Genomic DNA, 131,889 nt, shown 5'->3' with positions numbered 1-131,889 from the left:
GATGTATCTGATGTGTTGTGCAATTTGTATTTAATTACAGTTATCGCTGATGGGAGGAAGCTGTGATTGTATAAATATCGTCATTATTGTTTATAGTTTGTTAATGATATTATCAGCATTATGATTGTTAATAGTATATTTTGACATTATTAGCATTGTTTCATAAGTATTTTTAAGTGGGTAGTGTATAATATAGACCCTTGACCAAAGGATTTGAAGTATCAACTTAATTTGGGCAACGTGGTAGATATCGTTATATGTTTATTAGAGCTGATGTGCTTATGTTTTGTAAAGGTAAATCTTAAATCATTTTGACAAATGTATTTGTATTTTGAACAGCAGGTTGAAGTGAATTTAAAGCTAGTGAATACTTTCAGATTATCAATACCTTTAAACGTTTATAGAGGTAGTATATATCATCTTGACAGGCTATAATGTTTATATCCATTGTGACTGATCAGTATTACAAATTCTTAAATGAATGTAAGTCTGTTTGAGACGAGATAAACATTATCTTAAATAAAAAAGAAACAATCACTTCTTTCTATAAAACTATCTGCATTAATTTGTTTCTAAGAAATGAAATACATTTTATTTATCTAATTTCCAGTCTTTTAATGTAATTCTTATTTTAGATTATTATAGATGTCTAAATAAAAAAAAATGATATGTTATGAGCTTTATATCTGGTCCGTGGCATAAACAAAGTGGGTGAGGCAATTTAACCAGCGTTCAACCAAACAAAAAAAAATATATTATAATAAATTGAGACAAATAAAGAAGGAAATGTTGTCTAAAGCCCGAATATCCATTTGCCCTAAAATACATAAAAATGATACTTACAGGGCTAACAAATGAAGAATTAGTTAAATTCAGTTTAACGAAACATTTTCAGTTTATATTTTAGTGTATGTGTTTGGGGCCAAATTTACAAGTGTTGGGCACTTGCCATGACATGCAACTTTTAGTTGGTCAAAAGAGAGATATGCCCCATGTCAAAACTGCATGAAACATTTCTTTTGCATGTATTTCAAGGTTATGCCCTTTTTAAGGCTAGTACAGATCATGATCAGCCTGCACATCCTTGTAGTCTGATCATGATCTACACTGTCCGCCATTCAGTCGGTAACTTTTTGGTGTGCACCCCTTTTTAACAGTTAATGGTACTGTCAAAATTGAAATATAGACAAGTTCATCATAGAAATTTAACAGAGTAAGGGTTAAAAAGAATGTACATTTACAGCTATCCACTCGGTTAATCCATTGGTCATTGTTTTAGCTTTCCTAATACTGATTATACCCCAAACCCCAAAGAAATCTACAACAAGATTGACCTTCTTAACATTATGACATTTTAACATACAGAGACTTGACAATGCTATCAGCATGTTTGTTTTCTTGTATCAGTAATTAACTCAGCTATTCCTTCATACATAAGGGTGGCACAACATGTGTTATTAAATATAGTCTTCTATCAATAAAACAATCTTCCCGCAGCGATTTTATTACATAGTAGAATTATTTCTCAGAAAATTACTCGAAACGATATTTATAACTAAAATATAACGATAAACAAGTGATAACTAATGATTCATGATTGCGTAGGAGATTTAATGCAAAATATTATATAGGTTATACATGATATGATATGTACGCACTAAACCAAAGTTGAAGTACTAATAACCGACATGATAAAATGTGTCTGCAATATTCCGCCTGAAATGTTTGTAAGAAGACAACATTGCCCGAATATTTGGCATTCATATTCAAAAACAATTCCAAATAGATAGCGCTAGACGTTCAAATGCAATAAACACCATATACGTAGCTGCTCTGTAGAAACTAACTGACTAAGAGGTCTAATCGAAGAGAAAATGTTTTCCTTTTTATGGAAATGAAAGCATACAATTTTCAGAGGTGTAGTAGAAATTTACTTTGAAAGTTTGTAACAAGCGTGTACATGTTACTTAAAACAAGAGTCACGCATATATTTAGGCATAGGAAATATAATTGCACCTTACTAATTCTACCGGGTGTTCTGTATTACAAAAGTGATTCTATTGTGACATTTTGATACAAGAAAAACTGTATTATCTGCACTATAAATTACTTACAAGTATTTCATTTTATTATCGGCTTGTTAAAAGTTATTTTTTCACCATAAGTAAGTTGACAAAATCATAGGAACCAGGTTTTGAGGGGTAAATCAAACACATATGAATAAATCCTAAATGTTTTTGTTGTGCAAAAAAGTATCATATCGTGTCTTAAACCATTTTAATTTCCCACTCATTTGTGTAATTGCAAGGGAAGTAAACAAATAGATATCTCTGCTTATAAGTACTAGCCCAAGGCAAGAGTTGTCATTCTTTGCGGATCACAACTTTAAATTAAATATTTGAACTTCTGTAATTAATATTAACAAACCTATCATAAATTTCACATTTGTGAAATCAATTTTGGTTATTTCAAGGACTTGGAAATCAATTTCTAGACTTTATTTAATGTGTTTCTATCATTGAAAATTTTAGGGTCTATCTCTAATATATTTACTTGATATGTATGACATAACCGTGTTTAGCATTTGTTTCTACATTTATCTATGCATATATTAACACGCTATATGTACTAAATATATCTTCTTCATGAAATATATATCCTATTGTAATCTCTTGACAATAATTTTGCCTACCGTTCAAATTAATGAAACATTATCATCCAGATGTTTCATGTGAGTTTTGGGAGCAGTCAATTAACTTTTTTTACTAAAATGTAGTCCCCTTTGACTGTTCCCATACTTCCCATTAAATAAATACCAGTTCGTAAGAACATATTCGCTCATCCAATATCTTTATGTGTACTTTTTTGACTACATCGCCGTATTTCTCAGAACAATGTTCAGCAATGTAATAATTAATTATTAATTATTGATAATTTTAATATCAACTAATGTGTTAAAGTCACTGACCTACAGATTTGGCTAAAAATAATCTTTCTTTCAAATTGAAGTTTGGTCATATGATGGACATTATAATATGAATTTTTGTTTCTAAAATATTTTAAAAAATCCAAATCAAGAAAAGAAGATGACCGCGTCGGGAATCGAAGCCCGGACCGCCGCGGCAATAAAGACATTTTCCCGTCGTCGTAATCAATAGCGCTATAGCTGAAGTAGTGAGTAATGACTTCAAAATATAGATATTTATAATCGAGACAGTTTACCTGGAGAAAAAGCGTGAATGCTTTTCAATTTTCGTCGTAAAAAGTAGTAAAAACAGCAAATTCTCACGTGTTTCCGTAACATAAAGTTTGTCAGTAATTTTAAAAGTTTTAAAGCCTTCTTAAGAAATATAGCATTTTTTTCAAGATATCTAAAAATATATTTTTGTTGTTGTTGTCGAACGATCTGGAGGCATGCCGCTTTAAAGTATGCAAGCATTTTAAAATGTGCTGGACGGGATTTATAATAATTTTACTAATAGTAATATATGAGCTGCGCCATGAGAAAACCAACATAGTGGCTTTGCGACCAGCATGGATCCAGACCAGGCTGCGCATCTGGTCAGGATGCATGCTGTTCTCTAACAGTTTCTCTAAGTGCAATAGGCTTTGAAAGCGAACAGCATGGATCCTGACCAGACTGCGCGGGTGCGCAGGCTGGTCTTGATCCATGCTGGTCACAAACCTACTATGTTGGTTTTCTCATGGCACGGCTCATATCAATACAATCACTAATGTTAGATAGTTTCACCTATTACTAATATTAAATAGTTTCACCTTACACCTGTGAATCACGATTTCGTGAAATATTTACCGGGTATTCCCATATTTTAAACAACAAAACTGTTATGTAGGGCCAAAACAAGTTTATAACACTATGGAACTAAACCATGGAATTATGTATATTTACCTGACACTGTATAGTTCATCAATTTTCCGGGAAGCGGATCAAGATACAGTATAATCAACGGTTTGACATTAAAGTGTAACGTTTTCATAACACAGATATGCATTTTAAACTTCCGCAGGCATTTGTGTCGTTGTTAAATGACATCATTTTAAGATGAACGTCAATTTTTTGTCACTTACGTGTCAGTGACCTTGCGACTTTTTGAGATTGAATAGCTTAATTTTGCTCGCAATTCTGCCAAATCGTTTTAATGTTTTGTTAGAAATTAATATCGGCTACTACCTCTGTCTCTCATGTGTTTATCTACACGTCTTTCCATTGAGTTTACGTAACGTTGTATCAGATGATTCGTCAAGTTGTTCCATTCCCTAAAAAGGGCATTAGTTAGCTCATTGATTTTACGCTGCAAAAATGACGGCGGACGCATATCTAAAGCTGGTCCCACATGTGCTCCAGTTGATTCATGTCCGGGGACATTGCTAGTTATTGCATTACGTTAATGTTGGCGGCGACTAAGTGAGCACGAGCGACCCTGGCAACATGCGGACGGGCATTATCCTGTTGAAAAACAGCGAGAGCATTCCTTCGCAAAAATGGAATGGCTTCAGCATTTAAAACATCGTTGATGTACCTCAGAGCATTCAATTGCCTCGAAGGATAACGAGACTGTTATTTTGTTCCCCCATTATCCCACACCATAACACCACTGCCTCCGGATCGATCACGCTGTCTAACTCGGACAGGTGCAACTCGTTCACCTTGATGACATAACCCCAGTTGCAATTCATACTATAACGTCGTTGTATACAGGTTTTTCTGTATATCTACTCAAAACTAATGATTACAATCCCCTATAACATAAAATCAATCATTCTTTGATGGATAAGAAGAATTAACCAGGGTACATATTTCATTGTTTAAAATGTTTTATCTGTAGAAATACTCTGAGTTGACACGTACCTAATTAAAACTCACCACAGCTATACTAAAAGGTGGATGTTTTTGCCAATGGTGATTCATGATTTCCATCAGTGTTTAATAAATGTCATCCATAATGAGTATAGTTTCCTGTTTTCAATAGAACTACGTGACATTTCTCGCTTCGTTTGTTGTACCCTAATGGTGAATAAATACCAGTAAACAAGACAGAAGTCGAGAGACTAATACTTCTTCTTAAAACGGGGGAAGAAGTTTACTTTCGATTTCTCTTGCGATGATAAATTACAAAAGACTTTAAAATTAGAATAAATCATTTGTTTTGGGTAAAAGTACTACTAAATATCCTCTATTTAATAGGCTTCTTCTGCTATTCGATGTTTCTGAAGACTAAGTAATAAATTGTTCGAGGTCGCACATCTGTTCTGTGCCCCGATTACTGTAGAATGTAGATCGAAATCCGTTATACAGCTACGCCGAAAAAGATACTTTACTACACTTACAGACCTTATTACATTTTATAGGCCAGCAGTTAACCTTAATTGCAAGTTGCCAAATACAGACATACGTAGACCGATTCAAAAGAAGTACATGTACATGTAGGTGAACAGGATGTTTGAAGCTGGTTCCTAAACTTATTTCAAAATAAAAGGCTGTGTTAGAAAGGGTTTACTTCAAATAAACTAAATTCAAACAAGTCGTTTGATTTGAACTGAATCTTTACATAGATTTTCAGAGTTACACGTGTACGTTGGATGAATGTGAGAGTAACTGCCAGGGCAGATCGTACATACCGCTGTTTCTTCTGACTTCGGCCTCGACATTGACAACCAAAACATAAAATGTTCCTTAGTTGGTATTACAGATTTATCTTGTGTGTTTTTATAATGTGATGTGATAAAGACCGTTACTAAATAGATCTTGTTTTCTTTCACCTGATAATATCATCTTGAAATATTGTAAATTGAATTTCTGTTTGAGTTTAAGACTAGCAATTCTATTTTTATTTTCTGCTAGAATTTCTGCTAAACGGAAAATGCTTGTCATTGTATAAATCGAATAGTTATTCATACGCCAGTTGGTTTACGATAAGGTCTTACTCTGCCGTTCTGTACCGTGCATATTTCATTGACATAATCTCTAAATTTGATATTGTAAAAGAAATTCAAATATAATTTTTCAAAAGAAGCTAGACATAAAATTATTTATGTAGTATGAAACACTATAAAAACGTAATATTGCAGTGCACCCCTTTAAACGCTTACATTGAAGAGCCTCGAATATTTTAGCTAATCAAATTCAAGCTTTTACGAAAAAGTTTCTGGCGTCTTATTTTCACAGACAAGCCTTTTTTACCGTAATGATAAAGAATGATGAAAGTTATTTAGACAAGTTCTATACTGCAGTTGATGGGAGTTGTGTTGTTTTGATACTTATTTCATTGTTTAACTCGCTCGGTTGACTCTTTGCTAGGTATAAATCAACAATTTTTAACAATGTTATCTCCTTGGGGACCACAAGATAGATTGTCATAAGTTTCTCTTTTCGTCGAGCACCAAACAAAAACTATTCATATTCTGTCTCAGAAATGTTTCTTTTTTTTAAGTTACATAACCAAAATTGCTCAATGCGTCAATAGTTCATTTTCGGCAACGTTCTATAAATTATCGTGAAGAACCAAAGTAAAAAATATCAGCTAGCGCGCAACCGGATCATTTTCATGTGTACAATGTGTAAGTAAAATTTCATTTCACAACTGCATACACTTACCGATCTTTTTGAACTTTATTTTCACTTGATGTCAATTAAGACATTGCCTTTTGATGGGTGTCTATTTACGTAACAGAAACGATGTAAAAGAGTCAATTTAGTACGTTGTACATGAGTTATAAAAGAAGACGACAAAACGTGCGTGGAACTTTTTTGCGATGTTGTTTCATTTAAGGATGGATTGTTAATATTCTTTTATTTTCTCGGAAGTCCAAAGGATAATCCTTTTGTTTGATGCCTGTGCTTTGTGAAAAACGTGAGAGCATGTTTTTGTCGAGCCCGCTTGCTGAAGCGAAAACATGGTCGTCCAAATGGCTTTTCGGTGTATGTGCGTGCGTGCGTCCGTGTGTGCGTGCGGAATTGTTTGTCCGGACCATAACTTTGACATGCATGGAGCACTCTTGTTTATATTTGACAAAGTTAACTTTAGTGAGACGGAGTGTCATACACAAACCCAGGGTTCCTATATCAAAGGTCAAGGTCATTGTTGGAGGTCAAATGTCATGTCATATCTTGTCCGGCCTATAACTTTGACATGCATTGGGGAATCTTGTTTATATTTGGCATAAATGTATAACTCAGTGAGGCGGAGTGTCGTGTACAAACCCCAGGTGGGCATCTAGTTATTGAATTAATAATGCCAGAATCAGGATTATAAATCCAACTAGCCTGGTTCAACTACAGAATTACATGAATGTAATAAGGGCATAACATGTTTCGTGTTTATACGTAATTTGTTTTGGACCAGGGTTTAAATACGTTTTACAATTAATTAAGTAAACGACTTGAAGCGTCAAAACTAAATGAAAGATATTTCTGCTTAAATGCTTCTGAGAAACAAGGTAATAGGCCAGCATTAAACTAATGTTGACATGCGGTGTATAAATCTTGTTTACAACTCATAAAACTTTTCACGATGAATGCCATTTATCCCTCTAAGGGTAAAACATCTCACTGTTCGTAATCTTGTTGCTAAGGAAATTAGAACGGTTTGCTAATAGAATAATTCAGACAACGTCAATTTATAGCACTGGGAATATCTTTAAATTACTCTGATGTGTTTTATCTAAACGAAACTTTATATTTTTTAACTGAATGAAGCTGGAACTTATGCAAACTGTGATTTACGTTTACAAATGTACTACCATATCTCACCCATTGTAAACGCTCAACCTCTAATGAAGGCAGCCTCTGTTCTGTTTGCCAAAAAGGAATTTTCTTTTCAACTAATGTTAGATATTTCCACCTTACATCTGCTGATCACGACTTTGTGAATTATTTTACAGGGCATTCCCAATCTTTAATCTAAACAAAAACTGTAGTGCCAAAATAAATGTTTCAACACTATGGAACTAAACCATGAAAATGATGTATATTTACTCAGCCAGAAAAAAAACCTGACACTGTATAGTTTATCATTTTTCCATAAAGCGGGTCAAGATACAGTATAATCAACGGTCTAACTTTTCATAACACAGATATGCATTTTAAACTTTCTCAGGCATTTGTGTCGTCATTTTAAGGTGAATTTCAAATTGATTTTTGTCACTTACGTGTCAGTAGCCTTGCGACTTTTTGAGATCGGATATCTTAATTTTGCTTGCAATTCTGCCTAATCGTTTTAGTGTTTTGCTTGGAATTAATATCGGTTATGACCACCTCTGGCTCTTATGCGTGTCTCTACACGTCTTCCCATTGAGTTTGTATTACGTTGTATCAGATGATTTGTCAAGTAGCTCCATTCCCTAAAAAGAGCATTCAGTCAGCTCATTGATGTTACGCGGCACATAATGACGGCGGAGCGTCTCCCAAGCTGGTCCAACATGTGTTCCAGTTGATTCATGTCCGAGGACATTGCTGGCCATTGCATTACGTTAATATTGGCAGCGACTAAGTGAGCTCGAGTGACCCTGGCAAAATGCGGACGGGCATTGTCCTGTTGAAATACAGTGAGAGTATTCCTTCGCATAAATGGAATGACTTCAGCATTTAAGGATGTAGGAACGAATTTTTTCTAATTTTAAGAATTTTTTCATACTCTGTCAGCTTGAAGAACATTAGTTTCCAAGACAAACAAGAGAAGAAAAAAACACAGGTCACCGAACTCGTTTTAATTTTATGGGGCATTTTCTTCATCCACTGTTTAAGCATTTCTGAAATTTTGTAAAATTGAAAAAAATGGTGGAACTTTATAAAACATATAATATCCCATTTAATGTTATAGGGATTTCATGTCTTATAGGTTGATATGAATACAAGGTGATGTCATTATTATATAGGCATAAATGTCACTAACAAGTCTCTTTCATTTTTATATGTTGACATAATTACCCCACCCACTTTATTTTCAATGGAAAAAATGTATTTAGATCTACAAAAAAATTCTGATGGTAAGATTTTAAAAATATTTTGCAGCTTTAATGACAAACAAAACTGCTTTAAAATGGAAAGAAAAAATGTTGAGGTCACCGTGCATCTAAGAGATTTATTAAGAAAAAACTGTCAAAAACTGGTGAATTTTGATATTTTTTGTTCTTTTTGATTTAATTTATATTTTCTAGATAAAATAAAATGCTATCTTGAAAATGTTTATTTCAGTTATAGCTTATCATTGTATCAGTCAGGAAAATATCAAAATCAAACCTGATTTACTTTCAAAGATATATGTATCAGTCAGGAAAATATCAAAATCAAACCTGATCTACTTTCAAAGATATATGTATCAGTCAGGAAAATATCAAAATCAAACCTGGTCTACTTTGAAATTCAAAGATATTTGAAATTACCTACTCCTAACCCGTTGTAAAACTTTCATCAACTTTAGGCAAATGCCAGCCAAAAATAAGGGTGAAAATTTTTTTTTCGCAGAAAGCAGAATCTATTTGGTTAAATGGTACATTATTAGCCATATTTTAATTATTTAGCATTAATTTTTGGCAAAACTTTTGTTAGAAAGCAATATTCGAAGGAAAAGTTTTCAAAATGGCGGGTATCCTAAAAAAACGCTCGTACATCCTTAAAACATCGTTAATGTACCTCTGAACATTCAATTTGCCTCGATTGATAGCGAGTCTGTTATTTTGTCTCCCATTATCCCACCAACATCATAACACCACTGCATGTTGTCTGACACAGACAGGGGTAAATCGTTCACCTTGACGACATGATCCCAGTTGCAAGTCATACAGAAACGTCATTATATACAGGTTTTTTCTATATTTGTATTCAAACTTAACGAACAGAATCCTCTATAACATAAAACCAATCATTCTTTGATGGATAAGGGTACATTTCATTATTTGAAATGTTAAATCTGTAGCGATGGTCCGAGCTGACACGTACCTAATTAAATCTCACCACAGCTATACTAAAAGGTGGATTTTATTGCCGATGGTGATTCGTGATCAGTATAGTTTCCTGTTTTTAATAAGACTTCGTGACAGCCTTTCTCAAACGTAATTACCATCATCTTCTCGCTTCGTTTGTTGTACCCTAATGGTGAAGAAGTTGGAAGTCGAGAGACTAATACTCATTTTTAAATGCATACTATTTTTTTTATGTTTCACACACTTTAGAAATATTTGTGACATAACATAGTGTACATTAAGTGAACATTAAGTGAACGTTACCACATATAAAACAGATACTTTACTACAATTAATGGAGTTTATTACGTTGTATCGGCTAGCAGTTAACCTTATTACAATCTCCCAAATACAGACTTAATCGCTTTTAATGACGTAGATCCATTCAAAGTGAAGTAGGTGAGCATGATGTTTGTAGCTGGTTCCTAAACTTGTAACAAATATTTCCTTTTAAAAAGGGCTGTGCAGCAAATAAACTAAATTCCAACAAGTCGTTTGTCTACATAAACCCTTTAAGAGTTACATGTATGTCACGGATACGCTGGAGGAATACTGGAGGAACTGACAGGATAGATCGTAAATACCGCTGTTTTTTTTTTTCTGGCTTCGGCCTCGACATTGATAACCAAAACATAAAGAGATCCTTAGTTGGCAATGCAGATTTATCTTTGTGGTCTTTTTATACCAATTTTCTTTCTGATGTGATAAAGACCGTGGCTAAATAGATCTTGTATTCTTTTACCTGAATATATCATTTCATTTTGAACTATTGTAAATTAAAGTTTCTGTTTGACTTCAATACTGGCAAATCTATTTTTATTTTATTCTAGAGTTTTTTAACCTTTAGCCTGCTAAATTTCTGAAATGGACTGGTCCATCATTCAGTTCAGGCAGTACCACTTATTATTCAATGGGTGTTTTCTGAAAATAGCGAACAGTGCATACCATGGACGTGCAGGCTGATCTTGGTCTGCACTGGTCGCAAAGGCAGAATCACTTGCCACCAGCAGGCTAAAGGTTAAACGGAAAATGCATGTCATTGAATAAATCAAACGGTTATTTATACACTTGTTGATTTACGATAAAGCATTACTATGCCATCCTATACCGGATAGATTCCAGACATAATCACTAAATTTGATATTGATAAAGTACTTCAAATGTAATTATTCAAAAGAGGCTAGACATGTAACTATTGTATATAGTACGAAACTATGACAAACGAATATTGTAATTCTACTACTACGTACTGCCTTGCATTAAATCCTTTTAAACGCTTACATGTAAGAGCCTCAGAACATTTTAGATAATCAAATTCAAGCTTTTACGAAAATGTTTCGTATGGCATCTTATTTTCACAGACAAATATTCTTTATAATGAATGAGAAGTTATTTGGACAAATTCTATACTGCAATTGATGGAATTGTGGTGTTTTGATATTTATTTCAGTGTTTTACTCGCTCGGTTGACTCTTTGCGAGGTATAAATCAACTCGTTCTGACAATGTTTTCTCCTTGGGGACCACAAGATATATTATAATAAGTTTCACTTTTCGGCGAGCACCAAACAAAAACCATTCATCTTCCAACTCAGAAATGATTTTTTTAGTTATGTAATCAAAGTTGCCCCAAATGCATCAAATAGTTTTCGGCAACGTTACGTAAATTATAGTGAAGAACCAAAGTAAAAGATATCAGCTAGCGTGCAACGATGATATTTTCGTATACAGTGTAATTACAATTTTGATTTGTAAAATTAAGTTCATTCTTTCGCACAACTGCATACATTTTCTGATCTTTTCGAATTTTATTTTCATTTTATGTCAGTGCCTATTTACCTAGTAACAGAAACGATGTATTGTAGTGTTATAAAAGAAGACGACAAAACGTACGTGGAACATTTTTGCGATGTTGTTTCATTTAAGGATTGTCAACATTCTTTTTTTCTCGGAAATTCAAAGAATAATCCTTTTACTTGATGCCTGTGCTTTGTAAAAAGCGTGAGAGGATGTTTTTATTAAATTGGTAATGACAGAATCAGGATGATTAACCCTATAGCCTGGTTGACCTGCAGCATTATATGATAACTACCTGCAAGATGTAATATTAAGGACATTATATGTTTCGTGTTTTTACGTAATATACTATGAAGTTTACACAGTTTGTTCTTTCACATTCATTGGAGTAGGGTGGCTAGAGGGCGTGGACGGTAGCATGCATTTCCACTACCGTCCATGAACAGGCTCAATCAAACCGAGCCCGCAACATTTTCGTTTTTGTCGTGTTGAGCGACCTGTGAAGTTTCCACTTTCCTCTATTTTAAACAAGGTTTACAGTTAATTAAGTAAACAACTTTAAGCGCCAGAACATAAATGAAAGATATTTTATGCTTAAAAAGCTTCTAAGAAAAAGATACAAGATAAGAGGCTTTGTTCAGCGAATGACAGCATTAAACTAATGTTGACATGCGGTGTTTAAATCTCGTTCACAACCCATAAAACTGTTTACGATGATCGCCATTTATCCTTCCTAAGGGTAAAACATCTCACTGTTCATTATCTTGTTGTTAAAGAGACTGGAACATTTTGCTGATATCGTCAATTAACAGCACTGGGAATATCTTTAAAGGTCCATTACTTTATTTGTTGGGTTTAACGTCGCACCGACACAATTTTAGGTCATATGGCGACTTTCCAGCTTTAATGGTGGAGGAAGACCCCAGGTGCCCCTCCGTGCACTATGCCATCACGAGCGGGCACCTGGGTAGAACCACCGACCTTCCGTAAGCCAGCTGGATGGCTTCCTCACGTGAAGAATTCTACGCCCCAAATGAGGTTTCGGACCCACATCGATGAGGAGCAAAGGGTTTGAAGTCAACGACTCTAACCACTCGGCCACGGAGGCCCCTAAAGATCCATTACTAAAACCCGAACGAGTATTATATGAAAACCAGAGTTTGTAGCTGAGACTTCCTATTTACTGAAAATATGGCTCACTGCATCAGATCTGACCAAATAGTCATGAATATGTTCCAGAATAACTAACAAATAAACAAGAAATGTTGCCTATGTCAAACCGAAAGTATGTTTTCCGACTGCTTACGAACCCGTCGAGCATCTTCGGATTTTTTCGGAAGAATCCTCCGAAACGAGGCTATAATTTATAAATAGATGCAAAATATATTATATGCCCAAACGATAACGTGATTTTTACAAACTTAGCACATGGAATTCAACAATTTTGTAACTCACAAAACCTTCATGAAAATCATTCTTATAATACAGGTAATAAACAGCTATACTACAAGTTTGCGGAAGGACAATTCAGGCCCTTCCCGAATAAAAGTGTTTTTACAACTTCGTCTGCAAACGTTTTCAGTTAATCTCTTTTCAGTATAGTTTTAAGAATATAAATGAATAACTGTCTTACACTGCCGAAACAAAATGTGATTGAAATTTACCTAAATACACTGATTTATGTACATATGGCTACATTAATTTAATAAGATTTTAGACATTAAACACATTGTCTTGGCCTAATATATCACTGTTAATCACTGCGAAAAAGGGGTCAATATACGGGAGTGTACAGTCCCGTATATTTCGAAAATACGGGAGTATACGGGATGTATATTACAAATATACGGACCTAATATACGATCCCGTATTCGGAACATCTAGTATACGGGAAGCCCGTATATTTGTCATGCATATACGGGATCCCGTATACGCCGAATATACATAAATGTATATTTCCCGTATATATGCAATATACGAACTTTAAAAAAAATCCCTAGAAATGGTGTTTATTCGTGTCCTGCTTTAACGTTAGTTTCATTTTCATGTATTCGAAGGGTCTTGAGACCTTTTTTCACGTATACTTTCCGTATTTTAGAATATACGGAACACGTATACGGGCCTGTATATTCCGAATATACGTAGTATACGGATCCCGTATTTTTGTCATATACGGACTGTGATTGCATCTAATATACGGGGCATATACGGACTTGTATTTTCTAAAATACGGGCTTCGGATTTTTTCCGTATACGCATGGTATACGTAGTATACGGATCCCGTATTTTTGTCATATACGGACTGTGATTGCATCTAATATACGGGGCATATACGGACTTGTATTTTCTAATATACGGGCTTCGGATTTTTTCCGTATACGCATGATATACTAAGTATACGGATCCCGTACTTTTGTTATATACGGGGCATATACGAAACTGTACTTTTTGATATACGGGCTACGGACTAGTCCCGTATACGCATGGTATACGCAATATACAGATCCCGTACTTGTGTCATATACGGGGAAAATACGAAACTGTATTTTTTACTATACGGGCTACAGACTAGTCCCGTATATGCATGTTATACGAAGTATACGGATCCCGTACTTGTGTCATATACGGAATGTATTTGCATCTGATATACGGGGATATACGAACCTGTAGTTTCTGATATACGGGCCAGGTTTTTCCCCGTTTATGCAAGATATGCAGAGTATACAGATTCCATATTTGTGTCACATTTAGACTGAATTTGGTTTTCGTATTCGGGGAATTCACGGACCAGTATTTCTAAAAGATACATTTACCAGACTTTTCCCGTATATGCATGTGTAGCATACAAATCCCGTATTTTTCTTTTATGTGAACTGATTTTGTATATGGGCACATACTGAAAGATGACAAAATGAATGTCGGTGATACCTACAGCAGAATACAGTATGTTAGAAAAAAGCAAGACAAAGACAGGGTATGAGAAAAAAGTCATATTGTTATTAATTGGAGACATGTCAGATTAAACTAATATTTTATTCAACTTAAATACTTTTTGAATCAGTTTTTCAAACGGTTATGAATCATTTTCATTTCTTGTCCAAATGAAATAAGCAGAATTAAAATGTGAGTAATCAATAACATCAAGCATTTCTTAATATTATTGTGTTCATTTCTAATTGAAAAACTAGCAATTCGCACATTTAATTCTGCGCGGTTGACTCAACAAATCAGTTGAGTATCACTTCTTTTACTATTGTCTGTACATGTTTTCGTTATTCCTATGAATGCTGATTACCGCTCTAGGCTTTTCGATTTGCCGTCTTCTAAAAAGAGCAGTACACCCCTCCTAATGTCCGAAGATGTACTTTAAAAAGACGCATGTTGGTTCTGTACTGGAACACGATATGTAAGCAGGTTACAAATGATGAACCACATGGAAATATTCAGTTTCCTGATCTCAATAAGTGTAAGCTTTTATCTGTTGTTACGAATGTCACTGAGAACGAATGGCTCATCCGGGCTGTCTGTCTGCATCTGTTGATCAAACTAGTAGAAACTTCACACATAAGTATATTCTCTATCGTGAAAATAAATAGTCGTCCCGTTTTCTGATTCCAGTAAACAACTCTTGTGTCAACCTGGAATAAACAAAAAAAACACGCATTAAAAGTTATAAACAAGAGCACCGCCTTGCGGGTGCTGACGCTCATCTGATTTTTTTTGTGTAATAGAAATATTGTCCTACCCATGATTTTCTAAGTCCAAAAAGGGCCATCATTCTTGCAAAAAGCTGGACAGAGTTATGTTTCTTGATGTACAGTGTCCACTTATGATGGTGAAAAACTGTTGCAAGTTTTAAAGCAATAGCTTTGTTAGGTTATGAGAAAAGTTGACTTAAACATAATACTCAACCAAGAAAATGATTTTCTAAGTCCAAAAGGGGCAATAATTATTGCAAAAAGCAGGATGGAGTTATGTTGCTTGCTGTACAGGGTCAGCTTATGATGGTGAACAAGTGTTGCAAGTTTCAAAGCAATAGCTTTGATAGTTTAAGAGAAAAAGTTGACCTAAACAGAAAACTTAACCAAGAAATCTGATATTTTCTAAGTCCAAAAGGGGCCATAAATCTTGCAAAAAGCAGGACGGAGTTATGTTTCTTGCTGTACAGGGTCAACTTATGATGGTGAACAAGTATTGCAAGTTTTAAAGCAATAGCTTTGATAGTTTAGGATAAAAGCTGACCTAAACAAAAAACTTAACCAAGAAAACTGATTTTCTAAGTCCAAAAGGGGCAATAAATCTTGCAAAAAGCAAGATGGAGTTATGTTTCTTGATGTACAGGGTCTGCTTATGATGATGAACAAGTATTCCAAGTTTCAAAGCAATAGCTTTGATAGTTTAGGAGAAAAGTTGACCTAAACATAAAACTTAACCAAGAAATCTGATATTTTCTAAGTACAAAAGGGGCCATAAATCTTGCAAAAAGCAAATGGAGTTATGTTTCTTGCTATACAGGGTCAGCTTATGATAATTAATTTTAGACATAAATTTTGTACATTTCATATTTTTCGTGCAAGTTGTGTATAATTACCATCATGGAAATACAGTTATTTTGTCGCGCGTCTTTAAACGGATATTCGTTTGAAACAATTTTAAAATCAAGTAATCCCGAAGAATTTCCGATCGATTACGGAAAAACGATAAACATGAAAGTAGGACAAAATGACCCCCCCCCCCCCCATGTCAGATTAAGAAAATACAGAAACAAACATTTGTTTCTCTGTTCTTGTGTTGATTTCAAGGGAATATTGCACGGCTATCATAATGTTTAGTACTATATTACAAAATGTGTGGGTTATTTTTTTAAGATTTATGGACTTGTAAGAAAGTTAACAACAATTTGCAATTATTTGAGTCCACTGGGAGATATTTTAAACCCTTATTTTCCTTATTTGGTTGTCCAATAAAAATCCAGTTACGTCAGCTTACGAACATGTATAAACTTAATACACATATTATACTTTGTATAAGAAATGAATGGAATATAAGAAACTTTGGCTAAGATTGCTGCAGTATCCTAAAATCCATGAAATGCAGATGCTAAAACTTAAAATTACATTGAAATGAACGAAATAGGCCAGTTATTTATATTTTCAATTTTATGGGGAATAATTACAACTTTCTATAAACGAAATGTGAAATGTATATTTCTGACAGAGATCTAACACAATGAAATTAGTATTTTTGTTCATTAAATAAATCTCTAGCCGAATATGATCAAAATTACAAACATGTCATTTAGTTTGTTTGCTCTAGGCCAAATGCTCGCTTTTCATTAATTCTGAATAAATATATTTACTTTCTGAGACGATCTAGTTTTCTGAGCAATAATTGAAAAAAATGAATAAATCAAACAAAGCCAATCGTCGGTTCTGAGATCGAAGTTTGCGAATGGTACATGTATGCAGTTTTAAAGCAGTCATTCAAAAGGCTCTCCTCAAGATATCAGGCATGTACTCGTGTACTTTCCTTGGGTAGTACAAAACTGTGCAATAGCCACATTCCGGTATTTTTTACTCATAATCTGTAAAATTGTTTGATAAAGAGTGCATTTACTTATCGATGGAAGATAATAACAACGTTTCTGTTCTTCAAACAAAATTCGTTTAATATAAGCAGAAAAATAAGATGTGTTAAATTACTCTAATTTGGGTGACCGAATGATACCTAACATAAACGCAGCCAATATGATCTTTATTCAATTTACAAAATTAGATTGACCCTCTCTACAACGTCTTCATGGACTGTCGGTCATCTAATTATCATCCTATATTTTTTCTGTGGGTTACCCATCATTGATTATGTAAATACAAAAATGTAATTATGGGACTAGCAATTGGATTGGCTCTAAAAATTTAATAGCAAACTTTTGGTGCGAAAATGTTACTTGAAAAGACTTTCATGTTGAAACATTTGGTCAAATGCGGTTTTATAACGTGTTTGATGGCACAATGGCGTTATATATAAAACAGTGCTCAGGGTGAGCCATCAGTTTAATTTATACCAATTTATTTAGTTCGATTGTGATGAAAGCTTTAAGTTTATTTGAACCACTCCCGAGCTCACATTCTGAAAAAGTCAGTATGGGTGTAATTTGAAAAGTCGTGGTCATGACACCAGTGGGGCTGAGCGGCCGATACCTTACCAACTAGAACACGGCTCCACTTTTATGATCAGTCACTTTCCGTCGTATGTACCTCTGTCCACACTTCAGACGAGATCTTCCCTGAAAACGATTATTGAAAGTTGGTGAAACTTCGACGGACGATTTTGGGATGATCAACCAAATATCTTTAAACAGTTCCAAACAGATGCACATAGAAGCAGCCAGAGCTAATATAGGAAAAATCTTCACATGGCATTAACCCCAAGACAACCTACATGTACGATCTCAAAACCTAGATAGGTCGGGAAAAGTTCAGGTTCTTCAAAATGTCTCCAATATTATTTCAAACAAGTGGACATATGTCCGTGATAGTTACTGACAAGTTGTTATCAATGAACTGCAGCAACTTATTATAGAAACACACGACAAAGCCAGAGTACGGTCATGAAAAGAAACTGCCGAATAGTACACAATCTGAAAGAACTGTCCACAAATGGGTATTGGATTCATGTTTTGTCCTGGGTTTATTCATACTAGACTACCGGTCGTAGGCTTGTGGCTCAAGGGCCTGATGCAAAAAAGAAATGTGATGAATTTTACTGGATCAAACATTGCATATGGACTCAAGTGATTTATGCTTTTACTTTCAGCGTTGGGTCTTGGTGGAATGCTCTATGAGAAATCGAGAAACAAGTATCATGAACTGACCAGTAGGTTGACAGATATATCGGAGCATTGAACCAACTTAAAAAGGGTAAAGACGATATTGAACACTTTTTAAGACTGTAATTGTAAGAGTTACTGCCTTTCAAGGTACCATATTTCCCTACATAAATCAATCACAGGGAAAGCAGTGAGCAGTGGAAAATTTAAGGTTGTTACGAAGTAACATCGTAACATCGTGACACTTACTGTCGGCAGTAAAATCCACATTTCTTGTGGTGATGTTTAATTAACAACGTGTCAGCTGAGACCGTGACTACAGGTACAACATCGCAAACAATGAAATATGTACTCTTGTATTTAATCAATAAAAGAATAATACAAAATTGTAAGAAAAGTTTTAGAAGATAAAATTATATGTGAAAACAACTGCATTCAAAGTTATGTAGAAAGAAAACGCTTAGAAGAGCCAAAGTGACCATAATGTACAGGTGTTTGTGCAAATACGCTGCAAATGTTTATATTGAAATGAAAAGACGGTAGAGGTTACTGTTCAAGGGCAGTTTTCAGCAACTGTTTGGCTAAACAGAATAGACGACATAATGTCTACAAAGACTATGTTTTAATTTCAATCTCTTTAAATCTAAAAGATTGTATTTGATCCCACAGTCCTATGATGAGGGTCGCATCAGACTCTCGGTAAGACATTGTATGAGGACCGAACAACTGTTCCGTGTTCCTCAGGAGAGTACTGTGCTTCACACCTGTGTCCGTTATGACTTGAATCATCTCCTTATCTCCAAGGTTTGCAAACACATAATCGTCTTTGTCAACAATAATCTTAAACGACCAAGGATTTTGATAAACTGCGACGTTTGTCTGCATAGAATAACCGAAATTGGATGCACAGTAATCGTATATGATTTGTCCATTCTTTCTCGACAAACAAGTTACCGTAGGCTTCACGTCACCATCTGCAACGAATACCTTTTCTCCTTCGAAACTAACTGCCAGATATGAAGGCATTTCGAGCATGAATGCCGAGTCTTCCGACGCCGGTCCAATTATCTTCTTTGTGTGTCCGCGTTTATCCAAAACATGTATTTTACCATTTCCTGGGTTGTCGTGACACGAGATCAATATATCTTCTTTTGAAACTGCAACACCCCAGCACATTCGATCTGTTTCGATGGTCCTACCTTTGGTGATACCTTCGAATATGTCGGCATGGAGAAATTGCAATTTCTTCACAAAAGGTAGAGTAGCGACCACCCATTTGTCGTTTACGACAGCAACATCCCAAGGAGCTCCATTTAGCTCGAAATCATATTTACATTGAAAGTGGCGCTCTAGAAGTTTGACTTTGTAGTTATGTTTGTCGCAAATAACGAGCGTTCCATTGTCAAGAAAGGCTGATCCAGTTATTTCACAATCGTGTTTGTTATCGTCACCAGGCATACGAACAGAATGGACAAGTGTTTCAACCACCCTCATATTTTCTTTTTTCAGATTGCTCAGACTTATGTGAAATGCCTTTGGAATTGTCTTTACTTTGGTTTCTCCTAATGTAACTATTTTCTTCAGGCTTTCAACTACTTCTTGATCACGAATAATGTCAATTTCAGGAATATAGGCTTCTCTTTTTACATCTTTCAAAACCTTTTCATAGTCTGTTAATTTTCTTTTCGCTTTCGTGAACATAGCAAAGGTAGCTATGTTATCTTCAGTCTTCTTCACTTCAGTGACATTCTCAATCACACCGTTCAGTGTCTTCATTGCCTTTTCACACATTTCAACGTGATCTCTCATTATTTGAACCTCATTTCCATAAATCGTTTTCACTTCATTTTGTAACTCTTCTTCAAGTTTATCCAGTAGTGTGTTAAAGTCATCTCTTATGTCCTTTATAGCATTTCTACATTTGTCTCTCTCTTCTTCCAAATCAGTTAGGTCTTGTTTTCTTAGAACTAAGACATTCTTGAAATCTTCAACTACTGTTTTCATTTCTTGTTTCACCTTCTCAAACTCCCTCTTATCAATTTCAGTACTTCCAAAGAATTCTATAGAGACGACACTGTTGCAGATTTTATGCTTGAGTTCTTTGCAATCAAGACAAATGACGTCACCGTGATCTTTACAAAAATATTCGACGGGGTTGTTTTTATGATATTCGCATGTTGTCATGGACTTCTTCACCGGTTTAGGCATCAGAACACCATGAACTATTTTGTGGCTTCGTGTCGCCTGGAACTTTCGGTGAAATTTTTCACATTTTTCACATAGGTATTCTCTACAAACACGGCAAAACCCTTGCGCTTTACTTTCTTTATTTTCAAACTTACATGGGTCACATGTTCTCTTAATGAAATCAAGTTCCTCTTGTTTCGGTGCTTGTACACGTTTGACCACATGTTTATGTACCGGCTCCGGTCCCTGCTCGACGCTGTCGGTCTTTGTCGATAATGGTTCTGACTTTAAAGACGATGGTGTTGATATTGAAGTCATCTCAGACGATCCGTTTGTAGATGTTTAATTCGATCAGTGAGAAAATTTCTAACTCTTTGACCGTAAAAGCATTACTCTCATGACAGATTGTTATAGTAATCTGAAAAATAATTCAAGATGTATCCAAATTTATTCTAAAACAGAGTAAACCCATTATATGATCTTTATAAACTATTAAGATATTCCCTCTCTTTAGGTCGAATAGCTCTGAATCGCATAAAAAATGAAAAGAAAATCCAGCTTTGTTTTTGTTTAGTAGCTCGCCGTTGTAATATCATAGCGTTAGATATCCATTCTACAAATAGAAAACAATACATAAAAGGCTTCGGCTTTTATAAAAGCCATTAAGCGTAACAAAAACCAGTTTAACTTTTTTGTATTGTTTCTTTCTTAAGTTTCAACAAACTGGAGATAAGAGACCTTTACAATCGTATAAAAAGTGTATTGATTTATAAATCGAAATACTTAAATTATTTCGACATGAAATCTGCAACTTGTAGTATTAGCATATCGCCTTCTCTGTGCGACACTGATGAAACAGAATATGAAGAAATATATGCGGTTTTTTTTTTTTTTGTTTTTTTTTTCGTTGATGCGACAGTATTACACAAAGTCTGTGTGACGTGCGTATCATTTATAACATGGACTATCATCCATTCGCAAATAATCAGAAAAAAAACATCTAAGGTTATCTAGACAGTTTCAACAAGTCCTCTCTGATAACCAACAAATTGTATTTCTTTCCACACTCAACCGCATTGTGGAATAGCTTTGCAAGCTATATAGTTACCATACTTAAAAGGCGTATGTGGCAACCATCCAGTACTAGACCAAAAGCATCATGTTTTTATCTTTTTTTTTGTATATTTCATAATTATATGAGTTAGGGAAATGGCGCGAGAAACAAAACAGTTCCTGTGCGTATTTGGATGATTGCCGTGAACTACAAATTATTACAGATAAGTAATAGTACATTTTAAAACATTTACATATCGATTTTCCTTGTGAACAAAAATTATGAATGGGTCAAACGCTGTTCTACCTTATTTGACTATATGACTGGTACTTCTTAGGTACGTAAGTGTCAAGTTATCATCCTAGACCTATAAAATAGGACTGGGACGATTACTCGGTTATTCGAATCCGATTCGATTTCTATGTGAAACCGGTTTCAATTTTGCAAAACCGCTAATCGCTCCTAAACTATAAAAATCATGAATCATAATTTATCTTTAAATATTTCTTTGACCAGCACGTTTACCTGCAGTATATTTCCGCTAAAACACATCCCATAACACAATCAGAAGTCTCGGATTCGCCTGCCGTTATATATTTCAAATGAAATACACCAAAATATGACTTATTAATTTTCAAACTGCTTGCAAACGATAAAGTTTGAAAGTTCCTTATGAAGTCAGCTGCTGGAAGTACCTTGATACGGTCATCAGGAAGGAAAAGACCATTTTCAATATGGCGGCCGATTAACCGGTTCGATTCGATTTCATACAAATGATACACCGGTTTCAAAATTTTGAAATCGTCCCGGCCCTACTATAAAAAGAGACAAATATTAATGATATTTTAAGCACCTTTCTACCGTAATATATTATTTTCTACGATATTTTCGACCCGCAATTTCTTTATGAAATCAAGGTCAATTACAGAAATTAAATTTATTTTGAAATATTATTGTTACTGAAAAAATATGTACCGTATATACTCAGTTCCAAAAGAAAGTGTGCACTCTTTAAGTTTAAATATTTCAAAAAATTCCCCGACGTTTTTGTTTCATTTTTTCATACACAAACTCTCAGGTATAACTCAAAATCTAAAATGCACACTAATTTGTTTACGAACTGATTTAAATTTTGGTACCAAACATTATAAGTTTTCATGAAAATAACCGAGAAAAAATAACAGAAAACTAAGTGCACACTTTCTTTTGGAACTGAGTGTATGTTAAACAAATATTGGAATAAATCTCAAGGTTATACTGTACAAATATTATTTGTATACAGATGTTTCAGAACGAAAAAAATGTAGCATATTGCATAATGTATTAAAATGACTACGGCCGGAAGTGTATAATATTATGAAGTACCTTTCCTCGAAAGCAGGGACGGTATGTAAGGGCTACAAAAGCAGGATCGCGATTTCGATTCTAGATTGTTCCAAATATTAAGCGTTCTTTGGAAAAGGCGAACTGTTAAACGTCCGAGAGAAACGACATCCAGATTAAAATATAACCAGCATCTTTATATGGTTGAAGTGTTTGCGATTTCTATCTAAATTTAATCGTGTTATTGTCCGATTTAATATGACCTTTCCGATAAAGATTGCGTACCCACTATTAGTTTACTTAGGGGACTGTTTAATAAACTTCATCATACATGATGCTTCCTTATATGTAACATGTTCCCTAAACATTGATACGTGCTTTTCTTTTTTAACAAATAAATCCCGCTAACAACAGGTGTGTAACCCTTGCGTGCAAATTATCCAACTTTACCATCAGTTGTTCCCCTTGGGCTAGGTAATAACCATCCCAGTTGTTATTCTACACCTGATATTTACATTGTCAAAGTTTATGACGAGTGATAACTGATAAGACTTCAAAAATACGATTAAATATGTTTGAATACCGAATTACAGCAAATGTGCATAGATCATTGAGTCGGAATTTACATGCAAGCATGTAGGCGTGGATCTAGATCTGAAGAATACCTGCAAACTGTGAGAAATACATAAGGTAAATACATTTTTCTTTGCTCAAATGGGAGTAATAAACGGGCAAATACAGGTGTTTCATTATAAATAGTTTAGGTATTTCCTGTTGGCTTCATGTCAAAGGTTAAATGTTATCCTAATGGCTAGCATTTTTCAATTAAAAAAAAAACAATGATATAAAAATGTATATTATATACTGAGCAGAGGAGGTGGAAGATCTGTCTATTCATGCATGCGTGGTATATTACCTAGTAATTATGCATGAGAACCCACTCATTTATAAAGCAATTAAAGTGAAATACCGGGCGAAACCAAAGCGTTCCTATTGAATGTTCTATTTTGATGTTTTATTTGATAGCATTCATAAATAACTGATTCATGACGATTTTACTTGTCTATTTAATGAATAATTGGATTATCGTTCCTCAAAACCTAAATACATACGGGTAGGAAATTCCATGCGACAGAATAATGAAAATGGCTAATCCTATACGAATAGAATGATATAATTTGTTCTATTGAGGTAATACTTTTAAATATGCATTACCCTGGAGGCAGCGGCTTGAAAACACGTTTAAATTTGTAAAACATTGAATGATTTTTACAGATAACATTAAAATGGCCGATCTATTACATTCATGGTGATTTTTCAAATTGAAAAGCTTATAGAGGACTGAATCGCCATACTAACTGTTTATCGTATTTCATACAAGAACATTAATAGAAAAAATGCGAAATAAAATATAATGAAAAAAATAACGTATAATTTTTCAGTGGTACATTTTACATCGAGGGGAAATAATACGAACAAGACTGTTGGAAATGGTTGCAAAAGTTATTGTTAATGGCATAAAGCGTCTTCTTCATATATATCTTATCAGAATCTGATCACACTATCTGATTTGTGAAAATACATTGTGACTTACTTAAGTTTTGTATTTTATATCTGTCTAAGCAACAACAAAACTTGCGATCGATCTAGACCCATCATGACCCTCTTGTTTTAAGGTAAAACTCAGTTTATCGAGCATGCGACATATCATCTCGAGCGCACAACATCTTGTTTCGATCGCACGACATTTTAGCTGTGGTTGATTATCTGTAGCGCACAACATCAACACTGACGTGAAAAAGAAACGCCTCATTCAAACTCATTGTACACAATTTTGTAAACCGTGATGAACAATTCCATTCGCAAATCGGATGATTTAAAAGAATTGATTTGTTAGTTAGACTGTGTCAGTGAAATTCCCCTGACCATTTTATTGAAATTCAAGATTTGAAGTATAATGCGACCATACAATGCAATCGGTAGCGCGTGTGGCTACCTCTACTTGCAACCATAGAAGCAAGACGTCGACCCATATGATAAACCCGCTCCACTTACGTAGCAGATACCGTGGGATTCTGGCCCACTCCTGGTGGAGCGCTGCTGTCAGTTCCAGGACGTTGGCAGGCTGCGGTTAATGTCGACGTAACCTCCGTCCAAGGTAATCCCAGGCGTATTCAATCGGATTGCAGTCCGGTGAGCAGGCCGGTCAAGGCAAAACGTCAATGTTCCTCGTCTGTGACACGTGCAACGTGAGGTCGTGCGTTGTCAGGCTGAAAGACCATGTCTTGACGTTGACGGGATATAGGGCCTGACTGTGAGATTACCTTGGCACACTTGGAGTTGGGACTTAAACCTATGGCTGATGGCTGCCCAGACCATAACCCCAACTGTAAGGATTGTAATGCAGAGCGTAGCGTTTACGACGTCGTCTTTAGACACAGATACTCATCACTGAACACTACATTCTGCCAACGCTGAACGCGATGGTTGCGGACCCAAATTAGACGTTGGTGACGGTGACGTAGAGTAAGAACTAGACCACGGAAGGGCCTGCGGTGGATAATTTTCCGTTCTCTAAGCCGATTTCTCACCGTATGTCGACTTATCGGCCGTCCACGGTTACCTACCACTAAAAGTAACGTGGTTTCAGCCGTCACAAATCTGTCATGCAAATGACGATGACGTATGTAATTGTCTTGCCGTACTGACGTTACACGCGGTATACCCGAACGAGGCCTATATCGACAAGCTTTCTCGTGTCACTGACAAGTCGAACGAGACGCAGTATTGTCGAACGAGAGACGTAAAAATGTCTAGCGACTTTTATTTGCGTTCGCCAACATTCGAGCATGGCCCAAACTTGGGCCCTGTCTTTGAAATTTAGCCTCGGCATTATCAAAAACTGATTAATTGTCAGAAAATCTCTGAAAATATGGTCGTATGTCGATAAAGACATGTACCTATGTAAAATTCACTCAATAACATATGGTTAACAAACATGGGCTGCACGAGGAAATCGTGAATAGGTACATGAGTTTAACAATGGGCTAAATAACATTGTACGAGTTTCAGTTAGCTGTTTTAGTCAGAGTACAAGTACATTTGTGACATTGCCCACCAACTTTAAACTATGTAACGAAAATAACGCCAACATTCGATGAGGCGTTTCTTTATCTCGTCAGTGTAATTCCGATCTCACGAATCTTACCTCGAATGCTCGACATTCATATTTTCTTGAGCACACGACAAAATAGGTAGATCGCTCCAGATAACTAATCTAGAAAATAAGTACTTGTCCTATTATACCACCTTGTGTTTTCGTTCAATCTTATAGAGTTTTTATATGTTTTGGTTAAAATCCAGAAACGCAAGAAAAACGCGTACACGTCCAAAGTGATGGGTAACTTATGTACAAAACAATGGTAATGGGCTACTTATATCCTTTCCGCGACCGTAACGTAATAAAACGTATTAGCATCTGGTGGCCCTTTCACGCTTCCGTAGAATCAACATGAAACAACACAAAATTCATTTTGAAAATATCTCTGAAATGTCTATGTCTGCAGCTCTCAAATACGGAAATATCTGACATCCGAGAGCGCTACATCCGAGGCATATACTGACACTTTTAGACAACATCAACATGGACTTTTTGAACTAGTTGATGAAGTTCCAAAAATCTCCATATGCCTTTTCTCCGTTACTTACACCGTGGGATTGTGTTTATTCCGATTGCAAATATTTTTTCATAGATGAAATGCTGACATGTCTTGCTAAAATCCAGATATTTTCAAATTGTTAGAAAGTGCTGAAAACTGACTCCCCATTAGCAAAAATAAAAAAGAAGTCCACGCGCATACATTTAGACGGGGTGAACCCTTGGCGTTACCACGGCTATTGGTATCAAAGCCTGTGTAATTCACTTTCTTTACTTCCGGGAGGCGAGATTGTATAGAAATGTGCTGGCCGTCCTAAGGATATATAGCCCGCTTTGCTGCAATGTCTAAGACTGATTTTGCTGAAGAATCTTGAAGAAAAGATAACAGCTAAAACGCAGCGAAATGAGATACACTATATAGTTGTATAACAGACATTGCTTTAGTATCACCGACCTTTAATATGCCGAAATTCCTTTATGTCAAACAGAATAACAAACGGACAATAAGAGTGTTAGGTTTGGTACTTTTATCCTGCACCTAATCAGTCAAGAAATTGTCGCAAACAATCCGTGACATCATGTTATTTTTTACGTGATGTTTCGTTCGACGGTTATTCTGCGACACGGACACACTTCTGACGTAGACGTACACAGAGACGAAATTGAGGTCAGGACAAGAACAATGTGAAAGACATTGCATATACACGGTCAAATTAATTGGTGTACAGAGTTATATTGATTGTTCTCTAGAATCGTATGTTTTACATTTCCTTCGAGACTTTGTCAATGATCTGGACAAAACTTGTGGAAATGCCAAATTGTATACTTGCATATTAATATTTAATGAATTGATGATTGTTGTGGAAAATACGCACTTTTTTCTGTCTACTATTTGCTCTGATGGTGTATAAAAAGTAAAACAAATGTGCCCAAGGCAACTTCCTAGTTCATGTTGTCTTCCGCAGTAGTTTTAACTGTTGCATATCGTGTAACATGTCTTCCAAAAGTTTGTAACTTGGAGTCGCTTGATATATGTTACCTTGATGCATTATTTGTGTAAAAAGTTAAATATACGTTAAATCGAGTCGCACGCCAGTTGTGATTGTGTTCAGTAGAGGATGGAATGTATAAGTATTCAAAATGTGATGGCGATTTTATGCAAAATTAGTTTTGATTTCATCTAGCATGTAATTATTTTCGAAACTAGTTGGTTGCTACTGTGATTATGAATATCTAGTCAAGTTACAAAATATAAAACCGACGTTCCTTGGCTACAAAGTTTTAAAATACAAATAGAGTGGTTAATTAAAAAACATATAACAAAATGCATAAGATTACAGCTTTTAACATGGATTGCGAATTAATAAAGTGTGCTTTTGTGGTAAGTTTTTCGTTGTTTTTTTTTGTTGTTGTTGTTGTTTTTTTTTTGGGTGGGGTGGGGGAGGTTATAAACCGGCACAGTTATAGGTCATATCGCGCATAGGCATCTGAGTAGAACAAGCCAGCTGGATGACTTCATCGCTTGAAGAATTTAAAGACCCAGGCGAGGCTCGAACCTATATCGGTGAGGGGCAAGTGATTCAGTGTCAATGACCCTAACCACTCGGCTTGTCTAAATTTACCTCTAATAGAAAACATTTCGATATAATGAGCGTGGTTTTCGGACGCTGGACGCTCATCGTATATATTCACAGAATATTTGCACTTGTCTCATATACCAACTCGGTCACGATAAATAAACTTTATTTACTTATATGGCAATTTATTTGACATTTCTTACTTACCGAGTAATCTCATAAAATCGCATGCATGATTGTTTTCGTTAATTTATCCATTTTGTAATTTTTAACAAGTTATTTCAATCGAACATAAAATGTTTTCATCGTAAAGGCGTATCGATAATACTAATAGAGAAATGGCAGTAAGGAAATGTGACAATTGTTGGTTTCATCATCAGGTCGAATTTTAGCAAAAAACGAGTGCTAACGAATTAACTTTATAAAAAATAATATTCTACTCGAACATTTACGTTTAATACTTTAATGGTGTACTTTTACTGTTAAAAGTGCAGTTAGTAGAGTGTAGCTTGTCAAAATTTAGGCATGTATTGATGAGAGTGAAGGAGGGTTTGGCAAACTGACAAACTGTTTTATGTAAATAGCAAAAAAAGCGATGTTTCCACTGAAATGAACAAGAATGTACAATTAAAAAGTTGTTATTGCGGTAAGCAGTAAACAGGTTTAATTACATTTTCATTGCGTTTTATTTTAAGAAAAAAGTTCCGTGAGGGTGGGTCAAAATATATAATGGACATCTCTCTGTCTATATGTTATCTCTCTCTCTCTCTCTCTCTCTCTCTCTCTCTCTCTTCATTCAACACCAACCCCACACCCTACCCCGCCTGTATCAGTTTATTGTTAGGTCTGTGTCAAAAGATGAAACGTTTATATATCCAAAATAATTTAAATCCGACTCGTTTGTGCCCCTCCAGTGTCGAAGAGGCATGAAGAATCTGTCCGTCAAATTCACCCGTGCGTCACACTTTCTTAAGGACTTGATGCTTCCTCAGATTCCATCTAACTTATTATAATAAAACTTAGATCAGATGTATCAACTAAAATGCGCGTGCCCTCGGCCGCACATTGGAGAAAGTTTTGATACACTTTCATGTTATCTTTGTTTTTAGCTCATCTGATTTTTTGAAAAAAAATGATGAGTTATTGTCATCACTTGAGCGGTTGTCGGCGTCGGCGTCGGCGTCGGCGTCGGCGTCGGCGTCTGCGTCGGCGTTGCCTGGTTAAGTTTTATGTTTAGGTCAGCTTTTCTCCTAAACTATCAAAGCTATTGCTTTGAAACTTGGAATACTTAATCACCATCATAAGCTGACCCTGTATAGCAAGAAACATAACTCCATCTTGATTTTTGCAAGATTTATGGCCCCTTTTGTACTTAGAAAATATTAGATTTCTTGGTTAAGTTTTATGTTTAGGTCAACTTTTCTCCTAAACTATCAAAGCTATTGCTTTGAAACTTGGAATACTTGTTCACCATCATAAGCAGACCCTGTACATCAAGAAACATAATTCCATCTTGCTTTTTGCAAGAATTATTGCCCCTTTTGGACTTAGAAAATCAGTTTTCTTGGTTAAGTTTTATGTTTAGGTCAGCTTTTCCCCTAAACTGTCAAAGCTATTGCTTTAAAACTTGCAACACTTGTTCACCATCATAAGTTGACCCTGTACAGCAAGAAACATAACTCCATCCTGCTTTTTGCAAGATTTTTGGCCCCTTTTGGACTTAGAAAATATCAGATTTCTTGGTTAAGTTTTATGTTTAGGTCAACTTTTTCTCTTAAACTATCAAAGCTATTGCTTTGAAACTTGCAACACTTGTTCACCATCATAAGCTGACCCTGTACAGCAAGCAACATAACTCCATCCTGCTTTTTGCAATAATTATTGCCCCTTTTGGACTTAGAAAATCATTTTCTTGCTTGAGTATTATGTTTAAGTCCACTTTTCTCTTAAACTATCAAACCTATTGCTTTAAAACTTGCAACAGTTTTTCACCATCATATGTGGACACTGAACATCAAGAAACATAACTCTATCCTGCTTTTTGCAAGAATGATGCCCCTTTTTAGACTTAGAAAATCATGGGTAGGACAATATTTCTATTACACAAAAAAAAATCAGATGAGCGTCAGCACCCGCAAGGCGGTGCTCTTGTTATTTTATGGGTTTGATTCAGTCTTGAAGTAATTGTTCCTCAGTATCACTCACATGATACGATTCAGGGGCCATGACTCTCATCAGTATGTCGTGAAGTATGTCCCATTTTTAATATAAGGTTAAACTTTTGATGCATTCCGAATCTATCTTTATTTCGAACTGGATTTTATTCAAACTGAAAACATTTGTTCCACATCACATCTAAATTATATGGCACGAGGTCGATACATATCCAAGGAACAAATATTTCATGAAATTAATGCCTTAGTCCAACTGATAGTCCATCTGGTATACTTTCTTGTTTGATCAGCTCCTCCTACGGTTTCCATCAACTCAGATGAAACTTGGTAAAGTTGGTACACATCGTCAATATGTAATGGACATGTGTATATTGCCAGGACTTCCATGCTAGATTTTTATTCATTTATGTTTTTATGCCCCCGGCATCTACTGATTCGGGAGGCATATAGTGATTGTCCTGTCCGTCCGTTCGTTCGTCCGTCCGTACGAGGTTAACCAAATGGGACCGTTTCGTCTAGCATCAATACCCCTTACTAGAATGACTTGATACTAATGCAGATGTAACCTGTGACCATTCCTCATCTTCAAACATCACCTGACCTCAGTCTGACCTTGACCTTGACCTCGTTTTGGACTTAGGTTGCTTTATATGAGCCATCTCTTGGTTAACCAAATGGGACCGTTTCGTCTAGCATCAATACCCCTTACTAGAATGACTTGATACTAATGCAGATGTAACCTGTGACCATTCCTCATCTTCAGACATCACCTGACCTCAGTTTGACCTTGGACTTGACCTCGTTTTGGACTTAGGTTGCTTTGTATCGACAAGGATGCCACCGGGGGCATCAAGCGTTTATTGAACGCAGATCCTTGTTTAATTCTGAAAAAACTTCAACTGCGTTTCAGTTTGTGTACTCGTGTTAACACCTTCAGGTTCTATTTGATTTGAATATAATTTTAAATACATCATGGGCATTAAATGGACGAGCCCGTGCTATCAAGTCGTTCGTGTCAGAATATTTTTTGTGATGTTCCCCTTTTTACTACATGATGTTTCTTAGGTCATTCTAACATGTGTACTCAACTCCTCCAATACAAACTAAACTTCGTATGAATCATCAACATCACATACATATGCGCATATCGTTTCATGGTCGAACACTTTTAGCTCGACTATTCGAAAAATAAGTAGAGATATCCTACTCACCACGGCGTCGGCATCACACCTTGGTTAAGTTTTTCGTACCAGTCCTCATTTTGACATAACCTTTTGAGATAAAGCTTTGAAACTTCCAACACTTGTGTACCACCACGATGTACAGCTTTAGGCAAGAGGACATAACTCCTCCAAGGATATTGTCTGAATTATGGTCCCTTTTCACTTTCAAATCTTGGTTAAGTTTTGTATCATGTATGATATATTAACGTACTTTCTCCTACAGCTCCGCCGACGTTCTGAATCATACTGCGAACCAAACATAAAGCTATGATTATGCGATTTCCCAAGCTGGCACATGCTTCCTCAGGTCTTGTGCCACACAGAAATGTACAGTTACACATGGTTATAAAAAAGTCAGCCTTAATTTCACTCTACTGACGGTTTTCTAAATGTAAGTTTAAATTAAAAACAAACGTGCCCAAGGCTAAATATAGATATAGACATTTTTAGTTCACGTTGTCTTCCGTGATAGACTTAACTTTAACATGTACATCTATCACGTTTTCTTGAACCTGCTTGATTATAATCCCCATATTTTGAGAGAGAAAAAACTCAGACAACACCAAATCATAGAAAGAAAGCGTTATTTTACATGGAAAACTAGACAGCATATAAACATTCATGGTTCACTACAAAACAATTTACTGTTACTCACTCTATGTCGTGAGTAAATCAATTATTCACTAATTTCATGTTCCTAACTATAAAAACATTTAACACAAATATAGGATACAGGTCTTAGTATTTGACAGCATTCCAATGTACAAAAAATACGAATATATTTGTCTTGCAAATGTCAGACGGTACGATGTTGTGCGATGTGTTGATGATCGACCAGTAGAAGTGGGGTAAATGTGGTTATCTTTATCTTTGTACACCATTCAGCCTGAAAACATACTATCAAAATTTAAGGCAAACATACAATCAGATGTACATGAAAATCTAAACTGTAAAATTGTGCTTTCTATTAGGTCCCGAATGAACCAAATGTAATAACTTGAACTCATCTTATCTAGAATAATTAAACAGCATATAAGATGGAAATTCTGGTCTCTCTCAGCTTCGTTGAATAACCACAAAATAAGAAAAATGTGCAGTGTGTAAAACATAACATTCTTTCAAGGTAAAATCAAAAATAAAATGAAAACTAGCTTAGAAGAGGATAACGGCAATTTCCATTTGATAACGAAAGAATAACATTGCATGGGAAAAAAACAGCATAAAATATATAGATACAGAATTAAATGCGTACTTGCGAATGTTACTTTTCTAAATGTAGATACCGAGTCTGGCATGAAGCATTCAAATGTTCTCATATAATGTTAAATGTATATCTGCCTTTAAAGTTCTAGTAATACATAAATAATCAACAGTAATAATTATCAAGGAACTGTTCATGTCTAAAGACCCTTGAACTATAAGGTACGTAACTGTGAACCTTATTTTCTATTAGAACATAAAGGAGACGTAATGTCTGACCTGAGGAATCTCTCTAGAACTAAATGATTACTCTTGTTTAAATCACAGTCAAAAAGTCAAATCTGCCTTTGATATTCGAATACAGTTACAAGCCATCAGCAATAACTATTAAGAAACTTGAAATGTCTGTTAGGGTGGGTGGGAGGGAATAAACAAATAATCAAAATACTTGTTATGGTTTCGATGGAGGCCTTGAGAAACAAAAATCAAATAACACCAAATCATAGAAAGAAAGAGTTGTTTGACATGAAAATTGAACAGCATGTAAAACATGTATATTACTTTACGAAACAAGTGTCAGTATACTGATATAAACATTTAATTCCGGAAAAGGGCTGCCTAAATGGGCTCCACTTCCGGGCAGTTAAACGCCTTTAAAAACTCACTATTTTCAAAGAACTGTTACACATATTTGTTTTGATGCATTTGCAATAGCGTGCGAGTAGTGAAATTTCACGTAACAAGGTGGAACATAGTTTTCAGCAATTGTTTATCTTTATTTCTTTACAAATGGCATTCATTTTCAAAGGGAGACAACTTTTTCTCAAAGATTACTTAAAGTAATCGGAAAAAGTTGTTTCCCTTTGAAAATGAATGCCATTTGTACTTAAAATAATCGGGAACAGTTGTCTCCCTTTGGAACTGAATGCCATTTGTAAAGAAATAAAGATAAACAATTGCTGAAAACTATGTTCCACCTTGTTATGCGAAATTTCACCACTCGCACGCTATTGCAAATCCATCAAAACGAACATGTGTAACTGTTCTTTGAAAATGGTGAGTTTTTAAAGGCGTTTAACTGTCCGGAAGTGAATCCCCTTTAGGCAGCCCTTTTCCGGAATTCAATGTTTATATCAGTATACTGACACTTGTTTCGTAAAGTAATATACATATTTTACATGCTGTTCAATTTTCATGTCAAACAACTCTTTCTTTCTATGATTTGGTGTTGTTTCATTTTTGTTTCTCAAGGCCTCCATCGAAACCTTATGCTGTCATATATTCAACCTGGAGTGAAGAATATCAATTAACAATCACTTATATAGTGCACTGAAAACATGAGAAAATCGTGAATTGCAAGCAGAAAACGCGGTAAAATAACAACCGGGAACTGGAGACAAAATAGTTAGCAGACGATGAAAAACGTGAATAATTTTAGATATATCTATTGGATTCCGGAAAAAGGGGCCACACTTTCGAACAGTTCAATGCCTTTAAAAACTCACCATTTTCAAGGAACTGTTGCATATCTTTGTTTTGATACATTTGCAATAACGTCCCAGTGCTGAAATTTTACTTAACTAGGTGGAACGAACAACTGTTTGTTTTTATTTCTTTACATGTCAAATGGTATTCATTTTAAAGGGGAACAACTTCTTGAAGAAAAATTAAGTATCAAATCGTTCGGGACAGTACGGTAGAATATGTAATGGATATGTAAAGATGTTGTCCTGTGTTTTGATTATATACTCCTAAACCTTAAAAAAAAGTTATCCAGATGTTTTTGTACGTTAAAATTAAGTCACACGCTAGTTGTCTCTATGTACAAACTTATGCAAAATATTTCTTATTTTATAATTATCTTCAATACCAGTTGGATGCCACTTTGTTGTAAATAATATTTATTTTGCACCCAACAAAATACCAACATTTCCAGGATTTAAAATATAGATAAAATGATTTAATATTACAAGATCTTTATACACGATTAAAACCTTTAAAATGGTTTCCGCTAAAACGTATGTATACATGTGTGGGAAGTACTTCTTCTATTTTAGAGCAGTGGACATTTTGATGAATGAGCCTGTGTCCGTACACTGGACATTTATTGTGCATTTATACTCACACCATATATTTTAGGCAACACTTTAAGTGTATATACAGTAATTGTCACGTAAATGTACCAACCTTGTCATTAGAAAATGTTTCGTATTGAAACTAGACGGCTTTTTTCGGCTTCAAACAAAACATTATATTTTTTTTTACAGTTGTATCAAGGTAGACATGAGAGAGTGTATTAACACCGCCCCTGACTTAGTTCTCATCAGTATACTTGTAATGTCATACATAGCGGACCGGGATGGGGGGCGGGGGGCGGGGGTTAGGTCTAGCAGACTCACCCCACATTGGGGTTTGGTTATTTTTGACAACATTTTTAACGAAATTTTGTTTAAAAGTAGATCCTAGAATGACCTTATTCTATCGTATAAAAATCAGTTTTTGTACATTTACCTTTCATTTCATGGAAAAAACAAAATTTTTGCTGTTGTTTGTTGGATGTTCCTTATATACCCATAAAGCTCCTCGTGCGTGCCACTTACAGTAAATGATTATCTTTCAAATTTATGCAAATTAGCCAATCATATGAAAATTGCTCATGAGAAATTAACATATAAATTATTTAGCTTGGTTTTTGCCAAACTTAAATAGATTATCATGATATATCAGTTTTTTCTACCACTGATTCACGATTTAGGAAACATTATCCGAAATAAGCGAATTCAGTGAAAATATCTAATAAATTTTGAATCAGATTCGACTGAAATCTGATTTGTTTGAAATTTACAAAATGGATAAATTAATGGAAACAATCATGCATGTGATTTTGTTAGTCCACTTGGTAAGTAAGAAAATGAAATATTTCGATTGTGTACAGTGACAAAATCTGTGTTGTATCACAGTAAGCCAACCGTTGATGTTGTTGTTTTACCTTTATACAGTTTGCATGCGATGAAGACGTAAAATGAATGATAGTTTTAATTTATACAGTAACTGTATTGTGTATTTCCATGATTGTTTGGGATGTACTTTTCAAGCCGATCAAAAGTCGCTGTTTTAAGCCCTTCTGAGGTCACATCCTGGCCGCTTCGTATGACGCAAGTACTTTATTTCTTTTTTCCCGGGGAAGCGGGCTTCTTAAAGGTTAAAAAACTTCGATTTTCTTTCCAGGAATTAGGTCAATGTAAATGCTAACCCTGCTTTTAGAATGTAAACCCTGGTAAGCTTAGGTACTTAAAGTTTCAATAGACTTTTGTATTTAAAAATAGATAAATCAGCTATTCAAAAAGACGTTGTGCATATACTTATATGGTTACAAAATCAGTATTTTCAATATAACACATGACTTTATACAGTACGTTAGAGCAATAAAGGGAGGTAACCATAAACTATGGATTCAATAATATTTTCTTCTGTGTTAATTTATATTCAAACCTTTGGCAAATATATGGGAAAACAACTATCGAAATAGCGTTTGACAAGAGACCATCATCTTTTTATATATGTGGCAGCGACATTATAAACAAAGGCAGTATGAACATTTACGTGTATCAGCAGAGGCCCGGCAAGCCTAAATAACTAAAATCACAATTGTATTGGGTTTGGATAGGTTTTTCTTCGGGACTCTAAAACAGAGGGTGGTTATAGTAGTAAAGTGATTGGGCAGTTAAGGCTTCGGTCAATAAAAAAGGATGTAATCGCACTAGTAATAGCGTTGGGTAATTTATTCTCTTGGTCACTAAAATATCGAGTTATTATAGTAGAATGGGGTTTGGATAGTTTAGGCTTTGGGGCACTAAAATAGAAAGTAGTAATAGTGTATTGGGGCTGATTAGACTGGGTCCCGGACCACTTAAATAGAGAGTTGTCACAGCAGCATTTTGAAAGAATAGTCAACACGATCAGACGATTCTGCAATAAGTCACTAAACACAATCTAGCCTCCTGGTGGGCCCTTTTAAGTATAACATTATGACAATTACATAATACTAGTTCTAGTACTCCATAGTTGTTATGTAACGTTATCACACACAGCTACTGAATACTCGTTTATCAAGCAGCACCAAATGTTTGTAAAACATTTATTTTCTGAAAACAACGTGATTACGCCGAAAGGAAATTAGGTGATGAATCTACACAGGTTTATAAAGTCATAGACTGACTTGCACACTTTATATGTATTCCATGTGGTGTTGTCTAGTCTAGTCCCGTGTAGTGTTTGTTCTGCTAAAGTGTGTAGTACAGTGTTCTGTTGTGTAGTGGTGTGGTGTGTTGCAGTGCAGCGAAGTGCTGTGCGGTGTAGTTCTGTGCAGTGCGGTGCAATGCAGTGCAGTGCAGTGCAATGAGTGTGGTGTCGTGTTGTGCGGTTCAATGCATTGAGTGTTGTGCGGTGCGGTGCGATGAGGTGAGGTATAGTGTTTCTACATTAATTACACTGTACTGAAAGTTGTATTATGTTCTGTATTGCTTGTTGAGCACATAACGGAAAAGTCAAAACATAAACTTCATAGCTATCTATGGACATGATCAATTCGATACCAGTCCCAATGTGTTGTACTGTATGTGTCGATGTATAGGGCTATCATTAAATCATTCATGTTTTTTAAATATGACTTGAATAGTGAAATATGCCAGTCTGATTATATTTCTAGGCACCCTGTTGATATTGGGTACTGACCTTTTTTTATGAATAGGGTCAGTTAAAAAGGCTTGTGAAGATCGCTGCCGATTAGTGAGATTAAAATAGAGAGTATGAAAGTAAATATGACAATAATATACCAGTCACATTCTGTCTCTACCATATGTCCATATTATATAAGGTACCATCGAGTCATTCATTTTTTGCGAATGTGCCTTTGGTAGCGTAAAATTCAGGTTCGACTGTATAATAGCCTGGCGCACCGTCGTGATTTAACCATACTGTGTATATAACAATACTTGTGCAAGAACACAAAAACATTTTCTGAAGAAACCCTGAAAGTATATGTTGCATGGAATAAGCTCCTTTGAATAACAATGTTTTCGTTTTAAGTAAATGCTCTTCCTGATATAAATGGAAACTGGTTTGCCTTTATAAGATATAGATCAAGTTCGAAACGGGATTCAAAACTTACACCCCCCCCCTTCTCTCTCTCTCTCTCTCTCTCTCTCTCTCTCTCTCTCTCTCTCTCTCTCTCTCTCTCTCTCTCTCTCCTCCCCCTCTCCCCCTCTCTCTCTCTCTCTCTCTCTTTCTCTCTCTCATATTTCGTTGAAATGATCCATCACTAATACTCGAGGCCAAGATCAGATACGCAACTTATTTCCATCAGTGCTTTTTTTCACGTTCACTTGAAGCTCACCCAACATATAAGATAGCGAAAACTTAAAACTTCCAGCAACGTGTCCTAGAGTAAGAATCTATTCGTTCCTCCCTCCTCAATAAAAGCTAGCTTTACTGATTTATAGAAAATGACATGAAAAGAGACGAGTTGTAAAAAAATCATTGCGAATTTCTCTTCTATGATGAAACATTGCCACATACCTAGAAACGCTTTCATCGGATTTATGTCCCAGATTTACTTTATTCTGTACTGTGAATGTTTTGCAGCTTGTATGGGTAGTTTTCCAAAAATACAATACTGATGAAAATGCTTATCACCCAACCACGCCTACATCTACCCCAACAGCACCACAGACACACGCTGAATAAATAAAAAGAACTTTAAAACACCCCAATTTGATAAGTTTACAGAGCAGTATTGATTTTTCACAAGAACCGTATATTGTGCGTATCCTGCGAGACATTTTGGACAAAACTCGTGGAAATGCCAAATTGTGTAGTTTTAGATAAATATTTAATGAAGTAATGATTATTATGGCAAATATACCTTATTCACTCACTGCTCTGATGGTGTATAGAAACTAAAAAACTAATGTGGCTACTTCCTACTGCGGTAGTTTTTATGGAACGCCATTGCTGTCTACTGATGTTGATATAGCATTTTTGCTGTACTTACAACGGTATGTGAAGTACCTCGACTAAACTAAAATTAAGAATTGACACTGAAAGTAGTTTAGATCTTTTTCTCAGTACAGTCAGCGAATACAGGAGAAAGTATATCATATAAGGTTAAAAGTGCCGCAATATGTAATTAGAAGAGTAGCGATAGTAGTTTTAAGCATCGCATTCAAATATAAAATCAACGTATACACATTTAAATCCACATAAAAAGTTATAAAGTAGAGTAAGTAATGTTATTAGAACCACATATACCTGTTAACGCTGATGCATGTGAAGTTGAAAGTACCACATAAACATTTAAAACGACTGTATAAGTTATATATACCGCGCAGTCATATGAATGTTAGGTATATGCATCAGAAAGGACTGCAAATAATTTATGAAACACCGTACATACTAATGAAAGAACCATATATACATAGTGTTAAGCGCATCATATATATAAATGTATAAGCCCTGCAAATATACCTCGTAAGGAGAGGCACTTCATATACAGTACGTTTTTGTAAACATCAAGTTTGTAAACATTAAAGATTGCATTTTGTAACCTTAACTTCGGCTTCCATATTTTAGTGTTTTTAGTATATGAAAAACATGAGCTCAAGCTCAAACAAAACATAATCAAAAATTAGAAAGGTCATTTTGTAAGTAGAGAAATTTTGGTTTGATAACGTGTAAACACGTATGACCTAGTAATCGAACTGTACCTGCTATAAGTACAGCATAAATAGCTATATATACACATCAGAAGCCGGCTAAGTACGGCGTTCCATATACAAGATTTCAAGTATCATATTATGCAACACGTAACATGTCTGCTCAAATTTCGTAAGATAAATGTTACCATGGTGTACTTTTTGTGTAAAATTTTAAATAAGCGATAAATCAAATCAATGGTTGTTTTTGTGTTCAGTGAGCTGTTGAATGTAATGATACGCAAAATGTAATGGTGATTTATATTCGATATCAGCTGGATGCTACTGTGATGGAAATTCTGTGTTTTGTGAAAAATGTCTAGTTTGTATAATAATACAAAATACTTAAGTTTCCTGGATACAAAATCTTAAAACATAAATACAGTCTATATCAAAGAGTAAGATTTTCATCATGGATTGCGTTGCGGTAGGTGTATGTCTTTACTTGCTTTTCGTAGTAAACATTTTGATAAATGTTCGTGCATTTTATTTATTGTATATATTTCACAGTATATACTTACAACACTTCAAACGTAAATATAAGCAACCGCGTCACGGTAAATGTTTTTTGTAAAGAAACTGATGTTACCAGACGATGTTTCTACTTAAATTTTTCATTAAAAAGATCAATTTTTATTGCTGTTTATGTGATTAACTCATGTCAAAATGTGGAGAAAACAACGCCAGCCCTGAGAATATATGCACAGGCAATGATCAAAGGATCCATGGAAGTAGTCATCGCCCGAACCCTGAGAAAATTGTTTTATTATATTTTATTTTGTGTATCCTCCTTAACAAAAATTAACACAAAATAGTTTTTAAAGATGAAAATGCAATAAAACCCGTTTCTTTTTCCTTTCTTGCAATTTGTAAAGAATCAACTTTTGGCGGGGTTTGTCACGTTGCCAAACGCTTCTTATTTCCTGATCAGTTCGTTTCTGATAGACCTAAGCGTTTTCACGCTTTAACAGGCTGCATGCTACACAATTAAACTAATAGTACTTATTTTAATAGAAAATAAATTCATATAACACATAATATTTACAAATAAACTTTTCCTTTACTATGAATTTTGATGAATGGTGTACAAAAATTAAGAATTAAAAATGTACCTGTTCTCAAAATGTTCCAAGAATGACGGGGAAGGATAAATAATCGTTAATTGCTAATTAAGGACGACGGAGTTGGCTCCCTTTCGAATAATATGCACCATAGAAATACTGAAGATTTCCATAATGCTATTTGTACGAGTCACTTGGATATTAATTTTGTTTTAATCTTTATATTAAAATCAAACAGCTGTCCAAACAGATGATATGCATAATAACACGGTCAGAAATACACTACTTTCATTACTGCACATGAACTTATTCCATTAGAACCATAAAGGGAGGTAATAAAAAAACAGTAAGTTCAATAAAACTTCCTGTTGTGCTAATCAATATTCAAACCTTTGGCAAATATTAGAGAAACCAATTATCGAAAACAGGATGTACCGAGAAAACAATATATCTTATGTTCATAACAAAAAAATGTGGCAGACACATTATAAACAAAAGCATTATCGTGGATAAAATTAAACACAAATTTGCTAGGATTAGGATTTGAAAACACAAGAAAACTCGTCACGTATATGGCCATTAGCATTTATTTCCGAGATGTGCAGATGCAATGATAAGTAAAAAAAAAACACGAAAAGTTCAGCCGAAATAACTTAAATGGATAAATAAGTGGAAGCAATCATGTATATTATTTTGTAACACCACTTGATTAAGTAAGAAAATAAAAAATGTACGCCTGTCTTGTGTACGTGGTTAAACTTAAAGGTGTGTCGTTTGTATATACAAAGAAAATGAAGAGACCCGGCGTCGGAGTGCGCACCTACAGCTTAGTTAAAATTTTGTTAGTACTATATGAATTAACTTAAAACTTAAAATTGTCGTTCATCATCATTTCCTACGAACACGGTTGGTAACTCTTGTACCAATATTTCATGAATTATTCCCCCGTTTTACGTAGAATTTCAGGTTAAAGGTTTGATGGACATTCACTCTGTCTTTCTTATTAAATGGATTTGATTCAAACTGAAAATTGCTGTTCTGCATCTTCACCCATATCATATGATATTAGGGTCGTAACTTTAACTCTTGATTGTTTACAACATCATCATCCGCATTAGTGGTATTAATTACTCAGTTGATAGCTCTAGTTTCCTCTGATACGCTCTAATTCACTACCGTCACCTCTTACAGCTCTTGCTAACTATTTTGCAGTCAACAGAAACTGGAGAAAATAAATGATGAAATTGAAAAAAAAAATACCAAGCTTTCAGTCATATTATTTTTATATTCTGCTCATAGATCGTTTGTGAGTTTTTCTATTACCTAAAACCTATAAACCAAAATAAGTATACTGCTGGACCAGCCCTAGTTGCCGTCTGCATCAAGCAGGTACTTGCCTTTAACAGACTGTCAAATTTCCACCTGTCTTAAAATTAAGCTGCCACATTATGCCACCCCTTGGCCGGCTGCATCATTATTTTAGTGAAATGAGCCGCAACATGGGAATACCAACATAGTGCGTTTGCGACCAGCATGGATCCAGACCAGCCTTCGCATTCGCGCAGTCTGGTCAGGATCCATGCTGTTCGCTTTCAAAGCCTATTGCAATTAAATAAACCATTAGCGAACAGTATGGATCCTGACCAGGCTGCGCGGATGCGCAGGCTGGTCTGGATCCATGCTGGTCGCAAACGCACTAAGTTGGTTTTCACGTGGCGCGGCTCAATTACTTTATTTTAGTGAAATGATGAAAATGTTTTAAAGCTATATTTTCTTAATGTATTGTTGATATTGATCGGTATCATGAACAGTTGTTGAATATTTTATCAAGATATTTTATAATTTGTTATAGTATATATATATAGGGAACAGATGCTTGTAACATTTGTTGAAATATAATCTATGAAGAAATTAAAAAGTCATGCGATACGAAAAGTTATACACATAATATACGAAATTATTGTGAAAACCAGATAATTCAATTTTATTGACAAACATTATTTTCCAATATCATAACATGTTTATTTATTACGGTGGATCTATGCACTGGCACCAGATCAGAAAGAAAATGCCTCCGTACGTGTTATACCCTACCCCTAGGTATTCTATAAGAACCATGGTCATGAACGGGAAAGTGCACTAACCCGTTTCAATCGTAAATTTCTCAACTTAAACGCGCAGTTCGGTGAATGGGTACCTAGTATATTGAACAAGCGATAATTTATCTTCCATCTTGCACCAGTCATATTGTCTCAATATTCCATATTGCTGAGATTATCAACATATTTATGCTTTCGTCAACGTTACTGAAAAAACTTGCTTGACCTTCCCTAATGAACATCCGGTCTAGAGGTCACGGCAGTGTGCACATGTTTGGCGAAACGTAAACAAACAAAAACAGAATTAAATAAAATCACAATTTTACACTAAAACTCGAAATGATGAATGAAATTCATCTTGTATATGATCTTTAATTTGAAATCGTACATTGGTCTGCATCTGTTCTGTTTATTTTATTCATTTTGCACATTTATGCTGCATTTTCACATTTTAGCGAACACATGTAGTAAAATGACGATTGACATACATTTTCACAACAGCCAATCAGAATGGTTTTGTAATCTAGAACGGAACTTCACCAGGGAAGTTCAAGCAAGTTTTTTGTGTAACGTTGAAATAACTATAAACTACGCGTTGTTTTTCTAAGATAAGAGGTATTGAAAACATGTGACCGGTACACAATGCAAGATAAATTACCACTTGCTTGATATCCATAGTAAACATTTACCGCACTGCGTGTTTTAGATATGAAATGCGCGATTGAAACGGGTTAGTATATTTTCCCGTTCATGACCATGGTTCTTATAGAATACCTAGGGGTAGGGTATAACACGTACGGAGGAATTTTCTTTCTGATCTGGTGCCAGTGGATCTATGGATAGGGTCTGTCCTTGAATAAGAAAAGTAATTAATTTAGGTTAAGTATTATCTGTTCCGCTATCGCCGAGACTATTGTATTTCTGTATGTATGGTAACACCCTAGTAAACTTGCACAAGCAGTAGGGTCCTAAGTTTAAAGAAAGTAACATCATTAGCTCGACTATTCGAAGAATAGGGGAGCTATCCTACTCCGGCGTTAGCGTTAGCGTGAGCGTCACACAAATGTTAAAGTTGCGTACCATCCCAAATATTTTCAAAGTCCATTGAGATATTGCTTTGATATTTTGCATACTTGTTTACCATCATGACCCCACTCTGTAAAAAAGAGGAGGCAACTCTATCCAGCATTTTGACTGAATTATGGCCCCCTTTCGACTTAGAATATGCTTATTGTAATGTTAAAGTTTGCGTACCACCCCAAATATTTTCAAAGTTCATTGAGATGTTGCTTTGATATTTTGCATACTTGTTTACCATCATGACCCCAGTCTGTAAAAAGGAGGAGGCAACTCTATCAAGCATTTTGACTTAATTATGGCCACTTTTCGACTTAGAATATGCTTATTGTAATGTTAAAGTTTTATTCACAGCTTAGCAGAATAGTCGAGCGCGCTGTCCACTGACAACTCTTGTTAAATATATACTATTTATTACTTTTTTCAAAATTCCATAAGGCCAAATAATGCATGACAAAACAATGTATAACATATGCATACAATGATATAGTTACGCGGAGAAGGTATACAATGAATTGCATATTATCATTGTCATTTACAAAAAAAATCAAATATTTAAGAACATGTGATAATAAAATAATAATGATTTCATAGTAATATAAATCAGTGCGTAACAGAACTTCTCACAATTTCGAAATTAAACATGTTACAGAATTTTGTCATTTTACATATTTTATTGTTTAGTAATTAGATGGATACATGTGGTAGCATTCGATTATTAAATATGTTATATTAATATTGTTTTATACTAAGTTGGTACTAATATGGTAGCATTCGATTAATAGATATATTGTCGCTGCATTTAAGTGAAAATAAAGAGGATAAAAATGCTCTTTCTTGATAGGAACGAACTACGCTCCATGCTACCATAACAGTCCATGGGTACGTTTTTGACAAAAGACATTATTTTGTTCATAGTATCGCGCCTGGTTAAAGAAATATAGTTTACTGAAATATTGAAAATGTTTCCCCCCATAGCCCTCATCACCCTTACCCCTAAGATTCTTATTTTCAAGGTCAAATTAATGGATTGTTGGCGCACATTGACGGGTGTACTAATTTTCGTTGTCAATAATTTTCTACAAAACATGCGGAAATGCCAAAGTGTCTAGTATTGAATAAATATTTAACGAAGTAGCAATTGTTGTATTCAGCATGTGCGCAGTTTCACTCTACTCACTATTTTAGAAAACAACGTGCCTAAGGCTTCCTGTAGTTGACGTTTCATCTTCCGCGATAGTTTTAACCACATACATAAAACATGTCTATCGCTAATGCTAGTGAGGAAGTATATATTTTTTTAAATAATATTTTCTTTACATGAAATAAGATACCAAAGTTCCCTGGATACAAAATCCTAAAATATAGATTAAGTGGTTTAACATAACAAGATGCATCAGAGTGAGACTTTCAAAATGGAGTGTGCAAAAAGAAGGTGTGCATTTGCGGTTAGTACAGTGTATTATACATTGTATGTTTTCAAATGTTTGAAGTAGTAAACATCTTTTTTTTTTAATGAGAACGGTGTTCGAAGGATGCACGTTTACAAGATTTAAAGATCTTTTTTTTTTAACACTGTCTTGTCACTTTGATATATACACCCCGCGATACAAGGGTGATTTCACTGGAATGATTTTGCTGTTACAAAATGTTGTGTTTCTTTTCATCTTATTATCCCCCGCCGATGAAATCGGGAGGGGGGTATTGAAATGGCGTTGTCAGTCTGTCAGTCAGTCCGTCCGTCCGTCCGTCCGCGGCCATTTCTCAGTAACTACTTGGTAGAATTTCATGAAACTTGAAATAAACATGAACCAACATACTGCGATGATGCCCGTCAAGTTTTTTTTTTTTTTTTTTTTTTTGATTGGTCAATTTCCCTCAGAGTTATTGCCCTTGATTTAATAAAAAATGTCCGTCTGCAGCCATTTCTCAGTAACTAACGGGTAAAATTTCATCAAATTTGAAATGGACATGAACCAAGATACTGCGCTGATGCCCGTCAAGTTTTTTTGTTGTTTTTTTTTTTTTTGATAGGTCAATTTCCCTCAGAGTTATTGCCCTTGATTTAATGAAAAATGTCCGTCTGCAGCCATTTCTCAGTAACTAGCAGGTAGAATTTCATCAAACTTGAAATAGACATGGACCAAGATACTGCGACGATGCCCTTCAAGTTTTTTTTCGATTGGTCAATTTTCCATATAGTTATTGCCCTTTAATTGTTTAAAAATCCACAGATCTGTACATAACAAACCAACCAATTGGAAGAATTTCATTAAACTTCTTTCATTCTTTTCCATGAACATTTATTATAAACATGTGATGTTGTGTACCTACACCTAGTCACCACCTTACCTTTGTCACCCCTCTTCTCCTCACCCCACCCCCCACCCAAACAAACCATTCATTTTCTTTTAATTTGATTTTGACAAATGAAATTATTTGCTTCTTGGTAACATTCTTAACTTTTTGCTGGATATATTTTTTTGCCGTAACTCAACTCTGACCCTTTTGGCGGGGGATTTCAATTCATCGAATTTGCTTGTTGCATATAGGTCTATGTTAAAATCAGAATAAAAACAACATGATCCCTGAGTCGTTTTGAAACTACTTAAAGAACTGTTAAATTTTTAGTGTTGTACATTAGCATACAGGACCGTTCTCGGAAGCAGTTACCGTCTCAGCTCTGAGAGTCTTTGTCGACACAATTGGTTTTAAAGAAACCCCATAAAATCGTTATGAAATAATATGTTTTTGCGTTGAATTGTACATCCACGTCATTTTTATATGTCTGTTATACCTATAGGTTTTCCTAGGCTGACTGAATTCTGCATGTATCAAAACTGTATGATTAAACTGAATGGTCTTTGAATTGTATTCACACAATATTAATACTAAACAAATATATGTTTGTACAAGGTAGAAGAATACTGATTTTTGTTTTACATGAGAATTTCAGATTTGCAAGAAATCTACTTATAAATTACTTGACTTTGTTTTGCTAGAACTCGACTACAGGTGTAAACAAAAATAAAAAGCTGGCCTCCTAGATTTTATACTTGCAATGGCTGCCACACACAACAGAAAATTTGTGTATGTGTGAAACTTTATTTTCTTAAAGAACATTTTCAGCGTATAGAAGAGTGGAGTCATGTTTGATACAAGAAAAAATATTTTCAGTCAAACAAACACTCAATGAAATTAGCCCAATACTAAGACCTCAAATTGTATTGATGTTTTAACATAAATCTGCTGCATTATGTGATGACAACTCTACTAAAATGTCAATCATAAACCAGCCATATGACTCCATAAAACAAATTGCTATGAAGCTAAAGAAAAATGCTCTTCAGAACAGAAAACAAACAAAACGGGTACCTGTTTGAATCCTGCATTATGCGCCTACTATTTTTTCGCGCCATTTCCGTATTTAGCGTCTATTAACATAGACCTAATGATGGGAAATTATCACGGTGTATCAGGTATTTACTCCACTGCCATATCATTAGTACTACCGTTGGTATCCGAGATACACATATACCTTGAAAATATCTGATAAATTCAAAATCAGATTCGATTGAAAAATCTTGTTATAAATTTAAGTTTACAAAATGGATAAATTAAATAAGGTCATGCATGTGACTTTGTTGGACCATTCGGCAAGTCAAAACACTGAGGCTGTAATCTTATATTGCTTGCATGCAACGAAAACAACAAATTGAAAATGCATTTTTATCAAACATTAAGGTATCCAAAACAATTTAAATCCAACATATTTTGTGGGGATAGCAGTAAGATCATTTAAAATATGCATTCAACATTTGATAGTTTTGGTTGAATTCAGATAAATGAATTCGAAGTGTTGGATCATGAGGGTTTTGTCATAGTAGTACGGTTATTGGATAGGTAGGGTGTAGCATGGGTGTTAGATAGATAGGGTGTAGCATAGGTGTTGGATAGTTAGGGTGTAGTCGTAGTAGTATGGGTGTTAGATAGTTAGTGTGTAGTCATGGGTGTTGGATAGTTAGGGTGTTGTCGTAGTAGTATGGGTGTTGGATAGTAAGTGTGTAGTCATGAGTGTTGGAAAGTTAGGGTGTAGTCATAGGTGTTGGAAAGTTAGGGTGTAGTCATGGGTGTTGGATAGTTAGTGTGTAGTCATGAGTGTTGGAAAGTTAGGGTGTAGTCATAGGTGTTGGATAGTTAGGGTGTAGTCATGGGTGTTGGATAGTTAGGGTGTAGTCATGGGTGTTGGATAGTTAGGGTGTTGTCGTAGTAGTATGGGTGTTGGATAGTAAGTGTGTTGTCATGAGTGTTGGAAAGTTAGGGTGTAGTCATAGGTGTTGGATAGTTAGGGTGTAGTCATGGGTGTTGGATAGTTAGGGTGTAGTCATGGGTGTTGGATAGTTAGGGTGTAGTCATGGGTGTTGGATAGTTAGGATGTAGTCATTGTAGTATGGGTGTTAGATAGTTAGGGTGTAGTCATGAGTGTTGGAAAGTTAGCGTGTAGTCATAGTAGTATGGGTGTTAGATAGTTAGGGTGTTGTCGTAGTAGTATGGGTGTTGGATAGTTAGTGTGTAGTCATGAGTGTTGGAAAGTTAGGGTGTAGTCATGGGTGTTGGATAGTTAGTGTGTAGTCATGAGTGTTGGAAAGTTAGGGTGTAGTCATGGGTGTTGGATAGTTAGTGTGTAGTCATGAGTGTTGGAAAGTTAGGGTGTAGTCATGGGTGTTGGATAGTTAGTGTGTAGTCATGAGTGTTGGAAAGTTAGGGTGTAGTCATAGGTGTTGGATAGTTAGGGTGTAGTCATTGTAGTATGGGTGTTGGATAGTTAGGGTGTGTAGTAGTATGGGTGTTGGATAGTTAGGGTGTAGTCATGAGTGTTGGAAAGTTAGCGTGTAGTCATAGTAGTATGGGTGTCGTATAGTTAGAGTGTAGTCATGGGTGTTGGATAGTTAGGGTGTAGTCATTGTAGTATGGGTGTTGGATAGTTAGGGTGTTGTCGTAGTAGTATGGGTGTTGGATAGTTAGGGTGTTGTCGTAGTAGTATGGGTGTTGGATAGTTAGGGTGTTGTCGTAGTAGTATGGGTGTTAGATAGTTAGGGTGTTGTCGTAGTAGTATGGGTGTTGGATAGTTAGTGTGTAGTCATGGTTGTTGGATAGTTAGTGTGTAGTCATGGTTGTTGGATAGTTAGTGTGTAGTCATGGGTGTTGGATAGTTAGTGTGTAGTCATGGGTGTTGGATAGTTAGGGTGTAGTCGTAGTAGTATGGGTGTTGGATAGTTAGTGTGTAGTCATGGTTGTTGGATAGTTAGTGTGTAGTCATGGTTGTTGGATAGTTAGTGTGTAGTCATGGTTGTTGGATAGTTAGTGTGTAGTCATGGGTGTTGGATAGTTAGTGTGTAGTCATGGGTGTTGGATAGTTAGGGTGTAGTCATGGGTGTTGGATAGTTAGGGTGTAGTCATGGGTGTTGGATAGTTAGGGTGTAGTCATAGGTGTTGGATAGTTAGGGTGTAGTCGTAGTAGTATGGGTGTTGGATAGTTAGGGTGTAGTCATTGTAGTATGGGTGTTGTATAGTTAGAGTGTAGTCATGGGTGTTGGATAGTTAGGGTGTAGTCATTGTAGTATGGGTGTTGTATAGTTAGAGTGTAGTCATGAGTGTTGGAAAGTTAGCGTGTAGTCATAGTAGTATGGGTGTTGTATAGTTAGAGTGTAGTCATGGGTGTTGGATAGTTAGGGTGTAGTCATTGTAGTATGGGTGTTGGATAGTTAGGGTGTAGTCATGGGTGTTGGATAGTTAGGGTGTTGTCGTAGTAGTATGGGTGTTGGATAGTTAGTGTGTAGTCATGAGTGTTAGATAGTTAGGGTGTTGTCGTAGTAGTATGGGTGTTGGATAGTTAGTGTGTAGTCATGAGTGTTGGAAAGTTAGGGTGTAGTCATGGGTGTTGGATAGTTAGGGTGTAGTCATTGTAGTGTGGGTGTTGGTTAGTTAGGGTGTAGTCATTGTATTGTGGGTGTTGGTTAGTTAGGGTGTAGTCATTGTATTGTGGGTGTTGGTTAGTTAGGGTGTAGTCATTGTATTGTGGGTGTTGGTTAGTTAGGGTGTAGTCATTGTATTGTGGGTGTTGGTTAGTTAGGGTGTAGTCATTGTATTGTGGGTGTTGGTTAGTTAGGGTGTAGTCATTGTATTGTGGGTGTTGGTTAGTTAGGGTGTAGTCATTGTATTGTGGGTGTTGGTTAGTTAGGGTGTAGTCATTGTATTGTGGGTGTTGGTTAGTTAGGGTGTAGTCATTGTATTGTGGGTGTTGGATAGTTAGGGTGTAGTCATTGTAGTATGGGTGTTGGATAGTTAGGGTGTAGTCATTGTAGTATGGGTGTTGGATAGTTAGGGTGTAGTCATTGTAGTATGGGTGTTGGATAGTTAGGGTGTAGTCATTGTAGTATGGGTGTTGGATAGTTAGGGTGTAGTCATTGTATTGTGGGTGTTGGATAGTTAGGGTGTAGTCATTGTATTGTGGGTGTTGGTTAGTTAGGGTGTAGTCATTGTATTGTGGGTGTTGGTTAGTTAGGGTGTAGTCATTGTATTGTGGGTGTTGGATAGTTAGGGTTTAGTCATTGTAGTATGGGTGTTGGATAGTTAGGGTGTATTCATTGTATTGTGGGTGTTGGATAGTTAGGGTGTAGTCGTAGTTGTATGGGTGTTGGATAGTTAGGGTGTATTCATTGTATTGTGGGTGTTGGTTAGTTAGGGTGTAGTCATTGTATTGTGGGTGTTGGATAGTTAGGGTTTAGTCATTGTAGTATGGGTGTTGGATAGTTAGGGTGTATTCATTGTATTGTGGGTGTTGGATAGTTAGGGTGTAGTCGTAGTTGTATGGGTGTTGGATAGGTTATGAAGTAGCCGTAGTAGTATTAGTGTTTAATTTGTTAGGAAGTGGTCAAAGTGGTACTTGGATTGAATAGTTTAGATGTAGGTTAGATTCTAGTCATAGTAGTATTGGCATTGGATGGTCTAGGATGTAGGCATTGTAGTACAGGAGTAGACTGTTGCAGATGTAGTTTAAGATGTAGTCATTGTAGTTTTGCGTTTGGAAGGCTAGGGTTTAGGCATAGTAGCAGGGTAGTTTGATAGTTTAGCGTGTCGCCATAGCAGAACGGGGTTGTAATGTTTAGGATGTAGTTATAGCAATATGGGTGTTTTAAATATATATTTAATATTGTTAAGTATCATAAACAGTTATTGATTACTTACCAGAGATATTTCTATTTTGTTATATTATAAATACAGGAAACATTTGCATATATAACATTTGTTTTAATAATTTACAATAGTAAATTCATTTTTGTCTCTGTGACTGCCTAAAGTGTGCGTTGTTGTGTAGTTTATAGTATTATATTTTATATTGCAATATTCTGTCTGTTGTATTGTGATTCTAATGGATTTTGTTGTTTTTTATTTTACTGCAGTTAGTATTTCACTGAATTGTGTTGTGCTGTGTTGTGTTTATTATGTTTTGCTGTGTTATTTTGTGTTGTGCTGTGTTGTGTTGTATTATGCTGGAGGGGCACTTGGGGATTCTTCCACCGTGAAATGAATGAAAAATTGCCATATGACTTATAATTGTGTGTTTTTTTTACATTAAACCCAACAAATGAAAATATACTGTATTGTATCTTTAATAACAGCGCTGACAATGCAAAACAACAACATAATCATGCACTCTGTATTCAGTACACATACACATGTACTAGCTATCTGTCTAAAAGCTTAAATGCACGCACGCATAACTGACATCTAATTAACTGTGGACAATGTTTGTCATGTCATGTTAACATGAATGGATCTGTCAAACCTGTCAGAGATTATATGGTTCACTATATACAGTTAAACCTGTACGAGAAGACCATCTGAAGTAAATCCCATAACTATGATTAGAACAAAAGTTGCTTCGGAGGGTCGCCGTTCAGTATCAGTCTGAAAACAACTGGGCTAGAATGCACTTTACCGGTACGCACTTCCGGCTAGTATTTTAAAAGACAGGGTGTGCTTGTTACAATCACTTAATAAATAGATTGTAAAATAATATATTCAATAAACAAAGAAAAACGGTTGTGTGTGGTCGGTAGTCCCCAAAAGAAGTAAGAGAGAGTATTTATCGAAAGTGCGTACTAATAAACTTTGATAATGTGGCAGTTGAGTCCAATAAGTCCAGGGGTGTTCAAAGATAATCCGTCATAGATCTATTGTAAAGCAAATGTTGGATTTACCTGTATTGGAAAATAAACAGTGTCAGTTGGATTTAGGTCAACTGCCACATTATCAAAGTTTATTAGTACAGTCCATAAAATAAAAAACGTGTTTGTAAACATGGACGGGTCCAAACGGAAGGGGAAGAATCATTTTATAGAAATAGTTCGATGGCAAAATACAATACATATGATATCGTAGCCCTGACCAACTTATAAACCGGGTCAGTCTATTTTAAAAGTACAACAACACGGCTGACCCATTTAAACGAGTTGTACTGGTAAAGGCAGCAATGGGCAGGTGTCCCAAACAACTGTAAACACAGGCCGTATATTTTCATTTATTAAGAGTAGAACTTAAAGACAGGTCTGACTGTACTAAAAGTTAAAGAACTTGTGAATGTTACTGCACGTGAATTTAATGCATACTGAACGAAATGGTAATATTTCTATTTCGCAAATCGACAATATGTCTGCTACATGTATTGAAATGCTTTTTGAACGTACATGTATTTAATTATTGATGTGCGTATCACAGAAACAAGGTTTAGCATATTTTAAAGTGACATACTACATATATATTCAATTCATTACAACAACGTATATGAATAATGTATGTTTACTGGTGAAATACGTGATTATATTTATTGCCGTCAGATGCAATCGATCGCAAAGTTGGTATGAGAGAAGAGAAGCCAGCTTCCCTTTTTTGGGGGGAGGGGAGTGGGGGCGGGGGAAAGGGGGTATCGATTGAAAAATAGCGCTGATCTACCTTATATCCGACATGACGTAGATTCGTGCAAAAAATTTAATGTTTTATTTAAGAAATAATCATGTTTTGATGTCATACGTCTATAAGTATCCTACAGTTCAGCTGCATAGTAAAGAAGAGAAAATATTTGAATAAATCTATATTATAAATGTAAATATGTTTGATTAGCGTTACTGACGAAGCCTCTGAGACCGTTGAGGTTACATGCAACTCCCTCACACCTACCGATCCATCCGCCCCCACCCCCTCTCCGTCCACATATACACACACACGCACGCACACCCACACCCACACACCCACAACCGCATTCCAGCCACCGCCACTCCCACTTTAGGTTTTGCCAAGGCACATGATAACGAAATGGATAACTGTTTATAAAAAAACATGCAGTCCAAGAAAAAAAATGGAAATTATTTGTTCATGAGAGCTATAGCCTTGAGATACTATTTATTTGAACGATTTTATCTTTGCGGCACCTTTCCATCAATGGTTTTAGACAAATATCATTGTGACTGACTCAGCTTTTAAACCAGTGTGTTCGTGCAGAAAATTGTAACTAGTTTTTTTTCCACGTAAATCAGCCACTCCAAAGCAGTTGTCAATTTTTCACCGCGGTTAAGAATATGCACATAATGCACTGTGTGAAATGAACATTAAATGCAGCACAATGTTATCTGGCCTGTGCTATCAGAAAACGAGTATTAAATAACACTTTCACGTTGAGGAATGTTTAAGATTATGAAACAGGCGCGGCGTTGTATACTTGAATAGTGTGCGCCTTTACAAAGCTGACAATTGCAAGACAAATATTATCAGATACAGCAGCAGCAACAACAACACAGCATTTTAACAAAGAAGTACATTTTTTGTTCTTCGCATGAATTAGTAGGGAGTAGTGTAGATTCTTCGCATGTACATTTTCATTTTAATATAATAAACGTAGCCCAGCCGATTAATAGTGACTTGACCCCAAACCTGTCCAAGGATTCCCATATAAAACCGACAGACGAAATTGTGTCTAAGGGCGGTATCACAGTATTCCGAAAGTAGAATTTTGATTATGTTTGCGCGTTCTCTGCAGTTATTTCAATCGCACCGCCCTGTATTTCAAGAGCACATTGCATTTATATCTGTATCACCGTTTCCGATATGAAGAGGGCACTCTTTGTTGTAAAACTTATCATTTTCAGATTTAATATAACTGTCATCTGGACACAGATATAAATTATTTTTACTGTGGTTGAATTTTAACGTAAAGCGAAAGTCTTAATATGGCTTGCTCAAGGATAAATTATATACGATGGGTTCGTAGGATTTTTCTATTATTAATCATTTTTGTATTCTTTTGGATTGAAATTTGTTTATTTAACTCTGTTATATTTATCTTTAAACACTAGATTATTGTTGGAGTAGAGATTAAAAATGATTGCTTTTGGATTTCTGTCTTATTGTGCTGGAATGGATACTACTAATGGCTTTTTGTTGTTGTTGTTGTTGTTGTTTTGTGGGGGTTTATTTAATAAAAGTAAAATCGTAAAACCAACGCAATCCGGGAGAGATTCAGACAATGTCTAAAACACACGCACGCATTTGATTAACGTTTTGAAAACACATTGCTTCACCACATTACAAAAGTTAGTTGAACAATTATATGAATTTAGCGGTATGTAACAAAAATATCTGCTTCGTCTATCATCTATTATTTAAACACCCTACTAGATGTGTTTTTCTTATACTTTCAAAATCATGAACATTTTTCGTTAAATAGAAAAGAGTTCGGAGTATGTAGGTTTTTTTCTTTAATAATGCTTGTTAAATAAAATGACTTATTAGCTTATCAGCATTGCTTTTAAAAGTAAGTTTAAGTATCCAGGAAATGAACTATACTGCACTACTTATACTATTTATTAATAGATAAAATTATGTCATGAAATGAGTGTGTTATATCTAACATGCCTTTTAATTTACATCAAAACGGTGTCTACTCGATCAACTGCAAATGAGAAGTTGCCATCTTGGTCTTGTTTAAAGTGCTCTTGGTTCTTTGCATTTCTTTAACATCACGGCATACGCGGTTAAGAAATTAATGAATCTTATATAATAATAACCACAGTTTTGTTCACTCATTCGTTCAGCGTACTTGAATTGAACCATTGTTGAATACTTATGAAGTTACCCATGTCTGAAACGACAAAATCGCTAAACGACGGTTGTTGAAATAACAAACGTTCTTACATCGTGTCACAACAAATTGTTTTCCTTACGCAATATCAGATGAAAATACACGTGTCTCATTCATGTAGTTCTCGAGACCGTACAGCGTGGTGCTGAATAAACAATGCTGTTTCTTAGGTGGTCCCAAATGTAACAGGTCGTACATTTCATGGAAATTCGATTACAACAGTATTAATGCACCCTTACTATAAAATCATATTGTGAATGAACGATACTTGAAACTTACTACGTATCTAACATTCAAGGTAGATTGATAATATTAAAATCTTAATTCATCTTAACCTTCGGTTATCTTCAAACCTAGATGTACTTGAATAAAATTTGAATTCTTTAAACAGATAACATAGGTCGTATACGTCTCTCTCCTATCATTTTATGCTAACCCAAAGATTACTTTAAAGTGACGCCTCTTCAGTTGTTTACTTAATAATCAATCAAAATATTATCACTTTATACCCCGAAACACCCACTCTCATTTACACAGAAGATAAATTATTTTTTATTTGAATAATTAAAGGCAGCCGCAGTTAAATGAATTAACTGACGGCCACTAAACCTGTAGATTCTTCATGTGAGAAAGCCGCTCAGCCAGCTTACGGAAGGTCTGTGGTTCTACCCGGGTGCCTGAAATCAGGGTCTTCTTTCACCATATGACCTTAATTGTGTGACTGTAAACTCAACAAAAGCAGAAATAAAGACATGAGCAAGTCATCTTGAAGGGGCATGCCTCCAGATGAACATTAAGATTCAAATTTCTGGTAAATTTGATATTAGATAAGTAATTTGAGCCGTGCCATGGGAAAACCAACATAGTGGGTTTGCGACCAGCATGGATCCAGACCAGCCTGCGCATCCGCGCAGTCTGGTCAGGCTCCATGCTGTTCGCTTTTAAAGCCTATTGGAATTGGAGAAACTGTTAGCGAACAGCATGGATCCTGACCAGACTGCGCGGATGCGCAGGCTGGTCTGGATCCATGCTGGTCGCAAAGCCACTATGTTGGTTTTCCCATGGCATGGCTCATATTTTAATGTGTATTGTATAAAATAAAGCAGAATTCCTTACGTATTGCATCTATATTCAAAAGAGTGACTAGCGTTTTTGGCATTTTTCTACATGTTTTATTGATTAAAACGTGTTTTTATAGATAAAAAGGGGGCTAAAATGCACAGATTTAACTTATTTTTTCATTTTATTGCAATTATTGAAAAAAATGAAAGCATTTTCTAAATTTCGAAAATACAGACATAAATCTGGAGGCATGCACCTTTAAAGTATGTGTTCAGATATTTTGCATGCTTTTCAGAATTTTCGCCAAAAACTGCGAGCTCGATTCCTAAGCGAGGAGAATGCTCTCTATGAGAATTTAACAGTACGTCACAGCAGGAATTATCTAGAGATAGTACCTAAGTTTTTCAAATCATAGGTTTGAAGTTAAAAAGCTTTGAAATGAAGACAAGTGTCCATATATTTTTCAAAAACAGAAATATAGACAATATTTTAACTAGAAGTGTGGAGTTATGAGCATTTAATATTTTCATGTTAAAGAAAATTTTGTGATCAAGGAAATGTAACTCTTCTCGAACATGGAGAGCATAAACATCAAAGGGACATAATACAGTGAATATTTACTAATTGGGTGCATTTGATTTAACATTCAACTTTGATCTGGATTGCTAAATAATGATCCATGATACTGTGTGCTAAAAAAATAGAACATCTGGAACAGTCTATTAACAGCAAAACTATGCTTTAGCAGAATGCAATTAGTGAAGCTCTAACTGGGACTCGAACCCAGGACCTCTCACACCTAAGGCAGACACTCTACCACTTCCCTATAACAGCAGCAGCTAATAGCTATGCAGTTTAATTGCCTGGATTACATTGCGTGAACTGGAACAATAATCGGTGACTCCGGATTATCGGCGTATTCGCTTTGTTACCTAACGGCAATTTCCGTGTAAAGAAAAAATATAATCTAATGCTGCCAACGTCATAATCGGTCAAATCTGCCCAAATTTCTCTGACGTGTTGTTCAGAGTATGAACTTACTAACTGGTAGTACCAGTGAAATATAACTTACACTGAATCTTTTATATTTGCCCTTTTAGCAGCTGTCGAACGGAAAAGACCGTGAGGTTTGTCCAAATATAAGTAATTATTTTACCAGTTTTGAGAGGATTTCAATTGATGGGAAATTACAGTTACAAACTAGATACCTTTCTGCAACACATGGAGTCATTAGCATTCACTGTCAATAAGTATTATGACTAAGATCGAGTGTCATTCATACATTTCAAAGATTATAGACAGAGTCTTTTGTTTACATTTTTTATCGTAACCGGTGCATTTGTAAAAATCACTTTAGTTTGAAAAATCAAAGTATGCGAAGAGCTATGGTACGGTCTCTAAATTATGTCAGGTTATACGTTCCATAGTTTCTGATATTCAGCCTGCTTATAATTCACTTTAATATTTCAGAACTTCTGTTCATTTTCAGCCGTAAGCTGTTAAATCGATAAGTGACTAAATACTTTTTTAGTTTATTATATGCAGTCATATATATTTCACTACTTTTAATTCATTATTACATTGTTCTGTTATTAACTGTGGAGGCTTAAAAGCATATATCACAATCTTCACCAAAAGCTGTGACCAAATTTCTTTGAAAAATATTGTTAAATTTTACCAAAGGACAAAGCGCAAGACAATAACAGTCTATTTACTTACGTTATTCTATCAAATAAAGTGCACAAATATTTACATAGATAAGTAAATTGCCTTTTTGAGTGTTTGTGTCAACAACTCGTCGACATTTAGGTGGTTTCATGTCTCTGACCTTTGTAACAAACAAAAACTGTGCACGGTAGTTTATTGTAGATATTTTAATCAATGTGTCGATTATTTTTGCTGACCTTTCTTGACAAGTACAAGCTACATATTGTGTACTGTGTAACTATGCTTGAGTGATATTATCTTAAATAAATATGATCCATTAATTTAATCATTTTTTTGCCTTTCATAAATCAACTGGCAACGTTCGTAGCTAATAGTTGTCATCAAAAAAGATTAATTTATACAGAGATAATTTTATATGTAAAAGCGATTGCTAACAAGCTTTTACGGGGTACACAGATTCGCGGTCGGGAAGAATGGTCCATTCATCTTGTGCAACGTTAGAAATACCAAAGTTGTTGTTTTTTCTTTTTTTACTCTTCAACGCAACTGTCGTGGACCCGTAAATTCGCAGATTACGTTTTCTCCTTTCGGCATGCTCCGGGTTTTATGGAATACCGCTGCGCTTTGAGCTATAAAAACATCCGAAGAATGCCTAACGTAATAACACGGAAATTGCCGAGTGTCATTACGGGTCTATTTTTACCTTTTTCAGCGTTGCCTTGTGATCCACTGGCATCTGCGTTGCTTATCGTCTTTTGCAATATATTTATTTACAAGCCAACAAATATATCATTTTTTGTCTTAAAGGCTTTTAAGTAGCCCCTTGAATGTGAAGTGTTTCCATAATTGCTAGATGTCGAAACAAAAACAAAACAAAGACTTTGTTCAATAGCTAACAAACTTATCTCACTCTATCGCGAAATTGTGCAGTAATGTTATTAGAATTAAGCTAACTGGACATAATTATGGTCTAACAAACAAACTGAAAATGACATGATGATACCACTCGTTAGAACACATGGTGCAGCATGAAACAGTGTTCTGTTCTTTAACAGGAGAATGAAAGTCAGTTAACAAGAACAATCATGTGCTATTAACATACCTTTTTACATACTAGCATTACATGGCGTAACATATAAGTACGCAAAATTAAAATGAAAAAAATGAATGTTTATTGCTACGCATGATATTCATTTAATCTAATTTTTACAGTTTTGTTTCTAGAATGGCGTTAACGCAGGTTTATTTCCTGTTACAACGTCAGCTGAATTTTAAAACATGAGAATAAAGCATGCATAATCCGTACAAAATTCACATACATTGGATACATTTACTCGCAGTGAGTTGATAGACTACTAGTATTCTGAAAATAATAAATATAACACTTGGCCTGTATTGATGAAACACAACATTTTCATATTAACTTGTTATGTTACATTCAAATAACAATGCTTGCACCGTTATGATATTTGTGTACGTTTCTATATATAATTTAATATAAAGTTATGATTACTTTCGCTTGATTCTTATAATTGTGATACTGGCAGATATTTTTTTAAATAAAACCAAATTATCAGATTTCCATAATATGCATGCTGTTAAGTTATGCTTACAGAAAAATACAATAAAAATCATTTACCGGCCTTTGACTGCATTTCAATGGAGAGTTTGTCCTAAGCGTATCCTAGACAATCCCTTTCACCGCAAAACGGAAGTTGAATAATAACATGTTTGTTAACTAAAGCCTAAATTTACTCAACAGCACAGCTATTTTGCTGAGTTTTCACAATTTGTAACGGCATGTGCTTTGCACTCTTTGTTATGTGACTGTAATAGACGGATTCCAGTCTTCAAAGATGATGAACGATTTTTCCTTAATAATTTGTTTTACTTGTTATATGACACATCGAAAATGCTTGTATATATTAAGTTTAAAATTATGATCACTCTATGTCTGGGCCAGACTAAGTGAAAGTATGATTTAGAATATCACTGGGTATATGTTTCTTTTGCATTCGAAGGATTATTATACAGGGGAATATGTGTGACAAATAATTCAATTGTACTTCCTCCTTGTCGTTTTTTAACAGAGTTTAACACTGAGCCATCAAAGGAAACTGTAGCAGCACCGATAGCTTTCAGTCTAGACTGAAAACAAATATACATGTATCATATTTCTGTGAGTGTTTGAAAGTATATACTGTGGCCGCCTGTATTCAGACAACACTTATTGATCCACATCAGAACAAAATGCTGATTTTACTTCTATCAACGCTTCTCTAACTACCTGCGAACAATTGGCACATAGGCCATTTAGACTTGTAAACATACTCAATGTGATGCTATTGTTTGGAACTATTTTTAGTTAACTGGAGTACAATGTGCTCGAATTGAGCTATTCTGGTCAATCGTCGGCCGTCGTACATCCATCCGTTGTCCGCCCGTCTGTCCGAGCGTCCAGCAACATTTTCTTCTCTGAAACCATTATGTTGAAGGTGTTGAAATTTTGCCTGGCTGTTTCTTGGGTCGTCCTGTTCCAAAATTGTTCAAACGTTTTACTTGGTTGCACATGCGAACCATCGGAAATCTTCAAACGATATCTCGCAAAAACGCAGGTCCAATTTCAAAATGTTTTCATAGAATATTTCATTAGGTGACTCTCTACCAAATTTGTTCAAACTTGCGATTCGTCAAAAAGCATGACCAACAGAAGGTGTGGTCACTTTTCCCTATATGTACGTTATAAATTAGGTCAGCAGTTTCTGACAAGTTTCCACTATGTACAAAATCACACAAATGACCCTTGAATATTAGAGCTAAAATAGAAAAATCGTTAAATGACACGAAATGCTTGAAAGATCTTCGCTGAACTTATTACTTGATGGAGTCATGGACCTTTCTGGATTTTCTTTTAAGTTCTTAAGGTCAAGGTCCTCCTCGGGAGTACGACTTGGGCCCAGTATGGCCTCTTGTTTAACCGGTTCTAATAGGGTTTCTTCCTTTATAAACTTCAGCCATTATTGAGACCGGATAGTTAAAAACGTCAATCTTGGCGGTATTAGTTTACGGATTGCTATGAAACTTCCATCAAAGTAAAATATTGGCCAGTATCTTAAACAGAAGAAAAACATTGTTCGCAAAAATATCTTTGAAAATCAAAATTGTCCTACTACTTCACCTGGGACGGCTTAGAATTGTGTATAAATGATATCTGGATCTTGTGGAAATTAAACTGAAATGCACGTAAAACCCATGCTACGGGTTTGATGGAATTAACAGTAGTTACAGTGTAAAGTGAATAGAATTCAAATTGGAGGACAATTTACACTGCAGCTGCTCGTGTGATTTCAGGATTAACGTACACCTGTAAAAGAACTATTGATTATATGAGCCGCGCCATGAGAAAACCAACATAATGCGTTTGTATTTTTTTTAAGTGAAGTTCAACATTCAGACTATTGCCCATACTACCAAAAGAATAGTTTGTCCTTGACGTTTGTAAAATTATAGTTTTATGGTTGGACAGGATTTTATAATTTATTTAGTTCTCCTTATAAATAAAAAATAAGTTATAGAATCCGTGTCCAGTAAAGTGATATCTAGAAATCTTTTGATCGTGCATGTTATGTAGTCTTACAGCGTCTTTAAAGCTTAGACATTCATTACCTTAACTTTTTGTATTTCAGGGCAATGGCCTCGTTTATCAGGAAACTCCGTCGGAAGTCGGACAAACAAACTCCAGAGAAGAAAAAACGCGGAAAGTCATCGGCGTTTAATTGCTTCTGTTTAGGATTTCCAGAACTGGAAGATAGGGATTTATCTAAGCAACCGTTTGAAAAAGAAACTTCTGAATTAGACAAAGAAAAGTCTGAAAATATGGGCAAAGTTGAATCTAAACAGTTTAAAGAAGGTTCTGTAGATTTTATAGAGTTTGGGAAGGAACCGCTTCCAGACAAAATGAAAAAGAAGAAGAGTGTTAAGTCCAAAGAAATCGAAGATAAAGAAAAAGCAACGAATGGAATTGGTGATGCTACAAATGTTGACAGTAAGAGTTCTAGTGTGGATTTACAGGACGTTGCCGTAGATATTCACGAGCAAAATGGTATAAATGAAAAGGAGAATATCGATGAAGAGAATGTAAAAGAGAAAAGTTTAGAAAGACAAAGACGAATTTCTTCATCAGAAAGTAGCTCATCGTACGAGTCATGCAGTGGTGAAGAAGGTGAAAAGGAGAAGAAAAAGAAACGTAAAGAACGTGGAAATAGTCAAGATGAAGCACGTGTAGATCAAGTTGATGCAAAGCAAGAGCAGATAGAAAACGGTTCTCTTGGTTCAGATTCCTCTGACTCAGAGGAAGAAGTTATTGATGACTCTGAGAAAAAGGATTTAGATACAGAAAAGAAAAGCAAAACAGAAATGCAACAAAAGGGGAAAAGCAAAAAGAAAAATCCGTTTGGACGTATGCAAAGTAAACTGTTAGACGCAATATCGTATCAAAATTTTGATTCTTTTTCACCAGAAGTCTGTATTGACTTCATGAAAAGTAAACCATCCTTGAAATTTCTATCGGCACTGAACAGGAAGCTCAGTCAGAAAAATAAGGAATGGAATGGCGAGTTTTTAGACTTGAATGGCGGTGAAACATTGCTAGATCTAGTTGACACACTAGGTATAAGGCGAGTTACTCAACTCTCTGACGCGCTGTTGCTGCTGGAGTGCATCGGATGCATCAAAACCTTAATGAATTCGAAGATGGGTTTAGCATACCTGGTGGAACATGGCGGATCCCTTAAAAGACTCGTTACAGGTAACGTTATCTTTGTTTCTGTTCAGACAATACACAACTCATTATCTGTGTCCTATATATATGGTAGCTGATTTCTGCCTTTTCATTCTGGTGTGTGTTCGTGCCATCACGCCAGACTGACAAACTAGCACGAGTATACGGCAGGAACAACGCGTAAGCATTCCTAGACGACAGTTTCTGTCATACTGGCGCGCTTATTTGCCGTTCTGTTGTGTTGGCGCGTTTAAAACAATTCAAACACGCCAACATAACCGGACGAAATGGCAGAAATACGCCACCATATCTATATTGATCTGATGCTGATTTGTTTGTATAAATTCTCTCTACCTGTATGTATATACAAATGTATTTGCTGAAGTTGACAGAAACAGCTCAATAAACCGTCATTCGAATGGCAAGGGAGCTAACTTAATATTTAAACATCACAAGTATGAAGTCTGGTTATCTGTCAGTGAGAGACAAAGCGTGATATATCGACGCTGCCGATGAGCCTAGGGATGGTATTATGAGATAGTGCATTTTACGAGTGATGTAATAAATATCTGGAAAAGATACCAGTCAGATTTACGAGATACTGAACGGTTTTAAATACATTTTATAATGGTTATACATAATCTATTATAGTTTTACCGCCACAGATAATAGCTCTTCAAAATCGATGTAAAAATTAATGCCTGCTTCTTGTCATAGCTTTTAAGAACCGTATCATATCTATGCAGAGCACGGCATTTACTGCTTCCGCCTCCTGTAAGAACAAGTTCATGCTCATGCCTGCTTCCAGTCATATTCATAGTTCACAGATAGATAAAAGAACAATATGACACAGTACGCGCCAACCACCGACCATAGCCATACAGAACATATCATAGTTCACGCTTGTCTCCGACTGTAACTGTAGGGTGTGTGTAATAATTCACGCAAGCTTCCGACCATAGCCATTAAAAATATGCCATATAGTTCATACCCGGACTGACCATAGTTATAGAGAATGTGTCGTAATTCACGCCAAGTCTTACAATAGCTATACAGAACTTCCTATATTTCACGCCAGCTTTATACCATAGTCATAGAAATCTTGTCGTAGTCTAGTTATCTCTCTCCAGTAGCTATACAGAACATGACAAATTTTACACCTGTTTCCAACCACAACATACAAAACCGTTTGAAGCATATTATAGTTCACGCCTGGTTCCGACCATAGCTAAGTGCAGAATGTTAAAATGCATACATGCTTCTGACCATAGCTTTACAGAACGTGTCATAGTTCAAGACTAGTCCGACCATAGTTATACAAACCATACCATAGTTTACATAAGCTTGCAACCACAACTATACAAACATGTCATAGTTCATGCCTGCTTCTGACCATAGCTATACACAACTTGATATACCACTTGACCCAGAATGTTAAAACTTCATAGGATGATTGAACATGCAGAGTAGATGACCCCTATTGATTTTGGGGTCAGTCTATTAAAGGTCAAGGTCACAGTGGCCTGTTCATGTAAAATCATTTTTTGGAAATAACTTGAGAACCACTTGACCTACAATGTTGAAACTTAATAGGATGATTGGACATGCAGAGTAGATGACCCCTATTTATTTTGAGGTCACGTGATCAAAGGTCAAGGTCACAGGAGCCTGAACAGTGACTTGAGAACCCCTAGGCCAAGAGTGTTGAAATTTAGCGGGATGACTGGACATGCCAAGTAGATGATCCCTATTGCAGCCAACCATCAGTGTCTCTTTGACTTTCGCTCCTGACCCCTATTGACTTCTTGCCTATAGGACTTTGCATTGGGGGAGACATGCGCTTTTTTACAAAAGCATTTTCTAGTTCACGCCTGCCTCTAACCATAGCTATACAGAACATGTAGTTCATATCTGCCTCTGAACATAACTATACAGAACATATCGTAGTTAACGCCTGCCTCTGACCATAGCTATACATAATATGTCGTAGTTTACGCCTGCCTCTGACCATAGCTATACAGATCATGTCGTAGTTCACGCCTGCCTCTGACATTATCTATACACAATATGTCGTAGTTCACGCCTGCCTCTGACCATAGCTGTACAGATCATGTCGTAGTTCACGCCTGCCTCTGACATTATCTATACACAATATGTCGTAGTTCACGCCTGCCTCTGACCATAGCTGAACAGAACATGTCGTAGTTCACGCCTGCCTCTGACCATAGCTGTACAGAACATGTCGTAGTTCACGCCTGCCTCTGACCATAGCTTTACAGATCATGTCGTAGTTCACGCCTCCCTCTGACCATAGCTGTACAGAACATGTCATAGTTCACGCCTGCCTCTGACCATAGCTGTACAGAACATGTCGTAGTTCACGCCTGCCTCTGACCATAGCTATACAGATCATGTCGTAGTTCACGCCTGCCTCTGACATTATCTATACACAATATGTCGTAGTTCACGCCTGCCTCTGACCATAGCTGTACAGAACATGTCGTAGTTCATGCCTGCTTCTGACTATAGCTGTACAGAACATGTCGTAGTTCACGCCTGCCTCTGACCATAGCTGTACAGAACATGTCGTAGTTCACGCCTGCTTCTGACCATAGCTGTACAGAACATGTCGTAGTTTATTCCTGCCTCTGACCATAGCTGTACAGAACATGTCGTAGTTTATTCCTGCCTCTGACCATAGCTGTACAGAACATGTCGTAGTTTATTCCTGCCTCTGACCATAGCTGTACAGAACATGTCGTAGTTCACGCCTGCCTCTGACCATAGCTGTACAGAACATGTCGTAGTTCACGCCTGCCTGTAGCTGTACAGAACATGTCGTAGTTCACGCCTGCCTGTGACCATAGCTATACAGAACATGTCGTAGTTTACGCCTGCCTCTGACTATAGCTGTACAGAACATGTCGTAGATCACGCCTACCTCTGACCATAGCTGTACAGAACATGTCGTAGTTCACGCCTACCTCTGACCATAGCTATACAGAACATGTCGTAGTTCACGCCTACCTCTGACCATAGCTATACAGAACATGTCGTAGTTTACGCCTGCCTCTGACCATAGCTATACAGAACATGTCGTAGTTCACGCCTGCCTCTGACCATAGCTGTACAGAACATGTCGTAGTTCACGCCTACCTCTGACTATAGCTATACAGAATTTGTCGTAGTTTACACCTGCCTGTGACCATATCTATACAGAACATGTTATAGTTTACGCCTGCCTCTGACCATAGCTATACAGAACATGTCATAGCTTACGCCTGGCTCTGACTATAGCAGAATTAAACATTTTAGACACAATTGCTTTGTCTAAAATCGAACAACGAATACGGGTCCGACATAGACAGTCATTATAGAGAATGGCATTTAGTTAATACTGTTCAGTTAAACTAAAGTTTAGGTCTGTTTATATTTAATCAATTATATTTACCATTCCAAGTAAAGAAATTGTGGCAAAATCTTTAAATTTGTCGATTCTAGCACAGACATTTCTCTCAGAATAGTGAAGATTTACTGGAATAAAACATCTGAAAATAACTTCATATGTCTACTTAATAATGTTGAACTTGTCCTCAAATTACCTGATATTTGATAAAACTTGCTATTTTAATCATGCACGCCTTTCTTCTACAGTATCTGGGTGTCTCTCAAGTTAATGAAATGTATACCATTGTTGTCATACCGTTGTAACATAAATGTTGTATCAAATGCAGCTGATGCTGTGCAATGTATTACGTTGAGGTTTAATACAGAATTGGAATAACGGGATGTATTAGGTGAAGGCGCGTGCGTGCGTCTGTCCGTCCGTCTGTCCGTCCGTCATAATTCGTGTCCGGAGTATAACTTTGTAACCATTAAGGTTATTGACTTTAAACTTGGCATATAGGTAGATGGCGATGAGACGATGTGCAGAGCGCATAATTTATTTATTTATTTTGTTGGGTTTAACATCGCACCGACACAATTATAGGTCATATGGCGACATTCCAGCTTTGATGGTGGAGAAAGACCCCAGGTGCCCCCGTGCATTATTTCATCACGAGCGGGCATCTGGGTAGAACCACCGACCTTCCGTGGCTTCCTGACTTGAAGAATTCAACGCCCCGATTGAGGCTCGAACCCATATCGATGAGAGGCAAGTGATTTGAAGTCAGTGACCTTAACCACTCGGCCACAAAGGCCCCTCAGAGCGCACAAACCGTCTCTGTAGGTCAGAGGTCAAGGTCACAAATTGAGCTAAAATTTCAAACTTGTCCATCATATTTTGTGTCTGGAGCATTTCTAATAACCTTGAAATGTATTGACTTCAAACCCACTTTTTATACGCCCGTTTTGGAAAAACGGGACGAATTAGGTGATGGCGCATGTGTCATAGAGTGAAATTAAATTATCTGCCAATAAAACTCCGTTGTTTTTACTTGTGTGTTGTCAGACTTATGACACGTATGACGTTCCATAGTTCCAAAACTTTCTTTTTCAGTCCAAGGGAAATAAATCAATAACCTTCCAATATGAATCCTATAAATGAACCTATATAAAACGTATGCACGTGATCACTAACAACCAATCACTGCACTGGTCACTTTTTAAGTCAAATTTCAAGATGTCTGTTGCATTTTAAGCCGCTCATATATTTTGTGCATTTTTGTATATCAACTGGAACTTATACATTTCCAGGTAAATATTTTGACTTATATATTCTTTTATCATCGGTACATAATTGTATGATCGCTATTTGTAAACACATTATATTTTACCTGTAATGCAATAATGCTAAGCATGACTGATTTTATCAGGTGGTCAATGTTGTTTACATTTTTGACAGCTGTCATCTGTCATATCGCGTTGTAATTTTGACATTTGAATAATTTGTTAAATAGTTAATATAATTGAATTATTTTTTTTTCCAGGATACTGATACTGATACCGATATACAAGTATCTCTGTTTATCATCTTTATTATCGTGAAAGAAACATTAAATCAATTATTACAGTCTGCAAACTTTCTTTTGGTTGTCCCATATTTAAAGGAACCCATCCCATAGACACCATGAGTATATTATAGCCGTGGCAGTACACCAAGGAAATATATATATCTGAAACGATGAACTCAAAAGTTAATAAATAAATAAATAAATAAAGTGGGGCTACCAAACATGCGTGCGTGCTTCCGTCCGTCTGTCCGTCCGTCATAATTCGTTTCCGGTGTATAACTTTGTAACCATTAAGATTATTGACTTTAAACTTGACATGTAGGTAGGCGGCGATGAGACGATGTGCATAACACATGAATCAAATCAAAGGTCAAGGTCACAAAATGAGCTCAATGGTCAAACCGCTCTGTCATATTTCTGTCCGGAGCATAACTTTAACAATATTAAAGGTATTGACTTGAAACTTTGCATGTAACCAGGTGGTGATAAGACAATGTGCAGAGTGCATGAACCAGGGTGATAGGTCAAAGGTCAAGGTCACGACATTTTGTGTGCAGAGCTTAACTTGAAAAACATTAAAGGTATTTCCTTGAAACTTGGAATATAGGCTAGTGGTGCTGAGACGATGTGCAGTCTGCAACGATCTAAATTACAACGCCCCCGCCCCCACCCCCGCCCCATTTCCATAACTGAATTATTGCCCTTAAAAATCTAAAAAAAACTGAAAATAAAAACAAATATAAGGATGGCTTTTCACATTTATTCATAAATCTGGGCGAGGGTTTTTTTCCAGAAAGGGTTTAGTCCTACATCGTGTGCAACTCCTCTTACAGTTTTCGTTTTCATTTAGTTAATCTTTTGGGGGCAAAGGTTTTTATAAATCGGGGACAGTATTCTCAGTTTAAATTCGAAACATCGGATGAGGGAAGGGGTAATTACATTCATGGACTGGGCTAGGTACTAAAATGCCGTTTTTCGCTTTCCATTTTTCTCAAAAACACGTAACGAATACAAGGGCGTTCGAACCTAAACTCTTAGATTTTTACTACGCATACACGTTGTGTTCACTAAAACTGAACACGATGTGCATACGTAGTAATAATGATTTAAATATCAAATAAATAACAATTGGACCTTCTTCGTATTGTATGGTATACAATCTGCTCTATGTTATAATACGTCTTAAATCATAATTTTTGTAGACAATTGCGACAAATGATAAAAATAATTTTGAGAACTTTGCAATGTTTTATTTCTTTCTTTCGATGTCAACATTGTGTGAAATAGAATTCTGAAATCCCATGTTCATTCAAAATTATCGAACAAAATGTCTTTAAATTACTCTTTGTTAAGTACGTCCACTAAGGGATTACGAATTCTTGAAAAGTTGAACTGTAGCTGTCTGTAGATTACCAGTGCTGGCCATAGAACTGATGAGTCGAGTTTATTACAGCTGACATAAAATCCGAGTGCATCACAAGGGGGCTAAAATTTACGGGAATCCATGATTGTTAAAGTAGAAATGTAATGTCAGATCTTATTTCCTAGAATTCCGTTCTCGGCCTAATCGTGTCCTCAACGAGATCGATATTTCTCTATGGAGAATAGTTATATAGTCATTATATCGCTTAATTCCATTTGCTAAATGAGATTTTGTTACATATGATACTGCAGCAGACAATGCGAATTTCTATACATTATTTCCTGTGCGTAGGAATTTGTCAATGATTGCCTGTGATTTACAGTCAGCAATATATAGGCATTTTATAAGCACGTAAGCAAGCGATTAATAATTATGGTGTAATGTATACTTGTCATGACTCTTTGGGAATAGATATTTCTCGGTTTTAATGAAATAATGGATATGTTCAGCAGACGTGTTGGGATTTGGACGGGAATGGATTCTTGCTACATTGTATTTCATAGTTTCCCAATTATATTGATTTTGTTTGAAAATTTAAACAAACAAGAAAACGAAATGAATTATTAAACGATCTAGCTCTATGTACTAACATTTTGCTCCTTTGAACATGCTTCGCAAGCTTCGGCCCTTTTAACTCGACTATATGAAGTATAAGGAGAGCTAGAACTATCCTACTCTCCAAGGCATTCTTTCTATCTCTGTTATTACTTAACGATATGCTGTAAATGTAAAAAAAAAAGCCATTCCGCATCATCATCCGCATCATATGAAATAAGGGTCACAACTTGGTCTCGCGCCAATATTTCGTGAAATATTTCCTCATTTTACTTAGAATTTCAATACTTATTCACTCCATCTCTGTTCCTACTGAACGGAATTGTAATGCTTCCAAAGGATCTTCTTATACATTTTAGTCATGTGGCGGCAGTAAAAAGCCTCTCCATACTTTGATTCAGTATTGTTATATTTTCTGATCTTTTTGGATCACGGAGAACATTCAGTATCTGTATAATAGAATCCGCTTAAGCCGGTGCTGGGGGGTGTAAGGGATGATACATTTTCCATTACTGGGTCTGCTATTATTTTGCTTGTTTGCATGATATGCTTCCAAAGGATCTTCATAACTGAGCCGCGCCATGAGAAAATCAACAGTGGCTTTGCGACCAGCATGGATCCAGACCAGCCTGCGCATCCGCTAACAGTTCGCTAACAGTTTCTCCAATTGCAATAGGCTTTGAAAGCGAACAGCATGGATCCTGACCAGACTGCGCGGATGCGCAGGCTGGTCTGGATCCATGCTGGTCGCAAACCCACTATGTTGGTTTTCTCATGACACGGCTCATATAGATTTATTATGACAGCTTTTCCATACCATCCCCAACGTCTTACAGCGCATGGTTCATAACTCTAGCACCAATATCCCATGAACTATATAACCTTTTTGCTAAGATATGCATGTTTAAGTTTGGATCCACTTCCACTTTGTTTCTGTCATTACTATTAAATAGGACTTGATTCAAACTTTAACAAAAAAGTTTTGAAAAAAGTTGCCCACATCACCATCCACATCAGATATGTCAAGGTCTGAGAAGTGTAGAAAACTGTGACATATCTTTTTCTTGGTAGGACACCCAATTTTCTTCACCTGTTTGGCCAGTTCATAAACTTCTTACATTGTATGTTTTGTTTCTCCTGACGAAGCATTATTTTGGGAGTATTTATCACTGTAGTACTCCTCTGATATGCCCTATTCCACCCCTAAACATCGAAAGAATTGTAATCCTGAAAAGGGGAGCGGTGGTCTAGTGGATAAGGTGTCGGTCGCTCAATCCATGGGTCGTGGGTTCGAGCCCCACTGGAGTCACGACCATACCTTCTCATATGACACCAGTAATGTTTTTTCCAGGAAGCGGACTCGAGAGTGGTTCCAATAAGGTTGAAGCTTTCATCACAATCGAGCTAAAACAAATTAGTATAAATTAAAGAATTTAGTTGTCTGAAAGTTCTTGTTCATTCTATTACAGCCCGCCAGTACTGTTTCTCCGCAGTAAAAGATTACTGTCAGATACTATTTTGCCGGAAAGGTCAAAACTGTTACAAAATTGAATTGCAGTACTCAATTGGATTTCTTCCTGTTATGTTTGCCGAGTTGATTTAACTCTACATCCTCTGTTTTAGCGTATACTGTTCATGTCGAACTCACCTCAAAAGCCATTAGCAACTAGCAATTAGCAGTTAGCAGCCCTACTCATAAAACCAGTAAAATGGAAAATAGTTAGCAGTGAGCAATTACACAGTGGGGAGTCACATGATATAAACAATAATCTCTAAACCAAAATAAATTTATGAATAATATGGGATAATATTGAAGAATCTTTTGCTGAAAATCTAAAATAAAGCCTATCATATGCCAACATACATGTATCCTAAAACTACAACGATTTCAATCACAATCACCTTCTGATTATCTGGAACACTTCAAGAAACTGATACTTATTATTTTCCTTAGTGTTTGTAATTACAGGATATCTATCATTATTGTCAACTACATGATAATTTAACAATTTTCATGAGTCACATAATAGGCTATGTTTAAATTTCCTACCTTATCATGACAGGAAATTTATTCATGTTCTTCAAAATATAACTTTGGTTTAGAGATTATTTTGATCATGTGATTCCCCACGGTGAATTAGCGAATAGACTGTCGTAACCAGAACATGTGAAAATAAGACAAACGGAAACACTTGAACATCCCTCAGGATTTTGTAAGATAAGAATTTTAGCTTGAATTAGTTTATCCAGTTGATGTATAAAAACTGACTTTTTCTTCCCTGTTTAATCGAAGGATACCCTAAGACGCATTCTGGTATACCTTTCAGGCGGCTGCGCCAATTAGTCATTTTCGTCAACTTACTGTCCCTCAGTGTCAGTGAAAAATCTCCGAAACCTGAGTATATTTATGTCATTGCTAGATCTGACCAACCTCTCCTTTTGAAATCCTCCCCTTTGTTACATAGATTTACAGACAAAGCTAGCTGTGAACTGTCCTTTCTCCTCTTGTGGTTGAGAGGAAGGGTTTTTCCAATATCTTACGGAACGCCATTCAGAAAACTGCAGCAGAGAATAAACTCTCTCGAGCAGGTGTTTCACGCTCACTCTTCGATTAATTTGAAATAAAAGAGAGGAGAGATATTGAAAATTGAGCAGTCATGATTGTGACTATTTTGGAATCTCTACGTTATATTTCAGATTTATCTTATGTACATAAGCTATTATATTAAAATGAGCTCCAAAAGGAATTTAAAGTCAGTTAACAATTTACGTATTACATTGCCAAGTTCAGTTGCAATGCTGGAAGTTAACGGCAATACGGACTCTTCAATTGAGGAGGTAGATAATGATACGTTAAAAAAAGCGAGTACTCACACAGACTCAGAGGAGAAAGTCGTTGGTGAAAAAACTGTGACAAGTGAAACTTCGGGGCATAAAAAGGAATTTGTTCAACGGAAATCTGAGGGCAGACTAGCGAATATTATTAATGATATAGCATTTTCACAGTCCCTTGTGCAGCTGCTTAGGGACCCAACGGTGTTTAACTTTTCTAGACTCCGGTCTAAGCTCAAATCGGACGACAGGCGATGGATGAGGGGATTTCTAAAACTTGGAGGGTTGGAAATGTTATTTGAGGGCCTACGATCGTTTGGGAGTTATTCGGGAACATTTTCAAATTTGGTACAAAGGTTAGAGTGTGTCATGTGTATAAAAACTGTTATGAACTCTCAATTAGGAATGCAGACTATCACTACATCAACTAAGTTTGGAGAGAAGTTCGGTGCAGGTAAAGATTCAATTCATTTAACGCAGTGTCTTCGAGATTAATAATCTGTTAAAATTAAAATCCTTGAGGCAAAGGCAGAAACGTTTATATAGGGTTTAAGCTTGTCTCTCATCGAAGTTAAAATCATACTGTTTGTGGGTAAATATAGAAAACGCAGTCTTTATTCTAGGCCGTCACTGCTATAGGGTTGATTGTTTAAGTTTTACTTTAAAGGTTCTACATGCCACCTCTTAACATTTTAAAGGTTACCATCTACATCAGTTGATTTTTGCGAGGCTACATACGAGTCGTTAAATACAGGTGTTTCTTCAGTTAATTCAGTTTCAGTATCTTCCATGTGTATTGAAATAAATATTTTCTGGCATGGATATTAAAAGTAATGATGTTAGAGCAATATGTACTCTTACGACATCCAGGTCGCTGGTTCTACCCAGATGCCCGCCTATACTTGAAAGAATGCCTAGACGGGGAACAAGGGTCTTTCTTCCACCATGAAAAGCTGTAAAGCCGCCATATGACCCCATCTTGTCGGTGTGACGTTAAATCCAACAAAAGAAAATACTCTAAGGAAAACTCGACACCATTAAGCTATGACAAAACGTGTTCTTTCTCTCATAAAAAATACTTCAGTTTTACAGTACAGGTATGTTCAGGGTACTTTATAAGGAAATTCGTAAATCAGAAGAAATTTATCATTAAAAGTAATTTCTGACCATAATTGACACAATTTTTTCTATTTAGCCATGCCTGTAAACTTCAAACCACACGTGAAAACCGTGTTCACTCTGTAAATAATATTTTGATCTTAGACTAAAACATTTCAGTTTCGTCAATTACTTTCCCCAAGTTCAGCTATAATCTCTAGGGTAAAATAGGCTGTCACGCTAATAAAATTATTCCTATCTATAAAGTAACTGACAAGTCACTACCTTGGCTGCGCTTTTACCCTGCTTGCTTTTACACGATATTTACAAGTCGAGAACCAGTCAAAACTGCCACGGAACAGCTAGTAGAGTTCAGCTCTTTTGCGGGGAAGGTATGATAATGTAGTTAATAGAGTTTGCTATGCATAAGTCACCGTCTTATTAATTATTTGCTAATCTCTCATTGACATGAATAAATTATGGACATGAACAGGCAGAAAAATACCTTGGTTTACACTATATCCTTATGACTGTGGTTAAAAAAAGCATTACAAAGGCCATAAGACTGATTTTTTTTTTCAATGACAATATACAAAAGTAGTCTGTTATAGTTCGATTCATCATCAAGCAAGAAGTATCTTTAAAAAGATACACGGCCACATCAGTCAATGCACACTTAAAGCTACGAAACGAGCATGCACCCTGTACTTTTACATAAGATCAGGTATTTATGAAACAAAACAAAATGTAGTTTTTTTTAAGTAAAATTTTCATGTTTTTTTTATGTAGAACATATTTTACAGAACACATGTTTTACACCATCATTGTATTAATCATAATCTTGGAAACTTTGACAAAAAATAAGACTAATGGGGGACGAAATGACCATTTTCGAAATCGTCAAGGGATACGAAATAGCCACAATGGGGACGAGCTGACTGAGGGGCGAGCTGACTAGGGGACGAGTTGACTGTAAATGGTTTACGGGAGATCACTCCGTATCAGAGTGGCAGAGTTGGCAGGTTTGTAGTCGAACTCTACCGCAATTTCACTACCGAGGGGATTCAGGTTTATGACGTAAGCTATTTCCACATGGATCTGGCAACAGATAATACTGTCTAACAGTACATCTGCACATCCCTTAAGAAAATATTATCTATTCCATTCGAAAACCTGTGTAATTTTTCATCCACCAGTCAAAATGTAGTTTTAATCAGCTGTTAAATGACCTTAACTCCGGATATTTACAGGAAGGAAAGGTGAAATCAATACCGGCCTGCGGCCGGATAAAAACTAAACTTACCGGAAAGATTGAAAATTAAACCTATATATGTGACAATTGGGTATATTGCAAGAACTATTGACTTTGTCCTAAGCATTTGTTTAGACCGATTAATGCGACATTAATACGCATGCGTAAAACGTACCGCGCATGTTTAAAACTCTGTAATGACGCCATATTCTCTGAAAACCGGGGGGAAGATTTCGGCGTACTTTTGCTGCTTTCGTCTTACGTTCTTAATGTTGTTTAAGCTAACCCGACGCAACTCTACAACAGATTTAGCCCTAGATCGTGATTATAGATTATAGATAATAATGAGCCGCACCATGAGAAAACCAACATAGTGCGTTTGCGACCAGCATGGATCAAGACCAGCCTGCGCATCCGCGCAGTCTGATCAGGATCCATGCTGTTCGCTAACGGTTTCTCTAATTGTAATAGGCTTCGAAAGCGAACAGCATGGATCCTGATCAGACTGCGCGGATGCGCAGGCTGGTCTGGATCCATGCTGTTCGCAAACGCACTATGTTGGATTTCTCATGGCGCGGCTCAATTATTATATTGTCTTACGGATTTTTTATTGTCCTTGTCTCAAATTGTGACTGTAACGTAATAGTGTTATTATTCATGAAAGAAATAACAGTCTTCTTCGTCAGAAATAAGTAATTGGTAATAGTAAATCCTGTTCTAAGAGTTTGCTGAACTATTAATGAACCAAAGGATTTTTCCTAAAGTGAATGAAAATGCTTAAAACATCTTAAAGTGTCTGCTGTAAAATATTGATATTGATCATACAGTATTTAAAAGCAAGTATAACATCTTTTTTATCTGTTAGCTGTCTATATTTAGCACTTACTGAACAGCTTCCCAGTCAGGTCAGTAATTAGAACGATAGGTCTTATAGGTTTGACTATTAACAGCCAAACATAATACTCGTACATTTCTCAATATTTGAAGTTAGTCCAGCAAACCTGTATTGAACTATAGCCCGGTCAACAGTAGACAATTATTGCCTTTTAGTGAGGTCGATAAATCCTCATATTGACCGAACCTTACGGGAAAGATTGTTTTATTACTAAATCCATCATCTTGAAGGTTAATTGGATACAGCGAAATAAAATTCAAATATTTGCAGCGGTTGGTCATTTTTCCCCAGAAAATTGAGCATGTCATTGTTTCGGCGTCAAAATGTCATGATTTCACAGTTGGATGTCAATAGGTGTACGAGTCAGTTTTATCATTAATGATTTCACTGTATTTAGACCAGTGGAAACGGCATTGAATATATATTTAATAATGATATACACTTATTGACCGTCAAGCCATTCCATCAGTGTTTATTTACATGACACAGAACTAGTTCTTCAAGTTTTGAATTTAGCCAAGCAAAATTTAGTGTAAAGTTATACACCGGTCAATAGCACAGACTCTTGACTGGGATATGTATAGGGAATCATGAAATTAGTCCATTTGTTGACATGCACTTAATTAATGAAAAACGCTCTGCTATTTTCGTTCACATATAGATTTTCCGCGTTGCACTCCCACAAATTGAAATGCTATTTACGAACACAAATTTGTCGCGCCTTGTTTATATCTGATTTCATTTGGCATTAAAACTTATTTTAACATCCAAAATGTATAACTGAATAATCACATGTTCCGAAACTGCAAATATTAGGTAAATAAGTCAGTATGCTCATATATTAGGTAAATAAGTCAGTATGCTCATGACGAAAAAAATTGAAGGCTCCCTTAAGCTAACGTTTCAAAAAAAAATCTAACGCCTTCCTACAATTTATTTATTTATTTGGGTTTTACAGCGCACCAACACAGTATAGGTTATATGACGCCAAACAGGACTACAAATTTTGGTTCCACATCTCATTTACATCGAAATAAAAACATGAGGTATGGAATCAAAATTTGCATACCTGCTGGAATCACAGAGTTAATGCAAAAACCAAGCGTTAAAACCCTATTAGTCGCCTCTTACGATCATGCAAGGGTAAGGCAGTGGTTCCAATTCTTTTCATACACAGATCGTCCCAGAACCACATGGGGCGCCTTTCTACAAACCTTTTATAGACAGCTATTGTACAATCTTATTCTTATTTAAAACACTACACACAAAGAATGTTTAGATACCATATCTAATCGCAAACTATTGCCACGAAATGACGCCGCAGTTTATCACCAATTTTCTTGAATTAGATGAAAATCAAGTTATTTCGGAATTAGTTTGAATTTCAATATCACATTTAACAGAATGATCTTTGTGGTTTCTTGCATCATAAAATGATTCCGTTGTTTGAGAATGAGTGTGCGCATTGACTAAACTGGAATGAAGCAGGGATGTCTCATCCCAAACCGTTACGACGTTTGAGCATCTGTGTAATTTCTTACTGCCTGTTTAGCGTCGTTTGCACAGTTGAAATATTTCTGCATTTGTGACAAAACATGTCTGATTCTAAATCCATTACAATCATGATACCGTGGGATGTGTTGTGTACAAAAAGTTTTAGATAAGTTGGTTGCTATGTTAGCGACACTTGGCGTTTATTCGACTTCATGGTTTCCTGGAATATGTTTAGCATGTTGACAATACAGCCGATTTGTCGTTCATGAGCGCAATACGAGCTTTTAATAATACTTTAAAAATAGGCGTTTCAGATGGTTAATTATATGCCATTATACCAGCATCATTTCAGTAAATTGTGTTTTACGATAAGGGGATCCTCAAAAATATTTACGCTGGAATTGCCAGGAGCTTTTTTAGGTCGATAAATTATTGGACAAACCGTATATTAATATTTGTTTTAACAAAACAAATGTACAGACGTTGGATACTAAATAACTCTAGCTCGATGCATCATTTGACGGGATTTGTTCAAGATATAACGTTAGAGTACATTTTACTTTGTGTATACACTTTGAAGTTGGAGCTCAATGCATTTAATTACACTATAGCCTGCCATATTCTAAGCTAAATTACCAAAACATATAATTTCTTTTTGCAAGCATGTCGGATTTTTGACGTTTTCTGTTATTGTGCCCCCCCCCCCCCCCCCTCTCCCATGAGTGGTGGGGGCAAATAGATGTGCTCTTGTCCGTCCGTCCGTCCGAAGTTCGTGACACGCCTAGCTCAAAAAAAAAATATTTGATATAAATTAATGAAACCTTGCATGAGACTTTATCATGATATGAACTTGCGCACCTTCTATTTTTCATCTGTCTCCGCCCCCTAATTTTAGAGTTATGGCCCCTGAAATAGTCAAAAATGCACATTTTCACCTTGTGATACGCCTAGCTCAAAAAATATTTGATATAGTTTCATGACACCTTACATGAGTCTTAATCATGATATGAACTTGCGCACCTCCTATTTTTTTATTTGGGTCCGCCCCCTATTTCTAGAGTTATGGCCCCTGAAATAGTCAAAAATGCACATTTTCACCTTGTGACACGCCTAGCTCAAAAAGTATTTGATATAAATTGATGAAACCTTGCATGAGTCTTTATCATGGTATAAACTTGCGCATCTTCTATTTTTTGTCTGGCTCCGCCCCCTATTTTTAGAGTTATGGCCCCTGAAATAGTCGAAAATGCACATTTTCACCTTGTGACACGCCTAGCTCAAAAAGTATTTGATATGGATTCATGAAACCTTGCATGAGTCTTAATCATGATATGAACATGCGCACGTAAGGGGGGGGGGAGGTATACTGGTTTCAGGTTGTCTGTCTGTCCGTCTGTCTGTCTGTCCGTAGACACAATCTTGTGCGCACCATCTCTCCTCATCCCCTTGACACAATTTAATGAAACTTCACACAAGTGATCAGTAATAACAGTAGTTGTGCAGGGGACATGTTAGGTTCTTTCAGAAAAAAAAATTGCACAGTTACGGGACTTTGTTTTTTGTTACTATACTAGATACATAGACACAATCTTGTGCGCACCATCTCTCCTCATCCCCTTGACACAATTTAACACAAGTGATCAGTAACAACAGTAGTTGTGCATGGGGCATGTTAGGTTCTTTCAACAACAAAAATTGCAGAGTTATGGGACTTTGTTTCTTGTTAACATACTATGTACATACAGTCTGCTTATGCAATCTTGTGCGCGCCTAATCTTCCGAACCCTTGCACACAGTTTAATGAAACTTCACACAAGTGATCAGTACCAACCCTAGTTGTGCATGATGCATGTTACGTTATATTAGATAAATATTCTGCATAGTTATGGGACTTTGTTTTTTGGTTGCGGGTTTATCCCGCTACCAAAGTTAAGTGTATTTCTGACAATCGTGTAGCATCTTTATTTGATTCCAAATCACATCCAAAGGGTGTTCATGTGCTACACAAAATAGTCCCATTCATGAACAATGCGGATGAATTATCAATGATCAAGCAGTTCTTATTCATCCTCTAACCATTCACACTGGCCATTTAGATCAATGATTAGAGGGTTTCCAGCCCATGGTTACATCACTGACTTCCAGCTGTTCATGTAAGGTCAGGCAGAGTTTATCTTGGATATGAGACACATTAGTTTTTGCTTCTTAAACATGTATATTTAGAGATTGGCATTTAAGATTAAAATAAATCTAGATCTAAGCAAAACCCGCAACCACCAGACATCTCAAGGCTTTGATTATTACTATACTAAAAACATACAGTCCACATAATAATGCAATCGTGTGTGCGTCAAATTGCAATGTACTGTGTCAGTGCATGCGGGGGGTACATTCATCACCTTTAGTGATAGCTCTAGTTCATCTGGGTCCGCCCCCTATTTCTAGAGTTATGGCCCCTGAAATAGTCAAAAATACACATTTTCCCCTTGTTACACGCCTAGCTCAAAAAGTATTTGATATAAATTGATGAAACCTTGCATGAATCTTTATCATGATATGAACTTGCGCACCTCCTATTTTTCATCAGGGTCCGCTCCCTATTTCCAGAGTTATGGCTGCTGAAATAGTCAAAAATGCACATTTTCACCTAATTATGTGCCTCACTCAAAAAGTATTTAATGTAAATTCATGAAACAAACCTTGCTTGAGTCTTTATCATAATGTGACCTTGCACACTTGCATTCTTCTTGAGAATTTTAGCGTTTATTACAGAGTTATGGTCCTTGAAATAGCCAAAATAGTGGATTTTTTGTTTGTGATGCTCATAGCTCAAAAAGTATATGGTAAAGAATAATGAATCCATTTCATATTTTTTTGAGGTTATACCCCATTAAGACTGCAAACATTTGAATGATTTCCCCTTATTTGTGACAAATGTACCAGTGGGGGCACACATTCTAGCTTGTTCTTAGCTTCTTCTGTTTGTTATTGTTATATATTTGGCTTATTGTGAATTTTAAGTACTTAATATGGTACGTCGATTGAAAGCTCTCAGTGAATGACGTCAATGTAACTCCGCCCCTGTGTCATAAGACCGCAAATCAAAAGTGGAAATAGTGAGTTACTATCATACTATGTACATTTTCGTTTACGTCGCTGAACATCAAGTACAGACGCCAGTTAAGAAAGGCAGTTCTTGCTAAATCATTATATACCATCCATCCATATGATACCACCATTCATTGTGGCATTCGTGTAAAAGGTGCTAACATTTCATTCAATTTTAGAGAATCAGTTTGCAGTCATTATGCATAATAGGTAGTTAGATATTTTTGCGTCGCAATAGATCATAACAGATATGACAATAAAGAGAATCCGCTTGCTTTATATGCGTTGGAAGTGTTTGATAGACAATATCGAAAACGTGGGCGAGACTCGAAAGAACAAAGGTTTTCACACTCATCGTTTAGGGCGGAGGTGTATTGTATCGTTAAAAAGGACATTTCTTTGGCAAAAAATTGTCATTACATGTACTGAAAACCGGAACAAAAGGTCGTGTTTCGAACAAAAAGACTTTAGCGAATCGAGATGCTTATATTGTTTAGAGTGTAATTCTAATGACTAAACAAACTGGTTTGTTTGGGATTTCAGTCAGCACGACCAAAGTCTTGGCAACTGACTTAGTCAAAATATGCATGAAGGGTCTTCTAGACGTATCACAAACAGTATTTGACCTAGAGCCTTCACTCTATTCTTTCTCCGGCCCCAACCCCCTCTTCCCCTAAAACAATAAATGAAAATACAAAAAGCAATATTTCAGTTTCTTTTGTCTTTTGTTTCTTGGTGAAGATATGTAGTATCATTTTTGCTTCTGACCGGCAGCAATAAAACTTGTTCAACAATTAACAAATTATTGTTATTATTATTATTATATACCACATTTATATAGCACACTTTTCATATAAAATACGTTCAATAGTGCTCTACATAAAAAGCATCTATATAATTTTCAATAGAAAATGGTAACTGAACTATTATTGAATGAATTTAAAATTACATTAAAGAAATAAGATACGTAGCGTTTTTAATCGAAAGTAAGCAGATTATACTCTTTATTAAAACAACAACAGCAAAATAGTTAAATATACACAAACAAAGTATAAAGTATTAAAACACAATTTAAAATACAATGTACAATTTATTTCATTTTGTAACAATAGACTTCTTGATTGGCCAGCCAAGTACCTGCATTACTCAATCGGGTAATTAGTGAAATTAGTTACCAAAGCGTTCTATGAAACAGTGCGCCTTAAGCGCTTTTTTGAAACTTTGCAAGGTCTTGCAGTCTCTTATGCCAGATGGGAGGGCATTCCATAACCTCGCAGCTGCTGTCTGAAAGCTCCTGTCTACAAATCGCACTGAACATATCCTAACGTGCCCTATTTACACACACCTAGCTCCTTTATATTAACTGCACTGGAAACAAATGAGAGGGAATGAATACATAGTCTAGTAAGCATGAATAACATAATGTCCCGATAAAAACAACGTATGGTCTGGCATTTTGCAGTACATTCAGTCAGCTGACACACAAGGGAAACAAAGAGTTTGAGGAAATGTTTACAGAGTATAGATTGACAGAACATTCGGCAACACATATAGTGCTAGAAGTGTGTTATGGAAGGCCCAAAGCGCAGTTTGGAGCACTTGAAACGCATTTAGAAGCTTGGAGAGCGCAAAAATGTCTTCCTAGTTTAAATTTCTGTATTTCGTTTCATATTGAGGATTGACCTGAGAGAAAGTGGTAAATTAGATCATGAGCGTGAATTTGAACTTTGTCTTAATAGAGAGTAGACCATTAACTTCGAATTCGTTGGAATTGTGACTTTTCCGTAACTGCTTTGGGTCCGAAACCTCGTTTGTGGTTTAGATTTTTTTCGCGTGAAGAAGTCTAGCTTAGAAGGTTGGTGATTCTCTCTAGGTCTTCCTCCACCATCAACTTACCAAAAGCTGAAAAGTCGCCAAATGACCTGTTACTGCGTCGGTGTTACGTTAAAAAGCAAACATTTCTTTTTACATGTCTCAATTACCTTGTATGCTGATGTTCAACATAACTGAAACTGAAATATTTGTGAAGCACATTATACTGGTTTACCAACGACCATGCAGTAACACGGAAAATGGTCCTTTGTGTGTGTGTGTGTGTGTGTGTGTGTGTGTGCGTGCGTGCGTGCGTGCGTGCGTGCGTGCGTGTGTGTTTTGTTTCCACTACGTGTGACAGATTCGCCTGGCGGGGATTACTTTTATTTACACTGACCCGTGACTTTGAAACATGAAGGGGGTAAGAGTGAGGTGAGGTGCACACTATGAACCGGTAGGGTTTTTGCCACTGACCGTTCCAAGGTGGTTCCCGACTGTGTTCCATTGTTGGCAGTGTGCACATCTGCGTGCTGTAAGTTTTGTTTTGGGGAGGCTGAGATTTTGGAACGTGGCATACCCTGTTTGATATTTATCCGAGCTTTTTTCAACAGACAGGGACTCGGCCTTGATTGTTAATCATAGTGTAACACCCTTGTATCAACAAGAAGCAAAATGAAGTGACTGATTTTAACTCGGAAGAAATGCAGGTAACGAAGGTGAAAGCTATGTCTTTTAAAAATATGCAATGCCTCGATACTAAATTGTTTGAGACAACGTGGTTGCTATGGTAACGACATTTTTTTTGCATTTACCTCCTGACTTCTTGGATAGTGCCTAAACTGTATCGCTGTTTGCTACTATATCAGCATTTCATTCACTATAGGAGGCTTCCATGGCGTGCCTGCGATAGAATTACCACGAGCGTTTTGTAATAAGGTGACTGTATATTTAATTTATAATGTACCATAGCTATACCTCGGGCCCTCCAGTAAAGGCTGATGCTAGTGTGACAATTTTCTTTTCGTAGGTTGAAGACTACGAAAAATATTCGTCACACTGGCATCAGCCTTTCTTGGAGGGCCCTAGGTATAGCTATGGTACATTAAAAATTAAATATACAGTCATCTAATTACAAAGTAAGTGGGTCAGTCTCCTGTGTGGAAAGCGTGTCTTCAATGCTTTTATGGCATTAAAGAAGTTGAAATTGTGCTGCAAAACGAAAACGCTTAAGTTTTGGGTACATTCAGTTTTACTGTGATAGAATCCCATTTAAGCGTGAGAGGTGTTGCACATTCCATTACCTTTCATGGACAGACTCGGTCAACCAAGCCTGGTATTATGTTGCTTGGTTGCGTTCTAGGCTTCCAAGGGATCTTTTCACAGGTTTTATTGATAAAAAATACGGTTCCGATTGTGGGGATTGTGTTGTGCAAAAATGCGTTCAGAAAACTAGTTTGCTTGAAACAATTTGGTTGCTACGGTAATAACACTTAAGGCATTAATTCGACTTTCTGATTTGCAGGACTGACAATCCCGCAATTATTGTGCATGTATTAGTGACAAGCTTCAAATGAAACTTCAAAATTAATGTTTTCAGGCTGTTTATTACGTAATATGTAGCACAAGAAACGTATTTGGGGCAATTTGGATCACTAAAGGTGGTCTCTGTAATCTGTTTATCTAGAATTGAATGGAGATTTTGTAATTAGATATTCTGGTTTTTGTAATAAAGATATTTTGATTTTGCGTATGTGTAATATAGGGCAGATTAGCGTTCTTGTGAAGCGCTATGCTACCTTAGAGGAATTTGTTTCAAAATAGAGCATGTGAAAATTTTGAATACAATATGTAATACAGAACGCATCCAAACAAAAAATAGCTGACTCGGTTTCATTGAGTTTGTTCATGAGAGGTAATTAAATGTGTAACACCTCTCACGTTTCCTAACATTTTTCTTGATCGGAATTCTATTAGTGCAAAATTGAGTGGACTCCACAATCCCGAAGGACCAGAAAATATCACAACGCTGAGTCAAAGCATTGCAAGAAAATGAAATAATAACAGACTCTGTTTGGTTGATTCTGTTCATAAGAGGTAATGAAATGTGCAGCAACACTCTCATGCCCCATAGCACCGGCTTAAGCGAAGTTTTGTTATAATAAAAATGAGTCCATTTGGGTCCAACCGAGCCTACTTTGAATTGATCAACATATAACTATTTCTGTTTGTCTCTTTGCTGATTTTTATCTACTTGTTTTAAAAAATATTCTGGTATGTATTTCCTTTTTAGAATTTTCTATCTGAGAAATGTTATTCACTTGGCTAACTGTTGAAGTTTTTGTGACATCTAAGTATCGTGTTGCATCATGAAGTGATTGTCTGCTGCAAAAGAATGTCTCAAAATTCCAACTAACAGACTATTTTGTTTAAATCTGTTTGGTTGCTAAGGTAACGACACATTTGGCATTAATTTGGACTTCCTGATCTCCAGGATTATGTCAGAAATGAATCCGTTATTGCCGTTTCCTCGTGTATTGTTCATGGATTAGCGTCGAGCGTCTCTTGAAATTTAAACATTGGCGTTTTCAGACAGTTTATTGGGCTATAAGAAGCAGAAAGTCTTTGTTTAAAGCTCGTCGTTTCTCTATACGAGATTTTTCTGACGTGTCAATGCTGGAATTTCCAAGGGATTTGTAATAAGACGGCTGATTTTTGTGGTCCATGCTACCATTCTTCCGTCTAGTCAAATATTGTACACGTTTGAAATGGATAACATGGCGTAGCACGAATACAATTTTGATTTTACATTTGACTTGGAATTTCTTTAAAATTAGTGTTCATTGCAGTAATAGGTAATGGACCCGGAATGGCGTTCGGCGATTTCCGCGTAGTTCCGTATTCTCGTCTGCTATTTCGGCATTCTTCTGCAGTTAATGCAGCAATAGTTTCGGTTACAACCGGAAATGATATAGCATACGGAGAAAACGTAATCTCACGGAAATATCTGATGATCATTACGGATGAATATTCCACAACATGTACACATTTCTTCGCATTTATCGAGCTGAGCGATTACATTTGAGGGTCAGGCGTAGCCTAGCTCAGACTCATTACACAAAATATATATTTTCTCTTCACGGATATGCCGTATCGTTTAATAATAGAATGGAAATTTTCTGCCTTTTAGTTTGACAGAAGTCAAGGTTACGAATGAGGGGATTTGCGGCCTGTAATAAATCTCTGAATGTTTCAAAATTAGTATTCTTGAGAGAGTTTGTTTGCTGCAGTAACGACACATTTGGCATTTATTTGACTTCGTGCTTTCCGGGATTTCGCCAGAAGTTCAGATATTATTGCCTTTTCACTCCTTGTGTTGTTCATGAATTAATGACGAGCTTCAAACGAAATGGCGTCTTCAGACGGTTTATTACGCTATAAGTACGCACGTGGAGTTTGCGCACAGCAAATTGTTTCACGAAATGGGAATCCGATGACATGTTTATGTAAGATCTTCCAGAAGATTAGTTTTTGTAACAAGATGACTGACTTTTGTAGTCAATAAAAATGTTTAATGAACGAAATTTGGGGCAACTGAATCCGTTCGTTTGTAATTAATAGCATTGTATATTGGGCAGGCAATAGGCCGAGAATTGACCATTCAGTTTATTGTAACATTTTAGTGATATTTGAAAAATGGACTGCTTTCAAGCGGACTGATTTCATAATACCTTAAACGAATGGAAAGAAAAAAAAAACATAAACATTTAGAAGTTCGATTTTCCTAAGCATTTTACACGTTGGACATAAACACTAACACACAATAACACAGAGAAAGGAGAATAACACATTTAAACGATGCGAAACAAAATGCCAGACGGGTACTTCATTGGAACGACCTGCAGAAAAAAGCTACTGGGAGTTTAAATAGAATTAACTTGTATCCAACCTCCTACTTATTACAGATGCTAAAAAGTTGAATTAAATACTCTAAATAGAGAATTACCTCTTTTACTATTTCTTGACAGTATGTATATGTAGTTTGTTTACATTTCAGCACTTGATACAAACAATGTGATGGTAAAGAAGCAAGTGTTTGAACTTCTCTCAGCACTATGTGTGTATTCGACAGAAGGATACCAGTTGACTCTGGCAGCGCTGGATAGCTTCAAGGTAGGCACTCAGTCAATGCATGCAATTGCTTATATATCGGTCCCGCAAACATTGTTTTGGCCGTTAGTGTCTATAGTTTTCATTAGTGGCATTGTTTTTGAGTATATCCACGGAAAGCAGGGTAAACAGGAGAAATAACATGTAAAATAATTATAAAATAGAAAAATGATATTTCAATGCAAAAGCAGTGCAATTTCCATCGCTACGTGATAATTACGGGTTTTTGTTTTTGTTTTTTTTTTTCTTTTTATTTTTGATAAATTGCAAATAATCTGTCAGAAGCTTAAAGGAACACCTTCTGAACTTTAAAACAGACAGCAGCGTAAATCAAATATAATAAAAAATCTCCTATCAGTGTTAAAAATAATTATGAACATGGTATAAAGGACATCTAAACTGAATCTATGTAACATTGCATTATTAGAAAGTTACATACTTTCCTACATGTTATACAGACTGTATGAGCGTCTTTTACAAATAAATACTGTGTCTAGATCTTATAGATTCACTTCACTTCTAACTTTGATTTTACAATTTCTGCTAAATAAAAGCACTTTCTTTTTTGAAAATCAGAAACATAACTATATATCCCTTGAAGTTATATACTGTTGCGATGTGACCTTTACGTAACGTAGATTGGCATTAATTAGTAGCGGTTACCATATTCAAATTTGGTCTTTGATATTTATTTCAATTAATATTGTCACTACATTAAAGATAAGAATTTTCAACAATAACAACCTAAAACTACATAAGCGGTTTGTATTAAGCAGCACGTTTGCTTCATATTGAAATTTGACTTATGTTTTATGTGTTTCTCGTTATGAATCCAGACTATAAACAGAATCATTCTCAGAATCTGCATTTGTTTCACAATAGGTTTTTCCCGCCTTGCTTAAATTACATCGGTTAATATGAGTATACAGACTAGTAAACATTTTAATTAAAGTGTATATAGGTAAGTTCTTATTGCCATGTCACCATGACAATATTGTGCACGTTTGAAATTGATTAATTAATTGGCGAGATTTTTTCTTGCCGCGCACGTGACCGGAATGTCTCGGGTTGAGTGAAACGGATTGGCTAATGAGATGGCATGAACTTAATTCAACTTAGGTCCAGTGCTAAGTTCACACAGCGAAATCAGATGTCAAATAGTTCGTGTTTGAATGTGTTTAAAAATAAAGAAATGATTAAAGTTAAGACTGTACTCTGCTGTAAATGCTAAAATGTGCGTTTGATAGGACACCATCATTACAACCCAACGAGACTATCAAGCAATGCGTTTACAAATTACAAGCGTTTAGGGACTTCGTTGTTAACAGAAGCATTTATGAACCAAGTTGAACGCTAAAGTGTTTTTCTCAATTATGAGTTTGAAAAACAAAGTTGACTGATTGATTGAGCGGGAATTTGAATCGGGCTCAATGGCGTATCCATTAGCTTTATGCGTTTAATCAACGCGTCTGGCAAATATCTCCGTTGTTTGAGTAAACTCTAATGTAAACCGTGTGTCGTATTGTTTAATTACTCAATGAAATAATTAATAAAACTTCAAATAAATGTTTAATGGAAGGTTTTAGTAAGCTGCAGTATCCGATTCTTATAAAAACGAATGAATTGATCACACTTTACTAGGTCACAATTAGCTAAATAGTTTTCCCTATATATTCTATATAAAACTGACTTTTCACTTGGCATGGCAACAGAGGTCTAAATTGAAGCTAGTTTCTGTTTAAATTTCATTGTGGGTGTATTTTTGACATTTTGGTAGGAAAAATGGGAGAGCAGGTTGTATTTGGTGATGAAGCTCAGTTTTAGTATGAGTAGTACTTCCAGGTCACAGCAGTGTGATTTTGATGTCAGTTTACAGTAAGCATATGTGACCAGAGAAATCTCTCTTAGAAGATATATGACCCCAACTTATCTCTTCATTTTACAGCAGTTTTATCATAACTCTTTAAAATGAGTTAAGGATTTGTTCTCTGAAATGGGTCTAGCTATTTCCGTGTGATCACGTGTTCTCGTCGGGCAATTCGGCAATGTTCGGTCGTAAAGTAGTTAACGCACACATGATTTCCGGTTAGTTGAAATGAAGTCTCTAGTAGTTTGAATTTATCATCTATGATTAGATCACAATTTCATAACTGTGTTCAAAGTATACCGATTCTGTTATTCAAGAAATACTGATCCTGTTATGCTACTGAATGAATTGAAAAAGACAAAGCTCTGCTATTTATATATTTCATATTGGTCTATTCAGGAACTGTTTCTGACATTTAATAGTTTATTTTCAGAATATTTATTAGAAAAACGACTTACTGGATTTATTTAATATGATGTAAATATACATAAGGAGTTCATTTCTATGACATACATTCAGGACAAATTTCCTACTTAATCGTTTCGTCCATTCACAGTAGACTAACCTTATAAGGAAATCGTTTACTTTGTGAAGAAAAGCCATAGCTTAATATTTGTTTACAGTTGTATCATGTTGAAAAATTTGAAGACACCCAAGAGATATTGGTAATGAGAATCCTCAAGGTCTGTGAAGTTGGCAGGAAGATGGATATTGGAAGTTGGATTCAGTATCGCGTTACCGGTTTTCTCAATCGATTTAGGCATTCTACGTTATTAATTAATACGTACAATGAGAAAGACAATTTACACCATTTTTTCGTCGATTTAAGAGTGTGTTTTAACTGAAAAGACGTATAATTTTGTCTCTTGTTTCAGATATATTTGAGAAAATAACTTAGATGATATACTGTAAATGTGCACCAGTTATTTATTGTTCTTCTTACACTATAGTAACCTGCACTCAATCATTTAGTCTATTTAAGGATGTTCGAGTGTTTTATCAGGATACCCGCCATTTTGAAATATGTCTCTTCAAGTATTTCTTTCTGACAAAATTTTTACCAAAAATTAATGCTAAATTTTTAAAATATGGCTAATCATGGACCATTCAACCAAACAGATTCTACTTGTTGCGGAAAAAAATCACCCTTATTTTTGACTGGCATTTGCCTAAAATTGATGTAAGATTTACAACGGGGAAGGGGTCGGTGATTTCAAATATCTATTAATGTAGATAAGCTTTGGTTCTTTGTAATTATGTCAACATGTAAAATGATAGAGATTTGTTACTGATATTTATACTTATATAATACTGCCATTACCTTGTATTCAAAGTAACCTGTAAGACCTGAAATCCCTATTACATTAAGTGGGATATTATATGTTTTATAAAGTACCACCATTTTTTCAATTTTACAAAATTTCAGAAATGCTTAAACAGTGAGTGAAGAAAATGCCCTATAAAATTAGAGTTCGGTGACCTGTGTTTTTTCTTCTCTTGTTTGTCTTAGAAATTTATGCTGTTCAAGCACACAGAGTATGAAAAAGAATTACTTTAGAAAAAAAGCGATCCTACATCCTTAAATTAAAATTACATTTAGGGAAACTTTATTTACTGCAAGATAACCAGGAAATATTTGTTATGACAGTAACAGAGGGTGTCATCTGATATTTCCATTGTCAGTTCGAACGTCATACATCCACACTAGATGCCCTAATGATTGTTGTTGTAAATAATTATTATAAAAATAACGACAAAATAAATTTGAGGATTATGTTACATTTTATCCGGAAAAAACACGCTAAAATAACATCATTAGTTTCCGCATAGTATTTCAGAATCCTTGCTATTGTCATTTTTATTTATTTATTAACAGAATCGCTAGGTAACTTGAGGGTCAGATTTCCATTGATGTAAACTCATCAATGGAATATCCTTAAAAGGTAGTCTGTTCTTGAATATCGTTTGTTGATCCTGAATTGTATTATAGATTCGTTATAAAATACTGCTGGCATAAGATATTCTAGAAATACTTCTTTTCTTAAGAAATTATACTTACGTCATTCTAGCATAAAACATGTTTCGGTCGTTGTTAGGAAATGATAAACGTATGTTTGCGATCGCGCTCACGTGCTGTTAACACAACTTTTTACAGATGCGCGTTCCGTGGCAAAAGGTTAACATATAACGGCCGAATAACGGATAATTAAAACAAAACGATGTCAGTGTGATCAAATAACCGTAACACATTTCACGAACATTTGATTTTGTAGCGTTTTACGCATTTTATTTAAGAATAGCGTCAGCGTATGTTTTTGTATGTTTGTTGTTCCATTATATACCGGCAGAATCACTCGGATACATTAGCTCCTTCGCCCTACCGGACTGGGACACCAGCCAGTCCCTTAGGATTCTGCAGATGTTATAATACGGAAAAAACATTCGTTATTCCTACATAATGAAACTATGTGACTATAACTTGGTCATTTTTTACATCAACTTCCTCTAGTTATTGAATGAAAGGATTGCTTGCACCAAATATCAAGGAGTCAGTAAGATGTGTCGGAATACTCGTGTTTACAATATTTGCAATTCTAGTTCTGCGTAAGCAATTTGATAATTATAGTCTGTTTATTTACAACACTTTTACTTTGGCATAAACACATTTAAGTATTGTTTCCAGTTATTTCCAAAAGTAACACATTGTAAGTTAATTAGTGGGGTTCCATATGATGTGTTTACTAGATTGTATGACTCGATTGTGTGGCCAGTTATTAATTATGGAGCAGCTATTTGGGGAACTAAATCAATTTCTTGCATCAACGCTGTGCAAAATCGTGCAGTGAGATTTTTTCTTGGTGTGGGGAAATATACTCCAAATTCTGCAGTAGTGGGAGAAATGGCTTGGCAACCTTTTATTGTCCGTCAATGGAAAAGTATTTCAAACTACTGGTGCCGCCTTTCTTGCATGAATCATACCAGGCTGAGTAAACGTGTAGCACTCTGGGCTCAAAACAAATCTGGTACATCTTGTAGAAATTGGTACTTTATTGTTCAGAAACAATACTAGCATCTGAAAATTAACAACTCTTGTACACTGAATGAAAATTTAAGTAAGCATTAATTGTAAAACTTGTGGAAATAAAATGTATGGATTTATTTGTCGTGATTGGCTCGGGTCAGTTCATAGTCTGAATAGTAGTTCTGGTAGAGGTCGCAACAAGCTTTGAACATACCAACTTTCTAAACTGGATTTTGACACTGAAATTTACTGTAAATTGATACTGCTTTTTAATCACAGGTCAGCTTTCAGTAAATTTCGATGTGGCGTTGCGCCGCTTACGATTGAAACTGGAAGATATATGAATCTAAGTGTTGAAAAACGCACTTGTTCATTTTGTGATGTACAGGTAGTTGAGGACGAAAGCCACGCAATTCTAGACTGTTTCTATGTTTTCCTTATTAGAAAAAGCCTCTGTTGTTTGTGATAATTGCTAGCTAAAACAAACCAGCTTATTACATTGTTTACTAATCCGGCCTGGATGCGTTTATGTGCCAAAGCCTGTTTTAATATATTACAGCAAAGCAATTTTTATCTTTGTAAATAGTGTTCAGTATGTACAGGAGCTTCTTTGTAAAAGTATTTTTGTTCTGTAAATATTGCAAAGACTTTGTTACTCTTTGACATTGTCAAAGCGGGTGCTGATTTTTTAATATAAATTGTTTTAAGGGGCGCTTTATGGTTTTGATTGTACTTAATACGTTAAGAAACATTTACAGGGCTTAAGTGTCTTACTGGGAGTGTTATAATACCTGTATATGAATAATGATATTAGTCTCTTATAATTCTTTTATTAGAATGGCTATGTGCGTTATAGATTTTCAATATTATGAATGTGGCATATGTATGTACATAGATGAGACTCTAATAAAGATTAAATATTGTAAATCTTAAAGCTTTTTTACATGTACAATGACCGGCGAGTTGAGTGTTAGATAATACCATAGAATCACCGCTCCTATGTAGGTATGTATAGGTTTCTATACGATATTTTTTTCTTTGACACATGATCGCCAATAATCTGTCGGTATGATTCTCGGGTCATATTACCTTATTGTTTACAAATGCATTTCTTTTCTGCAGGTTGCTAAGAAACACAGATATAAATTCAGTGTAATAGTACACGAGCTCCGAACAGCGGAAATTGTTCCATACAAAACCACATTAATCGCTTTTATCAACTGCATCTTGGTTGCTACAGAAGATCTTGAAGAACGAGTACGACTCCGAAACCAATTTGTAGGTAATGTCCTATTTGAATCACTAGTAACTGATCCTATATGACGCAGTTTCGCATCAGTATGTTCTGATACATGATGTAGTCTAGGACTTTGCCTAGGCGCAAACGCTCGTAATATATGATGTGGGGCTTTTTGTCTGGAGTTTTAGTCACTGACAGGTTTCTGACATATGTTGCACAAATCAAGGTTAATGCCCCTTTGTATGTTACAATCGTATATTATACGTAGGCCTAAAATTGAATTATTTTGCCATTGGTTTATGACGTGGATATATTTTTCATCGTTCGAGACATACATATAAGCTTTCTTGTCTGTAATAACACATTATTAATGGTAGCGGTAGGGATAGACAACTGTGCCTTTTACTTTTATTATAATCGCACTAATAATTTATGATACAATTAGTCGTCTGCTTGGGAACACAATTATTCGTGCAAAATCATCTACGCTATAATGTCGTTAATTTCCGTTTGGATCTCTGCGTCTCTGGAAGTGACAAAAATTTTTCCTGGAGAAATAATTCCCCGAAGGAACATTAGTTCATTAATTATTAATTGAGTACTCGCTACAGGAACAAAGATACAGCTGCGTAAGTTGTTAAGATCAGGTTGTTTATGGGTTGAACAATTTTGTTGATGGATCGTATAGATTTAAGCATAATTTTTTGTCGAGCCCGCTTGCGGTTAGCTTGATATAGTCGCCACTTTTGGCGGTTCGGTGTATTTGTGTGCGTGCGTCCGTCCGATTTTTTCCGGACCATAACGTTGACATGCATGGACCAATCTTATTTATATTTGGCATGAATGTTTACCTCATGCGCAAACCCCATGTTCCTGTCTCAAAGGTCAAGGTCACAGTTGGAGGTCAAAGGTCAAATTGAAGTTTGTCCGGAGCATTTCTTCTTCATGCATGGTGGAATTTTGATATAACTTGGCATGAATGTTCACCATTATGAGACAGAGTGTCATGCGCAAGAACTTGGTCTAAAGTCAAGGTCACAACAGCTGGCGGGCCCGACATTCTGCCCGTGGGTATACTTGTAACAGAATGAAGGCACTCACCCCAGCTTAGCTTCAAACTATGATAAATTTCACTGTCTTTCATATTGAGAAATATTCGCCGTATTTTTTACGTCCCACATTAATGTTTGTGTAGGAGAAGGGGGCATATAGCGTTGCTGCTGTCCGTACGTCTGTCCGTACGTCCAGAAACCTTGTGTGTCCAACCCCTCCCAGACTATTAGCCTAATTTGCCTCAGACTTTCACAGATGAACAAACTTGATGTACAAGTGAACCTAAAGGAAGGAATTTTTGCTTTGACTATTTTTATCACAGGTTTGGCCCTTTGATAGTTTTACTATATAGAATATAGAGAATAATCTTGTGTGTCCAACTCCGAAAGAATAATTGAAAGGATATGCTTGAAAGATTCACAAATGAAAGACTTTTATGTGAAGATGACCATAAATATAGACTTTCCTGTGGCTATTTTTTCTAGAATTATGGTCCTTTTTTAATTTCTCAAAATAGGTCATAGTGAAGAAATTTGGTGTGTTCAACTCCTTAAACACTTTTTGAAGGAATGGATTCAAAGTTGCTCAGATGCACAACCTTATCTGAATGCAATTTGCTTACTTTGCTCTTTGGAGGTACGCACAGTATGTTGGGGCATCTGTGTCCAATGGACACAATTCCAGTTTTTTTTTTCTCATTCGTTCGCGAATAGTCAGTTATTGAGTCCAGGAAATAAAGTTTAAACAAGCGTGTAACAATTTCTATTTTAATGAGAATTTGCTTCAAAAATAGATTTCATGAGTGATTTCCTCTAAAGTAGACTGTTGCAAGCATTTGCTTCCGAAAATAGATTTGCATTTCGTATCGTTTTAAAACTATTTTTTTAACTATTTTAGGCCTGAACCTGTTAGATGTTATTGATGAACTGCGAAACGAAGACGATGAAGACCTGGTTATACAGTGCAATGTGTTTGACGATGAGAAACAAGAAGACGACGAAGCGTTTGCAGCACTCAATCCAGATGGTGTGGATATAAATGACCACAATGCTATCTTCAACGCGCTATACGAGAAAGTATGTTACTAATTGGTCCCATACTGGTTGAAAACCTGTTTCAGAGTCTATAGCTTTACACCTCGTCTGTCTGTCATTCCGTTAGTCCGTCCTATTCTTTTCCGGTCCATAACTTTGCTATCCATAAAAGGATTTCAATTTTACCCGGCATATACGTGTTTCATAAAAAGACATTGTGTCGTGCCAAAACCCATATCCATAGTTAAAAGGTCAAGATCACACTCTAAGGCTACCATTTTGGGTACGTGTTCTAGTTTTAACTTTGACGTTTTATTTGTGGATGGGTACAAACATTCACCTGAACAAGACAATAAAGTGCATGCAAAACCTAGGACCTTACCTCAAAGGTCAAGGACAAATATAGAGGTCAAAGATTTAAGTCGAAAATAATTTTTTCAATAGTTTTTTGTCATTTTCACTCTTAAATTCATACAAGAACAAATAGCTTATACCTAATATACTATACTGTGTGTAAGAAACAAAATGGAGTCTCGAGATGACTACAAAACTCTTTTATGATCAGAATTACTTCCTTGCAAAATATATTGTATATAAGAGATTATTTACTTTATTGACCTGTCTATTACTTCGCTTTTATTCAAAATCCAATTTGGTTTTATTTTCTACAATTTAATTCTGAACACATTTCAAAATTCCACCAAGAATAGGTTATCTGTCACATTACTTATATCAATGTGACAGACATTTCAAAATAGCATAGTCCTTATTGAGTTAGCAAATATATAAACCGAAATAACATACAAGACATACAAGATTTAAACTACCGTACTTTTATTCTGTTAACATTTCTAATCTTATGCCCCTGGTGTCGAATCCCAGGGAGGCGTATGTGTTTGAAATGTCTTGTTTGTCAATCCATCCGCCTTTTGTACTCAACTACTCCTATAGTTTCCATCCAATCGAAATGACACTTGGTGTACAGCGTCTACATGAAGAAGACATACGCGTATGTTCGAGACTTTCCTGTCCGGTCATTATTTTTGAGCTATGCTTCTTTTTTGACACAACATCATTACAACTCCATCTGTAGTTCGTGTTCCAAACCAATCGTACAGTTTCTATTCAATTTAAATGAAACTTGGTCAACATCATCAATATAAGACAGTATCTATTTGACACATTTTTCAGCCACATATGTTTAAAGTCCAGGTCATAAAATCAGTCAAAATCCATAACACATCTCAGTCGGATCTGTTAAAGAGCCAGGTGATACAATGAGACAAAATCCATAACATATCTTTCAGCTATATTTGTTTCAGGTCCAGGTCATAATATGAGTCAAAATCCGTAACACGTCTTTAGTCGCATCTGTTAAGAGACCAGGTCATAAAATGAGACAATATCCATAACACGTCTTCCATTCTCGTCTCTTTAAGGTCAAGGTCATACACTGGGACAACATCCATAACACATCTTTCAGTAATATCTGTTTTCAGTCAAGGTCATATATTGAGACAGTATCCTTAAGACATCTTCCATGCAGATCTCTTAAGGTAATTTAAAGGTCCAGGTCATTAAGACCTTATGCCAAATACTTTTAGACAGTTTATTTTCACATAAGCTCATACATGTACATTGCTTCGTGTGTCTAATACGGAAGTGACACGAAGATTTGAGGGATGTATATTTTTTTGCGTAAAAAAGATTCATCTAGCTTGTTTTGGAATGTCATCATATATATTTGAGAATACATTCACAGTTGTGACACGGTAAATCATGATAGACACCTGCGTCAAGAAAACATCTAAAGTATAAATAAATTGCAACGGATATACTTATATAATGACATTTTATCAACACTTTTTTACAATTCTATAATACACCTCACTCTGATGTTTTGCTGATTATTTACAGGTATATAATACACCTCACTCTGATGTTTTGCTGATTATTTACAGGTATATAATACACCTCACTCTGATGTTTTGCTGATTATTCTACAGACCTTACTTAGAATAGATACAAATGCACCAGAAGGGTGAGTTTTTTTTTGTGAAATTTAGTTTGAAAACCAGTCCCTGATTGGTTGATTCCGAGCCCAGTTTAAAAATTAACAAATGAAAACAAGACTTGTTTTTTTTCTAAAATCTACCAAATGGGAGTTAAAATATTCGATTATTTATCTGTTTTTAACGTCAGATGCATACAGGTTATAGCGCGTAACGTTCAACACATTTGCCATCTATTTGCTCAAAGAGTATTGCAATGATATCATATATTCCAAAATTTGTTTTCTCTTTCCAGTGATATACGATGGGACTGTGCAGAAACGGCTGTACGACAGGCAATATATATGCCTTTGCCCAGAGCTCCTGAGCCGAGCACCGAACATTCTCACGGCAGATCTTCAAAACTTTTCTGTGATCACTGTGGATTTTATAATAAACAAACACATGATTTCAGTGCCCAGGCTGACCTTGGCAGTAGTATTGTTCCAATTCCTGTGATACAAGCCGACACAAAGGCATCGTTTGCAAACGCTCTCAGTGAACTTTCTGCAAAACACATCCCGTTTCAAACGTCTGTTCAAACAGAAACGGTGATGATGAATGGCTCAACGGAGAATACAAATATTTCTTGTTCAAACAGCTCAGTGCCACCTCCCCCGGCACCTCCTCCACCACCATTGCCCTCATCATCTGTACCACCAGCGCCTCCTCCCCCTCCACCGCCTCCTACATTTGGAGTATCTCCTCCACCAGCTCCTCCACTACCCGGTGCTCCACCACCACCTCCTCCTCCCCCGCCTCCACCAGGTTCATCTATTCCACCGCCACCTCTACCTCCTGGCTCAGGCCCTCCCCCGCCTCCACCTCCTCCAGGTGTACCAGGATCACCCCCACCTCCACCACCTCCTCCTGGAGGTATTACGAGAGCTGCAACATATCCAATGAGATCTCAGCCGGAATCAGTGCCTAGAATCAGTACACCTACACCAAAACATAAAATGAAAACGTTTAACTGGACTAAAGTTCCACCAAATAGTGTGACAGGTAAGTATCTGTCTATATATATTTTTATTGCTAATTTGAAACAATTTTATGTTCAAAGAAATTAAGACCTTTCATTTCCTTAGCTCAGACTTTTCAGTTTTTATTTCACTCTTCTTGTTTATCAAAGCAACCAAAAGTGTTGTTCCTTTGTTTTGAATATTTCTTCACGATTTTTCAAAAGTTTTCTGATAAAATTATTATATTTCAGTTTAAATTTTTTGTTTCGTCAAGAATTTGGAACGTTCCTCCACTAAACTTATCATATGTAATAAATGGGTATATGTCTTCTCGATAAATGTGTTATATACACTGTATATAGGGACATATGGTTTTGATACTTGTCAATAGAACATGACTTCTTTCTCGATAAAATGAGTTATGTATTTTGGATATGTGTTATATACACTGTGTATAAGGACAAATGCTTTGGGTACATGTCTTCGGTGTTTTCCGATAAAACGCGTTATATATAGGGATAGGTGTTTTGGAAAAAATCTTCACGATAAAAGTGTTCTAAACACTGTATATAGGAACACAGGCTTTGGGTACATGTCTTCGGTGTTTCTCGATAAAATGTGTTATATATAGGGATATGTGTTTTGGAAATAAAACTTATCATATGTAATAAATGGGTATATGTCTTCACGATAAATGTGTTATATACACTGTATATAGGGACATATGGTTTTGATACTTGTCAATAGAACATGACTTCTTTCTCGATAAAATGAGTTATGTATTTTAGATATGTGTTATATACACTGTGTTCAGGGACAAATGCTTTTGGTACATGTCTTCGGTGTTTTTCGATAAAATACGTTACATATAGGGATAGGTGTTTTGGAAAAAAATCTTCACTATAAATTGTTATATATGGACACATGTTAAGGATACTTCTCTTCAGAATGTGACTTGTTTCTCGATAAAATGTGTTATATATAGGGATAAATGTTTTGGATATGTCTTCATGGTTTTAAAATGTTCCTCCGACAAAATGTTTTATATAATGTCTCGGTATATTTTCAGAATTTGGCTTTTTAAAATGTTCTTTAGCATATATGTATGAATGTTTTAAATGTAAATCTGATTTTTTCCTACCTATTTCTGATACCAATATAATAGTATTAAAAGTATGGTAATTGACATGAAATTGCTAATTCATTTTTTCTACAACTTTGAAGTGAAAAGTAACGTTTGGAAAGAGGTTTCATCAATGGACGACCAGATCCCAGTGAATTACGACACTATAGAACAGTTGTTCTGTCAAAAACAGATAGTAGAATCCCAAAAGAGTGGTCACAGTGCAAAACAAGTGACTACCAAGGTATAAAACACGATGTGTGATTTGCCTACTCTGATAAAGGGTTTTCGTCAATTTCTGTTTAGATAATGAAATAAAGATATCCGATTTCATTTTAATGAAGTAGACATTTTTAAGTACATAAAATATATCTATTAGAATTATTTGAATTATCTTACAATTTGTCAGACAGAATTGATTTTGATGTCATTCAGAACGTCATTTTATATGCGTCTTTGGTTTAGTTGGTTTCAGTGAGCTAATCGAAGCTTAAACGAACGCCACTTTCTCATTTATGAAATAATGTGCTCAGTGTTTTTTTTCTAAGTTGATTAAAGTTTACTTTGAAATAGCAAGTTACATATACCCAGAGGAAATGGAAAAAATCACAGACGTTTAACTGAATTATTTTAAGACAAATTTTAGAACTCATCCATTACACTGTCGTATTCAATTAAAACAGGTTCTTCTGCTTGATAACAAGAAAAGCATGAGTGTGAATATATTCCTGAAACAGTTTAAGGAAAACAATCGTCAAATCGTGGATATGATTAAAGAAGGAGACATCAACAAAATTGGCAATGAAAGACTCAGGGGACTGCAAAAAATTCTTCCAGATACCGAAGACGTAAGTTTTTAAGAAATTTTCTTATTTCTCAATATAGGGAATATTTTGTGTCAGTATAAAATCGAATGCGTTCACTATGTAATGCGATCATCCATTGCGAAACGACTTGTGCTGCAAACAAATTCTATTCCTGTGTCTTGCATGTTTTTTGCCAAATTTAAACTTTATGTGCGAAGCGTCCTGTCGTAAGAAAATATCGAAAGGTTAAATAGTTCCATGAAGTTTACATAGAGTATTTAGTATAGCATAAAATTAATTTTGTGTTCAGAATATTCAAAATGGTTTCATCCTTTGTCTTAGCTGACGTAAACAGATTGTTTTAGTATTGCAATATTTTGTTCACATATTTCGGACTCGTAACTGACACCTGTACCAGAATACAGCAGAATATATTTAGTATTTCGTCAGGATAACTCTTTTTGTTAACAGATGTTCAAACTATTTATATTATAGCCTCGCTGTAAAGATAACTTAGGACCCAGTTTTAGCAGAGTAAATTTTGACATACCTTTCACAGAATGTTGATACCTTTATTTTTCTATGTTAGCTGAAGCCTATACTTGAGTATAGTGGTGACAGGGGGCAACTTGGTAACGCCGAACAGTTCTACCTTGACCTTCAAAGTCTAGACGGTTACAAACTGCGCATAGATGCAATGGTACTGAAGTTGGACTTTGCGTCATTTATAGAAAAATTCCGACCGTTGATGCAAACGTTTATCAAGACATGTAACGCTTTGATGGAAAACGAGTCCCTAAAAGTCTTCCTTAGATTTGTACTTCATACTGGTAACTTCATAAATGCTGTAAGTATATTCCTTTGTGTTTTATGTCAGTTTTCAATATAACCTTTCTTAAAGACAAGAATAACAAACACCACTCTACAATGACATTTTGCACCCCCATAAACGAAGTTTGGTTGGAGGGATATATAGGAGTGAGCTTGTCGGTCTGTCGGTCCGTTAGTTTTCATGGTTTGACAGAATTGAATAAATTTTGGTATACAGGTGTAACATCATAAAAGACAGGTCATCTTCGCTTTTGGCTACCAACCGCTAATTTTTAGCTCATCTGATTTTTTGAAAAAAAAAATGATGAGTTATTGTCATCACTTGAGCGGTTGTCGGCGTTGCCTGGTTAAGTTTTATGTTTAGGTCAGCTTTTCTCCTAAACTATCAAAGCTATTGCTTTGAAACTTGGAATACTTGTTTATCATCATAAGCTGACCCTGTATAGCAGGAAACATAACTCCATCTTGCTTTTTGCAAGATTTATGGCCCCTTTTGTACTTAGAAAATATCAGATTTCTTGGTTAAGTTTTATGTTTAGGTCAACTTTTCTCCTAAACTATCAAAGCTATTGCTTTGAAACTTGAAATACTTGTTCACCATCATAAGCAGACCCTGTACATCAAGAAACATAACTCCATCTTGCTTTTTGCAAGAATTATTGCCCCTTTTGGACTTAGAAAATCAGTTTTCTTGGTTAAGTTTTATGTTTAGGTCAGCTTTTATCCTAAACTATCAAAACTATTGCTTTAAAACTTGCAACACTTGTTCACCATCATAAGCTGATCCTGTACAGCAAGAAACATAACTCCATCCTGCTTTTTGCAAGATTTATGGCCCCTTTTGGACTTAGAAAATATCCGATTTCTTGGTTAAGTTTTATGTTTAGGTCAACTTTTTCTCTTAAACTATCAAAGCTATTGCTTTGAAACTTGCAACACTTGTTCACCATCATAAGCTGACCCTGTACAGCAAGCAACATAACTCCATCCTGCTTTTTGCAATAATTATTGCCCCTTTTGGACTTAGAAAACCATTTTCTTGGTTGAGTATTATGTTTAAGTCAACTTTTCTCATAAACTATCAAAGCTATTGCTTTAAAACTTGCAACAGTTTTTCACCATCATAAGTGGACACTGTACATCAAGAAACATAACTCTATCCTGCTTTTTGCAAGAATGATGGCCCTTTTTAGACTTAGAAAATCATGGGTAGGACAATATTTCTATTATACAAAAAAAATCAGATGAGCCTCAGCACCCGCAAGGCGGTGCTCTTGTTTGATGTCGTTATGGCCCCTTTCCAACTTAAAACGCATTTTGTCTTTTTGAAGGTGTTCGTGCAAGAGTGGATTCGTTAAATTAAAGTTTGCATTTTAAAGAACTGTCTTGCAATAACAAAGCTTTGTAAGAGTCACAGTCTTAACAAGCAAATAAAACTTTTTAGTAACCGAAATAAACGTAACAACTTTCACTAGCACGAAATAAAAATGAAGACAATTAAAAATAGTTTCTGCTATATATATATATAGAGAGAGAGAGAGAGAGAGAGAGAGAGAGAGAGAGAGAGAGAGAGAGAGATTGATATGTGATGGCATATTTGATGTGGAAAAGAATTTATCCGTGCATAGTTTCAAAAGCATTAATGATATAAAATTAAATCGTACCAACTTTAAAACAGTTCCGTAACGTAGATTTAATACTTTAATTAAGACAACATTGTTTTTTTTTAAAGCGCGCATGAATGTGTGTTTAGTTTGCCTAATGTCTGCGTGTCAAAACTGGCAGCTATATTTCTGTAAAATAAGCATTTTTGAGCTGTCAGTCTCGACTATATTGTTTAGAATTCGATGTCCAATTTAATGTAAAAAAGATGCCATAACAAGTGGATAGTTTAATCGGAGAATAATTTCATATTATTTGAATTATAATACTTTGCTGAAAAGATTTAAAACATACACTTTGATATAATTTGTTTTGTAACTTGATTTTATGCGTTCCTAAAACACCCATTTCATATGTCAAAATAGATGGTATTGAAAGATTTCATCTCCAGACTGTCAGCAGAGTATTTGAGTGTGGGACTGAGGATACATTGTAAGAGAAATTCGGTGATCAATTCTCATTTAACTTTCATTTTCACCCAGTGAATATTAAGGTTTTATGCAGAAAGTCAGCTTTTTAATTCATTACAGCATCCGTTGAGATTATCTGCATTGATTGAACCCCAGTTTTCTCAGTTTTGTAGTGTTTTGGGTAATAATTAGAGACACGGTATGAAAGAGATCAGAGTTTTATACGCCCGTTTGAAAAACTGGACGTATTATGTATACACGGAATGGCGGGCGGAAAAAAATCGGTGTCTGCTCAATAACTAGAGCATTTTGTATCAAAACTCAACTAAACATACGCAAAGTGTGCATCTTTATAAACTCTTGGCCAAATTCGATAACCAGCCAGTTCGGTCCAGTATCTCCAGGCTTATGGTCATTGAATTGGTCAAAGATGTCAAAATTGACAGTGTCCGCTCTTTTATTTGAGTATTGTACTTATAATACTTACACAGAAGATGTATTACTATAAAATCCAGGCCAAGTTCGATGACCAACCAGTTTGGATCAATCTCTCCGAGAGTTATTGCTCTTGCATTACTCAAAATTAAAGTGTCCGCTCGATAACTTGAATAGTTCTTAGCCGATGTTCAATGAACTTGGTCAAAATGTTGATGGGCACAATATCTCTGACAAGAGCAGCTTTAGTTATGACCCCTGAATTATAATAAATCTTGAAAATTGACAGTGTCCGATTAATAACTTAAGCACTTTTAATCCAGTGATTCTAGTCAGCATGTTTATTTGCATACCAACTTATCGTCCGATAACCAGCAGGATAGTCTTAGTCGTTGTGACGTTCTGGCGCTTGATTTAGTTGAAACTCAGAAAATTGACCACTAGACTAAGTCTGGTCATTTAGTGTAGTATTTTAAAAGGTAAAAGTAACATGTTGTAAAGGGCGAATTTTGTGACATATTGGCACTTTTTATCAATGGAAAACTATTCTATTTCACAGGGAAAATACTCTGGTAATGCAGTAGGATTTCGGATTAGCTCGCTCACAAAACTAATAGACACGAGAGCAAACAAACCTCGAATCACTCTTCTACACTATCTGGTCAACGAGGCTGAAAAGAAAAACAGCAATGCTGTTGCTTTCGTTGATGAACTGTTTCCAGATCTCAGCTTTCTAACCAAGTACGTATTGTGATATAACATTAACAAACACATGTGTTTTCGTAATGACACTGTGACAGATCTTAGGTAATTCGTGTTAATAAGTATTTTGTTACAAACTGACCCAGTTATTGATCTATGATTGTTCGTATCAATAAACATAAATTAGTTTCTTCATAATGACCCATATATAGGTCTTAGATCATTGGTATTGATACACCAATGGCCCTGATATAAATTTTAGGTAGCATGAGTTTTCATAATGGCTTAGTAATAGGGCTAAGGTCTTTGGTATTAATAAACATGTGTTTTTCGTAATGAACCAGATATAGATTTGGCATATTTCGTAGTATAGTTAATAAACATGGGTTTTCATAAGATTCGATCATATAGCTAAATAAACACGTGTTTTAATAATGACCCAGGTATTGAACTCCAGTCTTTAGTATTGATACAATGCCCCATAATGGCTCGGTTTTAGATCTAAAGTCTTTGGTATTAATAAACGTGTTTTCCATAATGACCTATTAATAGATTTGAGATATTTGGTATTGGCACCATCAAAAACCAGATAGGCTGGCCATGACATGAAGTGCGTCAATGTGACTTTACAAATAAAGTAAAACTGTTTCGTATTGCTCGGAGGCACCAGAATTTATCTCCACCCCTCTGACCGACCCCACCGTTTTTTTTTTTTCATAATTCTAGGTACACCTTAGAAAATATAAACGCAGAAATTCATGAAGTCAGCACAGCAATTGGAGCAGTGGATAAGCAGCTTGCGACTTCATCAGAAGATCTTCGTATTCAGTTCGAATCTTTCATTAAGGTAAAACATTATCCTATTCTATTTTGTAGTTTTAGTCATTTTGAAATTCGCGTAGAATAATTATCTACGAAGTCTGTCATTTATTCAAACAAAAATTTAATTGTACTTATTTGTGAGAACAGAAGTTGAGAAATTCATATGGACAGACGCAGTTATAATTAATTTTACCATGTCATAACAAATCATGTGTACTTAAACGAAATACTTGCTTGAATATCCATTTTAGACTGCTAAATTGGAGCTGACTGACGTAAAAGATGATTTAGGGAAAGTCAATGAACTATCGACCAAAGTTGCAATTCGTTTTTGTGAGAATGAGCAAAGCTTCAAACTAGAGGAGTTTTTGAGCATTATGAAAACATTCTACGAAAAAGTACGGCAGTGCCAGAAGGTAAACAATTATATATTCGGGGTTATTCCATTCATTTTTCGGGACAGTGCTTTAAAGTTTTAAAGTAGCCGCCTTGAATTTACCTAAGTTATGATAGTAAAATGTTTTACGACTGTCTCGGTGGTATTGTCATCGTCTAGTCTAGAAATGACGTTTTTATCGCCAATATGCTTTATTTAAGATAAGATAAGATAAGATATCCTATCTAATCTTAAACAAGCACCTCGAAATGACGTTATTACCGCCAATATGCTTTATTTAGAACAGTCCATACGCATTGCAAACATTCCAGAACGCTGTTCTAAGTACCCGGCAATAAAAATGCGGATGTACATCATATTTAGTATTATACATTATATCGAATTTACTTCAGATGTCATAGTATCTTTTAAACTGCGATATTAGTTCCTGTAAAATTAATAATAGCATCTGAGAATAAATATGAAACGAAACCAGCTATTGGGATTTTATATGAACTAATATGAAATGGCTTCAGCTTCACATAATTTGTACTTCATCTCCCGATAAAATATCACAGCTATATATTATGCATTGAAAAGGCGAAATTTTCTCTTCCTACAGCTATCAAAATGAGACCATTTGATACCAAAAACCACATTCTAATTTTCCAGCGCTACTATAGTCATTACAAGATATATAGGCCTAACAAAACAGATGTGTCAACATAATTGCTAACAGTTAGAAATAGAAATGCGGTCAAGCAATAGCAATACAACTTCATCTCTTATCTAGCTGGACACGATTGATTCTGCCTTTTTGACCAGTGTAGATCATGATCAGCCTGCACATCCGTGCAGTCTGAGCAAGATCTGCACTGTACATCATTCATTCAAAATCTTAAAGTTTGTTAAACAGCCCTTTTAACAGTAAATGTTATTGTCCTAAATGAAGGATGGACAAGTTCATTATAGAAATTTAGCAGGGTAAGGGACTATTGTTTTAAAAACTAATTTATGTTTTAGGAAAATGAACAGAGGCGCATACAAGAAGAAAAACAGGAGAAACGAAGAAAGGCGCAAGCGGAAATAAAATCAAAGCCAAAACGTAAAAATAATATTCATCTTTCTGTCTCACTGTTCTTGCATATGAAACAGTACAATCTGTTGTTTTTTTCTGTATGTTTTACACATTGCGTAAGCCAGTTGCCAGTTGTTAGCTCATCTGATTTTTTGAAAAAAAATGATGAGTTATTGTCATCACTTGAGCGGTTGTCGGCGTCGGCGTCGGCGTCGGCGTCGGCGTCGGCGTCTGCGTCGGCGTTGCTTGGTTAAGTTTTATGTTTAGGTCAGCTTTTCTCCTAAACTATCAAAGCTATTGCTTTGAAACTTGGAATACTTGTTCACCATCATAAGCTGACCCTGTATAGCAAGAAACATAACTCCATCTTTTATTTTGCAAGATTTATGGCCCCTTTTGTACTTAGAAAATATCAGATTTCTTGGTTAAGTTTTATGTTTAGGTCAACTTTTCTCCTAAACTATCAAAGCTATTGCTTTGAAACTTGGAATACTTGTTCACCATCATAAGCAGACCCTGTACATCAAGAAACATAACTCCATCTTGCTTTTTGCAAGAATTATTGCCCCTTTTGGACTTAGAAAATCAGTTTTCTTGGTTAAATTTTATGTTTAGGTCAATTTTTATCCTAAACTATCAAAGCTATTGCTTTAAAACTTGCACCAGTTTTTCACCATCATAAGTGGACCCTGTACAGCAAGAAACATAACTCCATCCTGCTTTTTGAAAGAATGATGGCCCCTTTTGGACTTAGAAAATATCAGATTTCTTGGTTAAGTTTTATGTTTAGGTCAACTTTTTCTCTTAAACCATCAAAGCTATTGCTTTAAAACTTGCAACTGTTGTTCACCATCATAAGCTGACCCTGTAAAGCAAGCAACATAACTCCATCCTGCTTTTTGCAATAATTATTGCCCCTTTTGGACTTAGAAAAATCATTTTCTTGGTTGAATATTATGTTTAAGTCAACTTTTCTCATAAACTATCAAAGCTATTGCTTTAAAACTTGCAACAGTTTTTCACCATCATAAGTGGACACTGTACATCAAGAAACATAACTCTATCCTGCTTTTTGCAAGAATGATGGCCCTTTTTAGACTTAGAAAATCATGGGTAGGACAATATTTCTATTATACAAAAAAAATCAGATGAGCGTCAGCACCCGCAAGGCGGTGCTCTTGTTTTTAATAATGTTGCGATTATAGTCATTGAAATCATAAAAGTACATCAAAAGTTTACATGCGGCTACTAAGTTAAGCTGTAAACTTACAAAATCATACCGACAAAGAAAATTGCTTAAAAAACGTCAAAAGCAACATATGTAAAAACTGAAAATAGCATGGTGTAAAAAAGAGTATCTGTCATATTTATACATGTGATAAATTTAAAGGTTACACGTTATTGCTTCTTATTTTCTACCATTGATAAACATTTTTTTAAAAATCTTTCCAGAACCACGGAAGATTCCGTCACAAGAGGACGATGGTTGTATTATAGACAAACTACTTCTAGAAATCAGAAAAGGCTACAGTCTAAGAAAATCACCAAAGAAAGTCAACGAATCAAACTGTTAATATCAAAGTTGCACAATTCTATTTGCTGTTTAAAATGGTACCGTTTAAGAAAAGTATAAACTGACGCAGAAATATTATCTAACAGTCTACATCATGCTGGAAATCGGTGAAGCAGACATATAAGTGTGAATTTGATATACATATCGGCATAGCAACTTGCTTTTCAGTATAAACATAAAATGCTCGATAGTGCTTAAATTCTGCTTTGAAAGGTATGGTTTAAGGAAAATGTATACTTAAAATGGCGCAGTATTAGTAAGCAATACGGTAGAAATAAGAGAGGGGGGCCAAGGAAGAGGGAAGCAACATGCATATATGTACAAACATTACATGGCGCGTTGTGAGAAGGTGAAAGAATCTCTTTAAAAGTGTACATGTATTTATTTCGGACGAATTGAATATTTTTATTTGTTATCAAAACCGGTTGCACTTTTGCCACGTAGAGTAGTAAATATCTCAAATTTATTATATTACCCGTTAAAAGATTTCAAACGTGCCCTGTGCCATAGACCCTGTATCTTCATACTTTATACCATAGTATCTGAAATTTTTTTATTTGTTTTTGCTGAACTTCTTTAAACTAGGTTGTCTTCAATCCAATCCGTCTATCATTGTGTCATATAGCAGGTTGTGCGATGCTATCAAAATTAATACTCTATAGAAGTGGTCACATGTTGACGGCAGAATGTTGGATTTATAGCAAATACTGGATATGTGTTGACTTCAGATTCATGAATTTATAGCGGAAGTCATGTAACTACTTGGAGATTTTGAATTTATTGTTCTGGTCATGTGATAACTTAGAATGCTTTGGACATGCGATGATTTTCAGGTTTCGAACATTGTACTGGTCACTTGATGATCTTCAAATCTTAAATGTATAGCACTGGTCACAGCTATGAAAATATGAAAATGCCTTATTGTGAGGATTTCTTGTACAAATCAGAGTCCGTCTTCTGCTATGTAAGGCCTAAACTGAGCTAGTATCGGAGATTTCTAGTTTTTACTTTCCATGAATTTTCATTTTGTTTCTTTCAAAGTATTTGGACAAGTGGACGTGTTTGCCCTTTCACTGGGGCCTTAGAGAATTTATACTATTAATATCAAATATTGTATGAGTATGGTTAAAATATAAACTTAAGCAATTTAATATTTTATTTGTAATGTTACCGTGAGCAACGATAAGTTGTTGGTGCAATAATTAAAATATGTGTATTTTACTTTTAATAATATTGATACACAGTGTACTATAATGCCATGTATGTATTCTCATACCTACAACTCTTTTGATGTATAAGTATTTTTATCCATTTTAGACGTTCTAATTACTTCAGCGTGTATAAAGTTTTTTAAAGTTCTTTAATGTATATTAGTTGTATATATGTAGGATTTATTTTTACCTACTGAAAAAAGTTTTCTTCCTACATCTAAGGGACTATATTTATTACTTTTAATATAGCCATTAATATCAGTTCATTTAGAGCCACTATACAGTTCACTATTTAGTATTTCAAATAAAAGTCATGAAAGTTTTAAGACAGATTTTGTTAAGCGCTGAAATGCAGTGCATCTTAAAATACACGCCATCATACAAGTTCAGTGTTTTAAATGTGGAGAAAAAGTCATTAAAACGGTAGCCACGCCGTAAAGTAGTCAGAGATTGCTGTATCTGACAGCTTCCATAAAATACAAGATACATTGTACGATTTGTTTTTTTTTTAAACCTATTAGACTTTTCCACCCAATGGTGTTACAGAATCCAGTGACGTTTCTACCTAGTTGTATCATAGTTTCAAAATCCATTGACCTTTCTACTCGGTGATGTAACAATTACAAAATCCATCGACTTTCTACCCAGCGATATAACAGTTACAAAATATGTTAACCCAATGGTATGACAGTTACAGAACACATTGACATTTAGTGATATAACAAAATTGCAGAATGCACTGACGTTTCTACCAAGTGTTATAAATATTACAAAATCCATTAGCGTTTCTACCCAGTGATATTACAGTTACAAAATCCGTTGACGTATGTACAAAGTGATGTACTTATTAAAAATAACGACAATCTCATGACGAGCAGTTTTAAATTTCAACAGATTATCAGATTGCAAAATCACAAGACATATGGGACCTATTTCTTTACGACTTAGGTTTAAAACTTTTGTCAAAAGTGTTCTAAAAATATTACAAAGAATTGCTGGGACATGTTTAACGTTACTTGCCCAAAGAAAATCAGAACTATACTGGATGTGTTAAAGGGTGAATTTTTTAAAACATGTTCATTTCCGCCAAGTTTGGCATATATACGACACTGAAAATTGATACAGTGGATGACAATGAAAGTTAGATATTGGTAAAAATGCAAGAAGAATGTAAATTTTCTGCATTATTTCAAGAGCGTAAGAACGGTTTACTTCATCTGCACAATAGTTTTGGTTATTTATATGAATATCTTGCAAAAATCTTATGTCAATAAGTTTGTACCACTAGCCACTTTCAGAGTATTCACTTTTTACAGATTTTTGAGAGAGATAATTATTCGCAAAAAAAATGTGTGTGTAGGGTTTTGATTTTTTTTAGAATAAATCTTATGGAAATGTGAACTTATGAACCTTGCTTCAGATAATAATATATTGAGAATGACAAGCTATAGTACAGGAATCTGTGTCTGATAAGAATTTTTAGAACCTATTAATTGATTCCATCATATAGCCGAAATCGTTTGAATATTATGGTGAAAACCAGTTCTTGGACACATGGACATGATCAAGTATAGTTAATTTTATTTATAGGCGATTTTATGCCACATTGCGTAGCTTCGAAGTGTTTTAAATCATATACTAATCATATCAGAAAATTCGTCTCTTTATTGAAATTCAAGAATATTCGATTGAATTTGTTTTATTGAGTTTGAAGAGAGCTACGCCTCAAGATATTTGAATTCAAGCTCAGATGTCAGTGATATTTTGTGTTTACAAATTATCTTTATGATTTTAGAGTATCTTGAAAGAGATATTCAGTCTGTAAGGAAATACCTTGGAAACAAATAATTGATATATTAGTAATATGCTATGACATTTAACATAATACTTGACAGTATCAAAATTAAGACGATATTCAATATTCGTATATGAGCCGCGCCATGCGAAAATCAACATAGTGTATTTGCGACCAGCATGGATCCAGGCGAACCTGCGCATCCGCGCGGTCTGGTCAGGATCCATGCTGTACACTTTCAAAGCCTATTGCAATTAGAGAAACTGTTAGCGAACAGCATGGATCCTGATCAGACTGCGCGGATGCGCAGGCTTGTCTGGATCCATGCTGGTCGCAAAAGCACTATGTTGGTTTTCTCATCGCGCGGCTCATTTGTAATTTTCAAATCTGAGTTGAAGGAAGCAAGCGATTATAACGATTATTTTCATCCAGAAATATTTGTCCCGCTCCCATGTTTTGTCCAGCAAAATAATCAGAATAATGTGAATAAGAATGTATTTTGAGCAGTTTAGAGACACATTCCAAACATTACAGAGTTATAGAAACGAGTGTGTGGGCCAGTGACAAACCTCATGCACATGAACACACAATGTCATGGTAAAATCAGTCTCCGTTTTAAAACAGTTTTCATCAACTTGCATAAATTGAAAAGTTCGCATATTGAAATGCATTTTTTTCATATCGCCATCAAATTTCTTTAGGGGAATTATTGACCGCTTAAAGGGAAAGCCAACGTTGTGGTGATAATAATTCTGACTGCTAGGTGTTCTTAAATGATATTATTTCAAAATCTGCTTAAAAATGAGAAAGTTATAGTATTTGATAAAAATGGCAGTCATTTTGTTTCGACGGCCATGTAAAACAAAATGGCTGACTTATTTTTTTCTAGATATTTATTCGAACTGTTTTTCTTATTTGGGTAAAATGTCTATACTTTTTTCCAACTAGAACGTAAGAAGGGATAAAGTTTTACATCTTAAACTGGAGAATCTACAGAAATTAATATGCTTTAAGAATATTTACTAAAGTATTCCAGCAGCGTGTAAATGATGTAATAAACGTACTAAAATGACTGCCTCCATGGTAAGCCATTTTCTTTTAATTGTAGACCAATTTGAAATTTCTACCAGCGTTATGAATGGTTTGACGGTAGTTACCTTCGCCTTTGGAAATAAACAAAAAGGAGGCTTTATCCTACATGTACATTGTACGATATGTCGTTGTAACAAGCTCTGCTTAAAGCTTAATAAGTTTTTTTTATAAGAAGTTTTTTTTTATGAAATGCTTACCTGCCTAATTTTTGCTGCTTAAATCTTAATAAGTTTTAAGAAATTTTCTATTTCGTTGTTTGTAGGAACTTTTCGGAAATGTTTTGACATTTTTGTCTCAATATTTTTCTTATCCTTTCAGCGGTGTTTTAGAAAATTGACATTTTATTAAAACCTTAAAGTTTGTTATAGTTTCTAAAATAACATTGTCTGTACGTCTGTCGGTGAAAACTTTGGTAATAAGCTCATGTATGTTTTTAAATAAAAATAAATGTAATAATATAATTTTGTTACTTACTTTTGGGCTTATAAATAAAGTGTTTGTTTCCAATAACATGGCAATGAATAATAGGATAGGAAGTTTTTACATTGCATGTCCTCGCGGCAAAAAATATGTAATCAAAACAATCGGGAAACTTGCGTCATAAATGAAAAGTTGCGGGGAGAGAAGAATGAAAGCGATAAATGGTTTATTTATAAGAATATCCTTTTAATAATAATAAATAATACAATGCAACCAGACAAAATTATAGCAGACCGCCTGATTGACACTGATCAGTACAAGTAATGAACACTTCTTCGAAGTTGCTCATTGCATAGCTGGAGCGGTCTTCTGCGCATGTCCGGAAGTGAATATCAATTGCAGTGCACGGCAAAAATACGCAGTTAATTGCATCTCCGCACGCATTTAGCGTATTATATGTATAATATACTGACTAAAGGTTAGGGTTAGTATTACCATGTTTACAAAATATATACATTTAAGATACTTTTCGTTCAAATTGCTTGAATCCCGAACATACTGGAGTCTGTAATTTATACAGGCGCTCCAGGTCTGCATTGAGTCACAGCCAAACTTCTTAGGGTCGCGACAATATCTGGTCTTGATCAGGCAGTCGGAAACAAACATTTTATTCAACGCCTTGATACTGTTGACAGCTTGTACTCTATAACATTAGTAAAGTTTATAAAGCTGATATCGAAGTCTTGTTTTCTTTCCTCTATTTTATCACTTTTAAGGAGGTGGGGTTAAGTGTTCAACACCGTTGCGGAATTATTCTTTGCGTGGTTCTAGTTAATCAGCTAGCTTGCGGAGTACCGTTGACTCTTCTTGGTTGAATTATGTCTAGAGAGACAACTTGGGTTTCTCTAGACTTACAAAGTCTGTTGAGATCAAATAATCTGTCTTACTGTTAATTTCTTTCTTCAAACTGACACTGATATTTTCTCAGAAAACCATTTTCTCCCTAGGCTCATCTCAATATTAGAGTCAGAGATAAGAGATATTGTAAATTTTCAAAAAAGTGCTATTAAAGAGGATTTCATGTAAGAGATATTTGTTTTGAAAGACTTTAATGAGTAAGCCAGTCTAAGGATTGAAATTTTCAAGATCATTCTCTTAACACAGCATAATGTCATGTCAGTAGTGACATCCTCATGTTATTGCAAAAGATAATCAAATTAAACTACAAAGTATGGCTAGATCTTACAAATGCAGGAAAAGTATACCCGTAACACGCAGATGAAGGCGCCTGTAAAACTTACTATACACATAGAATTAGTACCGTCCTGCATTATAATCCCGCATGGAAAGCGTTGTCCTCCTCATTTCTTGATCGTCCGTCTGTCCGTCCGTCAGTTTCTTCCGTCAGGAACCCAGGAACCATCTTTAGATTATAAAAATCTTTCACTGGTGGTAGGTGCAGATGGGAATATCCGGCTCGAGGGTAACTGTTTTGGCGGTAACGAAGCTCTGTCGTGTTACTGCGTAAACAGTGATCCGAGAGCTGGATATTTCCATCTGCGCCTACCACGAACGATTGAATTTTTTCTTGCATGCCATATTCAACAAAAAATGGTAAAACAATTCAAACAAATAACTTAATTACAGCATTTTTCTTAAAGTAGCGTACAAAGGAAGTACGTCATGACGTCACAAAGACAAAAGCAATGTAATAGTTTCGGTTTTTATTTACCGTCTACAGTGAAATTTTGAGGGGTTTTGGGTTGTTGTTTTTTTTCGTAAAATAATGTTGTTCTTTTTAAATCGATAAATTTGTTATAAGGAACGAAGAGGAACTATTTATACAGTTTTACGTACAAAAATGATAATTACTACACAGATCTACTACGTACGTGTATATGTAGTTCGTTATACGTCATTTACAGCACGATAGTCATCTTTCACCCCTGGGTGTAAGCTGGTGTTTTCTAGATCTATTGAAATCACCAGAAATCCAAATTCAGTATGCAAGAATATGATTTGATGTGGTAAAAATGTTAAATGCTATTCTTAAATGCAGTTCTGAAAGTTTCTGTCAGATTGTCAGGTTCGTTTTATTTTCGGTCCGCCCGGATCCATATTCAAGACACGTATTTCAATATAACAATGTAAGTGCTATAGGGAAATAAGGCCCTGCAAGTTTCAGTGAGATTTCTGAACACAAAATTCATTACCCATTACGTTGTCAATGGCATAGATCTGTTTTTGATAGGAGATATTGCGAACAATGTTAGTACAAACGTACCTTTCTTTGAGACTAGATTATGACTAAAAAGAGGAAAACATTTTTGGGTAACTGTTGAAATAATTCCCACATCATTTTTTCTGAACACGTCTTAGTTAAATCCGATAATTCTTTTATATGCACTTTATCTGTAACCTCTATAATTTTACTGTAACCAAAGAATAACAAGATTGGAATAAGTGTCTCTTTATATAAAAACTTAGTTTATTTCTAGAAAACGTCCGTGCATGACTGCACCGTCCATCTTTCTAGACTTTTTTTAAATAACTATATGAACTACCGTATTTAGAACAAGAGTAACTAGAATTATCCGTAAGGTTATATGCATAGAACAAACAGTAATTTCTAGAACGTTCTTTATATTCATAGGCATATAAGTACTCAAAATTAATGGGGAAACACACAATGAAAGCAACTAAATCATCAATTGAATTATCTTTTGACAAAACTGATGCATAAAGCATAGATTTTACAATAAAATTCAAAGTACACAAAGTTCCAGGCACATACATGTCATATCATATTGAACAAAAACAATCATCCGACATCAAATATTTAATGCTTATGAGTAATCAATAAATAAATTTAAACACGTGGATGTGATTCGTAAATCAAGTTGCCTTCCCTTTTATGCATCTTATATCAAGCTTCTATTATTGCATCAACTATCTCTACATCTTTGGTTTTGTAAGTTGTTTGCAAGACACCGAGAGGATTTTGATCACCGAAAAAACTATTGCTGAATATGAAAAGTCTTTTTTCTGTAAAAGAATAATTTCTCGGGCGTTCGTTAAACTTTTCAGAAAAGTAACACACTTGATGGTCAACTCTGTTGTTATCCACACATATAAAACTAGCATCTACAGCCAACATAAATACATTGTCTAAATCTAATTAAAAAAGAACTAGTGCATAGCTTTATAAAACGCTTTTTGACATATGTCATTCCAAATGAGTTTGTGTCGTGTCTCACGCAAGCTTGTCAACAGTTCTGCAATTGCAAAGTTTTCGATAATACCCAGCCATACCAAGAAATGGAATCAGTTTCCTTTTACATATAGGCGAAGGAAATTAAGAGATAGTTTTGACATTAGCTTTAATTTCACCCTTGCCAACAACATGACTTAGAAACGTTAACAAAAACTCACGTTTTGCAAGACTGATAATCAACTTCCCGTCACTGATTATCTAAAGATTGTCATTCCATACATAATAGTATATAATGGCATCGTTAATGTATGTGTCTCAGCCATCTAAATCAGATATCACCATACATAAAAGCCGCTGAGATTTTTTACTGATCTTCGCTATATCTTTCGCTTTATCAGCATGTGGAGGTTGTCAGAATACTTTTAGAAGATCAAAATTCGTCTCAAATCCTGTTAATTTAGCTTTCAGTACTTGCCATTGGAAAAATTTAAATTTGCGATAATTTGTGCTCATTCGGTCTGTACCATTCGGTTGTGATGCAAGTTTACACGGAAAACTGTAATGACTTGTTTCAATGAAATCATTGTCCATCAAATACTTCAGTTCATCTTTAACATATCATTGTTTCAAAGGATTTATATTGTCTGAATGTCAATTCATTTGGTCTTTCACGACATTATCGTGGTAAATTTAATCCGGCCTTGTGGAGGTGTCAGGAAAAAGTGCTCGTTCCCGTAAATCAACTGTTTAAATTATTCCATTTTTATGGTTGTAAGACAACAAGTTTCTGGTATACATTTTTCAAATCAAGTTTTAAAGTTTTTTGTTTGGATTAGGATCTGACTTTTCAAAATAGTGATAACAGTAATCTGACTCGAGTTCATATGGTTCTTGTGGCACACAGTGGAAAACTGGTTCATGTATAGTAATAGAAATATCTCTGTCAAAATACTCAGGCAATATGTTAATATTGTTTGCGTCTCCCATGAGAGGGTTTATGGTAAAATTCAAATCACTGACTTTCTTGGTCAAAGTATTTTATCTGTAATGCCCTTCCAGAAGCAGGCCAAAGAGCAAAGACATTGTCTCCATTTTTCGGCGTTCTCGTGGTATCTTATTTTCATTTCACTTTGATCTGACTAAAGAGTATACCGAGCTAAATCGCAAGTGTTCGGGAACTTGGATACCACAGTAAAAAACGAGTATGCGCTGATTCACTTTACAATTTTATTCTCTAGCGTAGCGATTCTCTGAAATTACAAACAATTATACATATAATAAAAAGTATATTTAAATCACAAGTAAAAACGTATATTCAACAATATATTTAAAGCGACAGTTACATTTCTTATGCAAATATCTCTAATTAAATTTCTTAAATACGCTAAATAGTATTCAAGTGCAAATATTTAATAAGGTAACCTTTTAAAAACAAAACACTCAATTTCAATTCGACAAATCTTACCGATTTTTAATCTTTACCAAGTTTTACATCAAGTTCCTGAATTGAAATATATGTTTGCGCTAACAGAAGCGACGTTCAAAACAATAACAACAGAAAATGATGACGTCGACGTCAATGTTTGGACGTCGCGTAAAAGCACGTTACAAAAGACGGTAAAGACGTAAATTCAAATTAGAAATGTAATACGTTTCTAACAGCAAGTATTTGACAACTTGGTTCTAAATATTCAGATAGGCTGAATCTAAAAGATTCCTGAACAAGATTATCTTGCAACAAATAACAAAGATTTAGTTTAATTATGCATCGTAACATTTTTCTATAATAACATTTTCAAACACATACACTATTTGGTAACACAGCAGGCCAATAACATGACGCTTTTTTTTTTGCTCGCACGGTTATGCAGCTTCGGGTCCAAACGTACCCAAACCAAAACGTGACTCGCGTTTTCTCATTCCCATGCGGAATTATACATATAAAAGCGTTGTACATACTGTGCCAACGCTTAGCCTTACATTTATGGAAAAAATCAAACAACAAAAATCGTAGAAAGAAAGGGTTGTTTAAATGAAAATTGAACAGTACATAAAACGTGTATATTACTCTATAAAACAATTATCAGTATCTATCTTCTGATAATGTCAAACCCCTTACGGGGACGTAGACATAGACGTATACTCATACGGAAAGGGGCTGCACAAAGGGGTCACACATTCGGACAGTTCAACGCCTTTAAAAACACACCATTTTCAAAGAACTGTTATATATCTTCGTTTTGATGCATTTGAGTGATCAAATTTCAGATTACTAGGTGAAACGTGGTTTTCAGCAATTGTTTATTTTTATCTCTTTACAATTGACATTTATTTTTGAAGGGGGGACAATTTTTTCAGAATATCTTAAGTATCCATCTTACGGGACAGTACGGCAGAACAAGTAATGGTCAGGTAGATTGTTGGTAAAGATGTTGTTGGTTTATCAAATATTTCTGTGTTTTGATGACTTTAAGGTTTTATTCAGTTAATCAAGAACCCAAAGAAGAAAAAATACATTTCCTCGCTTTTCATCCGTTCCTACTTTCGTCAAAACATAAACAAATATTTACTGTTTTCGCTCACCGGCTGAAATGTTTTTCAGAGAAAAAACTGATAAAACCGTTCTATTTTGTATTGTGTAAAATAGAAAAATTATATTCCATTTCAACGGTGATAAGAATTTTTACCCTCAGATGTACCGCTAGGTTACGTAATCGCAACAGACTTTGCAGTGAACAGGATCACTGTAACTTGTAAGTACATGTCCTTCGTTACAAATGTCAAAGACTTTCTGGGCATATATACCTTCAAAATAACGTCAAAATTGCAACAACATTTCATGTTTAATATCAAAAGTAAACTAAACTACATGTGTTTTATCAGTATGATATACAGAACATACAAATTCTATTAGAAATCACATTTCTATAGAGTGAATAATGCGTTTAAGCCTGTTCTACATGTTTTACCGACGGGTTTACAGTGTATTTTATGTAGACTCTGCCAAGACCTTACCGAATTACTTTAATTCATTCTACGTTTCAATTTCTAACGAGAAAAAGTGCTTTCAAAACATTGCAAATCTATAGGTATAGGGAAATTAATCCTGCATTGTGACCTTTTTGTAAAGACATATGATATGAATTTGTAGCAATTATAACATGAAATCTGTTCTTTGGTATTTCATTTTAATCAATATATGAGTTACTTCATCAGTAATAACCCAAGGATACATAAGTTAATCGACAAATATTACGCGCATTTGCATCGTGTTGAAAGGTCGATAATATATTCAGGGTACTTGCGGTTTTTTATAAATGGAATTTGTCTAAAGGCATTCACGCCTTACTCAAGTTATTTTGCTGAAATCACACTCGACTTGAATATGAATATACTGACAAATAAATAAGTGAATTCAGATAAAGCCCTTTAGCAAAGTAGGGTATCTATATTATTACGTTTAGAGAAATCGTTTATTTCATTCTACACCATCCAATCAAAAATCCGTCAAGTAAAGTATACAACAAAACCTTGACACAAAATTTATGTTTATCGCATTGAGACGAACGGAAGAATGAAACCTTCATCCGAGGTCAAGTTTACAAGTTCAAAGATGTAATATTCAGTGCCCATTCGAGTTATTTTCTTTCAACTCCTTGAACTATTTGTATATTATGTGGCGGACGTTATTTCCATTATTAGACATATAAAGATCAGACTTATGCAGACTCAAGGTCAAACGTCAGAACAAATGTCAAGTAGGCTTTATTATATGTTTGCTCTGTATCTTTATTATCTCTTTGATATTTCTGCAATGGCGTCATATGAATTGAGTAATTTTCGGTCGTGTCAGTGCAAGGTCAATATTGTTGAGTGATGGTATGTTTGCAGAATTTCATGTGGCGTAAAAATTGTTTGTTTCCGGTAACATGCTCAAAAAAATTAGAGAAGGTAGGTCGGTATTATTTTTTGAGTAGGGGGGTGGATTATTAAGTGGGACTTTTTGGAAATTATTTTTGTGTCAAACAATGAATACAAATCAGGGGGTTATGCCTTTAGAGCATCAGTTAGTTGATTTCTAACATCTCTGGCCATGTTTAAAGCATAAAAACGTGCAGTTTTAGAACTTTTTTGTTAAAAAGTTGAAAAAAATATCCAAGGCCATAAAAACATTTAGGGCCGGGCCAAAAATTTAGGGTAGGTCGGGATACCGAAAACAAACCATCTTTTTTTACGCCAGCCCGGTATATTTTGGTATTCCCATAAAGATTTTTTAAATAACTCGTCAGAGGCCTTTGACATATTGAGACAAATTTGGTCTGCCAAGCTCATGGTTGTACAGTGAATTTCAATTTGTCTGCTGTAGATCTGGTTAAACGATGTTTATATTATATGGATTAAATATTCCCGACATTATACTTTGTAAGAGTAATTAACAATTACGGTCATTGTCATACAATGCGATCGAAGATCATGGTTGTAATATGTAATTTTACAAGATTTAGCTGACCAAAAGGTTCCTTCTAGCGTATATTCAATGATTTGTCTTTCAAGAAAATCTGACTTTAGCATCATAGATCTATTACAGATGTTTAATATGACAGTGATGAAAGTCTGTAAGTTTACTTTATGTTTAATATTAAAACTTTCGAAATTCTGTGCAGAAGTAACACTGCCCCGTATGTTTTCGTCACGTGATTAACACAAGCGAGCAACAGCGTATTATATACACAAAAATATTTCACATATTTATTTACGAAACGCGATAAAGGATCTAGACGGGTTAAAAAATGAAAAGAAGCATTTGCAAACATTTCCAAATTGCACGGATATATTTGAAGCTATAATACATCACGTTTCATAACATGATTATTTGGCAGGAGTCTATTTTTAGATCATTTATTTCATAACACGATTATTTCGCAGCAGTCTATTTTTAGATCATGCATATTCATTATATTAATCTCTATTCTACAGTATCAAATATTAATGCACGGGCTAGTACTCTATACGAATTATTGTTCCTTGTCAGTCTGCTGTTAAATAACCAAGATGGCGGCCCCCTACTGGTATTCGGATGCCTTTGAAAGTAACCTTGTATCCATTACCTGCTGAGTCAAGGTAAAATGTTGACCATAAGTATTCCTTCTCAAGAACAATTAATCATATTGCGTAGCATACTATTTACCATAATGAGACGAAACTGCCATAGCCAGTCGTGCATGTTTCCTTTATGTCAAAATTGCTCCTATGTCCGTTATCTAGGTTACTAAACAAATGCATTTGATTTTTTGAAAAACACCATCTATTATCTTGTTCTGCATTTCTGTCTCTTTTTTTTTTTCGTAATATCACACCAGAAAACATCCGTAAAATATTACAAATTTAGTCTGTAGAAAACTAAATAACTCCATGCACTATCATTTTAAAAAGGCAAAACAGGCGAGGAACACGAAGTTAACGTCTTGACATATTTGTTTTACAGAATATACAAGGGACCAAAACAAACATCCAAGAATTGTATAGCTCATGAATGTGCTGTAATTGTTCCACCATTATCTACGTATAATTGTTCTCTGCAAGCACTGAAATGATTTGTGCAGACATATTAACCTCCTTATTGATGTAAGCTAAACTACCTACCAGGCAACGCGTGAACAAAAAAAAACAAGCGTCTAGGAATTCATTGTAATTGAAAATAGTATTGCGAAATTTGAAGCAGTAAATATTTTAATTGTTGACTGATCGAATGAGCTAGAATTTGTTTCAGGCTCTTCATTAGCTACATGTATATGTAAATTTATTCAACATGCCAAACAATTTTCACCATTGAATAAATCACAAAACTCATCCTCGGTTAAACGTGTATAATATTGTTTAATTACATCACGATTTCATTAATGATACTACAATTGAAGGTTTATGAAGCGAATTTACTGTGACTTCAACTTTATATCTCCAGCAGTTGTGTTTCTCACCAGTATAACATATAATATGTGATTCTGTTAACAGGGGCTTTCTACTTCAATTAATGGAATGAAAAAGACCAAAACCGCTTAGATTCTATTAGTCTATTCAGAAGGTTCGTAAGGTCCATTTATAGCAGAATTATTTTATAAGGAAACTTTTAACTTATCGCTTTTCCGTATTGTAGCTGTTCTTGCGAAATTTGAAAACACCATGAAGATATTGGTAGCAACATTGGTTGATATTTGATATTTCCTTAGAAAGTTTAAATGTTAGATACAGCTGATCATAATGCTTTTCTTTCTGATTGGTTTTTCATAAAGAAGAACTTACAGTCTTTCAGCACCTGTTGTTTCAAGGTTTATGGCAGCATTTTATGTGAAAAATCAGACAAATCATCATAGGGAAGGATGGTATAGTACTTAAGGTGCCGGTCGCTCAACCCGTGGGTCAAAGGTTCAAGTTCCCCCGGGGCCACGACCACACTCTTCATAATACACCAGTACTGTTGTTTTTTTTCAGGAAGCGGATTCGAGATTGGCTCAGATAAGCTTCAAGCTTTCATCACAATCCAGCTACATGTAAACTAGTCCAACCCGTGGCGTAATTATCACTTTCATTTCATTTCAGTCTGTGGACGGACCGTCAGGGGAGGTAATTAGGGTCACGAATTGGGACTACATGTAAACTATACTAAATCAGCGTTTGCAAATCAACTGGAAGGTACCTTTGGCAAGACGAGCTGATTTTCTTTTTAGGGAAACTAACGTACGACTTAAATACACCCCTTTTCACAACGTATACTGTCTTGCTAAAAGAATCGAGTGTAACTAATATGCATAATAAGGCATTCATAATTAACAGGCAATAAAACACTTGCAAACCAATGATTTCTCTGTTGGTAGACTGTGGAACGTTCAGATACAGTTTGGTCTACTGCTTGATTAATTGCTGCATTAATATTTGATAAATTATGTTTTTCTGAGCAAATAGTTGGAATATTACAGAGAAATGTATTAGGTATTTTTACATTGAAAATATTGTAGCTAGTTTTCACGGGTAATAAATGTGTAAATATTAGTTAAAGCATGGAATTAAAAGAATTGCTTTTTTATTTTACACATATGTTCAATCATCTCGCCTTCTACAAGTTTGATCAATAGACGTCACGTGCAGACAGGCCGTCGCTCTGATATGGTTTCCTCGACAGTGTATATCCTATATCCTGTCACCAACAAACAGTGTAACTAATATATCATCCTTTTGTGATATCTTCCGTTTATTGACGCAGTGGCAGATACATTCTATTTTGATCTTAACCCTGAAATAAACAAATATCGTCGATATAGAAATGTTAATCAAATATGTGAGTCAGAATATTAAAGGATAAGAAACAATAAAATTTTGCATTGCACAGTTGGTCTTCATCTTGTCACCATGCAGTATTTATCTAAAATAAGAAAATTCTTAATCTTTAACATTTTCATCCAAATCTAAATTCTGATGTGCAGAAACTTTTTTTATAGTGTTAAAATTTTAGGTTAAAATGTTTAAAAAGTCCTATAAACTTTCAATAAACTTGTTGCATTAAATACCTTTTAATTAAGAGTTAAGATAGTTTTTTGAAAATATGTATAATTCAAGAGAACAATGTTTACAAATCGGTGGTTGAGGGTTGGGGTTTGGTGTTGGTGATGGGGTTTGGCTTGCTCGTTTAACTACTTACTTGGAAACTTTGACTTGGCAATTTATTTATTGTTGAAGTAGAGTCAGATACGTTTAACAGATTTTGTGTTCACTTTCCAATTAAATTTGTTCTGCACCTTCCGAGTTTAACATAGTACAAAAAATGAGATATACATGCAGACATATATGAAACAACAGGGTAAAGAATATAAGAACTTGAATATTATAGTGTAGGCTGCTAGATCCTAAGATTGACATTTTGACCGCCGATACTATTTTTTAAACTTGTTTTAATAGCCTGCAGTCACTATTGCCGGTTAGAATAATGACTTTCAGATAAGCAATACATACAATTTAAAGATTCTGATGAGGATGTATGATTGGAATTAAAGCAAAAATGATCTGCTGATGAAATTACTATTTCTTTCAAAATGATACTTGATATTAAGGAAACTGTAGAATATTGGAAAGTAGATAATATATATTGCAACGTGAGCGTTGACTTTATTATACTTTGGTTTAATTTTGTAATCAAAATTGAATAATGCAAAACATAATTAAATCTATCTGATTCCTTTACTTACAACAAGCCAACTTATCATTAGCACATAATGTATTTTTACTCTCTTTTCTCCAATTTAATGAAAAGCCGAACTATAAACGGGTATATTTTTATCCTTCTCATCTTTCTGTTGATCTAAGAACTGTGTTCTATAAAATTATGGACTTACTATTTTCTCCCTCAAAGATTACTTTTTAGATACATTTGTACATTGAATTTAAAAAATAACTTGGATAATAAACGAGTATACTTTAATCATTCTCATCTTGCTTGTCGGTCCAAGAACAGTGTTCTATAAAATTATAGACTTACTATTTTCTCCATCAAAGAATACTTTTTAGATACATTGAACATAAAAATAAATTAGATAATACCATGCAATTATACACATGTACATCGGGGATTCATAATGCGTTCCATTTTTAGATAATAAACCCACACCATCACTTGATCCTGTTCATCTGCGTACCTTTAAATCTATTATAGCTACCTTTTAAGGAAATCATTTAGTGTATGAAAGAGCTTTATCATTCTTGTTCAAAGTTAAAGCGGCACATGACAGCATCAGAGTATGATATATGATATTTCTATACATAGTTCTAACTTCAGACATCCTTATAATATTCCCACTTGATTGTTGTTAACACTAATTATATAAAAAACGATACTTTGCCTTTAAAGGTATGTCTCTTACGAAGTATATTTCCGGGAACAGGCTCAAATTTCATCAGTAAATGTCTTTACTGTATTTCAATACCCAAGGCATTGTCTAAAGATATTTGTTTTTTATTTGTCAATAGAATAGCTCGGTAACTTGACGGTCAGGTTACCACTGTAACTATATGTTACAGCCATTTAGATCAGATATTACCATACTTAAAAGCCGCTGGAATGTTTCCATTGAGTTATTCATTCTGATAAAGGCCATCGGGTGTAACGAAAGAGGTTAATATCTCTTTCGCTCTGTCTACATGTAAAGGTTAGCAGAATCCTATCAGAAGATCAAACTTTTTCACATATATTTTATATTTTCTTTTCAAATCCTGTTAATATAGCTGTCAATTCTTGGCACTGGAAATGATTTAAATTTACGATAATCTGTGCTCATTCGGTCTGTACCATTCGGTTGTGATGCAAGTTTACACGGAGATTGTCCATCAAATACTCAACTTCGTCTCTTAGATATAATTGCTTCAAAGGATTTATATTGTATGAATATCATTTAATTCATTTAGAGTCCTTCACAACAACATTATGGTAAATTTAATCAATCCTTGTGGAAGTGCTCGTTCCCGTATATCAACTGTCTCAATTATTCCTTTTTTCAGGGTTCCAAGACAGCATGTTTCTGCTCTTCATTTTTCAAACTGTCTGAGTTTTAAAGTTTTTTAGACCATGATAAGACTTTCCAAAATAGTGGTAACAATAACCTGACTGAAGTTTACATGTTTCTGGAGACACACTGTCAAAGACTGATTTATGTGTAGAAATAGAACTGTCATTGTCAAAATAGTTATTTAATATGTTAATATTGCTGACCTCTCCCATGAGGAGTGTTTATGACAAGCAGGCAAAATACCAAAAACTGTGTCACTATTATTCGATGTTCTTATGGTCTCTTATTTTCATTTCACTTTGATCTGCTAAAGATTAGGCCGAGCTAAATCGCATGCATTAAATGCAAAGAAGTTTTACTTCAGATACGAATTCCTCTACACATGGGATTCAAGGGTCTATGGGTATAAGGACCAAACACTTATTCAAATGTGATGAATCCAAGATTCCTGAATAGATTCTCTTGCAACAAATAACAAAGGTTTAGTTTAATTATGCATTGTAGCATTTTTTATAATAACAGTTTCAAAAACAGTAACGGTAAAACAGTAAGCCAATATTATTACGTGGGGGTTTTTTTTGTTGTTGTTTTTTTGGCTCTCACGGTTATGCACCTTCGGGTCTCCAAACGTAACCAAACCAAAACGTGGCTCGCGTTTTTTCATTCCCAAGCGAATAATTGAACGTAAAAGCATTGTACATTCTGTGTCAACGCTTAGCCTTACATTCAGAAAAAAAATCAAACAACAAAAATCTTAGAAAGAAAGGGTTGTTTAAAATGAAAATTGAACATTACATAGAACGTGAATATTAATCTACAAAACAATTATCAGTATCTATCTTCCGATAATGTCAAAGTCCTCACGGGGACGTAGACATAGACGTATACTGATATATACATTGAATTCCGCAAAGGGGCTGCACAAAGGGGCCACAGTTGCAGACAGTTTAACGCCTTTAAAAACTCACCATTTTCAAAGAACTACTATATATCTTTGTTTTGATGCGTTTGAGTGGTCAAATTTCACATTACTAGGTGAAACGTGGTTTTCAGCAATTTTTTATTTTTATTTCTTTACAAATGACATTTATTTTTACAGGGGGACAACTTTTTCAGAATATCTTAAGTATCTATCTTACGGGACAGTACGGCAGCACATATAATGGTCAGGTAGATCGTTGGTAAAGGTGTTGTTGGTTTATCAAATATTTATGTGTTTTGATGATATACTCCTAATCCTTAAGGTTTTATTCAGTTAATCGAGAAATTACATTTCCTCGCTCTACAGCCGTTCCTACTTTCGTCAAAACATAAACAAATATTTACCGTTTTCGCTCACCGGCTGAAATGTTTTTCAGAGAGAAAAAATCTGATAAAAACTGTTCTATTTCGTATGGTGTAAAGTAGAAAAATTATGTTCCATTGCAATGGTGATAAGGCGTTTTACTCTTAATGTACCGCTGCCCGCCCAATTAGCTCAGTAGGTAAGAGCGTTGGTCTACGAATCGCGGGGTGGTGAGTTCGATCCTCGGGCGCGGCGTATGTTCTCCATGACTATTTGATAAACGACATTGTGTCTGAAATCATTAGTCCTCCACCTCTGATTCATGTGGGGAAGTTGGCAGTTACTTGCGGAAAACAGATTTGTACTGGTACAGAATCCAGGAACACTGGTTAGGTTAACTGTCCGCCTTAACATAACTGAAATACTGTTAAAAACGGCGTTAAACCCAAAACAAAAACAGAAAATGTACCGCTAGGTTACGTAATCGCAACAGACTTTGTGGTTTACAGGATCATGGTGAGTTGTAATTACATGTCCTTCGTTACAAAAGTCAAAGACTTTCTTGGCATATATACCTTCAAAATAACGTCAAAATTGCAACATTTCATGTTAAATATCAAAAGTCGTAAACGAAACAAAATGTGTTTTATCAGTATAATATACAGAGCATATAAATTCTATTAGAAATCACTTTTCTATTGAGCGAATAATGCATTTTAGCCTGTTCTATATGTTTTACCGACGGTTTTACAGTGTATTTCATGTAGACTCTGCCAAGATTTTACCGAATTATTTTATTTCATTCTACGTTTCAATATCTAATGAAACAGTGCTTTCAAAACATTGCAAATCTAGAAGTATATGGAAATTAATCCTGCAGTGTGACCTTTTCGTAAAGACATATGATATGAATTTGTAGCAATTATTATATGAAAACTGTTCTTTGGTATTTCATTTTAATCAATACTTGAGTTTCTTCATATCAAGAATAACCCAAGGATACATTAGTGTTTAAGATTAATCGACAAATATCACGCGCATTTGCATCGTGTTGACAGGTCGATAATATATTCAGGGTACTTGCGTTTTATAAATGAATCTGTCTTAAGGCATTCACGCCTTACTCAAGTTGTTTCGCTGAAATCACACTCAGTTTGAATATGAATATACAAATAAATAAATGCATTCAGATAAAGCCCTGTAGCAAAATATGGTATCTATATTATTGCGTCAAGACCTCACGATTAAATGAAAGCGTTTATTTCATCCTACACAATCCCATCCAAAATCTATCAAGTAAAGTGTTTACAAAAAACTTGACATAAAATTTATGTTGATCGCATTAAGACGAACGGAAGAGTGAAGCCTTCATCCGAGGTCAAGTTCACGAGTTCAAAGATCAAACACTCCGTCTTTTCAACCTCTTGAACTATTTGTATATTATGTGACGGACGTTATTTCCATTTACAGGCATATTAACATTAGACATATGCAGAAATAGTATTCTTGCTCAAGGTCAAACGTCAGAACAAATGTCAAACAAGCCTTATTATGCGTCTGCTATATATCTTTATAATCTCTCCGATAAATCTGCAATGGCGTGATATGAATAGCGTAAATTTCGGTCATGTCAGTGCAAGGTCAGTTTTGTTGAGTGATGGTATGTTGCAGAATTTCATTAGGCGTAAAAAATTGTTTGTTTCCGGTAACATGCTAAAAGAATAGGGTAGGTAGGTCGGTCTTTTTGTTGTTGTTTTGAGGGGGCGGGGGCGTGGGCGAGGGGCTGTTATTCAGTGGGACTTTTTTGAAATTATTTTTGTGTCAAAAATGAATACTAATAAGGGGGTTATGCATTTAGAGCATCAGTAAGTTGATTTCTAATATGTCTGGCCATGTTCAAAGCATAAAATGTGCAGATTTAGAACTTTTTGTTAAAAAGTTGAAATTTTTTTTTTATCTAAGACCATAAAGACATTTAGGATCGGGCCAAAAAATTTAGGTAGGTCGGGATACCGGAAACAAACAGTTTTTTACGCCTGACCGGTATATATTGGTATTCCCATTAAGACGTTTTTAATAACTCGTCAGAAATCTTTGACTTATGAGACATTTTTGGTGTACCTAAGCTCATAGTTGTACAATGAATTTAAATGTGTCTGCTGTAGATCTGTTTAAATGATGTAACACTTTATATTATATGGTATGCATTTATTCCCGACAATTACACTTTGTAAGAGGTCAAGGTCATACAATGCGATCGAAGAGCACAGTTGTAATATGTAATTTTGTATATCATATTGCGAGGCATATTATTCACAATAATAACTTCCAGAGTCAGTCGTGCAGATTTCTTTTATATCAAAATATGTCCGTTATTTAAGATAACTAAAATCATGCATTTGATTTTGTGTAAAACAACCGTCTAGTACCTTGCTCTGCATTTCGGTCTCTTTTTTCGTAATATCACACAAGAATACAGCCGTAAAATATTGCAAATTTAGTCCGTAGAAAACTAAATAACTCCATGCACTATCATCTTAAACCGCAAAACTGGCGAGGAGCGCGAGGTTAACATCTTGACAGAATTTACAGAATATACAAAAGACCAAAAAAACTTCCAAGAATTGTATAGCACACGAATACGCTGTAATTGTTCCACCATTATCTACGTATAATTGTTTTCTACAAGCACTGAAATGAATTGTGCAGACATATAACACTCTTAATTGATGTAACCAGGTAACACGTGAACAGAAAAAAATCGTCTAGGAATTTATTGTAATGGAAGAAAATATTACTAAATTTGAACGACAGTAATTACTTAATTAAATTTTTTAATAATTGACTGATCGAATGAGCTAGACTTTGTTTCAGGCTCTCCTTTAGATACATGTATATGCAATTTTATTTGATGCTAACTAATGAAATACTGTATTCTATCAGTTAATTATTTTATATCTCATCACTCACACTGTGAAAATATTAAATCTATATTTTCACACTGTGAGATATATAGCTCCGATCTACTTGTACATTGTGTATGAATTTTAAATTACTTGCTTAAAATAGGATGAAAATTGTAGTCGCACTTTGTTCATTATAGTATATTTATCGATCCAAATTATTTTACTTAATGAGAATTTCATAACGTTATGCAGCAAAAAATAAAATAAAACGGAACTTTATGTTGTGTGCGTCTTTCTAACGTCACAACACGTCTGACGTTATTGTCTGTTTACGCGCGCCTGTTTCCCGCGCTGATATTAAAATTTGTTGCAAAATGCACATCTCAATGTAATTAAGCGTAAAATAAAAAGAAAATGTGTTCGTTTTTCGTGAATATGGAATATATCTCACCTCCAAGTGAGAAAATTTTCACATTTTATTTGAAATTTTCTCACTTCTCAGTGAGATATATTCCATATTCACGAAAAACAAACAGATATCCTCTATTTATTCAACATGCCGAGCAATTTTAACCATTGAATAAATTCTAATGTATGAATCACAAAAATCATCGTCGGTAAAACGTGTGTAGTATTGTTTGATTACATCACGATTTCATTCATGATACTATAATTAAATATTGATGAAGCGAATTTACTGTGACTTCAACTTATATCTCCAGCAGTTGTTTATCACCAGTATTGCATATGCCTTTGTTCACGGATAAGTGATTCATTTAACAGGCTATCTTTTTCAATTAATGAAATGAAAAAGACCAAATCCGCTTGGATTGTAGACTGGCATTATACCTTAGATTCCTTCAAAACAAATATCTCTATTATAAACACCTCTTTAATAGCACTTCCTTGAAACATTTACAATATCTCTTATCTCTGACTCTAAGTTGAGATGAGCCTAGAGAGAAAATAGTTTTCTGAGAAAATATCAGTGTCAGTATGAAGAAAGGAATTAACATTATTACAGATTATTTTATCTCAACAGACTCAGTAAGTCTACATAGATTGTTATTATTGTCATTTTACTGGTCTATTCAGAAGGTTCGTAACGTCCATTTATAGCACAATTACTTTACAAGGAAACTTTTAACTTATCGTAGCTGTCCTTGCGAACTTTGAAAACACCAGGGATATATTGGTAGCAACATTGGCTGATTTTTGATATTTCCTTAGAAAGTTCGAATGTCAGATACAGCTGATCATAATGCTTTTCCTTCTGGCTGGTTTTCATAAAAGGGAAGTTACTGTCTTTCAGAACCTGTAGATTCAGGGTTTAGGGCCGCATTTTATGTGAAAAAAATAACATGATTAAAAATCTCATCAGAGGGGAGTGGTGGTACAGTAGTTAAGGTTAAGGTGCCGGTCGCTCAACCCGTGGGTCGTGAGTTGAAGCTACACTGGGGCCATGACCACACCATACTCCTCATAATACACCAGTACTGGTTATTCCAGAAAGCGGATTCGAGATGGGTTCAAATACGCTTCAAGCTTACCACAATCCGGCTAAACTAAACTAAATCATCGTTTGCAAATCAAAGGCATGTACCTTTGGCAAGACAATGTTCGTGCTCATTTTCCTTTTTAGGGAAATTGACGTACGACATAAATATACCCTTTTTCACAATGTACACTCTCCTGCTAAAAAAGCAAGTGTAACTTACGTGCATAATAATGGATCAATAATTAACAGGTAATTAAACGCTTGCTGACCAATGATCTCTCTGTTGGTAGACTGTTTAACGTTCAGATACCGTTTAGTCTACTGTTTGATTAATGGCTACATTTATGTTTGATTGTATGTAATTGAAATATTAGAGTGAAATGTATTTGGTATTTTTACATTGAAACTATTATAGATAGTTTTCACGGGTAATAAAATTATGTAGAAATTAGTTAAAGCATGGAATTTAAAGATTTCTTTCTTTTACACATATGTTCAATCATCTCGCCGTCTACAAGTTTCTTGCATTTTTATTGGTCAATAGACGTCAACAAGCAGCGTAACTAATAATATCATCCGAATGTGATATTATACCTGACTTTTTCAAAAGATTGCATCTACTGTTGATCATCTGACATTTATTGACGCAGTGGCAGATACATCATACGAGTATTTCGATCTTAACACTGAAGCAAATAAATATCAACTATATAAAACATGTTTACAAATTATGTGTGTCAGAAAATTAATTTACCATTCAGTATTTATCTAAAATAAGAAATTTCTTAATCTTTAACATTACCATCCAAATCTAAATTCTGATTTGCAGAAACTTTTATTATAGTGTTAGAATGTTAAGTTAAAATGTTTAAACAGTCTTATCAACTTTCAATAAACATGTTGCATTAAACACTTTTGAAATAAGAGTTGTATTTTGAAAATATGTACAATTAAAGAGAACAAGGTTTACAAATCAAAGGTTTTGGTTGGGGTTTTGGGTTGGTGATTGGGTTTGGCTTTCTCATTTAACTCCTTACTTGGAAACTTTGACAGGCCAATTTATTTATTATTGAAGAAAAGTAAGATACGTTTTAAAGATTTTGCGCTCACTTTCCAATTAAAATTGTTCCACACCTTCCGAGTTAAACATAGTACAAAAATGAAAATATACAAGTAGACATATGTGAAACAATAGGATATAGAAAAGAAGAACTTGAATATTACAGTGTAGGCTGCTAGACCCTAAGACCGCCAGTACTATTTTTAGACTTTTTTAATAGCCTGCAGTCACTATTGTCGGTTAGAATAATGACTTTCAGATAAGCAATACATACGTTTGAATGAATCCGATGAGGATGTCTGACTGGAAATAAGGCAAAATGATCTGACGATGAAATTACTATTTCTTTCAAAATGATACTTCATATTAAAGATACTGAAAAGTATTGAAAAGAAGAGAATATATTGCGTTAGCGTTGGCTTTATTATACTTTGGTTTAATTTCGTAATCAAAACTGAATAATACAGAACACAGTTAAATCTATCTGATTCTTTTACTTTCAACAAGCCAATTTATTATTA

At 35.3% G+C, this 131,889-nt stretch overlaps 3 protein-coding genes and 1 long non-coding RNA gene across 9 annotated transcripts; 2 read left to right on the top strand and 2 right to left on the bottom strand.

Moving 5' to 3' along the window:
- Nucleotides 1–18,946: 18,946 nt before the first annotated feature.
- Nucleotides 18,947–59,653, bottom strand: LOC123557490 (uncharacterized). 2 transcript variants are annotated; one of them, XM_045348970.2, is made up of 2 exons: nt 59,558–59,653; nt 18,947–21,211 (listed from the first exon to the last, which is right to left on the bottom strand). In XM_045348970.2, the coding sequence occupies exon 2, from the start codon at nt 21,109–21,111 to the stop codon at nt 19,222–19,224; it is 1,890 nt and encodes a 629-aa protein (XP_045204905.2). In that variant the 5' UTR covers nt 21,112–21,211; nt 59,558–59,653; the 3' UTR covers nt 18,947–19,221. The 2 variants fall into 2 exon arrangements, with proteins under 2 accessions (XP_045204905.2, XP_045204906.2); XM_045348971.2 differs by lacking the exon at nt 59,558–59,653 and adding an exon at nt 47,367–47,517.
- LOC123557491 (inverted formin-2-like) lies at nt 23,705–107,408 on the top strand. Of its 5 annotated transcripts, none has more exons than XM_053543806.1 (15): nt 23,705–23,860; nt 61,605–62,725; nt 86,177–86,292; nt 92,301–92,460; nt 94,369–94,547; nt 96,467–96,546; nt 96,813–97,561; nt 98,743–98,885; nt 99,325–99,489; nt 100,037–100,294; nt 103,345–103,526; nt 104,214–104,334; nt 104,561–104,725; nt 105,709–105,790; nt 107,216–107,408. In XM_053543806.1, exons 2-15 carry the CDS (start codon nt 61,609–61,611, stop codon nt 107,335–107,337), a joined length of 3,639 nt encoding a protein of 1,212 aa, XP_053399781.1. In that variant the 5' UTR covers nt 23,705–23,860; nt 61,605–61,608; the 3' UTR covers nt 107,338–107,408. The 5 variants fall into 5 exon arrangements, with proteins under 5 accessions (XP_053399781.1, XP_053399778.1, XP_053399777.1 ...); XM_053543803.1 differs by lacking the exon at nt 23,705–23,860 and adding an exon at nt 27,910–28,209; XM_053543802.1 differs by lacking the exon at nt 23,705–23,860 and adding an exon at nt 27,951–27,970.
- LOC128557105 (inverted formin-2-like) lies at nt 72,208–74,249 on the top strand. Its single transcript, XM_053543808.1, has one exon. The coding sequence runs from the start codon at nt 72,338–72,340 to the stop codon at nt 72,956–72,958; it is 621 nt and encodes a 206-aa protein (XP_053399783.1). The 5' UTR covers nt 72,208–72,337; the 3' UTR covers nt 72,959–74,249.
- A 6,905-nt stretch (nt 107,409–114,313) lies between the features above and the next one.
- Nucleotides 114,314–116,716, bottom strand: LOC123559095 (uncharacterized). The gene is made up of 2 exons (XR_006687881.2): nt 116,534–116,716; nt 114,314–116,318 (listed from the first exon to the last, which is right to left on the bottom strand). It is a non-coding gene; the product is annotated as an uncharacterized LOC123559095 (long non-coding RNA).
- Nucleotides 116,717–131,889: the final 15,173 nt, after the last annotated feature.

The sequence above is a fragment of the Mercenaria mercenaria genome, chromosome 5 (assembly GCF_021730395.1).
Source record: "Mercenaria mercenaria strain notata chromosome 5, MADL_Memer_1, whole genome shotgun sequence".
NCBI lineage: Eukaryota > Metazoa > Mollusca > Bivalvia > Venerida > Veneridae > Mercenaria > Mercenaria mercenaria.
This window is presented reverse-complemented; position numbering and strand designations above follow the sequence as displayed.

Coding starts and splice junctions, on each gene's coding strand:
- LOC123557491 (XM_053543802.1), top strand. Junction 62,726..86,176: donor CCTTAAAAGACTCGTTACAG/GTAACGTTATCT, acceptor TTTACATTTCAG/CACTTGATACAAACAATGTG. Junction 100,295..103,344: donor CTGGTAACTTCATAAATGCT/GTAAGTATATTC, acceptor TCTATTTCACAG/GGAAAATACTCTGGTAATGC.
- LOC123557490 (XM_045348970.2), bottom strand. CDS start 21,111: ATGACTTCAATATCAACACCATCGTCTTTAAAGTCAGAACCATTATCG.
- LOC128557105 (XM_053543808.1), top strand. CDS start 72,338: ATGTACATAAGCTATTATATTAAAATGAGCTCCAAAAGGAATTTAAAG.